At 40.8% G+C, this 105850-nt stretch overlaps 1 protein-coding gene across 1 annotated transcript; it reads right to left on the bottom strand.

Annotated features, from left to right (window-relative positions):
- Positions 1–1852: 1852 nt before the first annotated feature.
- gabrg3 (gamma-aminobutyric acid type A receptor subunit gamma3) lies at positions 1853–97156 on the bottom strand (the record flags this gene model as incomplete). Its single annotated transcript, XM_080770917.1, has 9 exons — positions 1853–2131; positions 3359–3558; positions 8407–8559; positions 10693–10830; positions 20415–20497; positions 33557–33777; positions 61226–61293; positions 96242–96390; positions 97104–97156. The coding sequence occupies 9 exons, from the start codon at positions 97154–97156 to the stop codon at positions 1853–1855; spliced, it is 1344 nt and encodes a 447-aa protein (XP_080627043.1).
- Between the last annotated feature and the right edge of the window lie 8694 nt (positions 97157–105850).

Genomic DNA, 105850 nt, shown 5'->3' with positions numbered 1-105850 from the left:
TATTTTGAATTATCAATTTCTAATCACTGGAGCAGTAATTTTTCATTTCTTGTCCACATTTGGAGTTGCATCATGGCAAAGTAACTACACAACCCAAACCTCAAAAAAAGTGGTCTAACATTTAAGTGGTTAAAACAAACAAAAAACAAAAACATTTATAGACCTTGAATGACATCTTTTGCCTAAATAGTGTTTCCTTCCCAAAGCAGTAATGAGAGGGTCATAGTATAGTATAGCACCACTCAGAGTACCTTATTGCATTTCCCTTCATAAAGAATATAATAAATATAATAATTGAGATATATCAACGGACAGAAAACGAAGCTTGCACACACAAAGCAGCTCCCAAAGAAGTTATGTTAACAACGGCACATACAGTACGTGATACATTTGGCACATACGTACACTGTAGTAAGTATAATAAACAAAGAATGGCTCAATAAAGGATATTAAAACATTCTACTTCAGTATACTGACTACAATAGCTACAGATTAAACCTTTACTGATGTGAGGTTTTCCTCTTTCAAAAGTTTTCATTATAATTTAGGTAAATGTATATTCCTAAATTATAGTATAGTGGACAGGGTACCCCGAGGCAATTCAATAGTCGCTAAAACACAAGACACACAATCCATGTTAAAAGGCTAGTATTACAGTATGCATTATACCAACGCATAATTGCTGGAGGGATATGATAAATTATACATTGCACGTAAGTGTAAATAAGGGAGTAGATGATGACTGATCTTTTACTATGTGTATAAATTAATCTTGTATTGTATTTCATAGGCAGCCAATACAGTCTGTTTAAGTTCACCATCAAAGCTGCAACATTTTACAGTCTTCATCTTAACATAATAGTAGCCGTGTGCTAATAACAATGTAGATGAGTGTGACGGTTTATGGGAGGCCATACAATCATCGCTCAGCTAATGAAAAACAAATCTTTATCTGATTCCTGTTACTAGTATTCTGGCTGGAAATGGTTGTTGTGGAACATGCAGGAATGTGACATTTTCCCAATTGTTGTGGGAAACATCCTATACATTTGCCAGTAAGCAACAAAAATGTTATTGGATAACCATTATTGTCGGCAATCAACACTGTAGTATGAAACGTGCAAAAATTAGGCCCAATAGTGGTAGAGGAGTGAATGAGGGGTTTCTGGCGAAGATAAATTGGCATGCGAGCGTTAAGGGCTTGTGTATGAATAAGTGGCTGATTCATATAAATCTAAAGTTGTCTGAATGACAACCGCAATCAGTCAAAGCCAGATAGGTCAATAGGTCGTAGTTTACCTGCAACATACTGTGCATAGCTGGCTACCCCTCCAGAGGAAGGCACTGTGAGTGGTTTTGGATGTTCTCATTAGATGTCCTCAGATGTGTCGTCGACTGGTTTTGAGTGATGTGCCACTGATGACGTCCCAGTGTCTTAGAAATGACCCACATCGACTGAGACATTTTGTGGGTCGCAGTGCAAAGCACATTTCCTTCTTTTGTTTCGGTATTACTGTTATTAGCAAAATAGTCTGCTTGCGTCACCCTGCACGTGTACAAGGGAATAAATAATGTCATGTTGTCATACCTGAAGTCAAAAAGGCAGAAATCTCTGTTGGGGAAAGGCCTGCAGGCAAATGATGTCCTCCTGACTATGTTAGGATAATTACATTGGGTAAGAAGTCACATGGTGTTGCTGTACCTTTTAAGGAGGGTTTCTTTTTGTATATGATCTAAAGCTTGATTTATGTTTTGACACCAGTGTGCATGACACCAGTGCGCACCCAACTATAAATTGAGCTTTAGACTGTGCTTTCTGAGTCTTCCTTAATTAAGTGCCTCCTGCTGAGTGCTAAAGGTAGAGATAGCCCACCCAATAGACAATGTTGAACAAAAGGAAGGAGGTGGGAAAAAAGACGCGGGAATAGGCATCCAGTTCAAGTAGATCTATGTGAATGCGGCCTCGTCGCCATGCGCCATCTTTGCATTCCTCATAGCAGCAGAAGAAGCTCTGGCAGTCTTTGCCTTCCAGGCACTCATAGACACAAGCGTCTTCAAACTCCTGCCAGTACAGCGAGTTGTTCAGTGTGATGACCGTGTGTGGTGAACCCACGTCCAGTACGGAGTAGTTCTGAAATGCCACAGAGAGAGAAATAATTTGTCAAAATGAACATCTAAGAATAGAACTTGCAACTATGGCTTATACAAATTTGTATAACTCTCTGTATACTCTCTCCTGATTGGTCAAATGTGTTTTCTGTTTATTAAAGACCTGGAGAGACGGGGAGAACCCAGTATATTTTCCAGAATATACTGGGAACAAATCACTTGGGAATTGGGAATTTGGGAAGTTATTCAACATAAACAAGTTGCCTTCAAGAAGGCAGCAACACATAAATTAGACCCAACTAGGTATTATGGACAATATACAAATCTTAAGTGGACCACAATGTTAACACTACAATGAAACAAAGCTCATTTGGAAGAAAAAGCCTAAACTAGTAGTATTTGAGTCAGTCAGTAGAGCAGTACATTTTCTGTAGATCTGGCAGTGTTTAGTTTAGTGCTGGAGGCACATATTGTATGTGCCTACATGGGGCTTTCAATCCTGTGAACATCTGTGACTGCATGAGTCACTGAGTGAGAGATAAAGATTGGCCTGTTGGCCTAAAAATGAATGATATTCTATAGAGTCTCAGTATTTGGGAAGTAGTTCCAAAGTAGGTCTGAGTCCAACTCGTTCCACTTTAAATAGATGTTTTATAAGTTCCAAAGATAGGTTGGCAAACAAGCTCTTTTGGTTTTTAATCCATTTAAGACTTAAGGCTGATTGTACAAATACCTTCTAAATCAGTAGTTCTAAAAAAACGTGCCAAGGACCCTCATATGAACATTCAATTGAATTGGTCTGGAGCACAGATGGGTTACATACAGTATAGAACACAATTGTACAGTATCATCAGAATATCGGCATTTGAGTTATGCGTCCTTATCAGTGGTTCTCCAACTTTCTTAATATATGTAGCACACTCTCACACTAATATTGGTTGTTTGATCTTTTGTGCATTTTTTGGACTGGACCACAGCAGCCTTTTTAATGTGAACATCTCTGACTGACTGACTGACTGACTGACTGACTGACTGACTGACTGACTGATGGAGTCACTGACTGATAGGGCTGGTGAATTAATATTCTACCTAAAACCTCATACAACGCATTGCATTGCTACACATTTATACTTTAGCAGTAAAGTACAGTATAAATCAGGCTAAAATAGAGATGAATTGTTATTAATTAATTGCAATTGAAAGAATGCAACATAGTAGCCCTATAGTCTCGATTCATGGACAACCTTACCGATCTCTTGGCCTTGCTGCAGCTGGGTCTTTGAGCGCTGTATGAGTAGTAATTCAACGTGGCGTACTCCATCAAAGCGGCGAAGACAAAGAGGAAGCAGACAGTGACGAAGAGATCCATTGCAGTGACATAGGACACCCTGGGTAACGACGTCCTGGCCACCGTGCTCAGGGTGGTCATGGTCAACACTGTGGTTATACCTGCGAGGACCAGATCAAGACAGTTTCACATCTTAGCAATCATTCATCATTTATATTGGGAGACCTGGAGAATGTTAGGGAAGAGCCAACGCAACTTTTTATGCCAACCGTGTCATATAGGGATGGGAATCGTTAGGATTTGTATGAGTCCGGTACTGATTCCGGTTCTGCTTATCGATTCCAGTTCCTAACGGGCCCCCTATTTGTGGATACTACAGTGAGCTACTTTACATGTTTTATTATTTTATTATTATCTATTCTGTATTACCTCTTACTATACTACTGACAATGACAATAACAAATATATGCCTGAGACTCTGAGCTATATTCTATATATCTTATTGTAAACAACAAGCTATATATATATATTCTATATATCTTATTGTAAACAACATCAAGGATAGGATAAAAAGGGAAGAAAAATAATAAATAAATAGTGCGTGCGTCTGTAGGAACCAATAGGGAGAACCGAAATTGAATTATTTGAATGGGTATCTGGTACCCGGTACCCAAGCATGTTCGGTTCGGTACCCGGTACCCATGTTCGGTTCGGTACCCGGTACCCATGTTCGGTTCGGTACCCGGTACCCATGTTCGGTTCGGTACCCGGTACCCATGTTCGGTTCGGTACCTGGTACCCGGTACCCAAGCATGTTCGGTTCGGTATCTGCTTGGTCCCGAGGTTCGGGACCCACCCTTAGTCATTATTACATAGATTTTCAAAATGTCATTACGCTTTATATAGCATGTTGCATGTCAAACTAGGGGGTTTTCATGATTCTGAATCCATTCCAAGCATTAGTTTTGCACAAACAACACTCCTTGGGCTAAAAATGTCCTATAAAAAAAGATTGTATGTAGCCTATATACTATACAATATTTTTGGCAAAAAAAAAAAAAACTATACCAAATTTCACTCCACAACCATGGCTGCCAGGCGATCGAGCTTATAGGCACAATGACAAATAGCCGTTTGGGACCAAAGTTAGCCAGCTAAGCACTGGTGACATTTTGAAGATGTGACATCTAACCCTATACTTTGTTATATTATCATATTGCTCACCAGAAATAACTGACAGAACAAAATGCAATGTTAAAAAAATCAAAATAAACATCTTTTGTCAGGTTCACAGAGATTAAAACAAAAATTAAGCCAACAAAGAAAAACTTTAAAGATTCTTCTAGCTGTATGTTTGCTCTTGCCTTCAGTCTCCATTTCCCCGTTACCCCTCTCTCTCCCTTGTGAACATACAAACAATCCCTTGTGAACATACAAACAAGTAGCAAATAAAAATCCCTGCCTCGATCTGTTTCTCTGAGGTTTCTATGGTAACAGCCGGGCCAAATCTATTTGAGGTTGACACCTCACACATTTTCTGGTCACATTTTCGCCTAGTGTCCCTATTCTGGGGCAATATTTGGCATAAATATAGCAGATCTACAAGATCTGCTATTTTTACTTCGCTCAACTACTTTAGGTACGGTATTTAGGGTTCAAGTGGTTACAGACCATCAGTATGCCTAGGGCCAAATGAGAGACAGAGGATGATGCTTCAGTTCAGCCCAAACTTCAACACCATTCAGGACCACCAGATGATCGAGAGACTTGAGACCTCCTCAACCTTCCTCCACTCCTCATCCACTGGATTCGCTACTTCAAATAGAGACGGAATCCTCTTAAACAGTCATTACCAACACTGGAGCCCCTCAGGCCTGTGTCCCTTCCTTTACACCCTCTACACAAATAATTGTATCAGCCCCTTAACCCATCACAAATACTTCAAATATTCTAATGACACTGTCATTTTCAGACTACTTTAGACAAACTCAGCTTCCCACTTATGGTGGGTGCACTGACAAGTACCTACAGCGGAACAAGGACAAAACCTGCCATTAGCAGGTTTTGCCACGATCTTTACAAAAGCATAATGCAGTCCACCTGTGTACTGTTCCCCATGCTTTCAACATGCTGACGTCACCAACAGCATCACACATACTGTCAATCTTAATGGGTTAATTGGTATCAGATTGATAAGCACATGTGTGGTACGCTGTCCTTGTCCCTCTCCAGGAACGCTATACATTGCCTGCCTGCATCAGACCCATTTGTTATCTCCCTTCCTCCTCCTGAACACCATCAATCAAAGCCTGAAAAAAAAAAAAATATCTATTTTCCTCCCACATTCAGATGCGAATAGCATAATGATTTATTTAATCTGACAGATTAATTGCACTCATCCTTCATGTTCTCTCCCTGTCCCATTCCTTTGTCTGTGTGTCCTGATCTGTCTGACACTGCCTCAGTCTAGTTTTACCATGGCACTACAAATCAGGTGTTCCTTTCATCAAAGCAGCTATTCAGTTGAGAGATATGGGAGTGTGACATGGAGAAAAAGAAGGCTTTTCAGCAACAGGCATTTTTCACAAAAAGCACTACTCAGAGCACAGGTCTGCGCCAGGTCAGGTAGGTTATTGTGGGCCAGCAATGTTGATGGAATAATGAATCGGACAGATTCTTGATCACATGACTACAAAATCTGTAGGACTAACAAAATCGGCCTCCGGTTGGTGCTATAATCTGTCAATGTAAAAAGGGTGGCATTTGTTCCTCAACATAGTGCGAATGTGCGTGCAAGTTTCATAGCTGAGCAATCGGATGCTGCGTTCATGATTTTAGGCATTTTGTTCAAAACGGGACACTCCTGCAAACTTTAGATGTCAATCTTGGCCAATCAGGATGAAATATGTAAAAAAAACAAATGGATTCCATCTTGATCACATGACTATAGAGATCATGTGTACTGATCTGCGTGACATTTGTATAAAAAATTGTTTTACAAAAGTCATCCTTCTGGTGGCGCTATAAGGCACAGCGCTATAAGGCACACTCCCATCAAGGGAGTGTGTGTGCACAGTATCGCTGGGATCTGCCCAACAGTGCCGAAGATTAGCTTGTCACAGACAGATGGACAGACACGGATGGACAGACGGATGGACAGACAGATGGACAGGGTTCAAAACAGTCTCTGCGGGGGCGCCTGCCAGTCTAGTGGTTCAGGCACATGCCACATATAGGCTCTGGCCTGATGCGTTGCGTGTTCGAGTCCCGTTCATGACGACCTTTGCTGCATGTCTCTCCCCTTCTCTTTCTCCCTCTTTGCTGTCTGTCTTCACTGTAACTATCAATACAAGCACAAAAGCCAAAGCCAAAAACAAACAAAAAACTGTCTCTGCCATGCCTTCGGCCTAGTAAAGAAGTAGTAGTGTATATATATATTGTAATACTTTGCTCTGCTTTCACACAACATAAATGTTGATGGTTGGTTATTAGGAAAAAAATGTGAAAATTGCAGCAATTGTGGTGGGTGGGCTGTGGCAAAAGACATTTACGTTTGATTTATACTTGGTTGCGCACAGCGTTGTGATCCAAAAATCTACAAGTTGCATCACAAGCTGGGAAAGTGGATGCATCAATTTACAGCACCTCAAACAGATCACCAAGGGCAGATCAATTTAAATGGGTGGAAATACTGTAATAAAAGCAGTTAATACGTCTGTCACTGACACCCTCCTACAGTAGGTCATATAGCAGACCCTGAGTATACCTATAGGACAGTGGTATTCAACAAGATGATGTCGGGGGCCACAACTATGACAAAAAAAAAAAACATTAACCGTTAAGTAATGTGATGCCTGAAGGTAGCCATCCAGCCAGCATAAGTGCATAAAGTACAGTTGATATAAGCCATACGTGAGTAAAAGTACAAATACTGGTACTCCAGTTATTCCAGTAAAAGTTAAAGTCACCCATAAGAAAATCCCATGGGTGTTAATGTAGTCTCAAAAAATATCTGGTGTTACGATGTAGTTAATTATCAGTTGTGTCATTCAAGCATCCCGGGCTGAAATAGCCTCGCGTAGCAATACTATAATATCACTGTATCTGCCTGCGGCAGTGGGGCAATATGCATTGCAAAGGCAGATGAAGGCTGGTGTTCAAACAAACAAACAGACAAACAGACATACATACAAACAAACAAACACAAACCCGTCATTCAACGAATATGGAAACACTTTCATGCCAGTCTGCCTTCTCACAAAGACGCTGTCCTGCCAGTGATTCATGCACACAAGGCATGACATGCCCAAAATATATGGACGTGAGGTTGAGAGTGGAGAGGTTTGTCCCTTTCAGATAATATAATAAGCTAAATGGCTATGTCATATAAATGTACTGCACAATCAACAAAGCATCACTCAAACTCAAATGTGCGGAATGAAATAATAAAACAAAGGCGAAAGAAGGAGTGAGATCGATTACCTTCACCAAAGTGTTCCACAGGACTGCACAACAAATGGACAGCATGGAGGAAAAAAAGCAATGAAAGAACAGAAGCAAAAAAGTGTGATTGAAGGTAAAACGGGGGACATAAAAAGCACATAAAAAGGCAACTAAAAGTAAACACTTTAAGCATGTAACACCACTGCTGCTTAACTAACAGTGGAAATTAAGTGTACTGTACATACTGCATTGATTCACAACCTTTTTATTTTCAAGTTAGAGTTTTATTATGCATTAGGGCCACAGACCCACGTTTTGTTACCCCATTCTACACTAAAATCCTCACAGAGGATGCTTTACGCAACTCCGAGATTGAACAAATGGAACCAAAATGGACTGCGAGTATCCATTTGTACTGAGTTACAGACCAGTTTCAATTTGGATCAGTTTGGTTACTATCAATAATTTAGCTGGGGACCCTCTGAAACCAGCAATGACCCGAACTCCACGCTGTGAACCACCGGTATACGTATGTATCCTAAGAGAGTGATTGACAGAACGAGTACCTAGTGCCGTTCTGGCTGGCGTGGCATCTTTTTTGATCCAGAAGGACACCCAAGAGAGGACGACGGTGAGGATGCAGGGGATATAAGTCTGGATGGTGAAGTAGCCCATTCTTCTGCTGAGGTCAAAGTAGACGGTCATCACCACATAATCACCTGCGCAAAATGGAAATGGACACAGAGGTTTGCTCTTAAATGAGAGCCAAAGCTGTTCCCAAGTTGAAGCGCAACAATACAGAAAAATATGATTGATGCAGAATTGGGTTACTTTTTAAGAAATTGGAAAATATAACCTCTTACAAACGATACATGGTAGTTCTCACATCAAGCTCTTGCCAATACTCATGGTACAATATTTATAAAAATACAGACAGACAGACAGACAGACAGACAGACAGTGTTTACGAAAGCAGCTTTGGTGGGTGTGGCGACAGATGGTGCAAATCTGGACACTGGAGTTGCACCACTCACTTCACACGGGTGTGATTTCTTTCTTGGCAAGTAATGAACAAGAGATTGAAACATCCAAGGTAGAGCAGGGTAATCAAAGTGCATTAATATATTATTTATTTATGTATTCTGGAGGATGGTACGCCTAGGTGGTTGCCAGCAAGGACACAGAGGGCAATTCCGAGGGGTCCAATTTGGGCCACACTACCACCAGGCCGAAGGCATGGGGAGAGAGTATTTTTTCCACTTCGTCTGTGTGTGTTTGTGTGTGTGCGTGTGTCCGTCCGTCCTTCCGTCTGTCCTTCCGTCCGTCCGTCCGTCTGTCCGTCCTTCCGTCCGTCCGTTTCCAGCTAATCTCCGCCACCGTTGGCCGATTCATGACAAACTTTGCACACACTCTCCCTGGATGACAACGACGAACCTCTGCCCCAAATATTCTTCAACGGCCTGTTATAGCGCCACCATTTAGGCACTGTAGATAACTCGTACAAAGTGTATACCGAATATGGATACAATATCTCCATAGTCATGTGATCAACACGGATCTGCACCATTTCCCATCTTCCCATGGCTAAGATTGGCTTCCAAAGCTCACATGATTAGTCCGTTTTGAACAAAATGACACAAATCACAAATGGTGTGCAATTTCCGTGAAATTATACACATTTCCACTAGGCCGAGGACGTCATGCCACTCATTCGATCGGTATACAACTTATGTATGCGCACTCCCTAGAGGCCATGGAAAAACATTGTCCCTGCATCCCTCCACATCTGCCGGTTATAGCGTCACCATGAGACCGATTTCTGCAACACATTGCTTATGTTGCACAGATTTCATCCAAATCTCACGCAAACGGTACACAGGATCTCTGTAGTCATGTGATCAAGACGAGTCTGTTGGATTTCTCAGATTCTACACTGATTGACTAACATCGCCTTCCAAAGTTTGGAGTGACCCGTTTCGTTCATCCATAATTCTATCCTCAGAGATGCTATGAGTGATCTGGCTCTGCATTTCCTCAACAAAATGAAGAAAATTGTTGCAAAAAAAAATAATATATATATATATATATATATATATATATATATATATATATATATATATATATATATATATATTACTCCTAAACATTTTGCCAAACATCTCACACAGTCCTATTCTCCTGGTGGAGACGTGTGCCCAGAAGAGCACTTTTTCTTTATGCTGATTTTTCACGGATTTCAAGGCCAACACACCACAACACGCCACACCATGAAGCTCCTTGATCCCTGATTTTGATTTGTGCTCTAGATCTAGAAAAACTCCTGACTGTGGCTTGAGGGCACAAGCAGCTACAGTGTCTGCTTACTGCCTACATGCTGAGACATCGTCTTCTTCTTAATATACTATTAATGATTGACCATGTAGGCCTACTAACTTCATGCTATGGACTCAACTGTTCACTCTTTGTTTTTAATAATTTGAAAAATGTTCCCAAAGAAAGACATGTACATGTAGTACTTTGACGTGACGTCCTCATCCGATACTGGCTCCAGTACAGCTTGGGGCTCGAGATCCCTCTGTTTACATTTTTTAAGATACACAATTCAGGCAGCCCACTTACGTTCCAGCTCAGGGCTCAGGCAGCTGTTTTAAACCACCCCACAAGAATAGCAGATCTGCAACAGTGCAACGCAAAGGGGGAATATTTTTTAAACATTTTATCAGCACAAATCTTGTATGGACACATAGTAATTTTAGTCCTTCAGATGAGAACCAGTGCTATATATAACTTAACTTTTGTGATCCATAACTTACTATATGGCAATGAACTGTCACAGGAGATGGCGAGCTTACCTGCTGTGGTCTTTAAGATGTCTGAAGTATTCCTCAGGCCCATAAAATCAAACTGATAGAGTCGCCATGACTTCTGGTCAGTCGCCTCCACAGAGTTCTTCCTCCACTTGTAAATCATCTCGTCCTGTGGGTATCCATCTGCAATTACACAGAGCATAGTGTGTGTGTGTGTGTGTGTGTGTGTGTGTGTGTGTGTGTGTGTGTGGCTCCACATGGCACATTGTCATGATGGATGCCCCCCTGCACAGACCTAGGGGCCACCCAGAACAACATTAGTCTCATGCTGCAGGCCAGCTAATGAAAAGACGGTCTGGAATGAAGACAGAGGCAGCCGGAAAGAGTATATGAAAGGTTTGGTTCAATAATGTACTCTTGGTGGGAGGCCTGACCTTCACACGATGTGCATGGTGGATGGACATTGCTTTTAACATTGATTACCTGAGTTGGATGATGACACTATAGTTACATTTATGGCTTTGCTGAAAAAGACACAAATTCATACTAACCCCGACAAACTAATTATAATCATGCCATACTAGCAATTTGAAATAGGCTTCCGATTAAGAAAATAATTATCTGAGGGGGGAAGATGCTGCCCTAACTACTAATTGTATTCAAACATGTGTAATGAATGAATTTCATTAACATTTGCTTCCATTTGCTCTCATTTGGTATTAATGATATCAATTAAATGTGTTCATACAGATAGCTCTTGTGTGTATTGCTTTGCATATAGCTGTATGCATGTGCTGTGCATACACTGTTTAGTGTTTAGGTGATTGTGCTGCTGTTTAGGTGATTGTGCTGCTGTAATGTTCAACATGTAGCTCATAGTAACAAATGTATTTAATTTCTACTGTATTAATACTGTATTAGTATTCATGACCTTTACATTTTGTTAAATTCTCTATAATGTGCATGTTTATCTATGGCCGTTTCTCTTTATCTGTCGTATCGGCTATTGTGTTCTCATAGACTCGTGAAACATCATCAGTCACAGCTGTACTATTCCAATTTTGAAACTTAGCCTCTAGCCGAGTTCAGTCCGGATACCTGGAGGTGTTGATCCGCCCAGTGTACCAGAGGTGACTCACCTAGAGGTCAAATTAGCCCTCGTGATTTTCGGGTATAAACAATTACCTCAAGAAATCACTTGCTGATATCTCATTTGGCTGACACGTTTGGCTTTTTTTTTTGCTCTCAATCCGATTGATTTTGAGTATCTGCTGATATCGATTTTGTTCCCCGATTCGATATTTATTTTTTGTCAGGTGAAACCTGACTAATGAAAGCTCATGAAAACTAGACAACCTACCTAGTCTAGCCCTAGTCATACTGACGGCCTAGCCTGATTGGCTGCCTCGTCTGCCTCCTCTGGCCAATGGGAGAGCAAGTAACGGCATGCCAATGGCACACATGCACAGAATCACTCACAACATCTATTATTCCGTCGGGTCCGTCGCAACGAGTGGATAGTTTGAAAATGTGGCTCCTACGTTAAGCCATTAACGTTGGTCCGGCTGGTTTCATTTGTCCAACGCGATTACGTGAAACAGCTTGGCTGTGCTTGCAGTAGGCTAACAAAACAAACACATTGTACTGTTGTGCCGCACATGGAAAGGAACTGAACAACACCATCGATATAAAGACAGTAGGTAGGTACCCTCAAAAAAACATGCAGTAATCCTGGTCTCTAAACTGCCTCCCCCTGGCCAACCGGGGCGCCTGATGGAGGGGAAAGGAACTGGTTGGAATAACGTGTTCCTTCCACGCGCTACGTCCAACCAGGGAAACTCCCCCCTGTCAGGTGTAAAGGAGCAACTTGGACACTCAGGCATGAAGGGAGCATGAGTTAAGTCCGTAGCTCTCCCCAGGTTGGCGGAGGGTGTGTAGAGCCCAGGATCACAGTAGATGATTGGCACAGGGGTGAAAAATGGGTTACAAAATCGTGGGATAAAAAAAATATATATATAAAAATAAAGAAAAGACAGTTCCCCTGTGGTGCTGTGCACAGTGGAGATAATGCACAACTCTAGGTACGAACTAAAACACTGACTGAAGCTGATCATTCACGACTGTAACTATATCTCCAGAGTCCCGCAGTCCCGCAATGAAGGAGAGACAATCTCATCTCTCACTAGTCCACTTCTCTACAATGCCATGCTAGCCTTAAAACCTACATTTATGTTATTCAATATTACTTTAGTGCAAAATATAGGCTTTTCAAAACCAAGCCCTGTCTCAAAAATGGTTACCGTATGTGCTATATTATTGTATTTTCTGTGAATTAAATATAGTGTACACATTACAGTTTAACTTATTGATTGTCAGCCATTTTAATTTAAATTTAAATTTAAATTTCCAAATTAAATTCATAGCCTAGGCCGATTTTCATCTCTGGATGAAATGAACACTTCATTTAACTCATAATGTAAACATACATGTTAATAGTACAATATCGAAAATCACAGACAATATCCAGTCTATCATGATAGGGATGTAATATTGATACTAGGGATGTCCCAATCACGTTTTTTTGCTCCCGATCCGATTCCGATCATTTGAAAATGACGTGATCGGCCCTGATTTACGATCACATGATCGGATCGGGACAACCCTACTCATAACGCATCGCTGTGTGCTTGTGCAGGTCTAGAAGGTTTAAGCGGTTAACAATTAAGTACAGGTGTTGAAAAATTGTCTAACTTGGTTGACTATTCCAAACTCCTCAAGATGGCCTAAAAGTTGAGCAGATTTAATCAGCATGTCCCCATTTGGGAGCCACTAATGTCTAGTCATTTCCATAGGTGAGGAAATGGGCATAATGAATCACAGCAGGCTGGGTGCTGGTGGGTGGTACAGGTATTAAAACCCAAACACTTCACAAGGGCCTTATGCAGAGAATTCATCTCCCGGAGAGGACACTATTGATCCAGAGTAGATAACATATTATCGCCCATATCTTCTATTTTATCAACATGCTCCATTCCTATGCGCATGCTGGGATAAAGGTAGTGGTCATCCTTCAAATGAACTCTGAGAGAACCAAATGTACAACAGCAAGATTAATAATTGATTACTCTGTATAATGGGTACCAACAGATATGCTTCCCATCAGTGGCGTGCACAGATTGACACTAGTGGGTGCTAGAGCACCACCTGCCCTTGCCCTCTGGACAGCAATGTGCCCTTAAAAAAAAAGATGACTTTTTTTTTGTACAGTATGTGGACCATGGTGACATTGATCAATTCTTGAAAAAAAGAAGCTTCTAATATATTATGTATATGCCCGAAAATCTATAAATCTCACACTATTAAGTCAACCGGCCGGTTCCACGCTCTGCACAAGGTGCCCTTTTTTCACTTGAGCACCTGCCCCTCTAAATATCTGTGCACACCACTGCTTCCCATCATGATTTAATTGTATGCACCATTCACACAGCAGTGTTTCCTTTGCCTGATGTTACTTAATCTTTAGCTGAGTAAAGAGCGTACACCCATGTCTTTGTCATCGGCAATAATGACAGCATCAAAATTCACAATAAAAACATGCATGGTATATCAACATCTTATAGACGTCAAATCCTGTAGTGTAGTGTAAGCCATACTGTGGATTGGTCTGCATTTCAAGAGTGCCTTTATCCAAAGTTAACCACTTAAATCCTACATGTATTGTTGACCGGGGTCCCCATGAGTCTATATTTGGTCCCCTCCTTATTCCCCTCTACACCTAAATTTGCCAATCTCCAAGCTCACAGTGTGTCATGCAACGCGTTGTGAGCTTGTAGATAATCTAATTTGGCCAAATGTTATTTTTTTCTATAGTATAAATGATTTGTGATTTTGATTTGGCCACTACTGACCTCATCTAATAATATATTGATCATCATCAATACGCCACAACACGGTACGTATTTATAATGTAGATTGTAGATGATAACACCATTTTGACTCACAAACGATGTAAATATTCTATTATTAGATTCTCCAAAATATTAAAGATTCAAGAGGGTTTTATTTGTCACTCACTCAATACATTTTCAAAGGATAACATCTGGCTTAGGCAGGCAATAGGCCATTCCCACGATTTAAACCAATGATTTCCTATTCCCTAGAGTCCAGCCATGGTGAGCATGGTGACCAAACACTTAATGGTGACTAATAACGCTGTGCAGCTGCATGGTTGGCCTAATCCTTGCATTAAACCTAATTCAAATCTGACTGACCCAAAATGGGTCTGATTCCCAGGCTTCGCGACAGTTCCCACTGAGCATTTATCTAAATTTGACCAAAAAAATGGTCTGGGGTAAAAATTGTCAGTCTAGGCTTAGATTATATATAGACGGTTTGGTCTACCTGGCTAATCAAGGTCTAAATGTAGACCGTCTATAGACTATAACTACCGGTATATGGACCTTTTTTTACCCCATGACGATCATTTAGACGTCTAAATGCCGACAATTTCTCAGTGTGTTACGTCACACGAGAATGTCTTTGGAGAAGAATGAAAGAGAGCTCATGTTATCCACTTCTGTGATCTGATCTAGCGACAATCCTGGGTGCACACTGCACAGATATTATGCCATTAAGCAAATAAAATGGCATAGCATGAGTATAACAATCATCGCCAGGTCTGTTTCATTTTACATATTTTATCCTGGCCTAACTCTCAAACAGCGTACATTTCACAGACCGTAAGAACCAAAGGAGTTGCGGCTTCCTTCCAGATTTCTGCTTAGTTGTGCCAGTGTCTTGCACCGAAAATAGATCAATAAGTTCACAAACACATATCGTGCTCTGAGCTTGTAGATCGGCTATTTTCGCGACAACAAAGTATAGACATTTACCATTAGAAAGACATGAGGACATACAGTCCCAAGATGTAAAAGGTTGTCCCTTACTGCATATAGTGTATTTACAGTGTCTGCTGAGTCTGTCTGGCATTAAACATTTTACTTCAAAAACACCCGCTTTGTGATAATTTCTTTAATAAAGCGCGTACTCTATAGATAAGGGGATTTAAATGGTTCTCATGTCATGGATTCCCAAAAGGACTTTCATTAGCTCATGGTCTCCCACTCACCAAATTCAATGATGGTAATGAATTCAGAATGTAATCCCACTTAAACCTACTAATCTTTAATCCCATTAGAGCTCGACTCATAAAACTCAAATGCAAGTTATGCAACTCACTGAAACAACTTTGTTTAAAAACTTTGTTTTAAGATGACCCATGCAGCAGATGAATACCCCCTCAAGTTATTTTAAAAACCTAAACTATAGATTAATTCCAGACACACCATAGACCCTTTTAAAATAAGTGCAAAGTTCAAATTTGAGAGCAAAGTGCAACATTTTAAGCCCCTCTCTAAAAGGCATTTGGCTATTGGCATTATCCCCGCCGAAATGCCCACTTTGAATGGACCGTGAGAATCAACCTGTCCTACTAGTCTGCCTGGCTGCCATTGCTGTTACCATGGGCCAATTCTTAACCACAGCATTATGTTGTTGCTATCGGGCAGAAACGTTGTATATTTCTTTTCTTTTTTATATACATGCAGTACCCTAATTTGTCATTCTACAGTGTCACACAAAGTTGGAAAAAATAGCAAATCTACAAGCTCACAATCTACAAGCAATGCAACACACTGATCTATTTTCACTAGCCTACTTATTAAACCTAATTTCTTAAATTTTTCTTTTATTTCTTCATGAAATTACTGAAATAGTAGAATTTGTTTTTAATTCTTGAAAAACTATGTTTTGAAATAATGAAATGTAGGAAACGAAAAATAAAGGGACACATGTGTCCGACTGTCCATGTGTGGGACAACAGGATCTGTCCAGGTGACTGTAACTGTGAGTGTAGCCTACTACAAAATGGAACCAAAGGACCCGTTTATAACAAACTCTGAGACTGTGCAAATGGACTGTTATGGGGCGACTGTGGCTCAGGAAGTACAGTAGAGCAGGTGTAGAGCAATGATCCATGGGTCAGCGGTTTGAATCCCGGCTCCTCCTGTCTACATGTCAAAGTGTCCTTGGGCAAGACACTGAACCCCAAATTGCTCCTGATGTGCTGGTTGGTACCTTGCATGGCTTCCGCCGCAATCGGTGTATGAATGTGTGTGTGAATGGGTGAATGTAAAGCACTATGTAAAGTGCCTTAAAGGCGCTATATAAATGCACCATTTCCCATTTATGGGTCCATTTGGTTGTATTTGTAGCAGGTAGCCCATTCTCCAAACCATTATACTATATCGCACCTCACGCACAGCGGTCGGTTGTAGTGTTGACATTGGCTCGGCAGGTATAAAGAACATCTCTCATTCAGTATGTGTCAAAACCGCGGTAGTCTGCGTGGGGGTCCGCAGGTACAGTGACTCAGACTCAGTACAGTTACCCATTAAATCAGCGGGTGTGCATGTGCTCTTAGCTGCGCTGCACTGTTATGCTCAAAGTAGTTACCCTAAAGAATTGAGGCAACACGGTGGCGAAACCAAACCCACAATAATAAGTCAAGAACACGTTATCTTTTGTTTAATTCTCCTGCAGTATTTAAATTGTTTTTGTTGCGGCGGAACTCAAGGCTCTGAGTCAGTTGAGTCAGTATACCACGGCAGTCACGTGCGTGCGTGTGCGTGCGGGCACCTGCCTGTTATCCCTTGGTACACGCGATCGTTTAGACGATGGGTTGTTGCTGGCATTAATTTAAGTGTCTGGTTGCCTAGATACGAGGCAGCCAATCAGGACGCCAGGTCGTGACTATACGGTTGTGGAAGCGATCCCGAGAGAAAATAGCCCAGCTTGCTTTGTCAAGCAGCTTTGTAAAACACAGCTGGCTGGCTACAGTTAGTGCTCAGTGTGGCTGGCCCTTTTAGGCTGTTAAACAGTGCCACTTGAGGTCACCCAGCAGTACCAAAACTTTAAAGTACCTAAAGAGCTGTTCGTTTCGCAGGCACAGACAGACAGACATTTTTGAAGCCGCTCAAAATGGCGGAAATTCTGAGGGCGGAGCTTACTGGTAAAAGTCACAGATGTGTTCCGCATGAGTCAAGGCACATGTGTAAACAAGGTCCATGGCTTTTGGCCAAACGAGGCATGAGTTAGGCCTGTTCAAAGTTTTAATTTTCAAACGATTGCTATAGTGCCCCCCCTTTGGCCAAATAGAGTAAGACTGGTTTCAGTGCCATGAGTATGACCCTCTACCATACTGTAAAGTTTCATAAAACTGCAATTTTCATTGTCTCATAAAACATTCATTTTCTAACTTAAAAACAAAAATCCCAGGAGTAGATAGATGTTAAGAGTTTTATTGCTGACGGTCAAGCAGTTCATGACCTATGCCTGTTCACTTTTCAATTGAGTGCTATAGCGCCACCCTTTGGCTAATTTAGTACAGTACCTTGCTTATTTGTCAAGTCTTGCTCTGAATGTTGTTCACTTGCACATGTACTGATAACAGCATGTTGTACTGTATCTTTAGGCCCATCAGGCCTAAAGATACAGAGAGCTGTGGCAACATTTGAGCATGTTGAATCAGCTGTCACTTTTCCTGGCATCATCGCAAATAGAACTGGCAAATGTCAATGACAGTGCTAACAATAGCACATTATTATCCAAATTCATAGCCTCTTCTCAAAAGGACGGCACAAACAGAAATAGCTCCTGTTTAGTTGTTATTTAGTGGTTATTTGATTGAGAGATGTTTGGTGGCATTTGCAAATTATCCTCATTTTCACACATTCTTACTGTTGTTCCTCAAAACATGAGATTAGCGGAGAGACAGGATCTTCTTTTTTTCACCACAAACAGTATAAAGTGTATGATAATAGCTGGCAGGGGGGGTGAGATCCCGCCGCCGACCTCCGACGTAGTCAGCGATGTGAAAAGTAAAGCGCATACTAGTGCTGTTGGTAACATAAATGTTCATTTCCCTCCCTGTCATCCTAGCCCATACAGTATGTCATTCCAGGCTCCAGCAGTCAGACAATTTGTGTCTGTGTCCCTTCTGTTGCCTGACTCTTGCACAGTCTCTTGCTCCTCAAAAAAACACAGATTTATCAATGTGAGTTTAGTTTATTATTATTATTTATTTTTTATGTGATGCTGTTCTCACACGTACAGACAAGTGTGCATATCCATTCTAGACCGGATCCCTTTACTTCCTTCCTTCAAACGTTCTTCTTTCTTGCCTTGATATCCTTACCCCCCTATCTTCTTCCCTGTCTTGTACCCACTTTCTTACTTTCATTTTCAGTTCATTCTGATCAGCAGCCTGCAAAGCAACTTGATCCCAACCCAGTCTACTATTATAAACAATCAAGCCTACAGTATTTTCTCCTTCATATCACAATTGTAAATGCATTTGTATACTCAGGCTGTCAGTAGTGTATTAGTTTTCTCATTCTATTTTTGCTCACCAACAGGCTTTGTGATCATAAAGCAATTGACCTCAGTTAAATTGCATAGGCCTTGTCTAAATTGTGGCATGCTTTGATCATTGCTTTTCAGTTGTACAATGGTTGAGTTCTTGCTAAAGACATCTTCCTTTCTTCCCTTGTTCTACAAAAGGGAAATGTTTTTTTATCCAAAAAAATATATATATATATTCAGCGCAGTTCTACAGATATTTTGAGGAATTATTGAAAATGAATACTTTTGGAGTTTTGGTCCATCCATCCATCCACCCATCCATCCATCCATCCATCTTCAACCGCTTAATCGGGTCGTGGGGGCATGGCTCCACCAGAGAGCTCCAGACTTCCCTCTGCAGGGCAATATTAGTGACTTCCTCCTGGGGGATCCCGAGATGTTTCAAGGCCAGTGAGTCTGTGTTTCCTCCAACTGCGCCTTGGTCTGCCCCGGGGTCTCCTCCCAGTGGGAGGTGCCTTGAGACGCCCGAGAGGCATCCTAACCAGATTTTGGTCCATAGATGCCCAAATTTCCAAGCTCAAAATGCACCATGTTTCTGTCTGTGTGTACAGCTGTAATGCACATAACTTGAGAACCGTTCGCCCCACCGACTTCAAATTCGACACCCCCACAGGAAGTGCAGTGCCCGGTATCGAGTCCGTCGGACCCACGGTTGTCCAGAACCGCCACAAAAGGCCTCTGCCCGGCCTCTGGACAGGGCCTGCCCAGGCTCCATTATGGAGCTGGCCTGTTCTGACATCACAACATATTTTGGCATGCCTGACACAGAACTCCATATGTACGCATGTACGTCTATAATCCACATAATTCGAGAACCGTTCTCCCAAAAAATCCATAGCCCGCCTGCAACTAGTGCAAAATTCTGCAGCAAGACTACTGACCCACACCAGGAGGTGTGAACACATTACTCCAGTACTGGCCTCCCTTCATTGGTTGCCAGTAGATTATTATTATTATTATCTCCGCTCTCTTATGGAATGACAGGATGGACAGAGTCTAAGCAATAGAGGGTGTGCACACACACAAAGTGAGTGGTTAATCGAGTGTCAAAGTGAGTTTAACGTTGTTTAACGTTGTTTAATGTAATCAGATATAGTGTAGGAATTTTCTGTTTGAATGTATGGGCTGTCAAGGCCAGAAAGTCACTTTGCCACTCGGTAGGCATTCCTGCATAACTTCTGGGTATGGTGATGATGTCACACGCATACCCTCTATATACAATAATATCATATCTTAAGCATCAGGGGGGAAGTGCCCGGGAACCATAATGGTCATATCATACTTACAGCTGGAGAATATGAGTGGGCAGGAGTGCTCATCCATAGGAAAGTTATGAAACTGGAGTTGACATTCTGCATTTATGGTCAGCCTGCAAATGAAAGAGAATCACCATTGTTATAAATCACATGATTGTGAGAAACATTCATAAACAAACCAAATCTGATCTGGGTGTAAATAGCTCACATTTTATTTATATAGTATCAAATCACAATATGTTTTCTCAAGACACTAGAGCAGGATGAGAGTAGAGAGAGACTCTACCTCGGCTATTCTCAACCAGGGACCACTGCTGGGCCCTGGTTGCAAGGGTATTGCAAGTGGGCCCCCAAATCTCCACAGACCATGTCAGCCCTGGCCACTCCCACTTTCCATTCCACACTGCAGTCCCATTTACTCACCTGTCTCCAACTCCCTCGTCATCCCACCTGTGAACATTTCTCCAATCAGCCTGCCCCCTATATATAACTCGACTCTTTTCTTTTTTTTTAATACTGTTTTTATTAGGCATTTTTGAAAGACAATTTCAGATTTAGACAATGATAATAAGTAATTCAGTTAAATAAAAATGAAAAAAATAACAGGCAATGTAAATGTTCCACATACAGTATAATAAAAAAAGACATAAGTGTAAAACAAAGAAAAACAGTTAAACAATGACAAGTGTGAACAGACAAACAAAACAGACAACAGGACAGACACTCTTGCTCTCAAACTACCAACATGTTGTGAATTAAGTAAATTAGACATTCTTTTTTAAATAATAAAAAATAAAATAAAGAAAAAACACTCAGTTCCTTTTCTTTCAGTTCCTTTTCTTTCTTTCCAATTTTCTATTGTGCTATCTATTGTGTAGGAGGGGTTAGCGTGCACCTATTAAAATATGCAATGAAGGGTTGCCATGTCTGGTAGAACCTATCTTCACTCCCTCTCAATTCAAATTTAATCTTTTCCAATTGTAAGTAATGCATAACATCCTTCATAAGTGAAGTGTGAGTTGGAACCTGTGCTTGTTTCCAATTCAACAGTATCAGTCTGCGAGCCAGTAGAGTCACATATTTTACCATGTTATATTGGAAAGTAGACAGTTTGACCCCGGGCCCTGTGACTCCCATAATTGCTGTTAGTGGATCCGGGTCAAAAGGTTTTTCAACAATGTCTGACAGTGATTTAAATATATTTTGCCAATATGATCTTAGTTTTGTGCAATGCCAGAACATATGAGCTAGAGTGGCCGGCGACTGGCCACATCTGTCGCAGGCTGGATTCACATTTGGATACATTCTGTTGAGTTTTTCCTTTGACAAATGTAATCTGTGTAATATTTTAAACTGTATAAGACCGTGCCTGGCACATACTGAAGAAGAGTGCACAAACTTTTGAGATGTAGACCATTGCTCGTCAGTGATAGATATTCCTAAGTCGTTTTCCCAAGCAGTTTTTAAATACTCCAAGGAGGCATTATTATCTAAACATGAGAGAGAGTTATAAATAATAGAAACACCTCCTTTGAGCAATGGGTCAGGTAGAAATATAGATTCCATTGATGAGTTGGGAGGTATGTTTGGAAATGAATCAGTGTGTTGTGTTAAAAAATGTCGTATCTGTAGAAATCTAAAGAAATGTGATTGGGGTAAATTGAATTTGCGTCGTATTTGTTCAAAGGTCGGAAATAACCCATCAATATAAAGATCTTTGAAGGAGTGAATACCATTTCTATGCCACACTTTAAATAATGAGTCAGAGAGGGACGGTAAAAAAGCATGGTTAGCGACCAGTGGTGCGCGCACAGAGCCCGGGTGCCAACCGAAATGCTTTCGTATTGAGAGCCAAATTTTGAGAGAATGCGAGACTATGGAATCCTTTGGCAACTTAGTATATCTTGAGGCCACTGGGGAAAAGATTAAAGCTGACAACGATGTTGGGGGACAACATTGACCTTCAATAAATGCCCATGTAGGCAATTGATCTTGGAGCCAAAATGAGAGTGCACGTAAATTACACGCCCAGTAATAGAGTTTAACTCGACTCTTTTCAAACCACCTTTGTCAGTTCATAGTTTGATGTCGTCGGTGCATGTTACTTTTTGACTACCATGTCATTTTCGTTTGTTTCCTGAGTGAGATTTATTCCTGTTTCCTATGTTCTACTCGAGGATGAGATTTATTCCTGTTTCCTGCGTTCTACTCAAGTGTGAGACTTATGCCTTGATTCCTGAGTTCTACTTCAGTGTAAGATTTTGCCTATTTTCCTTATTCAATACTTTGAAATCGACATAGTTTCCTGTGACTCTGCGTATTGGGTTCAATTCTCTCTGCATCCTGACACCCCGGACCTTCTAGCTGTGAGGCGACAGCGCTACCAATAATAATGAAACATGAGCAAGTACTTGGTAATAGGGGCAAAGAAAAACTCTTTCATGGGAATAAAGACTTTAGAAGAGAGAGAGATAGAGGGAGCCACAATTGCACAGTGACAACAATATCAACAACCACTTATTTTCCCCTGGCCCATTGTGTTTGGAGACCTGAACTGTGTAGGTTCCACATCACTACACTCACCTTGCCGTCACCCTACACTCCTACCGTCACATCTAATTAACACAATAAACTGCCTGAAACAAGTGAAGATCATACAATTTCTGTTTGTGACAGCTTGTTGTAAAACACATGTGCGCTGTGTCTATGCTGCCATACTGACTGTTTATTTAAGTCATTCCCTGTTACCACAAGGATGAGATGACAAGCATCGATGTTCATATGCCATATAACAGCTACTTTCATCCAACCACATGTGCAAATGAGTGTGTACAATTATCTTTACCTAGGCTTTGATACAGTATGCTGCTGCTGTATGCATGGTTTGATTTGTACAACAAAACAGAGGGTGAGCGTGGCCAATACTGAAAATAGTAGATCTACAATCTTAAAATGCAATGCATTTAAATTATGAAAGAAAATTACCCAAAAGTGAATTGCCATGGGTTAATGTGTTAAACATATATTTTTACATTGAATTAAGTTGTGATATTATCAAACATATCACACTATTCACAAAAGGAAATGCATGTATTTAATAATTCCGTCTGACCAGAAGCAGGGAGTCATGGAGTCATCCCACCCTCCCCCCAGCAGTTCAAACCCTGGGTGTGGGGCTGTATGTTAACAAATTAATGTAATGTCAATGTGTCGAGGCAAGAGTGTTGTGAAGGATAAAGTTATCCAATGGGGTTTTGTTATCCTATATTTTATACTTGTATAGTGGGGTCTGGTTTGCTGCATTGTTGATTTGAGAGAAGAGACAGACCCAAACAAAAAAGTGCATTGTTGTCACATGTGTAGAATCTGAGTGTGACAGTGTGTTCTGAATCTGAACTGTATTCTAAAAATATGTCCACATTTTAGGCATTCATACTGTAACATGAAATGCGATAATAACATGAAGCCTTCAATTTTAACAGAAGTAAAAATATTTCTTGGTTTCTGCCTCATTGCCGTAATATTTTTGGGAGACTTAAGCTCATTGAATGCAATACTAACAAATAAGTCTGCATGGCCTTAATTGGCCATTCATAAATTGAATAGTATACTTGATCGGCTCCGATTTTAATCAGATCCTACAGCATTTCTCAATGGTGTATAAAGCTACTTCACTACTTTTTGTATTAATGTGATTGTGAGTCAGCTGTGGTTCAAGAGAATAAGAGACAGCTATAAGATTGTTTAGTGAATCATGCACAATTGCTTTTTGAATTCACTCCATGGCCAATAATTCATTACACTACAGAATGTGCAGTACATACTGTAGGTATACCCAATCTTCACTTGTGTAGCAGAAGTGTCCTTGGGCAAGACACTGAACCCCAAATTGCTTGCATATCTTCCATCGCCATCGGTGTGTGAATGGGTGAACGTAAAGCACTATGTAAAGCGCCTTGGATAAAGGTGCTATATAAATGCACCATTTAACATTTATAGTGAAGAAAATGTTATAAAACACTTTATCTCCCTCCTTAACACTTTGCTGCTGCTAAGTGTATAAAGCTACAATCCGGAACTTATTTATTAATGAATACTACAAAAGTGTCCTTGGTCAGGAACGTAGATCTCCGCCAGGCTTGTCTAGGCAGCCACACCTGGCGGAGATGTACGTCGTGAAGTGCAGCAGTCCTGACACAAGGAAGGTGCGGGGGAAACTACAGTTTGTACAATTGACAGGAACCATTCGATTTCCCCTAAAGTAAAACCAATGAATAAAAGATATGCTGATTTAGCTGGAGAATGAGTCCAAAGGTAGTTCAATTTAAAGCTGAGAGTCCCAGAGAGAATGCAATAATGTTACCTTCAGTCTACAGTACCTTTAGCCTTATTAGGTTTTAGAACAGTCGAAGAGATAGACGTATACCGTATACTTGTGAAAAGTAGAGGAACAGCTTTGCTTTACAACAACAGTCATGACAGACGGAGTCAACTGTTGCTGACCTTCAATTATAAGACACAATAATTGAATAATGTCCTTCAAACCATATGTAAAGTTGCCATGATCCCATTAAAATCAGCTGCCATGAGCAATACCTTCAAGTGAAAATGAGTTTGATTTGGATGTTTTCGACATTAGGGAAACTCCAACCTAGAAGCAAGGTTGTAATATTCGATTATGAGAGGACTGCACCATCTGCAATGCCTGTAAAGTTATACAGTATATATATTTATTCCATCATATTGAGGGTGAGATAAATGCAAAGTGGCTTTGGTTAAACCTTTTTGCAGGGTGAGGGATTTATTTTCTACCTGGTCTCATGCAGAATGATGCAGAACAAAGGCGGGTTGTGTCATTAGAAAGCTTACTTTCCTTAGTGGAAGCACTCTGAGCCCCCACCACACATCTAAACAGTACTTTTTGGCCAAAAAGGGATTTTGTTTTCACCGGGGGAAAAAAACTTTTAGTTACTCCAATGCGCCCTCTACCGATATTGTCCAGAGAATACCCTCATAGAGAATATCTTTCCTCCGGTGAAAAGAAATCCCTTTCTGGCCAAAAAGTACCCCTTTATACGTGTGGTGGGGGGCTCAGAGTGCTTCCACTAAGGAAAGTAGGCTTTCTAATGTCAAAACCCGCCTTTGCCGAAACTTTATTTTTATTTACGCTAAAGACGAGAGGCTGGTCTGCATTCATGCATCAAGTTGACGGTAACATGGCTCTAAATGCAACGTATTAGAGATATGGACCAGAGCTAAGATATTGTACTGTTGTACTGACGAATGATAGGTTCTTAGCTTGCTTATGATTCTTGATGACAATTTTCTTTAATAGTAAGTATTTACTTTTTGCCAAAGTAAATAAATGACAACATACTGTATTATTCAGAGGGGAAACATTTTGTTGAGTTATGCCGTGGGTTCTGTCCGGTCTATATTTAACCCTTATGAGACGGCTCAGTCCTAATTGCATTCATTCTAACACCACCAGGGTGGCTTCCATGGTAACGTCTAACTGGCCTGCAGGAGGTCTTGGATAACATGCTACAAATTGAGCATGTGACATGTCTCCCTCCTTAACACTTTGCTGCTGCTAAGTGTATATAAAGCTACAATCCAAAAGTGTCCTTGGTCAGGAACGTAGATCTCCGCCAGGCTTGTCTAGGCAGCCACGCCTGGCGGAGATCTACGTCGTGAAGTGCAGCAGTCCTGACACAAGGAAGGTGCGGGGGAAACTACAGTTTGACGGGAACCATTTGATTTCCCCTATGGGCACATTGGGCAGAAGTGAAAGCAGTGTTGGAGGTGCACTCTGTAGAGCCCCTTAATATGCAATTACAATTTTGGTATGATTGGATGTGCTCATGATACACGATGGAGGCAATTGATTGCTTCTCTATGAAATAACTCCTCAGGGCTTTTTGTGTTATCCTTTTAGCACCATTGTATAATTGTACCACTGACTGTACTATAAACATTTTAAATATCCAACAAACCAATCAATCAAAATTACAGGCAAACTCTATGAAATATCAAAACCCTGTTTGATTTATTGTCACAAGGCCCTTTTTCAAATCAGGTTCTCCAATAGCCTCTTCTGTTTTTTTGTTTTGTTTATAAAACCCACCCAGCAGGCCAGACAGAACTCCAAAAGAAAAGAGTGTATATGGTCACTGGGTCAGCCTAACCATGAGGCCCATATGAAAAAATGGGGCATGTGTCGTGTATTGGAGCCCAGACTTTAATAATAATACACCACTCATTCTTGAGATGAGGGACAAAAGTGGAAAAAACATGTCCCACACATAAGAGCCTTATTTTATGTAAAAAATAAATTAATTCATAAAAATAAAAGCACTTGCAAAGTTAAGTGTAATACAGTTGTGTATTATTATGCCCTTAATTTCATTATAATTGTTTTCATATTCCATCTGAATTAGTTAAAAGCAGGCCCTGTACACAAAAAGGCCTGTATTTAGCCTGTCCCCAGCAAGTGGCCACAATTTCAAACTGCCAAAAAAGTGTCTAATACTGTCACAATCACATAAATATACATACTAAATTAAAGTAGATTGTCAACAACATAGCAAATAATATACACAGTTCATTTTAATTCATATTTTCTATTAAATATCTCATATCAAATGTTCGTCCCACGTCTCCGTCAACTCCGTCAGGTTTTTTTTAAAGTCTTAAATTAATCAGAAAATATTGTCAACAGATTTAGCCTGAAGACTCCTTTTCCAAGTCCCATTTATATTTGTTGCAACAGTGGAGTACCTGGTCTGACAAGCATTCAATTGTTTGATATTTTAAACAAACAATGTTGATAACAATGTGGTCACAGCTTTTACATGTCAACTCCGTCAGGACATTATTATGATCTTTGTTAAGAATTCAAAAATAATGTTTATTATTTTAGTTTAGGGGTTAGGTTTAGCTAACAAAATTAAGCAAAAACAAAATGGCTACATTGTACTAAAGAGGGTTAAGATGAAAACAAATGCCATTTTGTCAACTCCGTCAGACGTCAACTCCGTCAGATTTTGTGTCTGACGGAGTTGACGTGTATCTGACGGAGTTGACAAAAGTGTTCCTAAAACAATAAAATTATTGTTTTTGAATAATGGGCAGTATTCTAATTTGGCACACAGTTAGAGCATGCCTTAAGGAACATTTTTGGCTATGGGGCCATCACAGATTTGTCTCGTGGTGACCATGGCAGCCATATTACAAAAGAGCCGCCACCTGATGTTATTTTACAATAACTCAAGTTCTACACCACCTAGGATCTTGATTCTGGTGACTAAGACCTCATTTTCAAGGATGAGGGATACAGTGGTACAATTTAGACTTTCCCTGTGACCATGGCAGCCATTTTTCAAAATGGCCGCCACCTGCTGTTATTTTACAATAACTCAAGTTCTACACCACCTAGGATCTTGATTCTGGTGACTAATCATACATTTTCAAGGATGTGGGGTACATTGGTAATATTTAGATTTGTCCTGTGACCATAGCAGCCATTTTTTTTTCAAAATGGCCGCCACCTGCTGTTATTTTACAATAACTCAAGTTTTAGACCACCTAGGATCTTGATTTTGGCGACTAATCATACATTTTAAAAGATGAGAAATACAGTGGTACTATTTAGATTTGTCCTGTGACCATGGCAGCCATTGTTTTTCAAAATGACCACCAACCTGCTGTTATTTTACCAATAACTCAAGTTTTAGACCACCAAGGATCTTGATTCTGGCGACTAATCATTACATTTTCAAGGATGATCTTTCTCTGGGAGAGGTAAGGGCTTATTTCAGGTGCAGGTTGAGTTTCTACTGACAGGACATTAAAAGGAGGTGGGCTTTCTGGCCTTTGACTTGCCCCTTTCAGGTACAGATGCACAGTTTGACTTCACTGGCCACTGCAGGGAACTGTGGGGGAGAAACTTTGGTCTCTTGACACCCCGATTAGGTTCAGGGTTTTTTTTGGTGGAGACTTGCCTTTCATGACATCTTTGCTGCAGCAGTTGATCTCCTTATTGCCAGTGGTGGCACACTCTGGGTCTCTGGGGCATTGTATCTTGGTGGCCTCCTGCCAGTGTTTCTCCATCCTTCTCCTGAGCTCTGTGTTCTGGGGCTCTGTTATAGTCAACTTACATTGTCTTGGCTGGAGATTGCTTTCCTGCAGGGTCCAGCCCAGTCTTGTGCAGATGGCTGCTGGCCCACCTGGAGGCCCCAACCTCACTTGTTCGGTTGGTGTGATTAGGTGGGGTGGTCTTCCCCAATCAGGATGAGGGGTTTGACCCTTTCAAACGGCAGTCTGGCCAAGTGTCTGTATTTAGTTGTGAGTTTAGATACAGGATACGATTGCTCACCCAGCCCCAGGTGACATGAGGTGAAGGCTCCTTTGATTTGGTAACATTGCTTTGGTTGACATGCTGGGGACACAGAGAAAGACACTGATGCCTTCAGTGTCTGCACATCCTGCCTGATGGTCCTGAAGCCAAATCTTCTGTCTTCAGTCTTTCGCTCACTGTTCACTGCTCACTGTTCACCTCACAGAATTTAGCCCAAGGAGTTTGACCCCTAGTTTGGCCATAGACCCCCTAGTTTGGCCATAGCCACTTGCCCAAATGTGCCGACATGTGCTGACCTCATCACATCTGTGATGATGGCTATGGCCGTTTTTAGCCAACGTAGTGTTTTTTGTGCAAAACTAATGCTTGGAATGGATCCAGAATCATGAAAAGCCCCTAGTTTGACATGCCACATGCTACTTAAAGCATAATGAAATTTAGAACATTTAGCCTTATATTGGTTGTTGATGGTACCCAACTTTCAGCAGCTGTCAAACATGCCCCTAGGGTGGTCAAATAGAAACCAATGTGGGATATGTTAGTAGACACCTTTACAAACATTAGTGAAGAAAATTCTTGGTAAGAAATGTATTCACAGATTTTATATTATTCTGATAATATTCCCTGAGTAAATTGGTAAAATAATAGCAGGTCCACCATTTTTGAAAATGTCTACCATCCATGGTCACAGGATAAATCTAAATAGTACAACTGTATTCCTCACCCTTGAAAATGTATGATTAGTCACCAGAATCAAGATCCTAGGTGGTGTAGAACTTGAGTTATTGGGAAATAACAGAAAGTTGGCGGCCATTTTGAAAAATGTCTACCATGGTCACAGGACAAATCTAAATAGTACCAATGTATCCCACATCCTTGAAAATGTATGATTAGTCACCAGAATCAAGATCCTAGGTGGTGTAGAACTTGAGTTATTGGGAAATAACAGAAAGTTGGCGGCCATTTTGAAAAATGGCTGCCATGTTCACAGGGCAAATCTAAATAGTACCACTGTATTCCTCATCCTTGAAAATGTGGGATTAGTCACCAGAATCAAGATCCTAGGTGGTCTAGAACCTAAATCAGTTAAACTTGTCAACTCCGTCAGATGTTCGTCAACTCCGTCAGACGTTCGTCCCGTGATGTTTTTGTTAATTTCCAAAGAAATAGAAAATTCGCTGTCAAATCTTTTGTGCTTATGTATTGAAACACCAACTGAAATGATACGTAATGATGATTTTTTTTTTTTTTTACATGGTTTTCATGTTATAATATTGAAAATAAAGGTTGAAATGACGGTTTTGAGAAATTGGATATTTCATAATAGTGTGATATTGGAACAAAATAATATTAAAAGATTTGTATTACTTAACTTGATTACTGAAAGCCATTATAAGATAACTGAGGACTTTATATTATTGTTGAAATGATAAAATTCAATTAAAAGGGATTTTAGTGTGTCTGACGGAGTTGACATGAATCAGGTATTAAGTGCATAAATGTCCCATTTTAGAAAGAAATGTTATGCGAAAAACCTGTTCCTTCTCAAGATTGGTAGGTGAGACCTGTGTCTACAAATACATCTATTTGATTTGAATGTATCTTAAAAAAAAAAAAAATCCAGTTTGAAAAAAGTTTTGTCCCTTATCTCAAGAATGGTAAAAGGCCACAGAGCCTTTGTCTATGTGAGACTGAGTGAAAATTACACCACACATGTTCTACCTTTGCCTATTGGAAGTGCAAATGTAAAGTTTCACGCAGATCAGTCCATCAGTGCCCACGATTCAGCTCACAGGCATACACACGGATAGACAATGGTAAAAACTTTACTCCAGCCTGGCGGAGATATATATATATATATATATATATATTTTTTTTTTCAATCTGTAATGGTATATGTTAATACAACCAACACATCTGTAGTGGTTGGAGGTGGTATCCATATTATTTCATTTAAGAAGGTAGACCTTGCCTGAAGCTCATAAGCGCAATACCTCCCCTGGCCAAGCAGGGGTTTTTTCTTGGATGAGTGGTAGATGTTTGGTCTCCCGTACTGGAGATAAAACATACACATTTCAGTTTTAAGTTAAATGGTTTTCCCCTGTGGCCATAACAGCTGTAAAGCAACATTAGCCATAAACAGAGTGGTCAAATAAGTGATGGCAAAGCAATGATACAGATAATAATCACACATTGGCGGAACATGAAAATGCAGTGAGACCTTTCAACCTCATCGCAGCAGTCACTCTGTAGCCAGTAGAGAACAGATACCACAAAAATGTCATCTCTGTTTACTGTGGCCGAAATCAAAGCACAATAATGCAAAGTGACATTTCATTGTCTTTCTCTCACGCCACCAACAGATTTCCAGAATTCCATGAATATTGTACATCAATGTGATCCTCTGAGGTGAATCTCACTAGGTTTTGTTTGTAATGTATGTCCATATACTCGACTGACTGTTCGAAGCAACACGTGGAAAGACGCCTTACAGATTTTTTATTTTTCGTATGTTTTTCAGGCAGAGCTGTGATCATCAAAAACAACCGGGTCCGAATATTGTTCAGTCCTCATGGCAAGGAAGCTGCTTTCAACATCTTCAAGGTATTTAAATGTACAATTAGTATGAAAATGAATTGCGTCTCATTTTTGCCCTACTGCGCAATCGCAACTTCATCATGTAGTTTCTGCCACACTAGATGCCTTATGCTTACGCCACATTGGAGTAACGCAGTTTGTATCATCTTTTCAGTGGCCACGGTCACTCAAAGCCAGTGACACGGCCTGCACATAACTTTGAAACCACAAAAACATGCAGTAATCATGGTCTCTAAACTAGAACTGGTCGGAATAACGTGTTCCTTCCCCTCGCTACGTCCGGCCCGGGGAAACTCCCTAGATAATAATTAAAATTAAATAATTTAATTAATTTAATTAAATAATTTAATAATTTAATTAAAATAATTAAAAATCTAGGGAAACTCCCTAGATAATAATTAATAAAAATGGGTTGAAAAATCGTGGGATTAAATTTAAAAAAGAAAAGTAATAATAACCAACACGTCATGGACACAACTTCAATTCATACAGCAGTAAGTCCTCATAGAAATTATGTATGGTGTAATTCTTAACAGCTGAAGCCAGCTCTACTTTGATTTGTCACGTGTCACGCCTGTTGTTTGGTTTGTAGCTTCATAATTCCACTGAAAATGACTTGTAGCCTGTTGCTTTGTTTCCGCTAGTATGAACACAACATAACCTTTACCTACAAAGGCTGCCCTTCTTTATGCCTGAAGAAGGTCAATGACTGAAAGCTTGTGTGTGTGTGTGTGTGTGTGTGTGTGTGTGTGTGTGTGTGTGTGTGTGTGTGTGTGTGTGTGTGTGTGTGTGTGTGTGTGTGTGTGTGTGTGTGTGTGTGTGTGTGTGTGCGTGTGTGTGTGTGTGTGTGTGTGTGTGTGTGTAATGAAGTGCGTTTGACTTAATGCCCATAATGCTTTGGTGCACTTCCCCTCCTTGTGGAGAGGGGCGAGGCTGCATGGAGGTGTGACTTTGTAGTCCAGGAAGGAAGTGAGACCACATTTTCATGACAGGTTTTTGGTCAACATGGAACATGGCATCATGACTAAATTATATTAAAAAAAAGAACGTATACACATTAAAACCCCGGGAAAGTGTTTCTTGTGTCCTAAACATCATTAAAATAGGCTCTGGTTGCAAAAGGGGTGAAGTGGCCCTTTAATGCATGTGTTAATTGTAGGCTAATATATTAATAAACTAAATCTGCAAAGTAACTGGTAACTAAAACTGTCAAATAATTGTAGGCCTAGTGGAGTAAAAAGTACAATGTGTCAGTATCAAAACATTTTAATACCCCAGTAAAGTAAATGTACCTAAGAATTGTACTTAAGTAGGCCTGCAGTACTTGAGTAAATGTACTTAATTTCCCCCACTGATACTACTGTATAAAATTATGCACAGATTATTGTCCCAAGAGAGAGAGAGGTCTGGTCACGAGAGCATGCTGTTGAAAGGCCGTTAATTACATTGGTTGGTTATCTGACCTTTCTAATGAGGTTGACCACTAAAATCCTCTAGTAGTCTATAGTGAACTTGACCGGGGTCGGCTCTGTACTTGGTCCACTCCTTTGCGACATGTTGGGAGCTATAGCTTGTACATTTTTCAGCACATATTTTCAGATATATTAATAGCAGTGGTGGAAGAGTTTAGACTTTAGTAAATTGGCAGTACCACAGTGTAAACATAATTCATGTTGCAATATATATTAACAGTATATTCTGTCTATATATTAAAAAAAAGTTTGAATGTGCGTTTAGTTTAGTGCATATAGATAATGCACATTTTAAAACCGGATGATAAAAACAAGTATAGTATTTCTGGCCTAGTAGGAAAAATAGGCCAGAAATAAGTCCCAGGACTCTGCTTTTTGATATAGTACTGTACCCTCGTATATTGACAGAATCCACTATTTTTGTGTGTGGTTTGAGACCTATTTCAGGTTCCTCACTAATGGAACAGAACAGCAACAGATGAGGTCAGTCCCATACAAAATATGCACATAACATGCAGTTCCGCATGTTACGTTTGTGATCACGTATGCATCCATGGGTCAGGGACGGTGCACTCAGTGTTACAGATCAATAAGGGTCCATTTGGACCCTTATCCGACTCTGAGAAACATCATAATAGGCTAACATTCAGTGATAATGGTGTGAAATGTGTGAGCTTGCCGACAAGCTATTTTCTGAAAACACATTTGGTGTACAGGGGGAAAATGAGGATAATGTTACATACCTTAGTGTATAAAGTATCTTGCCGTCATTCCATATTCTGAGCAACTGATTGGGTGTGGTAATCCAATGGGAATCAGCAGTCTTGGAGTTTCTGAAGATGGTGTCTGGTAGCCAAATGAGTCCCACCATGTTGCTGTTCAGAGTCAGTATTTTCATTGTGCTGTTGTATCTGAGCCGGCTGTCTGTCCACGTCTGAGCAAAGATTATATCAATCTGGTATTCCTAGAAGAGAGAATAAAAATATCATGCAACAATAGGTGGTTGCGAGGTGCAAGGGCTCGGGGTTCGAAAAAATAGCTGATCTGCAAACTCATACGCATCACATTGATGTGTTGTGAGTTTGTAGAGCTATTTTCACAATTTTTGAATAAATAAAAGTTTAAAATATCAAACATATGAGACAGGCTGTACATTTCCCAAAAGAAAATGCATGTACTGAATTTAATATAGTCAGACCAGAAGCAAGGATAAGACATATCCTCACCGGCCATAACAATGATTGAACAGAGGGGGAATATACCCCCCTCCCCCCAGCAAATCGAAACCTGTAAGGGCCATTCAGAGATAAAGTTATTTATCTGCAAATGTACAAACAATCAACCAAACCATTCAGACAGAGCTGAAGCATATATCGCACTCCCCCCAAGCTAAAACTCCACCTATTCATCTATTTGAGAGCGTATTGATTTTCTTCCCGTGGCCACCATGGCATGAAGTATCAAGCGGAGAGGTTTTATGAAAGTTTAGGAACATTAAAAAAAATCTATTTTCTTGTGGGCCATGGGGAGAACGTGCTAGCAAACAATGCTAGACAACAGCGTGACCCCACTGTCGTCAGCAGACAGCAGAAAGGGAATTCAGGGGCTTGTTGTACGTAAGTGAACCACACACCCATGGGTGATAAAAATATCATGCAACAATAGGTGGTTGCGAGGTGCAAGGGCTCGGGGTTCGAAAGAATAGCTGATCTGCAAACTCATACGCATCACATTGATGTGTTGTGAGTTTGTAGAGCTATTTTCACAATTTTTGAATAAATAAAAGTTTAAAATATCGAACATATGAGACAGGCTGTACATTTCCCAAAAGAAAATGCATGTACTGAATCGGATACGCTGTTCTTGTAAAATGACTTTGTGGTCTTGTCACTTATAAGGATGTTTGTCATGTGTAAACATAGTATTACACTAAGCTTCTGTTGCTGTTCAGGGCTAGTGATCAGGGAGACTTCGCTGGGGCACTCTGTGGCTCATATCTCAGAGGAGCGTCTCCTTCCATGTTGATGTGCAGACAGCCACGCACGTACCCACACGCACGCACGATCACCCGCACGCACGAGCACGAGCACGCCCGCACGCACACACACACACACACACACACACACACACACACACACACACAAAGAAAACATGGCTTTATCAGAGCAGCTTTCATTCAGAATTCAGAGGAGAATCCATTCAGCTTGCTGACTGGGATAGAGGTCAGCTGCAGCTTTTAGTTTCTGTTACACGGATTACATGACTTAGCACTCAGCACAGAGTGTTGGGGAAGACCCAGAAATGTGAAGAAAGGGTCAGAGATAATGAGTCTAGGAGTCATTCATGAATAAATTATACTCCATCTTATGACTGTGTCACATGCCAAAAATAGATCATCGACGAGCTCGCAACGCTCCACACAATAGTTATTTTTTGTAGAATTCAGTATCCGGTTTATCCACTTAAACCCTATACAATTCGTATATTTTCCCTCTACACCATATATTTTCACCGAAAATAGCTACAAGGATCTATAAGCTCGAGTCACGGCATGTTGCAAAATCGACTACTTTCACAAAACTTTCATGTTTCCGCAGAATGTTTGCCTATTTTGACATACTAACTACCGCCACCGTATAGTATCATACCACAATTGAGTGAGCATTTTAACCCGTTAAAGGACCACTTCACCACTTTTCAATCTTCATAATTGGTCCTCACTAATGTTCATGATAAAATAGCACTTTCTCGTCTCGAATGCCCACAGCCCTCCCATGGGACACAGACATTAGTGAGGACCGATTATATGAAGATAGGTTGAAAAGTGGTGAAGTGGTCTTTAAAGCCTGTGTCATCTTACATTTACCTCGGAGCTGACCAATACAACCACAGTCTTATACTGTTGGCCACTTAGCAGCTCCAGGGGGAGCAGTTGGAGTGCCTTGCTCAAGGGCACTTCAGCGGTGTTGGGTGAGTGATGACAATCACTTCCACACCCAGATCTTTCCTGCCCGTCCGGGGAATCGAACCGGCAACCTTCCGGCAACAAGGGCGCTCCTCTAACCCTTAGGCCACAGCTAACTAAGGGTGTGTGCATGCGTGCGTTTATGTTTATTGAAGGATCCCCATTAGAGACATGACTGAGCCTCTAGTCTTCCTGGGGTCCTGAATAAAACAAATGCAATACAAATGTACAACTAAAAATACAAAAACGGAACAAAATAAAAACAAATAAAAAGAACAAATTCACAAATCACAGTTCAAAGAACATTCCAGAGAGTTATTGACCATATACCAGTGTGTTTAAGACAGTTTGATTTTGGTGTTGTTTTTATTCTTATGTTGCCAGAAGCTGCTCCTCTGGTGTTGTAACCATGTTCAGAAGTCATTTTTAACTGGTGAGCCAAGCTATACGGCTTACCAGTGGAAATAATGTCCTGCAGTAGCATTAGAAGACTCACTGCTAATTTCTTTTCAACCATTAGCCATGCCAGATGTTCATGCATATAACTAATACTTTTCCGGTATGAACAGCCTAGTGCCAGACGAGCCGCTTTATTCTGAGCAATCTGTAACTTTTTCAAATCAGATTTTGTAGCTGATGACCAGATAACAGGGCAGCATTCTAAATGAGACAAAACCAAAGAATGAATAACAGATGTCATTATAGAGGGAGTGGTGAAAGCAGAACACTTCCTAGTCATACCGATTCCACTTCCCATTTTGATGACAATATTATTTATAGGTTTGGACCAAGATAAAGAGCTATCTATAGTTATTCCCAGAAGTTTTATTGTGTTCACCTGTGTTCGCCAATTGACAGTTTTAACTGAGGATTCTTACCCAACGTGTCTAGATCCAAGCACAATGGCCTTTGTCTCAGAAATATTTAACACCAGCTTGTTGCACTCAATCCATTTGTAAATCTTGCTCAGATGTGGCTGTGCTATATAATCAGCATACATAATTGTATTAACATTTTTTATACCCAATGGTAAATCATTTGTGAAAATAGAGTATAACAAAGCCCCGAGGCAGCTCCCTTGTGGAACTCCACAGTTAATGGGGTTCCATTTTTAATAGCTGCCATTAAAGAAGACTCTCCGTTGTCTCCCTGAGAGATAATGAATAAACCAAGATGATAACCATTGGAGGTGAAACCGTAACACTGTAACTTATCTACAAGCAAGGTATGATCAAAGGCTGCACTGAAATCCATCATAACAGCACCTACTAATTTCCTATTGTCCATGGAAGATAACCAATCATCATTAATTTGTAAAAGTGCAGTGCTTGTGGTATGACGTTTCCTGTAAGCATGGTGAGAATAGATCGTTATTGGCAAAGTAGTCCATGACCTGTTTGAATACAATTTTTGAGTGGTGCAACCACTCCCTTACGGAGCTATGTGTGTGGGTGGCTGGGTGCCTCGGTCTGAGCACGAAAACAGCATGGTTGTTTTTCACCACCTGCAACCTAACACCCCACACGGTAACTCTGTCATTTCTCTACCGTTTCGGACGCGGTGCGGCTCGCTGGAACTCACCCCCCCCCCCCCAGGGACACCCACACGGAGTTGCACCACTTACTTCACACGGGTGTGATTCTTTTTCTTTTTTGCTAAGCAACGGTAAAATCCTTTTTTTATTATACATTTTTATCCCACGATTTGGTAACCCATTTTTTCACCCAGTGTTAATTATCTAATACAATCCTGGGCACTACACTTCGTCTGCCAACCTGGGGGGGGCAGCGGACTGACCTCATGCTTCCTTCTATGCATGAGGAGTCCAAGCTGCTTCTTTTCACCTGACAGGGGAGAGTTAATTGAACATTATTTTGATGTGGTGCCTGTTGGATATGAGGTATAAACGTGTTTCCCACAAGGAAGTGCCACTTTATTATGTCAGATGATCAAATTCTAGTCTTTCAGATTGCGATGCGTTGTGCACATGATGTATGTAGATCAGCTTTTTTTGGGCAAAGAGATATGGTGTGGACGGTATAGTTTGTTTGTTTAACTAATTAACAATCGATGGTTTAAAGTGGTTAAATGCACTTTTAGACACAACACTGAGATGCTTATATAGAACTATCTGGATTCCTCCAGCCACCCACAGCCTTTATCACACTAGTTGTCACCATCTCCTGACATTCGTTTGACCTTTTACCTAGACACTGCTTCAACAGGCCTTCATTTCAATAGCTGGCCAATTAGAATGCAGTCCGCAGGAGAACCACAGGGGTCTTATGACCTTCAATTGTTCAGCATATGGGATTTGACAAACTAGGACATTATTAGGGGTTTGATGACTGGCGGAGGAAAGGTTCTGCAAATCTAATACAATAACTAATATTTGGTTTATGCGATAACGTCTGGAAATAGAGGGGTGCGGATGAGAATTATGTAGATCGGTGAAGATGTATTTGGCTGAGGACCCCCATCTGAAAATATAATATCAGGTAGAGGGAGTGAAACCTTATAAAACAACACATTTTCATGACTGGTTGGGGCAGAATCGCACCATGACTCCCCTGAGTCAGACATTTATGTGAAAAGGCTCTGCTGTCACATCACATGTTGACGAGGACGGATGATTTATGATTCCAAATGCAAAAGCGGACATCGCACCTCTTGGCATGGCCAGTTCACTCAGCAAATACTCGCTTGGCCTCACAAAGCTCAAGTTTGTTTCTCTCACTTCAGGGGAGTCCCATCGTGTCAAACAGGTGACTCATGGTCAACTTCATACTGAGTGAGAATATGTTGTCAAAAGTGACACATCAGAAACCCAGCTTTATTTCTCTACAGTTATATTATAAAGGAATTTTAAGGAACATTTTGAAATTTTCACTCTCAAGCATTACTGCTCTAGTATTTCTGTAATAGGAGAGTGTTGCAAACAGACCAAGCATTCCACTGTATTTAAAGGATTAAACATGAGCACTATTTTATAAGTTACAAGGTCATACACATTCACATGACACAGTGACCTTGTAGATGTGCTATTCAATGCCCAAAATATGCCAAGTGGTTAAAATCCAGAGGGGCTAAGCTTGTACAGAGAACGGCGTACATTTTAAATCAATGATGTTCCTGTATTATGTAAACTGAAAGTGGATACGTTATGATTAATCAGAAGCAAAAACACAGCTTAACTGCACCCCTTGGGACATGCAGATTTGACAGGTGCAAGAAAACTGCATAAAAATCTTCATCTCAGAACGTTGAATGTACTGTAGCATTAGCAGACTGGGGCGTATACAGTATGTTGGCCAAGAGCTAAGAATAGAAGTGGAAGCTCAATGCACACGGGAAATTTAGCATTAAATATACAGAAATGTCAGTGAAGGTGAATCTGAAGACTTAAATTGTTAAGTTGTGTCTTTTTTTTGTGTCCCAAAGAAAGGGTTCCTGTGCAACACTAGGTCACCCCTACTCTCTGTGCCAGGGAGGGAACGTGCTAAATAGAGTAATCCTGAATAGAATGAAGGATGCAGTTGACCACCAATTAAGAGCTGCGCTACTGAATCTGTCGGCAGGGGCATTCAGAACGTGTGTACATCGTTGTTAGTGGGAATGGAAACATATAGGCGCCCCACCAGAAGAGGAAGGCTGGCTGAGGGCGGACCAAACGGGCCAATTCTGCTCCCTGCTAGTCTCATGGTCGGGGGGGTAGGACCAAGTCTCATGGGATTTGTGATTTGTTTATAAACATTTTGGTATTTGTTTATAAACATTTGTGATTTGTTTATAAACATTTTGGGATTTGTTTACAAACATTTGGGATTTGTTTACAAACATTTGGGATTTGTTTATAAACATTTGGGATTTGTAAGTCTCATGGGGGGGGTAGGACCACTTCCAGTTGACCTGTAGTAAGTCTCATGGTCGGGGGGGTAGGACCAAGTCTCATGGGATTTGGGATTTGTTTATAAACATTTTGGTATTTGTTTATAAACATTTGTGATTTGTTTATAAACATTTGGGATTTGTTTATAAACATTTGGGATTTGTTTATAAACATTTTGGGATTTGTTTATAAACATTTGGGATTTGTTTACAAACATTTGGGATTTGTTTATAAACATTTGGGATTTGTAAGTCTCATGGGGGGGGGGGGGTAGGACCACTTCCAGTTGACCTGTAGTAAGTATCATGGTCGGGGGGGTAGGACCAAGTCTCATGGGATTTGGGATTTGTTTATAAACATTTTGGTATTTGTTTATAAACATTTGTGATTTGTTTATAAACATTTTGGGATTTGTTTATAAACATTTGGGATTTGTTTACAAACATTTGGGATTTGTTTATAAACATTTGGGATCTGTAAGTCTCATGGGGGGGGTAGGACCACTCAGGGCCGGTTCTAGGCATAGGCGAACTAGGCGGTCGCCTAGGGCCTCAACCACTGAGGGGGCCTCGTTACAGGGAGAAGATTTTTTTTTTTTTTTCATGTATCCCTTACATGGGCTACTGGCCACATGTGCCCCCCACCTAGCTTCTTAATTTTGATCTCAAAGTGCACCAGATTGAAGCATTTTCATGGCAAATTTACAATTTTTATCCGGCGTGGCAAAGCAGGAGGGGGGGGGGGGCCTCTGTATAATATGTTGCCTAGGGCCTCAAAAGGCCTAGAACCGGTACGGGTACCTGGCCAACATGTAGGAGTCACCATAGTGCTGTGACAGAGATGGTCCACCTCTCCTGGCCTCCCACCTGTGAACATGGCCAGTTGTTAGTTGGAGCTCCAAGCTGGAGGCATTGTGTAGTCTCTGCAGTGGTGCGCAGGACCCTTTATCATGCACCACCTGGACATCTATCTGCAGTTTTTTTAGGGAATCCTGAGAGGAAATGCTGTAAAAATATTGAATTAAATGTACCTCTCCAGCCTTTCAGATAAGTTGGTTTACTGTATATTCAATTACCTTTCATAACGGAAATATTTGAATCTCCTAAATCATCGGGACAAGTGGGAAAATGACTCAGCCTACTGTGAATATGCACATGGTTTTCAGCTGACTCTGGTAAGCGCGAATATAGCTTATTCTGGGCCAGATCTGACTAGTTATGTCTTAAGTTGATCTGGCCTCGATCAGACTCTCTCTGACTATGTGCTTCTGCCCTGACTAATTGTCATTTATTGTCTTTCCAGTGCCGTCACTAACACTCATCTGCTCACTCTCAATCAGCCAATCAGAGTGGAGCTTCACACCTGCACTCTGTTCGTTTCAGTCAGACAACTCAAGGAAGATGTAATATATATATTTATTGAATATAAGATAATCAATGCAATATATTTATTATGGTTTGGCGATGTATTGGATCTGCTTTTTAGGTACTCAGGTCAAGCGCATCAGTCCCGACCATAGGGACTCCGAATCCCCCGTACCTAAACAGTAGATCCAAAACGACAGGTGGTAGCTGGGGTGGAGGTGGGTGAGCACTTTGTATACAGCAGCGCACAGTATACAATAAAGCAGCAGCAAGCAAGCAAGCAAGCAAGCAAGCAGGAAGATGAATGCAAAACCTTCGGTTAAAGTAGCCGGTATGAGATGGGGTGAGCGTGTGATTGGCTGAGTGAATCATGTGGATGAGAGCCTGATGCTGCGGTGGCCCAATTAACGGCCGGCGCGCTGACTGAGGTTCCCTGACTGAACTTGCTCTGCACATGTCTACGACAGGCGCAAATGCTCATTTGTCACACTCGGTCTACTTAAACCCTGCTTGTCTCTTTGTTCTCTGCCAGATTATATTCCTGTGTCTGCTTGCATTTACTACTTTGTTTTTTGACCACCTGCCTGGATTATGACCTTCCTTTTGCCTGCCGGATATTGGATTTGATTGCCAGGTTTTTTTTGTGGATCTATAGTCATGGACTTGCTGTTGGACTTAATTTCCTGTGAACTGCTGAATTACAATTAAAACTCCATTTCACCTTCAGAATTTAATCACATGGGTGATTAATCACAGAATCACCCATTACAGAACTAGATACTGCATACAGTACAACCCATAAATATTATAATCACAGAATCACCCATTACAGAACTAAATGCCACAGGCGCGGGGAGGTGGAGGGAATTTGAACACTGACATCTGAACACAGCTACTGTGTCAGTTAGCATGTAGAGTGAAAAGAGAATAGAAACTCATGCTTAAATGGACCGCCTAATGTACTGTGGTCGTGTGAGAGTTAAGCGAATGAGAACAGACAGATTGATTAGTGGGAGTATATGAATTAACTATTAGCGAATAAATAGGGGAGTCTGGGGAAAGATAATTATAAGAAGCCTCCTGACGTCTGTGGCTCCATGAACGCTGGATATGGTAGTGGTACCCTCCATGATCTATTTGATCGGTTGGGCCAATTTCATGGTATAGCTTGCAGATGGTTTAGTGAGATAAATGTGAGATTATTAATCTTTTAAAATAGAAAGGAGAGGTTGCACAACTAGTAGTCCTGATGCCAAAAATACTTTTATTGTTACCAACGTTTCGACAAACAAGTTGCCTTCTTCCGGGTATGATACCCTAATAATAATTAAAAACCCTCTGCATCCCATCATGAACCTGTAACCCAACATGCCTTGCACAAGTATAGTGTTTTATAATAAGCCATCTGCCATCCCTCTGTTTGCTATATGGTGTAACTGCAGACAGCGAAAGATACTGTAGTCGTGTACAATTTACAACATGGCACACTTTAAGAGGTATGTGATGTTGTGAACTCAGAAAGGGATTCCTGAGAACATGAACCTTATTCATATGTCGCATAACCGACCTGCAAGCTCACCATGCATCACTTCTGCGACGCATTATGAGCTTGCAGATCTGCTATTTCTGCCATGTGGCGGCGTTATATGAAGCATAAAGCAAAACCTCCCTCAGTCAGCCCTCGGGCCTTTTCCCAGGCAAGAAGAAAGCGCTTGGTCTGCCTTACACTGAAAAAAGTTCCTCTGCTCGCTCTGTCCTCTAATCACCCTCTGAGCCCCCATTTCCTTATCACATTGGGATATAAAGTGTCCCCACTCAGAGTCGTGACGTCACGTGCAGACTTTTAACTTTCTACCACGTTCAGCGTTTCCCAATTATATGCTACAGAGTGAAATATGGCAGTTGCAGCAGCACAGTTCATGTTCTAGTCTGAGTGGTCTTCGCTACCATGAAATGTGTCACCTGCAGCACCCTGGGTTGCATTGTGGCGCTGGCACTGTGATCCTGCAGAACACGGACCGTGCCACCTGGTTCTGCAATGTCCAGTATGTGTTTGTTGTCCCTTACCTTGGGATGCATCTCTGTGTGTCCCCATTAGAGGCAGCCCACGGCCATTGTGAGAGCGCAGAAAACACGTGCTTCATCATCCCAATGGCGTGAGATATGTGGGTTACTGCTCAAGGCAATTCAGTGATTCAGTATTCTTCATGAGTTTTTCCTTGTGTCTAATCTGTCCATATTGGTTTGTCAACATGGACCGGTGTTATAAAAGGTACCACTTTTCATTCAAATTGGAATTGGGAGCATGTGAGGTTAACAACCGTGCTCACTCACATCGATTCACTGACAAAGACATGGTGAGACTCCCAAGAGCGTTTGAATGAGCTCCTTCTCCCACTGCTGAGCATGGGTATTAATATCACAACAACCTTAGAAACCAAATGAATCATAAACGTCAATACAATGGAGCGGGGGTTTGGAAGCACACCCTGAAGACCTCTATGTAAAGTTCCCTCTCTGATTCATTTCTCTTGAATGCTCACCTTTAAAGACGTACTGAAATGAAAAATGCATTTTTCACACTTTAATTTACTTTATTTAGAGCATATCCATGGTCATCATGGGCATACCTAACAATAGATGCCAAAACAATGGGACAATTTCCATTTTTGTGTATTTTTATATCAAAAGTCCATAAAAAGCCAATTTGAATTGCTTCCTTTGAACGCAAACGTGCTGCGTGATGAGTCGTAACGCGCCCTGAAGAATCTTGATTTAATTTACCTGTTTGATTCCCATTGCATGCACATTCCTCCAAACACAATACCGTTTTTAATCTCATTCAAGATGACATCCAAACAGTATATTACTAATTTTAAACTTAATCAGCATGCTAAAATATGTATCTGAAAACATTATAGGTTAGAAATAAGCCATGTACTAGTAGCAATCATGCGCTTTTCTGGCTGGCTGTATGTCTCTCACTTGTAAACAAACATAGCGGAGCTACTGTACTAACATCCCATAGCCTGAAGGGATGTGACGCTCTGATTGTTTCAGAAATGTACAGACTGAAACGTCAAAATAATATTACCAAAAATGCCAGTTCACTATGCCTTTAAAGGCAAGAACTATGTTATAGCAGTGGGTTACGGTTCAAAATCTCAAGGCAAACCGTATTCATATAGACTCTAATAACTTGAATGTTTATTTGCATTTAATGAAAAGTATTTACAAGTTCACAAGGTGTTGTGGGCACACCTGGACTTTTCACAGAGGCAGGCACACCAGTGTGCCTCAGTTCACCATTTAGGGATTCAGTGTTGTACTTAATATACAAATGATATATTCAAGTGATCAATTCTGCACCAGTGGTGCAAACTAAGTCATATTATCATTCACAAATTATAGACTGTCAGAAAACGACATCTGACTATCTCCTGATGTGTTAATATGGGTTATACGGCGCGTCTGGTGTGTACTCTTGTGTTGCACATTGAATTTTCCTTGTGGTTTATTGACACACAAAATATTCAATATTCTCAACTCATTAGCACAAGGCTTCCTGACCTGTTTTTAGGCTAAGGCCAAGGCAGACTAGGTCTAGGACTAGCACGGAGTGTCACTGTTGCGCAGCCTAACACACACACGCGTACAGTACAAGTACAGTATTTATTTCCTAATTGATCATACTACAGTGTCACATAAACAGATAAAGATAACGGATCTACAATCTCGAGATTTGGCTTGTAGATCTGCAAATCTTTCTACTTTTGCCACTAAACTGGTGAGTGGACATTTGAGTGTATTCTAAACTAGTCTAAACCCTTAATCCATATGTAGCATTGCACGGAAAGCGGGGATTGAACCAGGGCCTCTCACTCGCCAGACCAACTGTTATAGAGACACACAGGGACAGGGACTACAAATGTCACGCCCCCAAATGAGACAGCGGCCCCACTTCTGGTCTGTTTCAACGGTGTACTGCAGCTGCCAATGCAATCCCTATCCAATAAAGTGTCCCATATATTTGATTTGTCCTTTTCAATGTCACATAACTGCCATCTCAATATACAACCCACAATGTACTATACTCCATCAGTTTGTGAAAAGTGCTAGCATTGTAAATCTCAAGTCAAAGTGGTCGCACGGTATATACGTCATGGTCGCATCCCTTGAGGTTTCCAATACCCAGATATATTTGTTGTATTTCGTTTTATATGCTATGTATTTGTGGAAAATTATCCAAACAGGCTTGCAAGACTAATTAGTTGACAACGGTAAATCGGGAGCTCCGAGGTAGGTAGAACATATTAGTAAACCCGTGACATGTTCAAAATATAGACATGAATGAACAAAGTCAGTCGGGATCGGGATGCATTATTGAGAATTCCACTCTTCAAAGTCGGCGCTCATTGCCTCGTAAAGGCAGTGACGTCCTTAAAAGCGACAGGTTGTCTGTCTGCCGTCTCCTCTGCTCCGTTAACATTATGGGTAACTCATTCAAGTGGTAAATCAAATGTGAAATAGATCCTCTATTGAGAAAACAACAATATGTGTTGACAAAGACACTTCTTACATTTGGAAACATTTATTCAAATCAATATAGTCTTCAGTTAATTTGGTATTATTTTAAAAGTAGGCTAACTACAGATGAATTTCAATGGACTTCTATGGGCTGGCCAGTGCCGGTTCTAGGCCTTTTGAGGCCCTAGGCAACATATTATACAGAGGCCCCCCCCCCTCCTGCTTTGCCACGCCGGATAAAAATTGTAAATTTGCCATGAAAATGCTTCAATCTGGTGCACTTTGAGATCAAAATTAAGAAGCTAGGTGGGGGCCACATATGTTTATAAACAAATCCCAAATGTTTATAAACAAATCCCAAATGTTTGTAAACAAATCCTAAATGTTTATAAACAAATCCCAAAATGTTTATAAACAAATCACAAATGTTTATAAACAAATCACAAATGTTTATAAACAAATACCAAAATGTTTATAAACAAATCCCAAATCCCTTGGTCCTACCCCCCCGACCATGAGACTTACTACAGGTAAACTGGTAGTGGTCCTACCCCCCCCATGAGACTTACAAATCCCAAATGTTTATAAACAAATCCCAAATGTTTGTAAACAAATCCCAAATGTTTATAAACAAATCCCAAAATGTTTATAAATAAATCACAAATGTTTATAAACAAATCACAAATGTTTATAAACAAATACCAAAATGTTTATAAACAAATCCCAAATCCATTGGTCCTACCCCCCCGACCGGCTGGCCTGCAGTACACTGTTCTAACGGACCAGAAGTGGTCCCTATATGGTCTGGCAAGGCCGTGTGACTGGCTTCCTGGGCTGTGACGTGCTATAATCTACCTCCTGTGGAACTGCACACCTTGGGGTCATCTCCTCATCAAGCCCAGCTGATAAAAACCCTGGCTCTTCACTCCAGCCATTGCCAGTTTGTCAGTTGCCGATCGGTAAAGTTACTGTGCCTCTGAGCTCTATGTTTTTTGCTTGCGATCAACATAATTCTAATTCCTCGTCTCCTTGTGTTCTACGCCCCCAGTGTTCTACGCCTGCTGCCTGCATGCCTGCCGACTAGCCCAACACAGCCACAACAGGTTGAATATTAAGGTTGAATAAATACCTGAGTTTGTATTCAGCTGGTTCTGAGTTCTGCTTTTGGGTCCTATTATACTAAACCCTGACACCAACGTGCAACCTGTCGTGCATGAATGAAATGGGGCTGAGCCAATGGGGCTGAGCCCGATTGGCAGGGCTGTTGCAGGCTGGGTCTTGGCTGGTCTACACATTGAATAAAGAGTATGTTGTAAATTAATATAATTTATATATTAATGTATTACAGAAAAGTGTTAGTATGGGTGAAATTTGAGATTAATTCTGAAACCTTAATAGGTTATTGATTGTGCAATGTCTTGATATTATAAATATCATACTGTTATAAAGTAGCATGTTTGAGTGCAAAGTGGGCATCACCCGGGGCAGGGGTTGGGGTGTGGAGAAGTGTCCAAGGAGATGCAAAGTACACTTGTAGTGGTGAGATTGCGACCAATGAAAAATATGCAATACAAATAGAAAAGCTGATGAACACTTACGATGCAAGATAAATGTATTATGAGGAGTACATGATGGAGAATAATAATAATAATATCATTGTTTTCAACCCTGAAGAAGGCAGATTTGCTCTATTATGTCCTAAGGCCTACAGACATTTTCCATTGGAAGTTAGAGAGTGCAGTGCCAGCAACCTTTCTATTTTTAAAGCTATAATGTTCAGGTTCAGAACACAATTGATGTGATTTCAACAAGCAAAGTCCTTCTCCTACACAGTAATTTACCAGCTAATTCTCTTAATGATTACTGTATAGATGTGTGCCAGCATGTGGACACTAACAGATGCATGTATAGATCTCCTAGCAAGGCTAGCATAATGCCTGTATAATGCAGCTTGTTTGCTCTTAATTGGCTCCCAGTCCGTTGCATTGTCTCCCAGTCAGTCGTACACGAATAAAATCACAATGAGATGACTTATCCTTTTTGAGTCTGAACTAATTACACATCAGGAACAGAAATCAAATTGTGGTCATATTTATTTGTGGTATTGCTGGGGTAAAAGGCCAATGATTCATTACAGCCAGTTTGATTTGTTAGAAAAAACTGTTCCATGGCATGACAAGGACCATCTGTCACCATGACAGAGGCGCAGCAGGGCCAAATACTTCCTCTCAGATCAATGAGGAGCCCAGGATTGCAATCACATCCATAGAACTGCTGTGCTATTGAGCCAAACCGGTGTAACATTTGTATTGCTGCTTCTTAAGACAAGGCTTAACAAGTCTTCTTCGAACATTGTTGGCAACATACAGTACAGTAGGTAATTCTAGAAATCTGTCTCATTGCAGATTCATAAAGCCGCCGCCTGACGTTTGTCTCCCAACAGCGTTTTCATATCATGTTCTTGTCATTTTTTACATGGAGGCTGATGGATGTGTCAGTAAGCTGAATGGTCTGACAATTAGGTAAAAAACTAAACACATCCATCACATTCCATTTTACAAATAGCAGATCTAAAGCTCACTATTTCTGCTATTTGTCGTACAATGATTGGTTAAATGCCCCTCAAACAAAGTGATGTCAGTTATTTATAATTAAAACAATGCTTGAACGCAGACACATGTCTGGCAGTCGTGGCAGACTGCCTGTGAGAGTGGCTTGTGGGTCGTAACTGTCAAACCGAGAAATGGGAAAGATACGCATCCATTACTCAAGGAGCTGGCCAAGTGGGTTAGTAAAAAGACACAGTAGGTTTGTTGACATTTCTGAAAATGTAGGGAGAGAGGTGTTTATTGTGACCTGCATGTGCACTTGTTGGACATTTTATTAGGTACACATTTACAACCAGAGAGGAACAACCCTGATTTGTCAGGGTTGTTCCTCTCTGGTTGTAATACTTTTCACGGTTCGATGAGTTGCACATTCAGAGATGCTACTGTACAAGCTCATGTGTGTGATCTCAATCTAGAATCTACACTGTAAAATCAACAATGATTTTTTTTCCGAAAAAACGTCAGAGAAAGCTCCTAAAAATCCGAAAAACACAGCAGTCTGCAGAGGGTGCACAGATGAGCCCATAAGAGTCATTCACAGGTCCATTTATTCCAATTTTACACACTGGTAGTTACAGAACCATAATAGTCACTTTTATGTATAAGCCAATCATTTAGGCTACAGCTTAGCTGTGGGACCCCTCAAGGACACCTGTTCGTCCCCATGTTGAGAACCAGATCTGTAACTGAACCTCTTAACCCCTTCTCCATACAATACTTTGACGTAACAGCATCCAGATATATCACTTTTATATATGGTTCAACATCAACACATAACGGTATATTATATTGTTGTGTGTTGAGCCATCTTCAAAAAAGGACCACAATGGAAATAAGCCTTTTTAGCCTTTTGACTATTGTATGCACATGTTTTTACTTGTGCATGTGAATATGTCAATAAAGAATTCAATCAAAACGTTATACTGACTGAGTTGTTACAATTGTTTGGAGGAAAAGGCCAAAAACATCTAGGAAAAAAGTGCCAGGCAAGTAGTATTGAATGAGTCCGGCTGCTCAGTATTATTGCAGATTGAGACATTAATCTGTATTTCCAGGTGCACTAATTAAATATCTGGGACAGCCAACCACTGCACAACCATTGGAAATTGCTCGTGGCGAAGGGTCAAAGAGTCAAAGAGAACACCCAGCTTCAACTGCATCACTGCCTGCAGCAGATGACTTTAGTTTAGTTTGTGAGAAATTGCCAGTTTGAGTTCAGTTCACCCAGTGTTGAACTTGAAGTTGAAGTCGAGTTTGTTCTTGCACAATTTATTTTCTTTTACCCTTTTACCCCATGTACTACGGCGCCCAGGAGTGTCCATTGAGAGAGATTTGTTTTAATTCGTTATCTCACACATCTCTCTCTGTCTGTCTCTCTCTCTCTCTCTCTCTCTCTCTCTCTCTCTCTCTCTCTCTCTCTGTGCGGCATGGATTTCGACTGAGGGCAATTCTTTCAAGAAATTGCTGCATTCAAAAATGTTTAACAGGAGGAAGTAGGCCTTCGATTATATTGATATTAATCCCATATTGGCACGGCCTGTGCAGAATAACATAATCTTAAATGTATTAATTATAACGTGTCTGTCTCTCTCAATGACTCGCCGGAGGCACTGTCGTCAACTAAAATACAGGAGATGGTTTTACACTTTGTATTTATATCGGTTTCTATGAAGACATTATTTAGCTACAGCATTTATAAAAGTAATGGCTGGCACTCAGACAGAGTATAGTCTGAGCAAGACTAAAGAGTGAGTTTCTGTTTGGGCTATCCATGCAGCCTCTTTGTGCATGGCAGAAACACAGATGGATAGGTGGGGGGGACAGTATGCAGGGATATGTTCTGCAACAGCGGCCGGCCATTGATGATGATTATGATGATGATGATAATTAATGAATAATATAGGCCTACTGTAGCCCACTGTGCTGCTGGATTGTCACTAATTGTGCATTGTGTCATGGGGACATGAATATAGTTTCACATGGATATGCACACGCAATGCATATTTGTTGGTGTCCTGCACAATTCACATTTTGTCAGACCTCTGATTGGTCCCTGACTGACTAACCAGCAGGCTCTTTCTGCCTTGTTCCACCCTGGTTCCGCCTTGTTTATGTTGAATTTGCTAAAACATCATTTCTGGAAGAAACTAAAATCAAACATGATATGCCAATCACCATGCTGCACCTGTAATGTACATTTTTACTGACACCAAGTTTAAAATAAGAATTGAACGCACAGAATATCAATACGAAGCAACTGAAAAACATTATTTCAATGGTAGTGGATGGAGAGAAACCAATGGGTGCGAAGAGGGGCATAACCATGGGCGGGACTTGACAAAGGGTGAATTGCATTTGGCCATGGGCCATATTGGTACAGTAGGTTAATACTATCCAGTCCACAGTTTCTCTGTAGCGGTCCGCAATTAACCTATTATTCAAGCTTCGGGCTCGGCACCAATGCAAATTAAATCATCTGGCGGCCACCGCGGACTGGACTATAGGCTGATATCATGGATGCAGCATGCAGAGCCTTTGCTCGCTGGTGACGTGGTGCAGATGATGCAACAATGATAAGTTATTAAATAATAACATTAATCATCGTCATTAATCATACAATGCAGCATGAACAAAGGCTAGTACATGAAACATGTGCAGGTGTTGTACATCTAAGATCATCCTTTTGAAACTTCTCAAAGGAACTGTCAAAGCCAATTTTAGTCTGGAGTCGACTGTAGGTCGTTCCACGACCAGGGGCCAAAGAAGGCCAGACAATTTTTACCCCCCTCGGACCATTTTTGACCAAATCGATTTTGGAGGAAATCTAAGACTGCAGATCAGAGTAAAGTGACTTCTTTATAGAAACTCTGGCCTGCAACAACAGGTGGTGACATCAGATGGCACAAACGGCACCCGGGGAGGGGAGGCAGCTATCAGATCAGAACACCCGAACATTTTCTAACGGCGAATAATAATACCACCGTCGATCCAAAGCCATAGAGTAGAAGATTTGTGACATGTCTAAGATAGTAGAGAGATGGAAGATGGTGTACTGCAGTGACAGTATACACACCAGCGTCACTGACAAGCAAACTTACGAACTACAGACTGGCAGCCAAGTAGCCTAACATCCTACTAGCCTACATGTAGGCAGCAAGATGGCACCCAAATAAGCCAAAATCCTACTGAACGCATCACTATGCCCTCCCCCTATAATTATAGCCTACCAACCTACCTACTGTAGCTTACCATCTGGAGTGTTCATTTAATTGGTAGTGACTAGCTGTACACTCGTCATGAGTGGACAAAGTCCACATGGAGAGCCTGTAAAATAGCGTGTGTAGCCTAGTTCTGATATTCAGGACCCATGTTACAAAAAGGAGTGAGTATTCCAATAGCCTCAGAAAGTCACTTTCCTACATGAGGTAGCCTGTTCAGCACTCACAGAATATCCTAAAAAAAGAAGAAGAAAAACAGCATATCTGCATAAATACCTCAAGCTTACACTGCTCCTTCCATGTCATTCCCCATCTCCAATCAGCTTCCATCTACTTCCACACCCCATTCCCTCTCAAATTCTCTTGAATTCTTGCAATCGATTTAAATGACACATTCAGAGCGGTGACATTAGAGCAGCAGTACCAAGGCAAGAGAAAGAGCGAGAGACCTGTGTGTGCGGCCATCGTAATTTTACGCAGCTCTTCATCATCCGGCAGTGTCGCACACCGGAAATAACCAAACTACAAGCTCACAACACATCAAATATGATGCATTGTGAGCTTGTAGATCAGCTATATTCGCACCACACCGATGCACGGTATGCGCATCGTATACATCAAGTTTAGAAGATCGGGAAAAACACTCATGTTAGTTCATTATGCGATGATTGAAGCACTCTTAGCTGCATATTAGTATTCTGCTGAGATCTGTTCTGATTATGGTATTACCAGGAGTCTCATTATTTGATGCTCGTGCTGATGACTTCATTACCCAAATCTCCAACCCAGAAAAAAAAGACTCCAAAATTCAAACCTGGGTTAATGGATAAAATGTATGAAAGATGGGGAATGACGGCTGTATGCACACTTATTGATGGTCAACACTTAAGAGGGAATTTGATTTGGAAAACAGTGATTTATTCAGATATTTACAGTTAAGACATGTCTATGATACTGAAATTAAAAAAGGATTTTCAGTGGAAGGTAGTGAAGTAATTACAAGTAAGACGCGCAAACGCGGGAAGCGAACGCAACGTAGTTATACTTGTTCGTTGGCATGTTCCAGCTTGTTGTGCATTCGAAGCAGGGCCTTGTCCACGTTCCTGCGTTTATCATGGCCCTTGGCTACGTCCAAATATGGAGTGTGTTGCATCAATCACAAACAAATCACTCAGCTCCATATATGGGCACAAAAGCGTGACACACAGACAGACATGATCTGCTAGGTCTCATAGTTAGTGCTCACTGCGTTCGCAATAATTGGTGTGTTGACGGGTGCATATAAACAAACATCTTCACGGATTGTCTCCAATTGTATAGAGGTAGGTGTGCAATAGCAACATGGAAGGAATACGTTGTATGTCAAATTGAAGTGGGAATCTGAATTTAACATTGAATTGTCTGAGAGTAATTGAAATTCCATATGTATCTGGAGAAAATTATGGGATATAACATAATTCGTGACCCCGTAGTTTATATCTTGGACTGACATCAGAGGGCATAGGACATGAGGACTTATACCTGTTCAGAATATTGTTAATAGCAAGAAATAGAAAATGACTCATAATCTGAGGACCAAGGCGGGGCTATTTGAAAAACGTTGGGAAAATGGCATTTGTACCAGAGTGCCATTTTTGCCAAAACCCCCGTTTTTTGTTTTCTGTACTGGTTTGTCTTGTTTCTTTTCTTGAATGTACATAATTAAATCAAGCCCATAAAGACTACGCACCATGGGTGACCGGGCCTTCTGCTCCGTCGCCCCCGAACTGAGGAACACTCTCCCCGCCCACCTGAGAACTTTCCTTTTTACCAAAGCATTTTATAGTCTTGCCCTGTCCTGTTCTATTAGATGTTTTTAATGGTGTGTTTCTTTAGCTTTTATTAATTTGCTGTAGCACTTTGAGATTCTGTTGAATATAAAGTGCGTTATAAATAAAATCCATTATTATTATTATTTTTAGTTTGTCCACCTGTCTGCACTGCTTTATCAATACAGCACTCGGGAAGCCAAGCACCGGGGAATTCTCACATCCAGAAATGGGCTATATGCAGCCCAAAAAAACCAAATTAAAGTTACGCTGGAGGTCAGCACGCCTTCTCTCCATCACGCCATGGTGTGTCTAAGCTGTATTTCTGCTGCCAGCTGGTTGTTTATGCAGTAGGAAATAAATTGACATGAATATTATATTTGTCAAGGAATCCGGTGGGACAGTAAGAACAGCAGCTACTGTATGTAGGGAGAGAGCGAACATCACATCCATCCCCACTGGCTTTGACTGCAGAAGTGACAAATCACAGGTTACACTCGTTGCCTAGGACACAGAATGAACTAGAAGGTTATAAATAGAATACTTGGTACATAACCATGTTGAGGCTGTTATCATTGGCCATGTATCGGTTGACCATGTATCGGTTTATTGTTAGTGTGGTATGGTATGTAATGAGTTTGGCATCCACAGTGTTTTAATCCAACTGTTCGCATTGACGTTTAGACCCTGGTTTCTGGTAGGATACCGACTAGTTGACAACTTGACTTGACAAGTACTAGCCTACTGCTTGAGGCGCAATATCTCCCCAGGAGATACGGCCTCTTGGAAGATGGTCAGAAACTAGGTTCAAAAGTGGGCTGATCTGTTTTATACACTGGGGCATATTCTGGGCTTATAATAAACCAGGGTATTGGATAAAATAGGCTAGCCCAGAGTGTGTTTTTTATAAATATTTTTACATTATGTATTTGACTAGCCCAGAATATACATAATCATTTACATGGATTTGAAAAGTGAATTCATGTGCACTGTCCCTGATAATTAAATGAATCCAATCCAGTAGTTTCCTGACTTCAGTGACTCCTCAGACACTTTATCCCCATGTCTGTCGTCAATGTCACACAGCTAATGTATTGCACAGTATTTCCAAGGGAAACTCACAGATACGTCCTGGACTTCCAGTACCACGAAGCAGGATTAGGGCGTTGGTGAGGTAACTTCAGGTTCAAATCTGGGTTTTCAGGGTTACATTGCCATGGTACAGTAACATGCTGCACACTGACACAACAGATCAACGTGTATAAATGCACTGCCTGCTGACCAATCGATTCTCTTGGATTCCCTTGGAGCTCAGCGAGTGCACGGATCGCAGGGAAGCTGTTTGTTTTCATTTGAGAGGAATAGATTCTCATTGGAGGGAGAGAGATACAGTATCTGCGTTAGCTTCTTGAGCCGTGAGCTGTTCTGCAAGCAATATCAAAACTAACCTAATTGCACTTTTGTATACCCATATCACCCTATACAACAGATACTGATTGATGCACTAAGGCAGTGATATTCAACCTCAGGCCCGCGGGCCACATCAGGCCCGCGGGACCATTATGACTGGCCCACCAATGAAAATCTAAAAAAAAGAAGAAAAAAAAATCTGGAAAATGAAATAAAATAAAAAAATCTGAATGAAGTTATCTTTAATTACATTATTATAAGTAATACTATTAGAGTTGTACTATTACTCGAACGAAAATAAAAGCTTGGGGGGGGGGGGAGATGCAATGCAAATGAAAGACATATACTGTGTATCCCTATTCCCTGACATAATTTTATAGCTAAACGGACAGAATTCTATTTTATTTGAATGAAGAAACCCAGCTGCCATTAATAGTTGGAAATGGAAATTGCGGAAATTGCGGAAATGGAAATTGCGGTTACTCATAGACAGACAGACAGCTACTCATGGACAATTGGACAGGCAGGAAGGCAGACAGCTACTCATAGACAGGCAGACAGACAGCTACTCATGGACAATTAGGCAGGCAGGCAGACAGCTACTCATAGACAGGCAGTCAGACAGCTACTCATGGACAATTAGGCAGACAGCTACTCAGACAGGCAGACAGACAGCTACTCATGGACAATTGGACAGGCAGGCAGGCAGACAGACAGCTACTCATAGACAGGCAGGCAGACAGCTACTCATAGACAGGCAGACAGTAAGACAGCTACTCATTGACAGACAGACAAATAACTACTCATGGACAGACAGACAGACAGACAGGCAGGCAGGCAGGCAGGCAGGCAGGCATGCAGGCAAAGAGCTACTCATGTTATGTTATTATGTTATTATAACAGCTACTCATGTTATGTGCAATAATTTGTGCAGTTATGGAAACAGCTCTTTGTGTTTATGCAAGAAAATGTAACACATTTATTTATTTACATATTGTGTGCATGCACATTGTACTTTGATACATTTTGCGAAAATAAAGCAATTGAAAGAGAGAAGTTATCAAGTATCATTAATGTCGTAATTTTATCTACTGGCCCCTGGCCCCTTGCCATTTTTGTAATGTGGCCCACAGGTAAATCTATTTGAGTATCCCTGCACTAAGGCCTTGTACCAGTTGTACTGATACCATACGTATAAGATATAAAATGAATAATAGCCTATAGTAGAGAACCCGTTAGGGGGGAGAGAGAGAGGGAGAGAGAGAGAGAGAGAGAGAGAGAGAGAGAGAGAGAGACTAGAGACTGTTCAGTGCTCATTATGTCCAATATTTATTGCATATGGCAAACTTTCTTTAGCAACTGTTTCATCACTGGCACGGAGTTAACATCACTGGCACGGAGTTCCGAAACTTAAAAGTATCATATGGCATTAGAATGCAACACCTTGATTTAAGGGAATAGGCATATTTAATTTCAGATTAATGAAGGTATGATATTATAAGTAGGGATGCATCGATATGGAAATTCTTGGCCGATGCTGATACCGATGTATGTTTATTTAGTTTTTGTTGTTTTTATTTCCCCCTTTTGTGCCAGTGAAACAAATATATTTAATACAAGAAATACATGTTCAGAATCTACAGCTTGGTAGGCTGCACATAACCAACACACCAACAAAGCCAACGCAAAATGTATGACATTAACCGATGGCTACTGCCATCGGTTAATGTCAGTTTAATTTGCCGATACCGATATTGACCGATAACGGCAAATATCGGCCGATACCAATATGTGGCCGATCGGCAACCGGTCTACTTCAGAACGATGCAACTTGGGAAGATAATAATACTCGTTGTCAACGAACGGTTCTCGAGTTACGTGTATTAATTTACAACCGTAGTACACATGCGCAGACACACACACACACACACACACACACACACACACACACACACACACACACAGAGACATGGCGCATTTATAGTTGGATATTGTGTCTATAGGGACGCAAAACAGTCTATTTGCAACACTGCACTGTGACACATTGAAAGCTTGTAGATCTGCTATTTTCATGCACACAATCAACTATAAATTTAGCATAACCATAATTCACCCCTTTATTCTAATTTAGTGATGTGGCCAGCTTGAACAACCAGCTGTTGTTTATAATATCTAGTCACTGGACAAATTATCCAGTTTACAGTTATAATGAAAGGATGTCATGTTATGGGTAATTCCTTTCACCAAAAAGGTCAGTTTTACACTGAACGATGCATGCATAATTCACAGGAAACAGAGAGGAAGTAAGCGACACTTTCCTGCTTGTCTTCCGATTGCCTAAATGTATCATCATCACATACAGTGATAATGTGTATATCCAACTAAGGCTATTTCAGAAGCATTGTGCGCCTTGCAGTTTGAGTACAGCACATTTTACATTTGAATGGACAGCCAATTTGAATAGAACATTACATATTCCCCCCACCCACCCAGCACCATCGCTGTGTCTCAGAATACACTGTTAGCCATTCAGTTTACGCAAGTATAGAGTTCTCCCTATCTTTGAAGCATAAAGCCTGCAACTGATATATTGTAGGGACAGGGTGCACACAGATAGGTTCATGTAGGGGTACTGTCCTTATCATCCACCGGTAGGGTTTATCAGAGTGTGTGTGTATTGGTGACAATCCAACATAAACCATTTGTGTAAACAAAATCTTGAGACTGCTTTTAAAACCTTTATTTTCCGGAGGCGAATTACCAAACGCTATAAAAGCCAAGTAGAGCATGGATTTGTTCAGGTGGAACAGGCCAAGTTGATTGTGAAAATGTTCTCTGTAATTCTCAAAACAAATAGCTAGAACTCTTATCTTGCCCTTGTTGTAGACAGTACTGGTCCAGTGGCATTGAGACACACGTATCGTCTGAGACTCGGGACTACAGCTTCTTCATGAGAATTTTGAATGACAAAAGTAATTTATCAGGCAGTGATTTGTTCTGACAGGTTCAATAAACAGCCACCAACCAGCTGGTTCAAATCCCAAAATGAACAAGCATTTCCCTTGTTTTTGTGCTAGCCACACCTACAGTATGAACAGCTATGTGAGCTGTCCCTATATGTAAACTCTGCACAAAAAGTTTGGAAACTTAAATTTGGTTGGTTATTTTGTAGCGATCGCACGTGCCAGTTGGTGCCTCCTCTTTAACAATACCAATTGGTATTGTATTTTATATCGCTTTTATCGTTGATTACCCCCGCGGACCTCTGTGGGGACCCGTGTGCAACGAATAGTGTTTTCCGTGCTTGTAGATCTGCGCATTTTGGCTAACTTCATTACAGAGCCTGAGAGACTTTAATTGAGCTGTGCATAAATGCACCATACAGGCATACACTTTATTTAGCTCACAGTATTTAATTTACTTATTTTATTTTACTTTATTTTATTTATTTATTATTTTGGTGCTATTTCATTTACTGTATATACTGTTCTGTTTGCATATACTTTGCACTGTAATTCTTTGAAGATATATTAAAGTTGCCAGATTTAGAATTGTGTTTATTTATTTCAGATACGTCTCGCCCCCCATCGACTTCACGTCTGTGTGCTGTGGGTGTTTTGGGCCCTTCAGCGCCACCAGAGGGCTCCAGCACCTTTCAACACACCTGTCTGTCTCCCAGTTACAACCTCCCCACCTGAGCGTCGTCTCGTCTGCAATCACTAACCAGCTGATGAGGCTACAAGAGCCAGCCCTGTCTGCAGCTCGACGCCAGTTCGTCTCCAGTCTACGGTTGGTAATGTTAGACAGCCAGACAGGTCCTCAGTGCTTAGAGTTAGACAGTTAAACGTCATGCCGTTACTGTGCTTTATTCTCTCCTCTGTGAACCTGCCACTGACTCACCTTCTCTTCTCCTCTCCAGTGTGAATGGAGTGAATGGAGTCTCCATGAAGGTGAAAGTATGAAGAATTTGCGACGTATCAAAATCCTCCATTGACTTCCATTATAATTGACTTATATATAAGCATCTCAGAAACTAAAAAACATTTCAAATATTCAAGAGATGCCGCAAAATTCCACAGCAATCTGAACATCATTTGACATCATCAATGAACGGAGTGTCTAAGTGAAAGTGTGTATAGGACTAGTTAGGCGCCAAAGTTTTCTTATTAAGAGAACTATAGTGGTGCCGCTGCTGTTGCAACGACCCAACAATAATACTACCAGTATTTTCCAGCAGTTTCTTTAGTGTATTTATTAGATTGTCTATCTATAGATTGTTCTTTGACTATATAGAAGTGTCTATTTGTACATCTCTAAATGTTTTGATGAATTGAACATGGTGGACCCTCTTGTAAACAATTCTGCAAATGGCAATGGCGCGGAAACGGTTAACATTGTTGTTAACAATGTTTAGCAATATCAGATAAAACAGGTCCCCTGCATCTATCATTAGTGAGTTACAGAGGAACCTTTTAAAATATTCAGAAAGTGAATTTATTTACTTTAACATTGTTTAACATGAATTGGAAAACATTGGATTTCTTTTCAGTGAATGCTCTCACTCCAAACAAACCTCTACAGACTGTAAGTTATCAAACAACTACTGAGTGTACGTGCCACACACAGTCATAAAGCACAGCTTATAAAACAGCTTATAGAGCACTTCAGGCCTTTTCCTTGATGAAATGAACATCTCACAAACCGAGTCAAACAAACAGAGAGTGATTGGGAGATGAGACGATATTACTGAAGACTATGAGCAATTCTGAGATTAAACTGCCTTTGTATAATTATGAACAGTTCATAAAACTGTCCGTTCTTCGTCAACCCTCTCCTGTCCCATCATTTAACAGATAATTATATGAAGCCTGATGGTTCAGATATTCAGAATACGGTTCGGTGTTCCAGTGTGCTTTCCCAGTCTCGAGTCCCGACAGCCAGATACGTTCAGAAATCACAACTACAACTGTACAGTGCCCCACTTTTTATATAAACCAACATGCTGTTTGGGCTTGTTTTTATAGGCTGCAGCTGTTGCTCTGATTCCAATCGCAACAGGTACCGTCCGTCACAACTGCTGCATAGTGCCCCGCTGCGCTGTTTATAAGCCAAAAACTGTCCATTCACCAACGATCGCACACGCGGGGGGTGGTGGTGGTGGGGTGCGCTGCGCGGGTGTTGCTGTCGGGGGCACTCACTGATCAGCCTGCGTCGGGGCCCACTGACATCTAGTTACGCGTCTGGCCTTGAGCCTTGAGAGAAAACGTCTTATATCTGATTTGCTTCATGCAGAGTTCTGGCCAAGCCTTCAACTCTATTTCCCCTGTGAACCACCCACCTCTTTTGTTCCGACACTTCAGTCTGAATGTAGAATTTCAGCAAGCACCACTCCAGAATAAAACCACCTTCTCCTACAGTACTAACTTAACAATTCTTTAAGCATCCAAATATGTCACCTTTCACTTTATTTCTCCCTTTCCATTTGACTTTTCCTCCCCACTAGACTCTAAGGCTTACTTTGCATGCCGGACATGGCTTGCACAGATAGACACTAGGTGGTGGTAGATCACCTGCCCTTTGCCCTCTGGACAGCAATGTGCCCTTTTGAAAAAAATAAATGTTGTACAGTGTACACTGCCCCTCTAAATATCTGTGCACGCCACTGATGCCGGTGAATTGTAGCAAAGATAGCTGATTTACAAGCTCACCATGCATTGTGCAATAACGTGTTGTAAGATTGTAACGGCTATTTTCAACACAAATAAATCCACCTCTCTTGCCTGTATTTGTCGCTCTTTCACCCACGTGGACTTATCCTGCTTACCATCAGACAGGAGGTTTTAGCCTCACACCACAGGTTGTCAGGTGTCTGGGGAGCTCAGGTATATAATGGAGTGTTTCGGCATTGAAACACCTGAACCATTCAGGCAGTTCCCATGTATAGTTAAAGCAGAGTCCGTTTAAGAATTCATACATACTACAGTATGTCATCCGTATGACATATCAGAGCTCTAGTTTGAGGGCTGTAACTGTGATGGGTTTAGAAGTTTGACATACAGCAAGCAATGGAGTCAATGCCGTAAAAGGGTGGGCTTAATGACAGACTATAACAAGACCACTGGCTTTTATACCAATTTAGATTTGGTTTGTGGGACCTAGTATCCAGTGTTTGTTCTTCAAATAAAGGGGAAAGAGGAAAATAAGGTAACACTTTCTTTGCAGAATATTGCTGGAACACACACACACACCAGGACCACTATATCCACAATGACATATTTGGTTCATATTACTTGGAATCCCAGTGCAGCAGCGCTGGTGTTAGTTCTTGCATGTAGCAGTAGCACAGATTAATTACTGCACTGGTTGAATGTCATTTATTGGTCAAAAAAGCTCCAAAAGGTTGAATAGTCAGGAAGAGTGCAGCCTCGCTTCCCTGCCAGACAGTTGATATTTCCCCTATACTTGAATATTAATGTAGATGTTCTCTAGTTGCAAATAAAAAATGGACACAATGATTTGGATACCTGTCTGCTCATGCAGCTATAAGGACAAGTCAACAAAATAGAAAATGTGCAAAGAGCTCATTCATACATCCAAAGTTTGAAAGACTGCATCCACTTACCATATTTATTGACGACACAGGCCCAATGCTGTTTACAAATATGTCAACATCTATGACAGTAGGTTTATCTGCAAAAGAGACAGACAGAGTACAACATGAGATACGATGTTCTTCTATTTTGTTCTTTTAAAATCACAGACGTCAGACATGTAAGGATGTCAATATCAGTTCACCGTCTTGCTCAGAATCCAATAAAGACTAAATACTTATAGGCCTGATCGTACCGCTGTCTACTAAGTAGTAAGTATAGGGTTTCAATAATTATAGAATGATCACTCAAGTGTCCCTTTCAACATATGCCTGCTTCAGCTACAACAAGCTGGGGGGGGGGGGGCTGGGGGAGCACAATATGCTTGCACTCAGGTTCCTTGTGGCAGACTTAACCCTATACAACCCTATATTAATAGGGTATTCGGAAATATACATCCAAGGCCATTTCAGAAGGGCAGCGAGTGACGCAGGCATTCTCGCCTGGATCAGCGACAGGTCTGTTCATGAGGGAGAAAAAAAAGCTCACCATACAATCCAGGTCTAGTCGCCCACGGGTGTGCGCACAAACAAGCATGTGCGTGACAATTTTATGGGTCCTCAGTCATGAAAATACGGTGATACTCATTCAGAAATTCATTGAACTCATTCATTCAGAAATTCAGAGTCACCGGAGGCTCGCAAAATTGCTCTCTGCGAGCACTGACAGTGTACACTGACCACTCTGCTATTTCACATTTATGGGACAGTTTTTTAATTAATTGCAAGCTTCATGTTTCAGTTGTTGACCATCTGCTTAAACATTATGTCATGACACCCAAGCCTAGGGTCTCACCAGGCATTCCAGGAGAACCTGACCAATGTTGATCTATCAGGCTATTTCCAACTAAAGCAGCAGGTTAAGGTGTCAATCATGTGTGTGTTTCTTCAAGGAGGTTCCTTAAATAACAGTGCTTGTCCCTCAGGTTTGTGCATGTACTATGGGCTCAGATCCATGCCAATATTATCTGTGTGTTCGTAAAAGAAAATGCGTAAAAAAACAATCCGTAAAAGAAAAATGCGTAAAAAAACAATCCGTAAAAGAAAAATGCGTAAAAAAACAATCTGTAAAAGAAAAATGCGTAAAAGTTACAGATGCTTTTTTTGGTTCCCCAGTGATATCACTGCCAAAATTCACATGACGGCTGAGAGCCAATCACTTACGAACAGAAAAAAAGCCAACCTAAATTACGAATGCTTTTTTTTGGTTCCCCAGTGATATCACTGCCAAAAATCACATGACGGCTGAGAGCCAATCACGTGAGGCCTTTTCCTCTACCCAATCAAAAAGCTCCATAAGTCTGCCTGGCAACTGAGGTTGCCATGTTTGTCTGGGGCTACGTTATAAGTATAAGTATAAGTTTATGAGTTACAAGTTTAGCTATATTATATCCATATCTTGTCTTAAAACAACCACTCAATGGCATCATTGACTAATTCATTATTTTATAATGATATATATCACCCATTCTTGAGATAAGGGACAAAACTTTTTTCAAACTGGATTTTTTTTTTTTTTAAGATACATTCAAATCAAATAGATGTATTTGTAGACACAGGTCTCAACTACCAATCTTGAGAAGGAACAGGTTTTTCGCATAACATTTCTTTCTAAAATGGGACATTTATGCACTTAATACCTGATTCATGTCAACTCCGTCAGACACACTAAAATCCCTTTTAATTGAATTTTATCATTTCAACAATAATATAAAGTCCTCAGTTATCTTATAATGGCTTTCAGTAATCAAGTTAAGTAATACAAATCTTTTAATATTATTTTGTTCCAATATCACACTATTATGAAATATCCAATTTCTCAAAACCGTCATTTCAACCTTTATTTTCAATATTATAACATGAAAACCATGTAAAAAAAAAAAAAAAACATCATTACGTATCATTTCAGTTGGTGTTTCAATACATAAGCACAAAAGATTTGACAGCAAATTTTCTATTTCTTTGGAAATTAACAAAAACATCACGGGACCAACGTCTGACGGAGTTGACGAACATCTGACGGAGTTGACAAGTTTAACTGATTTAGGTTCTAGACCACCTAGGATCTTGATTCTGGTGACTAATCCCACATTTTCAAGGATGAGGAATACAGTGGTACAATTTAGATTTGCCCTGTGAACATGGCAGCCATTTTTCAAAATGGCCGCCAACTTTCTGTTATTTCCCAATAACTCAAGTTCTACACCACCTAGGATCTTGATTCTGGTGACTAATCATACATTTTCAAGGATGTGGGATACATTGGTACTATTTATATTTGTCCTGTGACCATGGTAGACATTTTTCAAAATGGCCGCCAACTTTCTGTTATTTCCCAATAACTCAAGTTCTACACCACCTAGGATCTTGATTCTGGTGACTAATCATACATTTTCAAGGGTGAGGAATACAGTTGTACTATTTAGATTTATCCTGTGACCATGGATGGTAGACATTTAAAAAAATGGTGGACCTGCTATTATTTTACCAATTTACTCAGGGAATATTATCAGAATAATATAAAATCTGTGAATACATTTCTTACCAAGAATTTTCTTCACCAATGTTTGTAAAGGTGTCTACTAACATATCCCACATTGGTTTCTATTTGACCACCCTAGGGGCATGTTTGACAGCTTCTGAAAGTTGGGTACCATCAACAACCAATATAAGGCTAAATGTTCTAAATTTCATTATGCTTTAAGTAGCATGTGGCATGTCAAACTAGGGGCTTTTCATGATTCTGGATCCATTCCAAGCATTAGTTTTGCACAAAAAACACTACGTTGGCTAAAAACGGCCATAGCCATCATCACAGATGTGATGAGGTCAGCACATGTCGGCACATTTGGGCAAGTGGCTATGGCCAAACTAGGGGGTCTATGGCCAAACTAGGGGTCAAACTCCTTGGGCTAAATTCGGTGAGGTGAACAGTGAGCAGTGAACAGTGAGCGAAAGACTGAAGACAGAAGATTTGTCTTCAGGACCATCAGGCAGGATGTGCAGACACTGAAGGCATCAGTGTCTTTCTCTGTGTCCCCAGCATGTCAACCAAAGCAATGTTACCAAATCAAAGGAGCCTTCACCTCATGTCACCTGGGGCTGGGTGAGCAATCGTATCCTGTATCTAAACTCACAACTAAATACAGACACTTGGCCAGACTGCCGTTTGAAAGGGTCAAACCCCTCATCCTGATTGGGGAAGACCACCCCACCTAATCACACCAACCGAACAAGTGAGGTTGGGGCCTCCAGGTGGGCCAGCAGCCATCTGCACAAGACTGGGCTGGACCCTGCAGGAAAGCAATCTCCAGCTAAGACAATGTAAGAGCCCCAGAACACAGAGCTCAGGAGAAGGATGGAGAAACACTGGCAGGAGGCCACCAAGATACAATGCCCCAGAGACCCAGAGTGTGCCACCACTGGCAGTAAGGAGATCAACTGCTGCAGCAAAGATGTCATGAAAGCAAAACCAAAAAAAACCCTGAACCTAATCGGGGTGTCAAGAGACCAAAGTTTCTCCCCCACAGTTCCCTGCAGTGGCCAGTGAAGTCAAACTGTGCATCTGTACCTGAAAGGGGCAAGTCAAAGGCCAGAAAGCCCACCTCCTTTTAATGTCCTGTCAGTAGAAACTCAACCTGCACCTGAAATAAGCCCTTACCTCTCCCAGAGAAAGTTCATCCTTGAAAATGTAATGATTAGTCGCCAGAATCAAGATCCTTGGTGGTCTAAAACTTGAGTTATTGGTAAAATAACAGCAGGTTGGTGGTCATTTTGAAAAACAATGGCTGCCATGGTCACAGGACAAATCTAAATAGTACCACTGTATTTCTCATCTTTTAAAATGTATGATTAGTCGCCAAAATCAAGATCCTAGGTGGTCTAAAACTTGAGTTCTTGTAAAATAACAGCAGGTGGCGGCCATTTTGAAAACAAAATGGCTGCTATGGTCACAGGACAAATCTAAATATTACCAATGTACCCCACATCCTTGAAAATGTATGATTAGTCACCAGAATCAAGATCCTAGGTGGTGTAGAACTTGAGTTATTGTAAAATAACAGCAGGTGGCGGCCATTTTGAAAAATGGCTGCCATGGTCACAGGGAAAGTCTAAATTGTACCACTGTATCCCTCATCCTTGAAAATGAGGTCTTAGTCACCAGAATCAAGATCCTAGGTGGTGTAGAACTTGAGTTATTGTAAAATAACATCAGGTGGCGGCTCTTTTGTAATATGGCTGCCATGGTCACCACGAGACAAATCTGTGATGGCCCCATAGCCAAAAATGTTCCTTAAGGCATGCTCTAACTGTGTGCCAAATTAGAATACTGCCCATTATTCAAAAACAATAATTTTATTGTTTTAGGAACACTTTTGTCAACTCCGTCAGATACACGTCAACTCCGTCAGACACAAAATCTGACGGAGTTGACGTCTGACGGAGTTGACAAAATGGCATTTGTTTTCATCTTAACCCTCTTTAGTACAATGTAGCCATTTTGTTTTTGCTTAATTTTGTTAGCTAAACCTAACCCCTAAACTAAAATAATAAACATTATTTTTGAATTCTTAACAAAGATCATAAAAATGTGCAGACGGAGTTGACATGTAAAAGCTGTGACCACATTGTTATCAACATTGTTTGTTTAAAATATCAAACAATTGAATGCTTGTCAGACCAGGTACTCCACTGTTGCAACAAATATAAATGGGACTTGGAAAAGGAGTCTTCAGGCTAAATCTGTCGACAATATTTTCTGATTAATTTAAGACTTTTAAAAAAACCTGACGGAGTTGACGGAGACGTGGGACGAACATTTGATATGAGATATTTAATAGAAAATATAAATTAAAATTAACTGTGTATATTATTTGCTATGTTGTTGACAATCTACTTTAATTTAGTATGTATATTTATGTGATTGTGACAGTATTAGACACTTTTTTGGCAGTTTGAAATTGTGGCCACTTGCTGGGGACAGGCTAAATACAGGCCTTTTTGGGTACAGGGCCTGCTTTTAACTAATTCAGATGGAATATGAAAACAATTATAATGAAATTAAGGGCATAATAATACACAACTGTATTACACTTAACTTTGCAAGTGCTTTTATTTTTATGAATTAATTTATTTTTTACATAAAATAAGGCTCTTATGTGTGGGACATGTTTTTTCCACTTTTGTCCCTCATCTCAAGAATGAGTGATATATATATATATATATATATATATATATATACCGGTATATGATATATGATAGCAGCCTCATCATACTATCATCATCATCACATCATCATATCATATCATATCATATCATATCATCATATCATATACTATATATATATATATATATATATACTATAATTAGTGAATCACTGCCTGCACCAATCGCTCCCACTTTTCACACGGGGGGGCAATATCGCACAACGGGCAAGGGCTAGTATAAAATAGTAATACATAACTTAAAAATATATATTTAATCTGGGACTGGGCTTTCCTGTCTATAGGTTTAGCTATATATCCATAATATCTTGAATTAAAACAACCAGTCAATTACACAAATTCGTTATTTTAGTAGCCTAAAATAAATAAAATAAATTCAGCTATATATCCAATATCCATATGATATTAAAACAATCGGCAAATAGGCTATATCCTAATTTCTGCATATTGTATAATTTCACCACAGGGAGACGCTGTACGTCTTGCTCACTGTCTCATGCACACACCACCCGCACCCCCCCCCCCCCCCCCCCCCCCCCCTGCCTGAAACAGGATGTGACGTTTATGGGCGTTCCAATCTAGTATGATAAAAATCGCCAAAGAAGAAGAAGTCTTCACCTATCTAGTCAGGAACCATGCTCGCTCGCGGCTAAAGGCTTCTCCCCATAGAGGGGCTTGGAACAAACAAATTAGGCTACACAAACCGACAGCAGCTGAGGGAGAACGTCACATCCTGTTTCAGGCAGGGGGGGGTGCGGGTGGTGTGTGCATGAGACAGTGAGCAAGACGTACAGCGTCTCCCTGTGGTGAAATTATACAATGCCTTACTTAATCGTCAGAACGAAAATAATGATGCCTGTGTGCAGAAATTAGGATATAGCCTATTTGCCGATTGTTTTAATATCATATGGATATTGGATATACAGTATAGCTGAATTTATTTTATTTATTTTAGGCTACTAAAATAACGAATTTGTGTAATTGACTGGTTGTTTTAATTCAAGATATTATGGATATATAGCTAAACCTATAGACAGGAAAGTCCAGTCCCAGATTAAATATATATTTTTAAGTTATGTATTACTATTTTATACTAGCCCTTGCCCGTTGTGCGATATTGCCCCCCCGTGTGAAAAGTGGGAGCGATTGGTGCAGGCAGTGATTCACTAATTATAGTATATATATATATATATATATATATAGTATATGATATGATGATATGATATGATATGATATGATATGATGATGTGATGATGATGATAGTATGATGAGGCTGCTATCATATATCGGTATATATATATATATATATATATATATATATATATATATATATATATCATATATATATCATTATAAAATAATGAATTAGTCAATGCCATTGAGTGGTTGTTTTAAGACAAGATATGGATATAATATAGCTAAACTTGTAACTCATAAACTTATACTTATACTTATAACGTAGCCCCAGACAAACATGGCAACCTCAGTTGCCAGGCAGACTTATGGAGCTTTTTGATTGGGTAGAGGAAAAGGCCTCACGTGATTGGCTCTCAGCCGTCATGTGATTTTTGGCAGTGATATCACTGGGGAACCAAAAAAAGCATTCGTAATTTAGGTTGGCTTTTTTTCTGTTCGTAAGTGATTGGCTCTCAGCCGTCATGTGAATTTTGGCAGTGATATCACTGGGGAACCAAAAAAAGCATCTGTAACTTTTACGCATTTTTCTTTTACAGATTGTTTTTTTACGCATTTTTCTTTTACGGATTGTTTTTTTACGCATTTTTCTTTTACGGATTGTTTTTTTACGCATTTTCTTTTACGAACACACAGATAATATTGGCATGGATCTGAGCCCATAATGTACCTATATATTCTGACTCAATGTAAGGATGGTGTTCACTGTTCAGTTGGGCTGGCCACCACGGTGGTCAGCCTCCTGGCTCCTGCTTGTCTTCTGCTTGTCTTCTGTGCTCTGCAAATAACACCGGACTCCCAAACATCTCTCTGCCTGCCTGCACCTCTTCATCGGTCTGCCTTGGGCACTGGTTTTATTTTGACTGTCTGTTCCCAACCACAGGTATTTAAATACCACTCGTGCCCACAAGATTTGTGTTGGGACCTGCGGGTATACAGTGTATTCTGCTCCAGAGGAGCTTCTGTTTTTTCCAGGCGGTTTCTCAGTTTGACAGTTTTGTCAGAACATCTCTTCTCATCATGAAATAACATATGGGTTTGGTTTAGACTCGACACACACGCACACACACACACACACACACACACACACACACACACACACACACACACACACACACACACAGATCAGAATTTCTCATCACGATGAGACTACAGTCGAACGTTTACTTTTAAAACAGCAAACAGCAAAAACAACTACATCGTTATCAGCCAGAACAGCATCTATTTATCAAGATCTGATGTCCCAATAGGCCTGACAAACAGTACTTAAGCAATTGAGTAGCCCAATACAAGAATGTGTACTGGACATGTATTACTGCTGGTATGAAAATTATACCAATCTCGTCTCTGACAGAACTAATAATAAGCTGGTCTCATTCCAAAATACAATTTTGGAAACGTCGAAAATGTGGAGCAGTATGCAGGAAAAGCTAGCTGTCTGCCTGTGTAAGTGGGTTTGATGGCTCTCCACTAGTGCTGCAAGTAGTGATGGCTGCACTCCCAAAACGTGTTATGGACATTTGGACATTGGACATTTATTTTGCACTCTAAATGGGCAATGGTGTTCTGAAAGTTTCAACATTTCTGAAATGGAAATGCTTTCAAATCAGTTAAATATGGTATGCAGCCTAAGGGTCTATGCATCACTAGTTTCAGAAGACTGCATTTAAATGTGAATGGGGGGGGGGGTGCGCAGCAGACAAAATGTATATGCACCTGTTCTGTTGGAAACTATGGAAAAGATGGGGATGTGTGATAATTTCCTGGGTTACGGTTAATGGTAGTACTATAAAAACTACTAAAGCAAAGCTTCAGCAACAAAAACAATAACATACTGTAGCTAAAACATTCTATAAAAGCTTTCCATCCTATCTCCGGTTCCCTCTGCACAGGCAAGGCATGATGGCTGCCCACCCGAGAGCCTTGTTCTTATCGAGGTTTCTTCCTGTTAATGGGAAGTTTTTCCTATCCAGAGCGGATGTATAATACACACATCAACTGGCTGGGTGCTGGGCTAAAGAAACTTCTGTAGATATTGGATGGAGCCCGCACACCACAAGTACAAGAAAGACGTTCTTTATTTAGAGAACAATTAAAGACAACATCACCAAAACTGCACTTCACTGGACACCAGAGGGCAAACGCAAAAGAGGCCGACCCAAGAACACATGGCGTAGGACAGTGGAGGGAGAGTTGAAGACCCTGCATCACACCTGGGGATCTATAAAGACTCTGGCCCAGGACAGACTGAAGTGGAGATCCTTTGTTGCTGCCCTACATGCCAGCCAGCATAAAGGGCAGTAAGTAAGTAAGTAATGCTGATTTCTGGGAAATCTATCTTCTGGGGGAATGCGGTTAATGTGGGCCACGGGTACAAGTGACACCTGTTTGGTGGCCAGAAGTCATTTTAATTGATTCCAGCAGGACAGGGTTTGGACACCATCTGGATAATCCCCATTAGCACCATGATACAGTATGACATCATGGACCTGACAACAACCCTTGCCATATGCTGCTGACTGCCGGTCCTTTCGATGATTAGATGTGATCCACATGAGCTATTTATTACAGCAGTGGACCTCAACAAGATTTTGAAAATGATCAGTGACCCGTGTCATTTAAATTAGATTGCATATTGATGGTCGGTCATTGCTCGTGACCATCCACAGAAATCCTCTTTTGTAAGGTGCTGGTATTTTTCAGTACTACTCCACTACATCTCATAGGCTAATATTGTACTTTTTACTCCATGTTACGTGCCACGTAGTGTAGTTGGTGTAGGTGCTCTGTATTCCTCCCCTGTCTCTCCTTCCCTCCACTCTCTCATTCTCTGCAGGTTTGAAGTCCCCAGTCACCTCATCTGTCAATCAGCCTGTTACCTGACTCCACCCTCATCCAATCACCACCACCTGCTGCCTATAAAAGGCTGAGTCCCACCTGGGCTCACTCTATCAACCAGTACACCTCAGTTCAGTTGTTTGTTTGTAGCCCTGTCCCTGCTGCATCATTTTGTCCCCCTTTGATCGACCCTAGAAGCAAACCTTATGTTTTAGTTTAATGTTCTACTACTAATATAAATTCTATACTATATGCCCTGCCTTGGGACAGGTAAGACAGAGGCCTCTATACATAAGCACCACGTAGGTAGAACCTTGTTAAGCACATTAGGTAAGGGGTGTTTTCCCCCACATGTATTTTGAACTAAGTTTTGTTTAGAGTAGTTAGGTAGGCAGGCTTTCTCTCCGACCCTAACAGTGTCCCTGGATGGTACTAAGCTCAAGTTGCGTTTGGCCCGCCTCGACAGCGGGAGGAGAAAAGGGAACTTAGGGAAGCTGCAGAAAGAGCTCAGAAAGTTGCCATCCGCAGGCTGGAGCTGGAATTCCAGCTAGAGACAGCCGTCAGGCTGCGAAAGTTGGAACTGGAGTCCTCAACCCAAACTGTGGCACTGTCCACCTCCTCTGCCTTTGTTCCGCCATCCACTGCGGTGGCCCCTGCCTCAACTACTGCCACTCACGGTACGTCAGCCTCCACTACCTCCACCACACACTGGTCAATCAGACACGTGCCCTATAGGCAACAGTTTAGAAACCACAGGAAAGGTCCCACTGAAACTTTTGTTGAGTTTGCCAGGGAGAAGGGAGACATGTTTGATAAATGGTGTGTTGCTTTCAAGGCCAGTGATTTTGTATCAGTGCGTGAGTTAATTCTGTTGGAGGAGTGAAACGTGTCCCAGAGCGCTGTCTCATGTATCTGAATGAAAGGAAAGTTTCTTCACTCAGCGAGGGCGCAGTGCTTGCTGATGAGTATGTGTTAACCCATACGGACGTATTTGTGACACCCTGTGATAAAGACAAAAGGGAGTGCTATTACTGCCATAAAAAATGCCATGTCATGGCTGACTGTTTGATATTGAAACGAATTGGGCCCTGATCCTTCTCAGGGTTAGTTTTGGTGGCGCCTTAGGAAATGTTGGTATTTGTGACTTTGCAGGGCAGCAGTCTAAGGAGCATTGGTTGCTCTTTTTGGTAATCAGAACAGGTTGTCAATTTGGCCGATTGACTGTGTTTCAACCCTGCTTTCTTTTTTTGTTGACTGTGTGCCTGTAGGGTGTTGAAATGGTTAATTTTGGTTTGCTCAGTGTTGGAGACATTCTTGTTTTTGTTTGCTTGGTTTTAACAAACTTATCCTGAATTTTGTTCAAACCAAGCTCCAACTACAATTATTTGAAAACTTTAGTTACAAGTAACTTTGTAGATTTACATTAATATTACAAATATACATGAATCAATTAAGTGCTATTATACAGTATAATTCACAGATTCAAAAATAACCAAATCTAAAAGCTCACGTTTGGTGATCAGGGGTCATCGCCATGTTGGCTTGTGGTGGACATTTTTGTCAACATTAAACTTTTTCCACAGACATACTGAATGAGAGGGGCAATAATATTACCAGAAACACAAATGGATAGTCCTGAATGACCACAACACATCTGTAACTCTGAGTGTTCAAATGGAACCAAATGGACCCGTAACACTCTCAGAGTTAAGGGGGTCTTTGCAAATAAAACATATGAGAACCACTAGTACTAGTAGTAAACTCCTAGTGTGCTTAGTGTCATAGTAAATAATTGTCATACATAATTATTCTAAATGAGAAAGAATAAGAAAACCTAAAGACTTAACATTCAGTAAGTGGGTGTTATGATCAAAATGAGAACATTATATATAGTGGTGTGTACGGACATGTTGGTGTCCCTGGTGGTGATGTGAGCTTGTAGATCTTCCATTTTCAAAAAAGCTTGACATTTTTACTCGAGTATGAATTTTATTTAGGGTGGTAAAAACTACATTTTAAGATCAATTTGTAATAATCAGTGGAGTGGACATGCACTGAAGAACTCAAGTTAACCACTAGTTCATAAATGGTGAAAATAGACAATCTCTGTGTCGTAATGCAATGGCCTCACGTTCTGAGCTTGTAGATCTCATAGCTTGTATTTTCTTTTTAAAGTTTTGTAGATTTTCACCAATAATTACATGCCCAAAATAGGGATGCAGGGTGAAAGTGCATGGTTAACCTCCCTTTGAAGGATTATGGTGCATGCTTCAACAGCATCAAAGGATCAGCAGTGTTGTTAGTAAACCAATAGATTGATATCAGGTTCTACAGTATTACAAGTCGGAGTCTAATTCAAAATGTTCTACAATGGACAATAAATATTTTGGAAAGAAAAGATTACGCTGGGATCAAGTGCAACAACCCTGAGATCAAGCTCGTTAAAGACAATTATGTTAATACAATTATTTATTCTTAGAATTAAAGACCTGAAGTAAAAACCAAGAACTCAAATTATAGGAAAAGCAGAAAGTTATGTACAGTACCAGGGGCGGAAACTCCGTGGGTTCAGAGGCGCGACTGAACCCCCTGGCATTTTGGCAAAGGCGCGACTGAACCCACTGTTTATCATTGATCATGTTGAAATGTTGCTGAAACAATTTAATGTGTTCTTCGTTGTGAACTGAAACACTGTGTTCATTAACAAACTGTAAATAAGGTATCAACCGTTTTTTTCCACCGCTGGGGGGGGGGGGGGGGGGCCTGGCTGCATGAACCCCCTGCCGTTATAAGAACTTTCCGCCACTGTACAGTACTATATGGCCAAATGATCATTGGCCCATCTATTATTTTTCACTCTTTCTTATGCTCCTTACACCTTTTTCTCCCCAATTTAGTTATGCCAATGAATTCCTCCTCATACACATTTCAATGTTGTCACTGCTGTTGTATCGTATTGTACTGACTCACCTGCCAGAGAGGAGCCTTCGTTGTACTCCTGCCCAACACTCTCTAGTCCATGCTGACATTTGCCGCGCCAGACCATAGGAATACATGCAGAGACACTCCACCGAACACAGGCAGATTGTGTTTGATCCCATCTATTCTTCTTTTGGACAGCAACAGATGCATTTGAACCCTGTGTGCTCCTGACATATAACGCAAGACCTGTCACTTTGATCTGGGCTGGTCAGCGGAGAAAAGGCTATTCTCCAACTGAGCAGGTTCATTATAACTGAGCTATCATCGAGATGAAAGCCCACAAATTTAACTTGGGGACTAATAGAACTACCCATCACCGCTGATGCCTCATCTTGTGCATGAGAGTAAAATGCTGATCCACGCCAAGCCTCTTTTCTGTCCCCCCTTACTTACAACCTAAGAATGTAGTAGCCTTCAGGATTCCTGAAGAAGATCCCAGTGATCAAAACGTTGAATCAATAAACCAGTGGAGCTGAGTTTTTCCTACCAGTGCTGCAGACTCTGCATGCTCTATTACCTTTATGAATTCTGTACTGGCCATATATGGAGCGTGTCTTCAGTGTGCAGGGTTTGATGAGGTCAGATCAACATATGGAATTAATTCTGTATTATTGGCCATATATGGAGCTATGGACTTACGGGAGATGCAGGCTTTCATAGTAAACTGTGACATACGGTCGCAATTATCTATACTAGTCCTTACCCGTTCAAATATATGAACACCAAATTATGTATACAGTTTGAGTAATGCAATTTAATAGATCATTTTATTGATGTGTGTATTTTGAGGTGTAATCGGTCTGGTGTCAGAGGCACTTGTCGGTTGGTCAAGTAGTACAGGAAAGGTGAAATTCCCTCCCACTGATTTTGCTAGGCAATTACAATGTCAAGTCAGTCACCCCGTGATTACAATTTACAATTTAGGCATTTAGCAGACGCTCTTAATCCAGAGCGATTTACATTAAGAAAGAACAAAAAAGCATGAGAATACATCACATAAAAAGCATTTATCATGCGTAAGCTAAGAACGTAACGTAACAGTGGAATATCTATATAATGAAACTATACATATAAACTATACATATAAATACTATGCTATACGTATATGTACTATGATGTGCTATGACGACATACAATGCAATTATAGTGCTGTCTACATAATTTTATAAGACAGCACTTATAGCACTATAAGTCTGTATCAAATGCTATCTAAGTCTACAGAAATGCTATCCAAGGGGATGATCATGTGTAAGTAATTAGGAGGGGATTTATCCCCCAAAATTCATGCTTTTGACTCTGTTAAACCGCCCTAAACATGTGATAAAAATTTGGGGTAGATTAGACATTCCGTTTGATTTGTGGAATTGTTTTGTAAAATAGGCCCCTCTCACTAACTTTGGAAGCCGATTACGTAGGACGATATGGACTATCAAATGTCTGCCTGGATAGGTCCAGAGATCATGTGTACAGATTTTTGTGAGATTTGTACAAAATCTGTAGGTGGAAGAGCAAAAAGTGTGTTTTAAAGAAAATTCAAAATAGCGGAAAATCTATCCTGACGCAAATGGGCGTGGCCTATACAGGAAGATGCGTCATCATGACCCAAGGAATCCAGGGAATTTTGATTTAATGACCTACGGTTCAAGAGCTGTAAGGCAAAGTGTTCTGTTATAGCGCCACCATGAGGCCAACTGATGTAATTATTTATTACATTAAGTTGAATAATTATTATGAACCTCCCCAGTCCCCTCCAAGTGTTGTAACTGTAGCTCTTGTGGTTTCTGAGAGAAAAAAATACTTTGGCCACGCCCATTTGCGTCTCAAAAGATTTTCCACCATTTTGAATTTTCTTCAAAACACACTTCCACCTACAGATTTTGTTTAAATCTCACAAGAATCGGCACACAAAAAATATAAAATAAACGTTTGTTGCAAAAAAACTTTTTTTAAATCCCCTCCAAATTACTTACACATGATCACATGGGGGTGACTTGACATTGTCATTGAATAGCAAAATCTGTGTGAGGGGCCTATATTTCCAAAGGCATCTGTACGATCGAGACAACCACAATTTGCAATTTCCCCAGAAATGCACCATTCCTGTACTATATACTTGCCTGACAGGCCTCTGAGACCAGATAATGATCTATTAAATCGCATTACTCTCTGTACATCATTTGGTGTTCATATATTAGAACGGGTAAGATAATTAACCATAATGATGTACTAAATTGACCTGTTAGTCTTTGTAAATGAACAATAAGCAAGATGGGTGAGACATGAACATTCCATGTTACCGATCACCAATGGAGTTTAAACGCGACTCATTTGCATGCTGCTCAGCTTCCAGACAAAAGAAAGAACTCTGCGCTGAGTAAAGTTTGGCTCCGAGTTTGGCCCAATTAGTGTACGGAATGGATTGAGAAAGTTCCTTTCTGTGAACTTTACGAACTGAAAGGATTTCAGCGTGTGTACGATATGCAAAGTATTTATTATATTTTTACATGCATGGATATACACGCATAATTAGTAAGATCTAAGTTGTGAAACTTTGTGGCATTTCTCCACTTCAACAACAGCAGTCATCGTTCCACTGGGCCAGTTAGTTTGTATATACCTTTCTCCTTGAAAATGAAGCCTGAACACCTTACTGGTTCATCAACTCATATAGCTGGAATATTTCCAACTGCTGACAAGAAATATCACTTGGGTATGGTGATTCTTTTAGCTTTTCTTTTAATGTGATATGCACAAATTTGATAATGTCATGTTTTGTTACTCCACTGGCCACTATGAGTTGGTCAGCATGGCCTGGTCATACCGTACAGTGGTGGACAGGACACATGTATAATATGGGTCCAATTGTTTGCATGTGTAAACTTGAAACATTATTGTACTATAAAAAGATATATTTTCCCTTCATCTTTATCCTTTTTAGTGTAATAGTATTAGTTTACTATAATTAGATTAATACACGATAATCAACACATTATTTAGGACACACCCAAATCAAATCATTGTACAACGTATGTGTTAAATCAATTATTCAATCAAAGCAAACGGCATTAAACAATATTAGTTTGGCTCTTCTACAAAAATAAAACGTAGTTTGTTACAAGGCTGCATTCTATAGCACGTGCCAAGCTGTCATTCTCTTGTATTATTTATGTAACCTTGCGTCTCGGAGGACAGCCAAGACAGGCAGTGTCAGTAGGCCAATCACAGGCAGACGGGGCGTTACCATGCCTATGCTCGGACGCAAACGAGATTCACGTGTGGAAAAAGCATGTTAGCAATGGTTCCAGGAAGTGGGGTACCAGGAATATCTATAAAAGTACAGGAACTGAACTTTTTACACAGAACACATGCATAATTATGACCTAGAACTGTGACATAAAGCAATTGAAAAAAAATCACACCCGTGTGGAGTGATGCAACTCCGCGTGGGAGTCCCCGGCAGGTCCCCGGAAGTTCCAGACCCACAAGAACGCGGACCGTGTGGGGTCCCCATCTGGGTACTGTACTGTACTGTACCTCAAATCATCATATATAGTTAATGTGTGCGTACGTGCTTGCGTGCGTGCGTGTTAGGGGTGTGCTGAAATATCGATATTGCGATATATATCGATACGTCCTCCCGCGATAAATTATCGATATAGATTATTAAAATATTGATATCGGGATTTTTCTTTTGCATATTTGTCTATATAGTGTATGTCGACCAGACACCAGGGAGGATATAATTTATACGATAATTAAATAACATTGGTTTTATAATGCCTTAGATAGTATAATAATAAATACTACATTTGAATGCACCCTGCTCCAATGCACTGCTTTTCAGTTTATCATCCAAGATTGAGCCAACAAATGTGAATATCATGCATAATCAGGATAAATAATTATCGTTGGACAGCATTAAAAATAAAATTTTCACAACCAAAACATTACACAATGAATTAAAGCAGTACAGCCCTTAAAGTTATATACACTACTTATCACACCATCTATTTAAATGAATTGAAGGAGAAAAGAAATGTCCATCTTACCCATTTCGAAAGTATCACATTTTGCAGATACTGTGACAGCGGCACATGCACATAAAAATAGGTTTAGAACACAACATTGTAATTTAACCATTCATACTGAAGAGCTCCATCACTGCACATTACCCATCTTCATAGGCTGCATGTCATGGCCAATTAAATCCATTGCCTTTTCACCCACTGCCATGTCTGTAGCACCAGGGCTCTTTGCACATGCTGCAACAGCTGGCATTCTTGGGAATGGGAATATATCTGGAAAATCCCCGCTGAGTCAGCCATTCAACAAGAGACTCACATCACATCTTTTATAGATATGCGATGAAGTACTAGTATAGCCACACTTCAGACATTCAAAATACATAATTTGCATTGTACAGACACTGGGACTTCTCTCTTAGGGCGCAGTCACTAGCAACTAGGCCACCACATTCCGTTACACTGTTTGCAGTACCACCGCTAGGCATACGCACAGTACGCACTGGGTATGGAATAGGATATGGATAATCTCACTATGACTATGATTACTAATTATAAAGGAGGTGAAATAGACTTTGTACCCTACCTTCAAGGGTTTTTCAAACATTTCTTTTTACATTTTCACCTGCAGTAACATGCCCAAAATTGGGACTCCAGTTCCAAGTGGTTAAAGAGCTGTCCATCACTTTTCTCAAAAAGATTTTCCTTGCTCTCCAGCCAGCAGATGAATGAAGGGATGGAGCAGGGTGCAATTACCAGCTAGTCAGGTGATTGCACTTGAAATGCCACTGTGTGTCAGCTTGCAGGTCACATCGTGCTGCAATTTTGACCCAGAGAGCCGCCACCGTGATGAGAAGCAAATTGGACACAATCAGACCCACTGCTTGAACCCTGAACGCAGCGCATCTCCTGCTCTGCATACTCTCTGGCACACTTCAAACACCAGTGCTTGCCAAAGGAGAGACTTAATATGCACACAATATGGCAGTGTAACCCATGCCAACAGGTGCTTTAATTAAGATGTTATGGCAAAAACAGGATCAGCCCAATAATGACCATCTTATGAACATCCTTTAGAAAGACACCCCCAAAAGCCCAGTGTGTTGATTATTAGGTCAGGCATTTACTTTCCAGTAACAGTGTTAAGCGACACTCTGACTGAGCACTTTGGCATACAGTAGACAGCAACACTATTTAATCTGAATATTTTATAACACATTTTACAGGCACACACCATCACTGGAGATAATTGTTCTAATGGTGTAGTAATACGTTGTGGCAAATGATTAATGGTCTACTATTGGTAAAATGCGACAAGAACAATGAAGGGCTCATTTGTGCTGTGATCCCATTGGAGTGCTCTTTACAAAGCGAGGGAGACCTCCAGTGATTATTTAAATTGCCTCTGCAGTGACTTACACAAAATACATAACTGGTAGGCTTACATGCTTTTGTCCATTGACAAATGACAAATTGAATTCAAATTGAACTGAATTACATTTTGAGACATTGAATTCAAATCAATTATAAATTGTCAGTTGCGGTAAATTGGCTTTAATTATCAAATTCTACCAGATTTCCGGGGGAAAGCCCTCCTATAATAAAAGCACAATATGATGGGGTGACTACACCTCAGCCAGTTGGTGCATAGTCCATACCAGTAAATATACCATATACTGTATCTACTAATACTCCTTGTGGACTCAAGAGGACTCAAGGACTCAAGATCAAATCTGACCATATCTTATCTAGTGCCGTGATTTTTGTATTGTATCGTTTGTGTTTATGAGGTGACAGTACTTAATTAGACCCCTTGGTGTGGTTATGTGCAATGATGTCTTCCCTTTGTATTTAGGGTTTCTTCCTGGAGGCTGAAACCTTGACAGTCAAACGTGACAAAAGTATAGTGACATCACAATATCTTCCCCTCCCACTTTTATCATACAACAACAGCTGTGGGTGTGGCTTCAGTTCAGGTGGATCAATTCACCACCCATCACCACCCACTGACTAGGCAAGCCAGTAGTGATGCGCAGGCTGTTTCTTTTTTCATAACCCGCCCGTCAAAAAATAGCCTAACTACAGGCTTTTCAACACCCACCAAGTTCAGTCCATTCAATTTAAATTACTTTCGAGAGAGAGAGGGGAGGGGGCAGGGACGTCCAGAGGGAATTTGAAGGGCAGGGGCTGGAATTTGAAAAGCACAGAGGAACTGATGTGTTTTTTTTTTTTTTTTTTATCCCACGATTTTGTAACCCATTTTTCACCCCTGTGTCAATCATCTACTGTGATCCTGGGCTCTACACACCCTCCGCCAACCTGGGGAGAGCAACGGACTTAACTCATGCTTCCTTCATGCTTGAGTGTCCAAGTTGCACGCATTCATCACTAGCAGGCTAGACTACTGCAATGCTCTCCTATCTGGTGTCCCCAAAAAAGAAGTTGCCCGGCTACAACTAGTCCAGAATGCAGCAGCACGCGTACTTACCAAGACCAGACGGAGAGCACACATCACACCCCTTTTAAAATCCCTTCACTGGTTGCCTGTTTTATCTAGAATTGATTTTAAGGTCCTTCTGCTGGTTTTTAAATCTATCCATGGTAATGCACCTACATATTTGTCCGAAATGCTCCCTGGGTACGTGCCTGGAAGAGCTCTTAGATCCTCGGGAACTGCTCTCTTAGAGGTTCCTAAGACTAGACCTAAGACTAAAAGGCATGGAGAAGCAGCCTTTAGCCATTATGGTCCTGTAATGTGGAACAGCCTGCCAGTTAACCTGCGGCTCTCTGAATCCACGGACATTTTTAAAAGAAACCTTAAGACATACCTTTTTAACATTGCGTTTAATTAGCTCCTACCATTATCCCTGTTTATGTTTATCTATAATGATTTTCCTAAATGTTTTCTTCTTTTTGTCTTCTTTGTTTTTCCATCTCCTTTGGTGTTTTTATATTTGTAAACTGTGAAGCACATTGAGTTGCACTTGCTGTATGAAATGTGCTATACAAATAAAGTTTTGATTGATTGATTGATTGAAGTTGCTCCTTTACACCTGACAGGGGGGAGTTTCCCTGGTTGGACGTAGCGTGTGAAAGGAACACGTTATTCCAACCAGTTCCTTTCCCCTCCATCAGGCGCCCCGGCTGGCCAGGGGGAGGCAGTTTAGAGAGGAACTGATGTGTTATCAAAGTTAAATGAGCAGTTCCTTGCTTTGCTGTTATTATTGGTGGGTGTTATTATTATTAATATTAATATATAGGCCTATCACATAATCGCATTTGCTTGATTGCCTAGAAGAGAGAGAGAGCGAGATGTAACGGTCCCTCGTTCCTGCGCGAGTCGTAACAAATTATTTGAATGAACATGTATAAAACGTATAGGCTACACATACAGTACGTGACATGACATGCTCTCTGTCTTGGACTGGTTCACTTCACTTGTTTGGGTTGTGTGCGCACTGCAACGGGCCGGACCGCGCATCACTACAAGCCAGGCATACGTAATCAACTGGTGGGCGGGTCCACATAAAAACGACATGTTAAGTACTCTTCCTCCGGCTTATATAATAATACCTGATGTTTTAGGGTGGAAATAAATCACAGCACACCGTCTTTAAATGTCTTTTCGATCTGTCTATGCCCTTGGTTTCTTGTCTCTGTACAGTGTACACTGATCAATCAGGAAAAAATACAACTTGCAATTTGTCTTACAGACCACACCCCTAAACTGAAACCGTAGTACAAAGACATTTGATTTGACGTCAGAGATGAAAAACTGAATGCACCAGAGATTCAAAGGAGTGGGACATATCGTCCAAGTGCTAAGACTATTTCATACCAGGTGATTAGCACAGCAGGACACTTTAATTGCAGCACTGAGGCAGTGAATATTGGAGCTATAGTAAAATACTACTTAGTGGAGGTGCTGGGTTAAAAAGTGACATAGGAAAAGAGAAGGGAACCCGCACACTCATATGCTCCAAAAGATACATTTATTGACGACGTTTGACCAGATGAAGAGCCTTGGCTCGAAACGTCGTCAATAAATGTATCTTTTGGAGCATATGAGTGTGCGGGTTCCCTTCTCTTTTCCAGTGAATATTGGAGCCACATCACTAGGCAGTGAATCACATATAATGAAGGGCTCCGAGACAGCCGGGCCCCCCCCCCCCCATCAAAATTACTAAATTTTTATGTGGCACAGATTATGTTAATTGATAGTGGTTGGCTCGGGACTGTGCTCCGAGTTTACTGAACCCACTTTGAAAAGAGGCTGGCGCCCATGCTGCTTCATTTTGACCACAACACTCAAATGATTTAGAGGTCGCACTACAAAATATTGGCAACAAGACGTACAGTGAATCGACTGGAATGACTGCACAGCCTGAAAGATCTACTTTTAACTTGAACATGTGGCTAAGACACACATTGGAAGAACACTAAACGACAGAGTGGGGAGGCCGTGCAGCAGATACAATAGCGCTCCTGGTTAATTGTGTCCCTTTGAAGATTTGCATGCACCTCTGGCAATGAAATTGTATTACATTACTTTTTTCATTATACAGTACCCTACTAATTCCGTTGCAGTTGATAAATCATGCCATTTAGCACCAGTTTGGGGGGGTGGGGTTGTGTATGTGGAAACCATGACGGTAGATAATTAATTAGCAGTGCCTAATTAGCCTGTTGGTTATTTACCCACCATCTCATTCTTGTCTTAGGGCTGAGGGGAGCAGACCCATTAGACAGAAGCATGTGTAAAATGATTATAGCTGTGATGTTCTACTATGCGTGAGATAGATGCTATTGCTGAATTTATAGATAGTGCGCCAGTGTCGCGTGCCGAGAATTGTAGATTAGCCATTTCCGCCGTGTACACTATGAATACATCAGGCTTTAGTCCACTATTTCTTATCTTTGTTTTCACCTGCCAGGTAGGGTATTCATACAGTACTGTACTACTACTCTGCTTACTTGTTCACAATGAAACCACCAGCAAAAACACTGGCTGGCAACAGCGATGCCAGCCTGCCGTTGAAACCTGCCGCCGACCCAGCGACAGAACCTGTCGAGGCGGACAGCCCTAGTGTCTTGTCTACATTCACTGCACTGCACAATCATGTCCTGAATTTAGTTGTGCAGGATGTTGTCCACAACATCAAAGAGTGTCAGGATTTCATGGTAGTTGTTCATGACATAATAACTGATCAGAAATTCACCAAAGCGACTAGCCTGGTTTAAGGAGTAGGCTACCAGATGAGGACGCACCTCAGGTCTTTGAAACCTCTGTGCCCCATGCGTTGGACCGTGAGAGCAGCCTTGTTAAGAGCAATGGTTTCAACTACTGCGCAATCATGGCATTTCTCGCAAATTTGCATGCACAAAAAGAGAGCCGGTGGTCTGCATAAGCTGCTACAGAAGTATCTGTTGGTTCACCTATGTATGTGTTCATGAGCACCAGTATGAGCACCAGTATGACTGACTACCAGTAGGGGGCGCTGTAGGGCGCAGAAACGGAGAGAGGGATAGTATTAGTGCTGCACTGTTGCCTGCTAATGAGAGAGAGAGAGGAGAGAGGGGAGGGGGGGAGTGAGAGGGGAGTTGCACCACTCAGTTCACACAGGGGTGATTTTCTATCTGCAATTCTATCTGACATTTTTTTCACGAATGGAAACGGTCAATGCTTCTCTCCAAAACCACGCTGCACCAGCTGCAGGCAAGACATCGTACCACTGTAAATCCCTGGAACATGTGAGGCGTTTAAAGTGTGTAACAATTTAATGCCAAATGTTTATTTATGGATATAAAATGCACTAGAACACGATTCACCGCAAACACCTCAAAAGAAAACCTACTGTTCTAATTCTAAACACGTATATGACTGAATTTTGATTGTAAAAACTAAACACAATTGGTAAAAATTATTTCTTATATTTTATGTGTGAACTGGCCAAGAAAAGAGGGAAATAATGTTACATCTCTGCCTGTAACAACCTACAGGAGAATAACAATGACATATAGCATTCGTAAACACATTATAGGCTACCTAGGAAGCTCAAGGAGAAACAGGGGATCTAATAAAGTGACCATTGACCAATATAAAACTAATATAAAACTAGAGCAACATTTGCTACACATCAAAGCAGGAGCAGTGTCTGGGAAGTGTGCCCAAAAAGCAGGCTATTTTTGTCTCTACAAGCCCGAAGGCATGGAGAACAGGGAAGAACCTCTGCCCCAAATGTTTTACATTGGCCTGTTATAGGCCTAGCGCTACCAGGAGGCATATTTTTGCAAAACAGTTTTTTATATACTGCAGATGTTGTCCAAACATCACACAAATTTGTACAGATCTGTCAGATTTTTCTTATTCCATCCTGATTGGCTAAGATTTGATTCTCAAGTTTGCAGGAGTGGCCCATTTTGTACAAAATTCAAGCTATTTTATTATTAACTGATTTCATAGTAAATGCGACCTGTGGTCGCAATTCGTCTGGAACGAACATATGATAACAGCATCCTAATATAAGGTTAGCAAGGAATATCACCTCTAATACTAGCCATGTCTTGTATGGAGAGTATACAGTGCTGGTTCTATGGCTTTTGAGGCCCTAGGCAACATATTATACAGAGCCCCCCCCCCCCCTCCTGCTTTGCCACGCCGGATAAAAATTGTAAATTTGCCATGAAAATGCTTCAATCTGGTGCACTTTGAGATCAAAATTAAGAAGCTAGGTGGGGGCCACATATGTTTATAAACAAATCACAAATGTTTATAAACAAATCCCAAATGTTTATAAACAAATACCAAAATGTTTATAAACAAATCCCAAATCCCATGAGACTTGGTCCTACCCCCCCGACCATGAGACTTACTACAGGTCAACTGGTAGTGGTCCTACCCCCCCCCATGAGACTTACAAATCCCAAATGTTTATAAACAAATCCCAAATGTTTGTAAACAAATCCCAAATGTTTATAAACAAATCCCAAAATGTTTATAAACAAATCACAAATGTTTATAAACAAATCACAAATGTTTATAAACAAATACCAAAATGTTTATAAACAAATCCAAAATCCCTTGGTCCTACCCCCCCGACCATGAGACTTACTACAGGTCAACTGGTAGTGGTCCTACCCCCCCCATGAGACTTACAAATCCCAAATGTTTATAAACAAATCCCAAATGTTTGTAAACAAATCACAAATGTTTATAAACAAATCCCAAAATGTTTATAAACAAATCACAAATGTTTATAAACAAATCACAAATGTTTATAAACAAATACCAAATGTTTATAAACAAATCCCAAATCCCTTGGTCCTACCCCCCCGACCAATGAGTATAGGTTGCTGCCTTCAGGAAGGAGATTTGGTGTTCCAGCATACAATAAGGTCAGACTGAAGAGGTCTTTTGTCCATCAATCAACTCTGAGGCTTAATCAGGATTTTGGCCAGGACTAGACTGAGCTCTGGACATTGCTCTCTGTCCTTATGTTTCTGTAGAAAACCCCACCACTCTAGCTGAGAGTGGGGTGGAGTAGTGGCAGGTTGCCTTGTTGGTGGTGTGGGCGGGGCCAACAATCAGCACACCTGGGGACTATATATAGTCCTAACTAAGCAGCAGACAAACATTTTGTCCCTCACTGAGAGGTGCTTGCAGCATAACCTCTTGTGAGATTTATTCCCCATTAAGGGTGGGCAGGGAATGATAAACAGGTCTGCTGGTACATTAGCTAATCTCTCTCCAGCATAGCCACGTCTGTGTCTGATGAATGGACATACGTTAGTTCAGAGAGAAGAGGGGGATTACAGCCCAGTCACTGTTTGACTGCACTGACGGATATATTGATGGCAAAACCAGGATCTTTTTGGATTTTCTTTGTAAAAAATTAAAATTAAAAAAATCGCTCGTCACCGAATCATCAAGGAGAAAGATGACAGAATATAGAAATAAAGTAAAAATGAGGAAATGAAGTGACAGACCGACTAAACTGAAAATAGTTCATATTCAATATTTCAGGAGTTCATTGTAACGGACCCCGGGATGGTGAAACTTTTATTGTGAAGGGGTTCCTGCCATGTTGGGTCTTACAGACCTTTATTTGACTAGTTTCCTGTTCAAACTTCAGGAGCACATCAATGGGCACTGAGTAGGGTGATCAAGTTCACCTGTTGTCCTGCCGACGCCCAGCATGGTGCTGCAGATAGCAGGAGTAGACAATAAAAGGGCCTCATGCAGTGGTAGAGGAGCGAAAACGGCATCACTATGGGACCAGTACACAAATTGTGTTTAAGGAATGTTTGGTCAAGGCTTATTGAAAGGAAGGCCTAAGGAAAGGTGAATCTCTTTTTAATGGTTATTTGGTCTGACTTGGTCTTATTCTTGTGGTTTATTGTCTGAGGTTTATTGTTGTGGTTTACTGGTTTTCATATTGAATTAGTGTTAAACAACGTAGTGGGGAAATCAATGGATGTTAGTGCAAATGAAAGGTTTAAGGGGATTAAATGCTGGGCTAGCACATTGTTGCGTTGCGTGAATTTGAGCATGTGACTGTCTGCCAAAATCATTAATTCTATTATTTTCTTTGTGACCTAGCCAAAGCTGTGTTCCAAACTCTGCCTGTCTTCAAATAATTATCATCCTGACAGTTCCAATTATGAAGTCAATTGTCTTGATCCTGTGTGGGTTTGCTATAGAGCGCCGCAGTCCCTCCCCCTTTCAGAAAAACGAGTGGCCCAGGAAATGAAAATCCCATGCATTCTCCCATCGGCACTTCTAATATAATTTATTTAAAGACTGTTACGCCGCGGACAAAGCCAACTCGGATCGTGACAAATCATGACAATGAACACAATGTTTTGGGCCGATCAAATAATTTATAAGACGAAAAACAAAACAAAGTGTTTTCTCCTGACTTTCTTTTCTTCTTTCTAATGATTTGATCGGCCCAAAACATTGTGTTCATTGTCATGATTTGTCACGATCCGAGTTGGCTTTGTCCGCGGCGTAACCGTCTTTAAATAAATTATATTAGAAGTGCCGATGGGAGAATGCATGGGGTTTTCATTTCCTGGGCCACTAGTTTTTCTGAAAGGGGGAGGGACTGCGGCGCTCTATAGTCCCACTACAATCTTTCTTATAGCCCCTGAGTCAGAAAGGATAGCTTGTTTGATTTCCAATAGTCAATCATCGTCCATCACAAAGACTTCACCGGGATAAGGCTATGCTTAGGTTGCACGTTGGTCAGGGCTGGTCAATATAGGAAGGAGTGGATTATCGTCCCCTTTTGAAAGAAAAAAGATAAATTGATCTTTGATTGTTTTGGAACAAAATGCGAATTAAATAAACAGAACCGTTTTAAGCACGTTCAGTACAAAGCAAAATCCCGAGCATTCATTTAACTCTGAGAGTTTAGAAATGGACCAGTAAGGGGCAACTTTTACAGAGTCAAATTAACACTCAGGATCTTTAAGGGATATGGAATAAAGGAGGCGAATACTGCAAATCCAGTCTCCACAGTGGCTTCTGGTGCACTGCCATACAGCATAAGGATAAACACTGGTCCTCTTTGTATTCATTCCTGAACATCTGGGCCACTATATATTTATTTTATCTCAGTTATCATTTTACCAGCCTCTTGCTGCTTTTCAGACTTTTAAGAATCAATCCAGAGAGACCTCCCAAACTTTTATATTAAACTACTGTTTACTGTGCCATGTCTTTGAGGAGCATATGTCACTGCTGGCAAAACAGACTGTACTAACTGTGTGTGTGTGTGTGTGTGTGTGTGTGTGTGTGTGTGTGTGTGTGTGTGTGTGTGTGTGTGTGTGTGTGTGTGTGTGTGTGTGTGTGTGTGTGTGTGTGTGTGTGTGCGCGTGCGCGCAAATACTCAGAGTTCTGCTGTAGAGATACCTCCTATTGCACGTGGGGTCTCCCAGAGGGCCACAAGGGGGCTCCAGGGGGGTCAATTGGAAAGGAGGGACATGAAAAACAAGCTTTTAATTATACAGTATATATTCTCCCTGTCAATATTTATAGTAAGGTATTATACTGTATCTGTGCAGTTCTGTGTACGTGTTCAGTCAGTGATGAAGCCTCACTATACAGGCTGCTCATATGCTTGTACCAGGAGGTATGCAATGGTATGCTTGTATGCATTTGTCTCACACACACACACACACACACACACACACACACAATGCAGAATCTGCACACTGTATTTATTTAGTTATGGCCTGGGGACATGTCCAGCATATATATATATATACACACACACACACACACACACACACACACACACGCACACACTCTGGATCGAGACCCAATGCTCTGCTACCATTTGCCAGATGGTCGGCAGCAAAGTGAAGTGGGGCTATACAGTTAATCAAAATAATTAATACATTATAGAAACAATAATCGCTAATGTAATAAATCATTCTTAATTAATCCCTATTTTGGGCATGTCATTTTAGGTGAAATTTTTCAAAACATTTACAAAAATCTTAAATACAGTATGAAGATGTCAATCTACAAGCTCACGATGTGTTGTAGTGCAATGTGTTGTGTTTCATCCTAAATCCATTTATATTTACATCCTTATTTTATTGACTTGGCTATTTTGACCTGGGTTACACTTCATTGCTATTAATAATGCTCATTTATTTTGCAAGCCTATATACAATCCTCAGAGACTGAAGTAGACCGTAGTGATAATGTGTCAAGGCCGGCCCGATCATACTGTGATTTCAGTCCTCCTCCGCCCCCCCTGGTCACAAGTCCACTGGTCTCCATTGCAGAATGTTTTGGACCAATCAGTCACAGGAAGTAAATCCCTCCGACACAAATGCACTGCCGGACGGAGACACAACCTATTCTTGGTCGGGTGTCTTCACACTCTGTGCCATGCAGGCGTATGGATTGATGGCACAAAGTCTTCCGCTCTGTGTCTTCTCTCACTGGCCAAGGCTCATTACTGGAAGAAATGCCAAGGCTTCTGAAATATTCAAACGGCAGAACAGATCGTCTCCCCGTTGGCTAGCTGCGCCAAAGCCTATCACATGTCAACGAAGAGAAGTGGCAGGACACCAGGAGCTAGCTGAAATTGGAGGTGGGAGGGGGGGCTTTTAAGTGAACAGTGCATGTGCATCAGGTGTTCCCTGACAGCTGGCCTGGCAAGCGGGAGGAAGAACAGTAAGAGACCAGCGGTATCTGTGAGAGCTCCTGGAAACCCTTATGACTTGTGGGGGCGGTACGAGAGAGGGCATATAGTGAGAAGTAAACCAAACCTGTTAAATGGGTGACAGTGGTTCTTTAACCACTTGAATCCATGTCGTAATAGGCGAACATTTGGTAAAAAATAGCACAATGCGTTGCAATCGGCTATTTTTGATATTCGGTGAAATGACCCCTGTCAACAAATTAAAGGGATTAGTTAAGTATAGGTTATTTCAATCAATCCCACCTGGGATATTTAGTACAACAATGTTACAACATGTTGAACTACATGCTTTTTTCTTTCCAGTCAAATGGCTCCATCTGGAAACCAGACGGAAGATCATATCACATCTATTGAATCTCTCCACCTGTATTTCCTATCAAATCTATCCACATGTATTTCCTATCAAATCGCCACAACTCCGTTTCTTATCAATCAAATCGCTCCCTCTTATCCATTTCTTACAGAACGAATCGAAAGACTTTCACGAGTCCCACCCCTGTCCATTTCATTAAAATGCCATCATTTTACAAGGCATTATGTATACTAAAATGACCAATGCACTCTGCAACCCACACAGGATCAATGGAGCGTCGGTTTTATGCATGGGAGATAGAACGATATTAAAGTTCATGCCACGGTTATTCTGGCCAATATATAAAGTATATAAGTATTTATATATGCTAAATACATTTATTGGATTAAGACAAGCCTCATGAATGAGTTTGTCAGGAACAGGGTTGGATTAGCACCTCTGAGGGCCCCTGGGCACTGAAGCTCGAAGGGCCCTCCTGCACATGCAGACCTGTGCGTGAACTTTTGCCAGTTTCTTTTTTTTGGCTCCACGCCTCAGAGTGACAGCCAATATAGCCCATTGTTGCTCCTTTACACACAATTGCACTTTCCAGCTGCATTCTCACCAACAATAAAACCATTCATTTTGACTCTATTTAATAAATAAGGGCTGGGTTTCCCGAACGCATTTAATGTAAGACTTGTAGTGCCGCGCATGCTCAGATGCCCTCTAGGCCGCACACAGAAGCCTGTGAACATTCTGTGCATAGATGTGCCACGCAATGGTACATCTATGCAATATATATATATATATTTTTTAGAGTAAGAGTAAAGGGAGCCTACTGTCAGCTGCCCAGCAGTCCAAATATTATTAAACTAAATTTCAGAATGGTAGGCCTGAGGCCTACCAGGAAACCCAGCCAATAACAAAGTGGGGAAATTTCCATGGAGCTAAAATGATGATGCCCAAGGGCCCCTGTGCATGTGCCCAAAGTGCCCATATGGTAGATCCTGACTCGAGCAAGCCATGTTTAAAGTCAGCCACGTTCCATAAACAAAATAAAAACAAGATTGTCACCTCTCATAGTCAGGAAACTCTTGACACATCACTGCCCCCCACACTGCACCGAGGGGAACTTTGCATGATTGATAACCATTGCCTTCTTTTCTAAATTCCAATGTGTCCGCTGTCACACAGAGTTAGCCTTGCCACCAGGTTTTCCCGAGCCTGCCCAGCTTCTCCGGTAATGAGTCTATCTACGATGTGTTGCGTGACACGCCACGGCACAGCAAAGGCCGACACGGTTGAGAGGGTTTCCTGTGTCAGCCCAAAAGGAAGCTGACACAATCAGGCCATGGAAATATTGACAATGTCATTAACAGCTGGCCGTGAGAAAGATATCACACACGGTGCTGCAGTTGCTGTTTAGCCACCGATTGAGCTCTCCCTGTGCGCTTAAATGCACCTGAAACTGTTCTTTTGCCACCGGGACAATCTTGCACCAGGTCACAAGAGCCCGTGTTGGTTTATCCATCGGCCTCAATGTAAACAGATTTACAAAAATGCATTTCTCGGATTCTTTGTCCAGATTGCGTTTTGGTCAAAACAAGCTTTATTCAACGCCCCTTAACTAAAGAACCGATGATGGTGTTTACAAAAAAATTAATTCCGGGTGAAAGAAAAGACAAGCGTTTGTTTACATCCGGTTCATGTCTCGGGACACGAGGCTATTTTCAGCAAAGATATTTAGACTCTACACTTAAGTTTGCGTCGATCAGTAAAAGAAAAGTCACTACTCACTATTAGAGCCCTGAGGCCCATAAATGCTGCGGAAAAAGTCATAGGGAGACATGTAATGTTACTATCGTGCTTTAGGACAAATCAATCTGTGCTAGCACAGTAATTGACTACAGTTACAAATCCTTGATGTCTCACTAAACCGCTCCTCAGTGCCTGTAATGTAAAAGGTTAATTTGTTATGTTCACATAAACGCCTTCTAAAACGTCAGTGTTCCAGTGCATTTCTAACTTGCATCGTTCCAACTTGCATCATTCGTATTACAAATAATAATAATAATAACCAAAATAAAACGGAGTGCAGGCCATGTGTCAGCTGCCACTGCATGGACATAACATTTGGCGACTTGACCCAGTTGACTCACTAGCAGGACAAATAGGGTGTGAGTAAGCAGACCTGAAATGGGTGCATTAATTAGCTGCACTGGCCTTGGAGGGACTGCTGGTGGAGGTGTCAGGGGTCATCTGCTGTAGAACAAGACTGACACCTAGGATGTCACACATGGGGATGTTCATCAGAGTGTGGACAGTACTATCTAGCTCGGATCAAAAGGTCTTTGCAACATCTGGATGGGGGACTGCATGACAGAACAGAACCTGTGAATGCTGCCTGTTGTTTGAATATTCTTCTGTAAACTCTTTCTTGGCAAGGTATGGTAACAACCAAAGCTGGCCTGGCTTAATATACAAATAACCGATGTGGCATTATTCTGTTGGACGGCTACAATCCTACCCTCTGCCATGGAACTGTAGGCTGTCATACCATGTCTGTCCATCACATCCCATTTCTATCAAGTCAAGGCATCACTATAATGAACAATAATACAATTATGATAGAATATACTGTAACCTCAGTCTGTTTTGCCCTTCCACCAAATTGAGAGAGATAGATCATTTCCTCTTGATTCTTGAATATGTTTAGACATGACTGGCTTTGGTGTTTATGGAGCTTCTACTTTGACATTCCGCAGGATACTATCAAATTCATGTTGGCATACAAAAGTATAAATTAAAATTGTCTTCAAAAGATGACAACTCTCATAGCAGTGTGTTGGATTCTTTTAACTCCTCTTGTCTCTGAAGAATTTCTTGAACCCAGACCAGACTTTTTCTGCACAACGTACAGCAGTAAGAGCTACTGTATGACGTGGTGGCATGATGCCACTGTTTACAGAATGTTAAGCCCAAGTTATAGCCTACTAAGTAGGTCTAAATCAAGCATTATCGTTTATCGTGTAAATGCTCTTCACATCATTATTATCATATTGGTGTGGAGGGCCCTTTAAAATTATTATTTTGGGTACTTTCATAAGCGCTGGATTGATATAAATGTCAGGTCAAATGTATAAATAGCTAATAGAATAATCAAACAAGATATTTTCCTTCATAACAAAATGCTGGATTTAAGAGCCATACTAACTCATTGACTTTACATTGACCAAAAAATCCATTCACTCCATTCTATTCCATTACACTCACTATAGGCCGTGGGCCATAGGCTGTTATCGTGACTTTCATAGTACCCCACCTCGGCACATCTTAAACACACACGCACGCACGCACACACACGGTAATTAGCATGGAAAGATATTTCTTATTTGATTTAATGAGCGCAAAATCTCTTTTAGAAGAGCCACCCATCGCCTTCTCTAATATACGGCAACCTTCCCCGTGTTTCTTCACTAGTCCGATCCAGAAGAAAACAGTTTGCCAGCCACTGCTACAGAGCTGATCATGAGGTAGAAAACTGTCATTCCCTGATGTCATCACTACGGACACATGATTCAGTAGGCAGGAACTGGGGATGGCAATGAAGGACCGGGAAGTCTGGCGTGGCATCGTGAAATCCATGATCTCGACCGTGGTTGAAAAACGATGATCATGATGATCTCTTATTTGGAATTCTACCAACCGGAAGTCAAGGATTCACGTTTGTTTGACTTGACACAAGCTAAGCTTTGATTGACTGTCGGTGTTCACTAAACTTCAGTATGCTTTGACTGGCACAGCTGTTGTGAGCTGCTTGCTGCACAAATGTCCGTGGGTGTTTTTTAGTATCGCAGGTGGTTTAAAATTGGTGTGGTTCTTTGTCCTGGGAAAGAAAGTGGCTTCACTGGCTTGTGTGTCTGTAAGCGCTGTTTAGATGAGAGAGTTGTGACAACTTTCACAGGGCCAGTCCTCTTCTACATAGGCTTTTATTGGCGAAGAGCATGGCGAAGTGTGACAGTTCTGGACGGCCGGAAGTTGACAGAATGCACTGGACTCAAGCAACAAACAGCCCAGCTTTAATGATCTTAAATCCCTTTCTTTTAGATCATTTTTCAGTAATAGTACAACATAAACATTACAGAGACTTTAGTTGTTACTGTACAATACTTTTAACAGTTGTCATGTTGCACACATGCCTAAAATTGCTGATATTTGTGCCGTCCTATTTGAAAACAATGTATTTCAAACTTCAGCTTGTCACACTCCAGGGCTCCAGGGGGAGTACTCTTATCTATGTGTGTGCTGATCTGACCATTGTACGACTGTACGTGGAAATAAAATGGGGGGGGGGGTCCACCAGATTTCAGTTCTACGAGGCTCTATAGTAACCATGAGAGACAACCCACCATGCCCTGACTATAAGTCATGAAAACTAGAAGTTAATTTTGAACTACTGTAGGTGGTGGCTAGCCTTTTGACTTCAAGGTTAACAAAGCTCAAGGTTATCAAAGTATGCAACAAGAAAAGTGGGGTCAGGTGTTGTATGGGAGAAGGGGAACCAAGTGCAGCCAATCAAGACAACGGATGACCAATGATTTCAATCATTCCAATTATATCCCAACTCACTATAGGCCCAGAGGGAGGATCCCACAGACTGAGGAACAGTGTCGAACAGAAAGACAAATAGTAGGCAGCCAAATGTGGAGACTGTGGCTGTTCATTGTTCAGTTGCCACAACACCGTTGGAATCCAATTTAAGTGGGAGATTTTGCTGGAAAGTAAGAGACAGTCACTTCCAATCCCTTGGGTTTCAAATTCTTCCTGTCATAAAAGTAGTGTCACAAATACTGTACAGTATATATCCCACAGAAGCATAATTGTTTAAACCTATTTGTATGTGAGGAACCTCACGCGTCTCCGTCAGGGAATGTTCCCTTTTTAATCAATGAAGGGTGGCTCCACTGCCCCGTTGGAGCCCCGCCGTAACGAGCCTAATGAAACTTGTATGTGTGTTTTGTTTCCTCCACTTCTGTGCTGATCGCTGTCATGCTGGTATGGTGCACATGCAGGCTCCATCACCAAGCAAGCTGGCTGTTCTCTTTACCTGATGCTTACTCAAGGACACTACAAGATCCTGCAGAAGTTACACATTGCAGGTATAGAACAATGCTGTGATGGGTCTATTGTACGGCAGCCACAGCCTGGTTCACACCTGGTTTCTTGAGCATTCAGGGTAGGGTATGCTTGCAGGGACAATACAGTGAGAGATACACAAGTTAAATCCAGTGTGTTATTTTAACTGCGTGAAACATTATCTGGGAGGGTCAGCCTATTTTTAAAGCCATTATTGAGGGGCGCTAGCCCCTCCTATATTCAGCTATTAGTGTAGATTTTTGTCTTACACAAACATTACATTCATATTGACAATGAATGGAGAATTTACATCATAGTATGTGTCTGAGCAAATCGACATGTTACGTCATGATGATGTACGATATGTATGATAAGAGGCCCTTCACTTCACACAGGTATGATTTTTGAGGGGCGCTAGCCCCTCCTAATGTTTGTTTTTAGTTCAATGTTTGTTTTAAAAACGCCATTGACAATAAATAGAATTTAATGTTTGTCACCGTTTGTTTTACATCATCATTACATCACCTAATCATATTGATGATAAGAGCGCCCCTCACTTCACACAGGTGTGATTTTTATTATTTATTTGATTAGGAGAGTGTAGAGCACTGATTATGAGTGTAGAAAACTGATTTTCCCTTAGAGGCCAGTAAAATTATAAAATCATGGTCGTGGCCTAAGGGCCGATTCATACTCCTATTTTAGAGCCGAATAAAAGTCGGTTCGGCTCTGTAGAGCCTACAATTTGACGTCATTTGAGGTTCGGGGGGGCGGGTACCGTCCTAAGTCGGCTCTTCGGTGCTACTGAAATTTTCTGACGAGCCGAAATCATTTCGGCACTACAGCGCCGAAACAGCGGTAAAATAGGAGTATGAATCGGCCCTAAGGCCTATGACATTGGGGGCCCTTGACATTAAAAAGGCTGAGAATCACTGGCGTAGAGAGGTGGAGGGCAGAGAGAGAGGAGACATGTGAAATAAGATGGGGATTGGCTTTGAACCCGGGTCCTCCTGACTCACAACAAACATAATTGTTCATGCACTGGCTGAGTCACCAGACACCCCTGTGGAACCAATTCTAATAAACCAATAGAACAGATTCAGGATGTATCCTTACAGCCAATGTTTTATGTTTATTCCTATCAGTAGATGAGGCCAGCCCTTTTGATGTGGACAATGCATACATGTACTATGCCCAAATACAACCAGTTGCTAGAATGTGGGAATAGCCTAATTATTTTTCTCATTTTAGGCTAAAATGACTGCCGTTAGATTAATCAGACATATGGCTTATCCACACAAAAGAAAAACACCATCTAAAGCAGTAATCAAAGTTAATATAGCGTTAAATTGGTTTACCGGTAACTAGCCTACTTTAACCTTATATACAGTATATCGCCATTGGGAACCAACCGGTGGAAAGGGGTTCAATGTGTCACATCATGCCACAATGTGAGCCTGTAGAGCTGCTTTTTTATCTAGGAAAAAACAAAGTCCATAATGTAGGCTACAAGATTTGTACGCGGGTCCCTGTCACATAATGTTTTCAGATTGGGGTCTGTGTCCAAATACATATTAATTTGGGGTTCCTTGACATGAAAAGGTTTGAGAACGACTGATCGGAAGTGCATTATCTGTATCTTCATGTAACAATTGAAGAATAAAGGGTGATTTGTACTTGGTTGCATGATGTGTCGTGCACGAAGTGTTGCATGTGCACCAACATGTGTTGCACCCCGACGTGGTTAGCTAGCTATAGATTGAGGTGAATGGCTCATTTTAATTAAATATGATGGGATGAATGCTGGGAAAGGAAATGTCCCTCACATGCAGTTTCAGCACACAGGACACACACACACACACACACACACACACACACACACACACACACACACACACACACACACACACACACACACACACACACACACACACACACACACACACACACACACACACACACACACACCATGCTTTCAGGACCATGGACAGCGCACATGAGTCTCCCTCTCTCTGCCTCTCTCTCTCTCAGCATCACTGGGTCGCATTTTCTGTGAATGAAAGACAGTGACTTACCTCCGATGTCTGGCCGTAGTTTCCTGTCGTATTCCCTCAGTAAGTTGTTCAGTATTTCCGTGGTGTCCGAGGTTTCATGTGATTTAGGAGCCAACATTTGATTTACAGTAACATCCTCATAGTCGTCTTCATATTCAATTGTTTGAGAGCTAAGGGAGAAAAATACACATTTGTGAATATATCAATATTTCGTATTGTCAAAGATTTTACGTGACAATTAGTTCACTAGTTCACTGTATAGCCTCAGCTTTCATCTTTATTAATTCTTATAGGCTACATATTTTTTTGACAAATTAAACAATACATTTTAAGGAATTCACGCAGATGAAAATGCATCGATTATTCAAAACATTAGAGACCTTGATTATAATAGCCTAAATAATAACTGACAAATCTTCATAACAAAAGAAGCAAAAGTGATAGATGCCCCCAGCGCTACCTTAATGACTAAAGTAAAAGTTCAACACATAAAAGTTGACAAACTGTGTGTTAATAGCGTGATGTTCAGGAGGAGTTAGTTCAAATCATACGAATCATTATTTATCTGTAGCCTATAGCTTACTGTAGCCTACAGATAGACAGACTATAGCTCTCAGATAGTCTGGCATAGTCATTATAAAGTCGATCCCTCACAATGCAGGCTTAACCTGTTCTTGTGAACGGATAAATTGCTTTCTGAAACTTGACATATAGCCTACATCAAGTTTTATAAAGCAATTGTAAAATTCATGACGCACCCCTTCGAGTTCGACAATTAAATTAAGTTTGGTATGTGCATGCATGTGCTCTCAAAAGAACACATTCTGTGCTAAAAACAAAATCGTGAAATAAACGCCAACATTTAAATAAATGCGTCACTTACCACATATTGAAAACTGACAGAAGTAACAAGTATGGCAACAGTTTCTGTGACATCTTCGTCATTTAGAAAAAAAAACACCGAACTTGCAGGTGTGCACGGAGAGCGGCGTGTGTTGATTGTGATGGATTGTGTTGGAGCCGATATGGTCCAGTTCTGCTCTGCTGACGCTGAGTGGAGGCTAGAACACCCTCTTCCAACATGAGACTTGCAATTTTTTTGCAGTTTGCACACAGGTGTCCCCGCGTTCTCAAATCATTCCTCAATGACCTGCTCCTCCCACTCATCGTTGCATTTGGTTATCTGCTGTTGCACCGTCACATGCTCATGCACATTATAGCCTAAATGGTGGTCTATCTATACGCAGGTGCGCAAACTACAAATGCACGTTGTCAGACCTCGACACATTCATCACAAACCTTTCTAGAGGTTTAAGGCTGCGTCAAACAGCTTTGGTCCCCTTTGCTACTTTGCAAGTTCCGAAATTACTTCATTTAATAGCGCAATATGACTGTTTCATTTTAACTAGAAACTAGTTTAATATATATAAAAAAGATCTCCTTCCAAATGGCCTAAGGCAAGCCGTATAGATGAGAGCCTAATTGTGTGGACTAAATCTGATGGTGGTACCGTGGTAGACTGCCTACTGCAGTAGCCTGGGATTTTTTCAATGGTCAGAACCATTTGTTCTGCTCTTTTTTCCATCACTTCAGAAAATCAGAAAATGTAGCCTATGTTATGTTTACTAAAGAGCTGGAGAGACGAGCTGGAGAGTGCACCTGTTAATGACCAAACACATAGCAATCATTATTATAGGCTACTATTGGAATAGAGCTATTTAACACGACAAAATATCACTGCCAGTACCTTAATTAAATTATACATTCAACGTGTAATATGTTCTGCATGGAAAAAACAATGCTCAACCTTCACACCTTGTAGAAGTCATTCCACAGTCCAATCAATCAATCTGTGAATACACACGCGCGCGCGCGCGCACACACACACACACACACACACACACACACACACACACACACACACACACACACACACACACACACACACACACACCAATAGAGCAATTTAACTCACAACTATCTTACAGAAGGACTTCTACATTTCATAGCTATCCCAGCATGCAAGATCGGCTACAGCGCAATGGTTTGTTGGTACTGTAGTCCACAGTGGTGTATTGGTGTCGTCATGGCCCTGGCCCCTTACAGTCTATAACTCATTATGGTCATCATGGCTGAATGTTATCATCCTCTAGTGGCTAAAATGAAAAATGCACACAACAAATTATACCTGATTCAACTGATCCCTGGAAACAGGAAACACATACACGTAGAATTATGTTCTTCATTTAGTAGACAGTTAGTAGTTTAATTACTGTAACAATAATGTAATTACAGTTACATTATTATTATTATTATACAATTTAATGTATAAGAGGCAATCGGACTATAGTTATTGTCCAACTTTATTCTAGATAAACATTCAGTCTAAACATTGTGTGCATGGGTCAATACATCATCATCATCAGACATCATCAGCAACCACACTTGCAATTCCCCATTTGAGTCAATACAGTATACCATCATAGTGTAGCGAGCTGCTGGAGGGAAATTGCAACCCACACTTGCAATTTCCCACCATAATTACCTTCTGTTTTGCATTTATTTCACACGCCTCAGTTTATGAAGTGAACATTCTTATTAATACAATATTAATAATGTTGTGAGCTTGTAGCTTCAAGTGGTGATGAAACTTGTTATTCAGCTTTTTCAGTTTCTCTGGGCTATGTTGTGCTCGCCTCAAATGGCATGGACACCATTAAACCATGTCCTCAGTTTAATCGTCTGTAACACAAAGTATACTCTGCTATTTTGCATCTGGAAGTAAAGATGGCCGGGGTAAATATGTGTACAAAGTTCATGGGAGAGTAGCCTACACTGGAAGTGGTGTGATGATCATTCTGATGGTGGGATGCTAGTAGTACCGTGCATGTGTGTGTTGCTCTGAGCTTCTCGGGTGTATACATGTACAATGTGATTGCAGTCGGCCCCTGCCATCAGTGACAGCTTAAATTGGAGTATCGTCATGCTGAATGGAAAAAGCAACTTAAGTGGAGCTAAATCCTTGACAAACAGATGTGAGCCAGATGTCACAGCTAGAGAACCCGACAGGATGTGTTTATAATCAAAGGAATAACTGCATGCTGCCTGTTTTACAAATAGCATGTGGTTTTATTTATAGAAAGACTACAGTGTATGTATGTATGTTAGTATGTATGCATGCATGCATGCATTTGGTCTTGTGCAAATGCCATGTATTCCCAACCAGATCTATTATGAAAGATGAATATAAAAAATACAATCAGAAAGGGCTGTATTCCCAAGACAAAAGGGCGGTGCATTTATTATATTTCAACCAATAACAATGAAATGTGTCACAGAATATAGGGCTAGATACAGGAAGAATACTGGCAAAAGATCAACTTAATGTGGTAATAAACCCAGCTAAAAAAAAGACAATAATTTGAGGGTGAAATTATAGGATATCACAGATACAGTAGAAGTCATCATCTAGACCAGCATGTATTTATTGCTTCAGACATTTGCATTAAAGAACAGCCGTACTGTACATCAATTCTCTTGAATTGAATTCTCTTGAATTTAATGAATAATAATACAATTGAGGTGATCCATGACCTTATTAAGAGTCAACACTCCAACCTACGCACTAAAACAGACCATAGACCATTTTCATTCTATTTCTAAACATCTAACCGATGTCCTCTGGCTGCACACAGGGACAATACAATAGGATCTCACTGTTCTATTTCTCTCAATTGTGTGAAACTTGTGCAAACTAACCCTTCTGTACTGCATATACTGCAAACCGTAACAAGGTCTTTGTGAAATGTGTCATATAAAAAGCTGCACTTGTATCCACACAGTAAAATCTGAAGGTCCTTACACATCACTAACATTTTTCTTTACTGCGATTAATTTGCCAAAAGGTTAGGCAATGCTTTTCTGATGGTTTATTTGTCTCACTCCCAGTGTGTGAAGACCTTGCACTTAACTCTGAGAATGTACAAATGACACTCTCAGAGTTGCAAAGGGATACATAAACACTGGGGATTAACTGTGCAGGTGGTCACTGAAGTTTTAATTTCTAATTACTTTTGGATCTTGTTTTTGCCTGGAACATTTGAAAAAAAAATATATATAACAAAGAGTGAGATTTCAATATAATGAAAACAATAATTTCCCAAATTCCCCAAAACAGCCTGATCATTGTAGTTAAAAAAGAAAAGCAAAAAACTCGATACCTCTTCATTTCAGTAGAGCTTGTTTTCAGTATGTTCACAGATACAACAGCAACTAATCTACTTCATAACAAAAATGTTCAAAAGCATCAAAATGTTCATCAAGAATAATGTATCATCAAAGCTTATAAAAAACCTAAACCGAGTTAATTAAAAAGCCAAAAATGTGGAGGAAAAAGCATATTCTGTGAAAACCGCTGAAGCCCAAGCTATTCTGCTTTATCTCTTTGTAATATCCAGTCACTTAAGCGCTAGACTAGAGTAACATGTTGCTTTGTCTGCATAACATAGAAGCTAATCTTACTTGCTTTATGGTGCTTGTTTAAAAGCAGGGCATAATGTAGAGTCCTAAACTACATACATACATACATACTGTACATACATACAGTATGTATACATTCTCAGTAACCTGGAAACAAAAGCTGACACTATCACAAAATTAAATTCTCTACACATCACATCAAATGATATTCAATGACAATTCTAAGCACTCGCTTTGGAAAAAGGTGATTGCGGGAGGTTTCAGTGCGTTCATAATGAGTCGGTCACTCTGAAGGCAACACATTTAGCATGGCTATTCTTCTGCTTTTGACAAACGACGAGGTTCTGTGTGCCTGGGCTGAGCCTTGCACATCAGAACGCATGGCCTGTTTGTACAAAGCAAGAGTTCCCAAAGATAAAAGCACACTTATGGCTGATTTATACTTGTTTGTGTGCCATGTCACACACTGAAAACAGCAGATCTACAAGCTCACAACATTGCACAGCAGCACCTTGTGAGTGTGTAGATTGGCTATTGTTGGCCAGAGACACAGACAGGTACAGATAAATCAAGCTTTAGAGTAATAACACAGTAGAAATGTTTTGCATAGCATTTGGCTTTGCTGCACTTATCAATGCCACCTGGACTACGGGAAAAAATATATAGATGCCAAATGCTAAATTGTTCATGTCTCTAGAATTAGTGGCAGGAACTAATAAGTGAATGGAATTCTACAATGAGACTGAAATAATGAATTGTAAAGAAAGTAGTAGATTATCGTACAAGTAGAAAGGCAAGGCAAACATGGCAATATTTCTTTTGTACAGCTACATATGAACATGCGATGTAATGCAATAAAATAGAAACTAAATGAAAAAACTAAATAAATCCACTAACCGATGGTAAGAATAAGGATTAGGTGCTTGGTATTGGTTTTGGATTCTGTTCCAGTCATTAAACACCTGAAGTAGGAGGTCAGAGGGATGAATGACTCTTGTTATGGAGGTTTATATGGCTCCTTCTTTGATAATTGGCTCCCTGTTGAGATAAGTGGCCCAGTAGACCAGGTTGAACGTTCCAAAGAGAACAGGGAACACTATCCTGGCCATCTTATCGATCTTGCTCACGCTGTTGTAAGTCTTTTTGGGTTCTGCAGGCTTGGTTTCCGAAGGTTTGAGTTGAACGGCTGTGCTTGAAATGGTGGAAATGGAGGAATCCTTGGTAAGGTTGGGTGCGTAGTTCACTCCTGCTGAACAGGCGTTGTTTGACTTCTTAGCCAGACGGTCCTTTTTCTATGGTGTAAGAGAAAGGCATTGATCAATTATACAAATCAGATAAAAGCCCTGCTACCAGCACCTAGAGGCTGTGCTGCTATTTACACCCAACTGGTAATTTTGGCTGAAGCGTTGTGCCACAGGAAAGGACCAAGGCCATGGGGTCATAAATATCAGGAGGGAAAGACAGACACTTAAAGCCTATACGGATGCATTGGTAACTTGTAGATCTGCTCTTTTTTGCAGAATGTTCACCCCAGAATAGTGGTTAGTGAAAGTGGTTAAGGCCCTGCTACAAGCAGGTTAAATCATTGTAATGCATCTTGCAATAAACTTGGATACAATTCTACGATGGCATTAGCTATCATTAAAATCGGATCTTTATTCCGCATGAAAACAAGCCTAGTTCAGTTGGGTGGGATTATCTGTCAAGTGAAATTTGACAGATAATCTTATTTGTAATCTCTGTTCTGTTCTGTTCTGTTCGGAAGTCGAGTGAAGCTTTTACATAAATAATTTTGATTTATGAAGGCACCCGAGTAGGCAAAGGCCACTAATTAAACATTTTAATGACACCATTGGGAAAACATTATAGCCTACTAAAATTGGACCACATTCCAGAGCTCCAAGATAAGCAACAAAACCAAGCAACTAAACATATGCAAAAGCTAGCTATTTTCTAAATAAACTATTTCCTTTCTACAGATAGCTTAGCCAACGTCACCACATTCCTAAATTTCACAAAGGTGTACTTTGCATCTTTGCAACTTTAACACTGAAATGAACATTTTGTCAAAGTAATAATGACTGTTATTGCTGGATAATAAGTAAATAATAAATAGAAGAAAAGTATTTCAACGTGAACATCAGTAAGACTAGTCTCTCCCTCTCTCTCTTTCTCTCGCTCTAACGCACACAAGCAAGATACACCTTGGCTACTGAATAACTATGGTGAGCAATGGCATTGATGTTTATGGCCGATAATGAACTGGCAGAGTGCCATGATGACACTGGCAGGATGAGTAGCTCCTCTATTGATCCAGCTCCATTGCAGTGCTTCAGAATACCTGATTTATATCTCCATTTAGATCACGTGTGGCCGGGAGTCTCAACAACAGCACCAGTTCAACGCAAACTTTATATGGACTCTTTTTCTTTATTAAAATGAATGACTATCTCCAACATCAGAATTCATATTCTGGGGAGAACATTAGTTATTTTAGCAAAGAGCCAACTCAGTTCCAGTTTACTAAGTCTATAGGGTTTAAGTGGTTAAACGTCCCAATTATACTGTAATCAAATGACTGTTACCGTACATGCAAATGTATTCATCTGACAATAACAGTGTTGTTGTGACTGTGACCTGTGATAAAATTGTACTTTACAAAATAAAGTAAACCCAACATCTTGGTGAACAGGATGCGAACATGAGGAAAAATCACTGGATCGTTGGGAAATAATGGAAACATTAGTGTCCATTTACAAATCCAACTCTTTAAGATGGTAAGAGAATGTAAGACTAAACAATCACACATGGGCTTTTAATTCTATCCCTACTCCTGGATCATAAAGTAGTGACAGCTAGCAATTGTCCCCACATGGGAGGGTACTTCTCATCTGTACTTCTTCAGACCATGCATGTACAATTTGTACATAGACACACACCTTGGGTTGTTGGGCCTCCATTGCTTTTTTTCCATCCCAGGCCCAGCTCCGCTTGGTGAAGTAGTTGACCGTTGCAAACTCGATTAGAGCCGAGAAGACGAAGGCGTAGCAGACAGCAATGAACCAGTCCATGGCGGTGGCATAAGCCACTTTAGGCAAGGAGTTGCGAGCGCTGATGCTGAGCGTAGTCATAGTCAGCACTGTAGTCACACCTGGAGGACGGAAGTGGTTTCAGCAGTTTCAGTAATCAGCTGTAAGCTTTGGGATATACAGTAGATCACTACGTCATGTTTTATGCCATTTCTTTTTATTCACGTCATACTGCAGGCGAGGGGGGGGGGGGGGGGGGGTCACACTCTTGATTTGTGATTAGAGAGAGAGAGAGAGAGAGAGAGAGAGAGAGAGAGAGAGAGAGAATTCTGTACTGGACTCGCCCTGTTATTAGTAGTGTATTATTAATTACTACACAGCAAAATCCTATAATTCAAAATGTACGCTCCGGATGTAGCCTCAGTAGTACTCACCAAAGACGGTTCGTGCCGGCACGGACTCCCGGTTGAGCCAAAATGAAACTTGAGATAAGATCACGGTCATGAAGCAGGGCATGTACGTCTGGATGACAAAATATCCGATCTTCCTCTTCAGGTAGAAGTGACACATCATTACAGTGTACTGACCTGTGGGAACACACCATACAGAGGTGAGGTGAGAGTGATGACAGTAATATGTTAACAGAGGTGAGGTGAGAGTGATGACAGTAATATGTTAACAGAGGTGAGGTGAGAGTGATGACAGTAATATGTTATACAGAGACAGAGAGAGACACGACATGGCATGAGGACCCTATGGATTCATGACATCACGGCAGGCTCTTTATGGCTCTTTAGTGATGCTTTTGTGTTTCCTGTCTTCCGTTGTAGTTGTTTCCTGCCTTGTCTCACCTTCCCTGATATTGTGTTCATTGTTTCACCTGTGTCTTGTTTTTCCCCAGCCAATCCTTGTGTTGATTGATTTGAGTTCACCTGTGTCCGGTTAATCTGTGCCTATTTAAGCCCCGTGTTTGGTTGTGTTCGTTGTTATTGTCGTGTGAGGGCTCATACAGACATTTCAAACGAACATTCTGTGTTCCAGCTGTGTTTCATGGCCGCCTGCTTTTCCAATGGAAGTCACAAGGTTTGCTCAAAGTTGTTTATTGTCAAGAATGTCAAAATAAAATCAGTGAAGGTTGTCATGTTCTGATGTAGCATCAAACAAACAGGCAAGCATCCATGTCTGAGGACACAATGTTATCAATGTTGTTCATACAAGCTACTGTAAAAGGATTAAAGAGTTGAGCTTTTGGAGTATTTATAAAATATAAATTCCACAACATTCCATTATTATTTTAAACTTTGTTCCATTTAAAAATAAAGATATCAATTTTATGCTAGGCAACAGGTAAGGTGTTTGCCAGGAAAGAAATGTCTTTACATCCCAGGATGATCTCACTTCTATTTTAAAATGCAATTTGTGCCTGTAGATTGTGTGCTGGTGGTTGAGAGATTCATTTAGTTGCAATTTATACTTAGTACTACCTTGTAGTTCTGATATTTTAGTTTGTTCTGTTATTACAGTACCCCTGCTGGCCTGAGATGAATCCTGAGCGGCTCTTCCTCCTGTGCCTCCCTCCCAGCTGTCCTACTATCCTACTGACATGTAAATACAGAACATTACAAATCATCATAATAATAATCTATAGAAATGATTTATCACCAAGAGTTTAAATATTAAATACTAAAACAATAAATGAATTCTTTTTTTTTTAATCACACAAGCATCCCATAGTGTCACATAATGACAGTAGCATATGTGTCATCTTGAGCTAAATCATTGAAAAAGAGATGGAATCTCTTTGTATCTGTACCCCATTGACCAACTAAAGATTGCATTTGAAGCTTTAGATAAAAAAAATCCTGTCGAGCCGCGGAGTCTGATAAACTATAGAAAATCCACGGATGACTGCTGCTTTCTCCTGGCAAAATCGGATTTTTGTGTCTCACTAATCCCTTGTCACAATCTGCATCGTGCAGCTCTCTCTCTCTCTCTCTCTCTCTCTCTCTCTCTCTCTCTCTCTGCAACACACACATACCATTCCATCTCACTCTTCCAGGGCTAGGTCACATTTGATTGGGGCTGGAACTACAAAACAAACACCCTCTGACCCACGGTGGGA

Source organism: Protomyctophum bolini (genome assembly GCF_963924005.1).
Source record: "Protomyctophum bolini genome assembly, chromosome: 8".
Lineage (NCBI taxonomy): Eukaryota > Metazoa > Chordata > Actinopteri > Myctophiformes > Myctophidae > Protomyctophum > Protomyctophum bolini.
Note: the sequence above shows the minus strand (reverse complement) of the source record. Positions and strands in the feature narration are given on the sequence as shown.